The sequence below is a fragment of the Melopsittacus undulatus genome, chromosome 2 (genome assembly GCF_012275295.1).
Source record: "Melopsittacus undulatus isolate bMelUnd1 chromosome 2, bMelUnd1.mat.Z, whole genome shotgun sequence".
Taxonomy (NCBI): Eukaryota; Metazoa; Chordata; class Aves; order Psittaciformes; family Psittaculidae; genus Melopsittacus; species Melopsittacus undulatus.
Genome location: NC_047528.1, coordinates 91,684,079 through 91,807,848, shown reverse-complemented (window position 1 = coordinate 91,807,848; position 123,770 = coordinate 91,684,079). Strand labels below are relative to the sequence as shown.

The 123,770-nt window shown below is 38.6% G+C and overlaps 4 protein-coding genes across 7 annotated transcripts; 2 read left to right on the top strand and 2 right to left on the bottom strand.

The window, feature by feature from the left end:
• The first annotated feature begins 3,931 nt into the window (after positions 1–3,931).
• RIPPLY3 (ripply transcriptional repressor 3) lies at positions 3,932–10,400 on the top strand. Its single transcript, XM_005151677.2, has 4 exons — positions 3,932–4,050; positions 4,923–4,992; positions 8,971–9,038; positions 10,253–10,400. The coding sequence occupies exons 1-4, from the start codon at positions 3,932–3,934 to the stop codon at positions 10,398–10,400; spliced, it is 405 nt and encodes a 134-aa protein (XP_005151734.2).
• Positions 10,401–19,972: 9,572 nt separating this feature from the next.
• On the bottom strand, positions 19,973–24,371 carry PIGP (phosphatidylinositol glycan anchor biosynthesis class P). Of its 2 annotated transcripts, none has more exons than XM_031051423.1 (5): positions 24,286–24,371; positions 23,946–24,046; positions 22,350–22,422; positions 21,145–21,263; positions 19,973–20,623 (listed from the first exon to the last, which is right to left on the bottom strand). In XM_031051423.1, exons 2-5 carry the CDS (start codon positions 24,025–24,027, stop codon positions 20,493–20,495), a joined length of 405 nt encoding a protein of 134 aa, XP_030907283.1. In that variant the 5' UTR covers positions 24,028–24,046; positions 24,286–24,371; the 3' UTR covers positions 19,973–20,492. The 2 variants fall into 2 exon arrangements, with proteins under 2 accessions (XP_030907283.1, XP_005151735.1); XM_005151678.2 differs by having other exon boundaries at positions 24,242–24,321.
• A 140-nt stretch (positions 24,372–24,511) lies between these two features.
• Positions 24,512–92,990, top strand: TTC3 (tetratricopeptide repeat domain 3). Of its 2 annotated transcripts, none has more exons than XM_034060053.1 (46): positions 24,512–24,561; positions 25,371–25,456; positions 26,948–26,993; positions 29,623–29,755; positions 30,915–30,999; positions 32,191–32,244; positions 34,080–34,203; positions 35,140–35,225; positions 35,980–36,074; positions 37,812–37,874; positions 40,719–40,773; positions 41,462–41,624; positions 41,737–41,785; positions 43,129–43,252; positions 46,722–46,776; positions 53,344–53,398; positions 55,717–55,783; positions 57,830–57,967; positions 59,062–59,142; positions 59,850–59,962; positions 62,118–62,244; positions 64,217–64,339; positions 64,530–64,628; positions 65,307–65,399; positions 66,108–66,172; positions 67,617–67,753; positions 69,955–70,269; positions 71,089–71,352; positions 71,802–71,848; positions 73,926–73,982; positions 75,344–75,420; positions 76,166–76,318; positions 76,925–77,837; positions 79,893–79,958; positions 80,621–80,770; positions 82,043–82,182; positions 83,506–83,574; positions 84,276–84,372; positions 84,704–84,804; positions 85,424–85,517; positions 86,084–86,182; positions 88,948–89,369; positions 89,830–89,950; positions 90,084–90,311; positions 90,526–90,615; positions 91,249–92,990. In XM_034060053.1, exons 2-46 carry the CDS (start codon positions 25,382–25,384, stop codon positions 91,357–91,359), a joined length of 5,919 nt encoding a protein of 1,972 aa, XP_033915944.1. In that variant the 5' UTR covers positions 24,512–24,561; positions 25,371–25,381; the 3' UTR covers positions 91,360–92,990. The 2 variants fall into 2 exon arrangements, with proteins under 2 accessions (XP_033915944.1, XP_030907182.2); XM_031051322.2 differs by having other exon boundaries at positions 29,620–29,755.
• Positions 92,991–93,803: 813 nt separating this feature from the next.
• VPS26C (VPS26 endosomal protein sorting factor C) lies at positions 93,804–116,532 on the bottom strand. 2 transcript variants are annotated; one of them, XM_005151679.4, is made up of 8 exons: positions 116,362–116,527; positions 106,894–107,037; positions 106,380–106,529; positions 102,904–102,984; positions 100,296–100,370; positions 96,438–96,588; positions 95,954–96,106; positions 93,804–94,375 (listed from the first exon to the last, which is right to left on the bottom strand). In XM_005151679.4, the coding sequence occupies exons 1-8, from the start codon at positions 116,416–116,418 to the stop codon at positions 94,293–94,295; spliced, it is 894 nt and encodes a 297-aa protein (XP_005151736.1). In that variant the 5' UTR covers positions 116,419–116,527; the 3' UTR covers positions 93,804–94,292. The 2 variants fall into 2 exon arrangements, with proteins under 2 accessions (XP_005151736.1, XP_030907108.1); XM_031051248.2 differs by lacking the exon at positions 106,380–106,529 and having other exon boundaries at positions 116,362–116,532.
• Between the last annotated feature and the right edge of the window lie 7,238 nt (positions 116,533–123,770).

Sequence of the window (123,770 nt, the reverse complement as noted above, 5' to 3'; positions counted from 1 at the left end):
TTTATTGACACATCTGAACACAGAGATTAATTTACAGGGACATCAAGCAACGGTGCTCAGTGTGTGGCAGGAACATCCACCTGGGCCTCCTGGGCACAGGCACTGCCTCAGTGCCAGCACCCAAAGGCCTTTCTCCAAGGGATGCTGGGAGAAGGGGCAGCAGCAGGGCTGCAGTGGGCAGGGCTGTGGGGTTCCCACCACCACCGTGTCATAGTGCCACTACCCGCCAACACAGCATCACAATGCCCTGGGGCAGTATAAGGCAGCGTCCTCCCGAGTCCCACTGCCAGAGTGCCCGGCTTTGTCACCAGGACAGAGCTAGCAGCCTGAAGGCATCCAAGAGGAAGTCCTTGAGGCACTGGTGGAATTACTTGGAGGGGCAGAGGGGAGAAGACTGCCCGAAGATGTGGGAGGTTCTTTGCTGCAGTTCCAGCTCCTGAAGGGGCCACGCTCACAGCTCATCTGATGGATGGAAATCCTGCTTCAGTTTTTGGGGAGCTTGCTGCCCTCATCTTCTGGGGAGATAGCAGCAGTAGCCATAAGAAATAGGATCCACAGAAGGCCCAGTGCCCTCCCCCAGTGCTTTGGAGCTCCAACTGCCAGGCACAGGAAGGATTCAACACCGTGTTGATCAGGCCAGCGGCATTTTGTTGTTCTTGGGAGCCCCTCAGATGGCTCCGGGTGGAGACGGGAAAGGCAGAGACAGTGTTCCCTTACAGGCATAACCAGCCCGTGGACCAGGAGCAGGTCTTGCTCACATCCTCAGGGAGTAGCCGATCGCCAGTGCTGGGGTCAGGAAGGAATTTTCCCCCGGGGCAGACTGGCACCGGTCCCCGGGGTTTTTTTGCCTTCCTCTGAGCACTGAGCATGACCACTTGTCAGGGCTCCTCTGGTTCTGGTGCTCTGGGTTATGGCCTGGTGCTCATGCACCACGAAGGTGGCCCCTCGTGTCCTGCAGCTGGGGGGGGGAAGGCTTTTTTGCCCCCAGGCTGGACTAGCAAGTGTCCCCGGGGTTTTTTGCCTCCTCCGCAGCCGAGCACAGCCCCTTCATGGGGCTCCTTTGGGCTACTGTGGCCCAGAGGCAGCGGCTCGTGCTCCACGCAGGTGCCCTCGTGCCCCGCATCCGGGGGGAGGCAGCGCTCAGCACTCCCAGGGTGGCCCCAGCCTGGCCCCGGGACTTGCTGCTGTTCTCTGTAGCACTGAGCACCACCCGAGTCAGGTCTGCCCTGGCCCTTTCTGGCCGGGTTCTTGCGCTCCTCTTGCACCACCGCGGCACCGCTCCTGCCCCGGCTTTCCTTTGTCAGGCTGCAAGGGATGCGTCAGCCTGCTGCTGGCTACGCATGTGCATCGTGTTAATGCTTGTGAGCATCAGCTCTGCGGGATTTAGAACAAGAACATATAATCTAAACTAAACTAGACTAAAATTAACTAAACTAAAATAAGATAAATAAAATAACTTTATTTATAAATAAATAAAATACTCTTTCCACCTGTAACCTTTCAGATTTGTGTATTTGAAAGGGGTTTTGGTGCTGAAAACCCATTGACTTCCTAATGTCTACTTTAAACCTCCCCGGGCACACCTCTGAACCATACCCACATGTCCTACCAATGGATCCCAGGGAGAAGAGATCAGCACCTCCCTCTCCATTTCCCTCCTTGGCAAGAGCTGTAGAGAGCAATGAGGTCACCCCTCAACCTCTCTCCGAACCAATCCCAGTGTCCTCAGCCGCTCCCCACAGGACACTCCTTCCAGCCCTGTCACCAGCTTTGTTGCCCTCCTGGATGCATTCAAAGACCTTCATGTTCTTAAATGGTGTGACCCAGAACTGCACCCAGTACTCAAGGCAAGCCTGCACCATCACTGATTACAGCTGGACAATCGCCTCTTCCTCCTTTTTTTGTTCCTAGCTCCCAGCTCCCTCGGTTACTGTTCTCCTCCTTTTCTGTAAGAGCTATGGTGGCCGCTTGTGGCCCCTGCACAGTTCAGGCCTGGAGCAAGCAGCCCAGCTCCCTCTCAGCTCCCCTGACACCTTCCAGCTACTGACAGTGCCCCGCAGCTCAGCCCCTGCTGCAGGAAGGCCTCCACCAGGGCACCGAGTGCAGCCCTGCCCATGGCGCACCCTCCCCTCACGACTTCCTGCCTCACTCGCTCTCCGGGCCGGGTTCTCCCCGCTCAGGGCGGGGCCGTCCCTCCTGGCACCGCACCTGTGAGTCTCTGCTCGCCTCAGCGGAGCTGCGGCTCCTGGGCCAGGCCCAGTGAGGGCTCCAGTCTCCCTCGGTGGCTCTCGCCGCTCGGAACTGAGGTTCCGGGACGCGGGGTTTCCCCTCGCTCCGGTGCTGAAGGCTCCTCTCTGGAGCTGCTCACCTCGGGAAATGACCCAAGATGTAAGAATTAGAAACCTCAACAAATTGAAACCCAGACTCTACTCCTGAAGACCACTTCAAAAACATCAGAATCTGTCTCACGCTGTTGCGTTCAGCATTCTAATGAGTGCCAGGTACCCAACACAGCCGTGTAACTTGAACCAATGCAAGACAATGACTTTCAAATCTGACCTAAGCTCCTCCTTGTCAGAAGAAAGATATTTAGATTTAAGCAGTATCAGTAGAATGCACAAAAACCATGTGCAAATATGTATATACAATATTTTCTAATACAAAACAATTTCAGGGGAAAATAATGTTTCCAAGAGAATGTATCCAGTGGTTTTCATCTGTGAATCTGGCCCCTCCTTTCCTTCTTGCTAACTGAACATGTGCTCCTTCCAGCTGGATCTCAACTTGGGAGAGAGCCACAGGGCTTACCTCAGAGGGATCTGACTCCCACCGAAAATTTTCAGTGTCCTCCCAAACGGACTGGCTTGATGGTTTCTTCAGCTACATCAGCTAGAAGGGACATAACTCACGCTAAAACTCAACAAACATTCCATGTTCAGAAAACAAAATTATTTTTTTCTTTCTGAGAACGAAGTTCACAGTAGAAACCAATTATATTTGGGAGTTGAATCTGTTCCCTTTGATGTCAATGAGTATTAGCACCAGGAGAAAGGGAATTCAGCTTTAGGTTCTTATAATCCTCTCACATATCTGCAGTAGTTGGGAAATAAAGGAAACAAAGTGAACTGTAGCAATGAACCATCACAATAAAAACCAGATGATGCCAGCCACCAGGAACTATTTATCTTGCACAGTGTAACAGGCTACAAATAATGCATGCTATGAATGAAAACAGTGGGAAGAAAGTTTGGAAGTCTTTCTATTCAGTCTTTGTAGGCTTAAAACATATATTGCATATTGTAAAAGAAAAGATTCCTCAAATTGATGGCATTCATAACCCTGATTCTTTGATAGACAAATAACTTCTTGACACAAGCTTTCTTCTCCATCCGTCAGCAATCAAAGGAACATCCCTGTAGTCTTGGCGAAGTCACTAGGCATGCCTTTAAATCCTCTCACCTTCACTAATTTTTGGTATTTTTTTCTCTTTTAAAGTCAGGATGTGGAAAATACTTCAGTAATTTAAAAATTATTGTACATTTTAAATTCTCTTCAAGTCTCTGTTAAACTTTTTTACGACAGAGTTTTCTCAGAACATTCAAAAAGTGTATTTACATCATATATTTCATATAGAGCAAACACAGATTTTGTAAAACAGACAGAAAGGTAAAGGCATGGATTATTTCCCATATGATTTGCTAATCAAATTTAACAAAAAGCCTCTGTTTCCCTAGCAGTGCTGTCCCCACAACAGCCTGCCAACTTGAGAGTCTATCTTTGAACTCTTTCAGTGAGTCAAAAAGAAACCTCATTAAGGACAATTTCTCCCCTTTTACCTGAGGCCGTGTTTGTTTTAGGTAAGTTAAGTTAAAGGAGGGGCTGAAAAGCCCAGTCAAGAGCCCAGCCATGAGGCTTCAGACCATCAAATGCCATGGAGGGTGCAGCTGCAAGTCTCATGCTCCAGGCCGCAGTGCAATGTGTCTATCATCACTCCCAGGGCACGCAGCAGCAGCAGCGCCCACCACACTGCCCAAGGGAGCACCCAGAGAGGTAAGGCAGACACAGGGAGAATTTTTTTCAGCAGCTTCCTTTCAAAACTGACTGTAATTTTAGCGTTGAATAGACAGAAAATAATTTCCAATTTCAGAAGGGCAAAATGTTCCTGAAAATGTTTCACTTGGAACAGGTATTTTATTTGTTTTGCTGATATTTTATCCTTTTCAGTCAAATATTTAGAACTTATAAATGGAAGTAAATGAAAATTAAGGTTGTGATAACAAATTATTGTTGTTATTGTTAACAAAATATTGTTATTATTATGTTTATTTGTCCTTTGTATATTTCCCCAACTGTATGGATCTATTACACAGCAGCAGAGGTGGAAAGTAGTGTTAAAAAGAGCATCTTTAACTGTAAGTACCTGCTGCCAAACAAGCAGCATATGCAGCATCCACCACCACACATGCTCCCTTAAACTAATTAGATCAGTTTGCCCATGTCAGCTGAACGCTGGAGTTGCTTACTCAATAAATAACCAACCGCTCAATGCCAACATGGAATCTGTATTTAGACAGTCTGTCAGAGAGGGAGGGATACTTTTTATTTTGTAGCAGTGCTGCATAAATAAAAAGATTTCAGTATTAATTACATCATCATTTGGATTTCAATGCAGCTGCTTTGAGTTGTGAAATAACACCTTAGTTAAAAATGTACAAGCAATTGTCTACTTTGTTTAATCACTGTGGACAGAAGAGGGACTAATATTGCCATAGAAATCAGATTTACCAAATCAAAATGTGTTGAAAAGAAAAAAATCACATTATTTAAAAAGATCCCAGCAGAATCTAACAAAAGAAGCTGTACTGTATGGATATTTTAAAAATAATTAATTGTAGGAGCACTACTCTATCTTAATCTTTCAGCAGCCCTGCCTTATGGAGGCCCTGGACGCTCACAGCCAGAGACAGTGAGATGACAGAGAATCAACAAATGGTGAGACTAAATTCTGGAAAAATAACCCTTATAGAAAACAGGTGCAGAAATTGAAACTATTTGAACACAGGAAGTGATTTGAACCTTCCTTCAGTGTTAGGAAATATGGTTCAAATTAAAGTGTTCTGAACATGATAATGGCTAAGAGTATCTCTAGTTTTGTATCACATATAGAATCATTATCAGTTCTTAAAGAGCTGCAGAAAACACTGCTTACTCAACTCTTATTTTAACAGCAGTTTTCATTTACTTAATTATAAAAAATAACAGTATTTTCAGTTTGAAATTTCCAGGCCTATTCTGTAGTGGTATTTTGTGTACAGGGGGAGTTGGAATGAAAATTACTTTTAAGATGAACTTAAAAAAAAACCCCGACTTTCAGGTGCACAATTTTATTGATTGGTTTTTCTTGGAGGGATGTTGCTACAGCTAAACCAGATAGGAAATTAACACAAAATTGGATTTTAAAGCAGCTCTTAATTGCAAGAGCCTTTGAAAGGCACTGTGGTTGTTAAATTTATTCACTCATGTAGGAAGATTTGTTAGGCTCAAAGAACAAAAATAGAGACTGAAGTGCATTCAATCTAGGTCCCAAACTTTAAATACGTATTGAAATGGTGCTATTCCCCTGCTTAGTTCTAAGCACCTGAGTAGGTTTTTGCAGCATTTGATACACAGTTACATCTTCAACTTTTTACCAAAGGCTCAGCATATTAAAACAAATCTCCTTAGTGCAAGTGTTCAAAAATTCCCAATTTCTATTATTATATTTTAACACCTGCAGCACCTCTTTACCTTGCACTTTTTTTCTGCTGATGATGGAGACTGTAACTGTACAGATCTGAAGGAGTGACTTAGTCCTCCCTGCAGGTGCCTTATGAAAGTCTAAGGAAGAATGCCCTTCCCAGCAGTGTTCTGAGTTTTGCCAGAGACACCTGTAAATTGTTGTGGATAAAAGGAGTTTGAGTCATGAGAGCACATGCTTACAGGGAAGATTTCAAGAAACTAAGGTTTCTGAAATCAGGAAGTTGTGATTTATTACTGAGGTTATGGTTTTGGAGAAAATTTTATTCAACCAGCTCAAAAGTTTTAATTTACACTCGCAATTCCACCCACTTGAGTGAGAAAAACAAACAAGGTATGAAGCTTGCCACAATCCTGCTCACAGGGTGGCATTGTTTCAAGCTAAGCTTAACTGTAACAATTGGTTTCAATTTTTTAACTTTTCTCTCTCCTGCCAGAAGTTTCTCAGATCCTTCTCAACTACACTTTACATCACATCCACACTGCTCCAGCATCCTAGATGTCTCTGTAGCTTGGGACCTAATGAGGATTAGGAAGCCCTTATATTTTTAACTGGGTCACAGAAAAGGAAAGATGCTTAGATACTTTGTGTGGTTCCTAGGGGGGAGGAGTTGCTAATGCAAACCTACAGCCCACAGGTGTGGAAGGCAAGTATCTTCTTCAGCAGTTACTGAGGTTTCTAGGAGGTGGCCTTCAAAGATGGATTAAACACAATGGTTTTGCTAGTTACTTGCATGCTGCCTACTGTTATTTTCTGCAGTGCACACATACAAATGCTAATGCTTTACAGATCAGTAGACACTTCAAACACTGGAGTGAAGTAAATAGAAGTTTCAATATCCTCTGTGTAGTTACAAAAAGTAATGTTTAAGAATATACGTAAGAATATAACCTGAGAAACTGATTCAAGAAAAAATGATAAAATATGAAACTACTGCTAAAAATTAAACTAATACTACCTCTATTGCCCAGAACATGTGTTACAATATTCCCTATGGTTACCTACACATAATATGCTTTTCCTTGTATAAAAGTAACATTTTTCCTACTACCTAATTTCAGTTACATTATTTATGACCAAATAAAAACAACAAAGTAATTTAAATTTACTATTGTGTATTTACAATATAACATAAATGAACATTTTCTGCTGTATAGAAACTGAGTTAGATGTTGCAATTGGTTTTTATTAGAATCATTTTTCAGAAATTGTCTATTTTAGCATGAAAAGAAAAAGTATATAATGTGTGTTTAATCAATATTATTATTACATATAGAATTATTAGAAAATAATATATACTCCAAAGAGAATAGAGTAAAAAATACAGGTCAATAAAAAAGGCTGGTTTAATTTTAATGCAAATATGAAAGAAGAAAAATGGTATTTAACACAGACATCTACAGTGTTCAGCCAGATCAGGAGTCCATTTTACTGTACTGTGGAAACAAAATAAATAAGTCTCCTGATTAAACACAAAAAGCCCTTAAGCAAAAACCTAACAGCCTGAAGACAAATCGTTCTGGCTACAAGACAATCGGGTGGGTATGAGAGCAATAGGCCAGCATAAAAGGCAGAGACAATTCTGTAAGATCTCTTGCTTAGTCCATAGCCTGGGGTTTTTTGGGGCCCACCAAAACATCCATGCTGAAGCTTACTTCCACTGAAACATAGATGGAATTACTCTGACATTGGCAAAAGTCATCTTTGTTTGTAGTAGAGTGGATGGTTTCTACATTCTGTTCAACGGGAGTTCTACTACTACAAAGCTAAATATCTGTATTTTATGCAACATCAGATTGACAGGAGGAAAAAGTAAGTCTTTTTGTTTTAAGATACGGAAGAAAATGCATGCCTAGAAGAGGACCATAGAAAGGGCCCTGTGATTCTGGGAGATGCTTGCAGATTTACAAACCTAACAGGATTTAGTAACATTAACAATTACAAATTATTGAGTTTTATTCTGACCTTAATTTGAATGAATTTATTTTGTGCTAAATTAAAGTTTGATACTTAAAATACATATTTCTACCTTCCCTATTGTATCAAAATGCTTGCTTCTTATTGCTTGTTGCATAGCAATATGAGATGCCAGTTGTCTCTTGATTTTAACTGTTTGGATTCTTTAATGTGCTCGTGTGATCTTTGGTTACAATTAAACTTGAACATTCCAAGTCCAAACTATGGGTCAGTGTAGTTAAGAGGTATTTTATAAAACTCTCTGGTTTAACTCCAGTTGGCAGCTAAGTACCATGCATCTGCTTCTCACTGCAGATCACCCACACCCTCTCTAGTGGGATGCGGAGGAGAGTAAGAAAAAAGCTAAACCCCACGGGTTGAGATAAGAACAGTTTAGTAATTGAAATAAAATAAGATTGTATCTATTATATACAATAACAATAATAATTGTAATGAAAAGGGGGACAATGAAAAGAGAAAAACAAATAAAACCCAAGAAAGACAAGTGGATGCACAGTACAATTGCTCACCATCCACTGACTGATACCCAGCCTGACCTGAGCAATGACTGGCTCCTCCTGGCATATTCCCCACAGTTTATGTACCAAGAATGATGTTCTGTGGTATGGAATATCCCTTTGGTTAGTTCAGGTCAGCTCTCCTGGCCATGTTCCCTACCAGCTTCTTGCGCTCCTCCTTACTGAATGTGAGAAAATAAGTCCTTTACTTATAGTAAGCACTACTTAGCAACAACTAAAATATCAGTGTGTTATTAGCATTATTCTCATACTAAAGCCAAAATATATCACTGCACCAGCTAATAAGAGGAAAATTAACTCTATCCCAGCTGAAATCAGGACAAACCCTAACTTCCCATTCCTTCAAACTGACTGAAAAGTTTTTTTCCTTTTCCAATCACTGAACTTGCATTTGGTGGTGTTATTAGCTCACCAGTCTCTACAGTATTCTATAAGAACTTAAGCAAAATATACAGCTTCATGGCTCATAAGATGTACAAGCTCAAATGATCAATGTGCAACTATTAGCAGACTGTGGACACATTTATTCTCTGAAGTACATTTAGCCAGAGTAAAACAAGTAGCACAGAAGAAAAAAGAAAAGCAAAATTGCTGTATAATTTTATGGTTACCTGTAGAAATAAAAAGTGAAATCTTCATTTTTAGCCTGTTCTAAGTAATAAATATGTTTCTTTACAGTCAGAACTGGATGGTCAACTAGTAAATTTTAGATCAAAAGGAGCCCTGGGATTTCAGCATCCAGTGAGGTGAGTTAAATCCTATCACCAGATACAGGAAAAGTGACACCTTGCAAGAAAATATATATTTCTGCTCAGGAGAAGTATTAGCTTGTCCCTGGAGTATCTCTTTTTAATAATGAAGTTTATCTGCTCACCAGACTCCATGGATTTTTTTTATCCCTCTATGAGGACTGATACCTAGGCTGAGAGAACCAGAAACAACATGGTAAAAATAAAGAGAAGAAAAAAGTAATCTGGAAAGAAACAACATTATTCTGCTTCATCTAATTTATATTTATTAATATGATAAGAACCCCACAAAGCTCAAATAATTAATGTGAGCAGCTGCTAATGGAATGTGACTTGTTACAGAACTGTGTCTTGAGGTTGCTTAAATCTGCTCTTGAATAAAAGCTGAATTGCAGGTGAAACTTTTCCTATGCTTGGAGGATACATACAGGTTTCCACTAACATTTAGATTCTTTAAGGCTTAATTATGTAGCAACTCCTGATTTGGAATTTGGTTTAGAGAAGGAAAATTAACAGAGTATCCCTCTTCTTTACATGAACTTGTAACCAAGTTGTAGAACCTTAAAATTTGTGTGACCTTTATCACTGTCAAATTTAACTGAAATAGTGAATACAAAGTGAATACCTATGCACACAAAAATGCGTATGTGTACAGAGTACACAAGTTTTGCTTTAGTGTGAAAGCTGGTGAAAATCTGAAATGTAAATTAAGATGTTTATCATTTCAGTACAAAACAATATAAATTTTGAAAGAAATCTCTCTCAGTGTATGCCTCCTCCTCCATCTGGAGACACAAGATTCACTAAGATCAGATGCTGTGCAATGGGCAGCTCATCCCAATCTTAACCTGGTATCTTATTCCAGAATCCGAAAACATTCCTCAAACTTTACCCATTGCATGGGACACTTCCATTGTGAACTATGCTAGAACCCAAACCAAACAATCTCAAGAATGCATCACTGCCCTGGCAACACTCTAGCAGAGTGGGACCTTAGATAAATCCAATACGCAATATGCCCAAAGCAACTAAGATAACTTAAAATCAACATTACTTTTTAGTAAGCAACTTTATTTTAAGGGACAAGGAACCCTAGGATTTTTCTCTCTCCAAAGAAAGATAAAATACTTTTAACACTCAGGCTACTTTAGCTTAGCTGCGAAAGCATCACACAGTTTTACTTTTTTCCTTAAAATGTGTTTTCTTACTAGACTTTATTTGCCCAAGTCCAAATCCCAAAAGTTTCTTAATAACATTGGAGAGAAGGTTCTGGCAAGTTTTCCGGTACAAGCCACAATTCACTTCTACAACGATGACGCCGATTGCGAGGAAGATGAAGAAGAAATCAGTTCAGCCTAAGAATGAGCAGTGGTTCAGCCTTGACAAACACAAAATAAGAATGAAAAAACTCAAAAGATAAAAAAAGAACTGTTGGAAACATATGGACAAACATCTGACCAAACAAAGAAATACATCAAAGCTCAAACTATTTATAACTATCCTACCAATAAGAATGAGTCAATGCAACTGGAAACTAAGAGGAAATCCTTTCATGTTTTCAGAGACTTTTAAACAAAACTCTTAAGCTAAACAGATGATTGTAAGGTTTGAATCAAATCGGTTTAAGTAGCATGGATTAAGAACATTAAGAGCACTGAACTTAATTACTCAGTATTTTTTACTTTGCAGTTCTGATAAAATGAAAATAGAACTGATTATGGGGCAAAATAATATAATGTACAGAGCCAAAATAACCCAAAAGCTTTGAAACATAATGTTTGAATCTAAGGAAGAAACTATTTAAAATACAAAGACTATTGCTTATTAGCTCTGGGGGAATGTTTATTCGGACATGAGGTTCCTCCCTGTCATCAGAGATGTACTTTAGTGTCAGAAAATAGTCATTATTAAAAACTATGAACAATATGTTAAACCACTATATGCTACCTTTTTGTCTTCACCAAAATATACAGATCTTATTTCTGTAGCTTAGTGTGCTTGAATCTATGATTTTAATGTAAGTGACTTACTGCTCATTCACATCTGGTGAGGCTTAAATATGTATCCTACTACCTTGATACTTCTTTTAATGTTCAGGAAGACTTAAGTTACTGATTTTCATAATCATCTACAATAAATGTAGACACATTTATTCTGATACTGTTATTTCACTAGCAAAACCTGCTTTTTCAGCACAGTTTGTTTCATTCAGAGAATTGGTATAACCTGGTCCACTTAATCTTTTGTTTTCATAAACTGTATACGCTCAGAGATTTTGCCAGTACTTGTCTTGCTGTGCCAGCATTTTTTTTTTTTTTATTTAGCTCAAGGATTAGCTATTTAGCCCTGCTATGTTTCAATAATTATTATGCTTCGGGTATCTTATCTCAAAGAAAACTCTCTCCACAGTTTCTCCAGAGACAAGGCAAAGGCAGAGTCCAAGATTCTTGATCTTTTCTACACTACTGTTGGTAGCTCAGATAGCTGTCAGAGCCACTTACCCTGTGTGTCAGGTCTTCTTAGTAAAATGAACTACCAAACAACATGATAGTGTTTTAAATTCTTAGCACAGCAAATTCAGATTCCAAATGAATTAATATATTAGAACAGAGGGGTTTTTTTTACAATTTTTATTTACATACTAAAATGTAGACATATTAATTAAATTTACACAAGACAGCATCCTATAACATACAAAATAACACAAACCAGTTGAAATTGTAAACCCTGGTGTGACATGCAAAAATTCAGCTTTCACGTTTCACCCACTCACCATCTTCACGTCCCAACATATGGAATTAAAATACAGACATTTTAAAGGTCTTTCACTTCCCTCATATGGTACACTAAAATTACGTATGTTCCAGCTCCATCATTATTCAATCTGTAGCACAATCAAACAGAAAAGCATCAAAGACACTTAACAGGCTGGTGATGACATTCTATACAGCAGTCAAATTACGTAAAGTCCCAACTTCCTCCTTGCAAGAAGCTCTCATCTCCGTCAGCGTTCAGATGAGTTCACTCCCAACATATGGTGTTCCATGCTCACCTTAGAGTTCTGAACAGAGCTTCTTCTTGCCTCTTAAGATACCTGTGCAGCTGCGCTGCCATATTAACCTGTGCTACGTCACAAACTAACCTGGTTACTGCTGAATTTCTCAGGCCTGCGTTGAGGATTACTGGAACCTGGAGGGGTATGTTGAAGGAACCAACTCCATCCCCTGTGGAAATGGCAGTTACCGCACAATACCCACACAGCACAGTGCTCCCCAACACACAACAGTGAAGAGCCATTTGCCTTATACAGATATTGTCACCATTTAGGAATGCACTACATAAAAGGCACACTCTAGGTTCTTCCTTGCTAGTCCTTACCTTTCTTTTGAGACCATGCTGCCTCTGACTTCCTCCTTTATAGCTTCAGTGCCTGCCCTGCACATGGCAGGTAGTGGGCTGTGGTCCCATCTTTAGAAAACACCAGTTTTCTAACTTTTTCTGGCCAGTGCATGCTTGCGGACATAGATTCATGGCAAGAGCAGGTGTTACTACAGTCTCAGGATAGCAATGATGAACTAACAGCTGCAGGAACACGACATAAATGGGGGCCAGCTTCAGCTACAACTGAGACTGATCTTCCTGCATTTAGGAGAGATGTTTTGATCTGGAGGGGTAAGTATCAACAGGTGGAACTATGTGCTGATGTTGAGGACTGGTTATTGACACCAGACAGCTGGCGGTCAACCAGTCTGCACTGGCAAGTGGCTCACTGAGATGTGTGAAAAAGCCTCTTGAACTTGCTGGCAGCAGCATGCCAGAACACTGACAGGTCCTAAATCAGTTTTTAATTGATGAAGTCTTCTGAATATTTTGAGAAATAGAAAGCACTGCCTTCAGTGTAATAACTATTTTCTAGGAGTGTTGGTCAGTTGGAGCAGCTTCCAGTGGGGTAACTACTAAAACAAACAATGCAAAAACACAAGATACAGTGTAGACAGTGGCCGTACATACTAACAGAACCACATCAATACTCGATGAGGCATCTTATTCCAAGTTTCTTGGTAGCATGTTCAGGCAGAATCTGAATGTTTTTAACTTGTTTGGAATTTTCAGATACAGCAAATCCCAGACAAGAGGCCACTGAGAAAGTGCACATCAGCTACCCAAAATGAGAGCAGTAGGTCTGCTGTATCTTGGAAAATTATATTCATCTGACATGAATGGAATAAAGGGGGGGGGGGGGGGAAAGGATGATCAAGTACATAGATTACACAAACAGATCAGAACTTTTCAGCCTGAAGTATAGTAAGTATATCAAGGCCAGGCTGGCACCACAGGGCTTTGAGCAGCCTGGTCTAGTGGAAAGTGTCCCTGGGGCTGGAACTAGATGATATTTAAGGTCCCTTCCAGCCCATGGAAACTACAAACCATTCTTTGATTGTGTTTCTATAATAAACATAGTCTATACTATCTTGAGTGGCTTGGAGAGAATGACTGAATACGAAATTTAAGCAGTAAGAAGCAAGTTCAAAAGGAAGTAATACTTAACCCAATTTGTGATTACGCTGTGATGTTGTTGAAACTAAGAGTTTACCTACTTATAAAAAGTAAATTAAAGATTTTAATGAAAAAAATATAAAACATATCACATCTGGTTCAGAAGTTTCATATTGTTGCAGGCTGGGGAAGCATTCTGGGGAAACATTACTAGCTTCTTTCTCTAATCTTTGCTCTTACTATTTGCCATGGGTTGAGCAGTAGCAGTCATTTTTTCTCCTTCTTGTGGCTGGTGCAGTGCTGTGTTTTGACTTCTGGGCTGGGAACAGTTGCTTGATAGCGAGCATGTTTTGAGGGTGTTTTTGTTCAGGGCCTTTTCTGAGCACGTGCTCTGCTGGGGAGGAAGGGAGACCGGGAGGAAGGAGAGACAGGACACCTGACCCAGGCTGGCCAATGAGGTATTCCATACCATAGCACGTGATGCCCAGGATGCAACTGGGAGAGGGAGCTGGAAGGGTAGAGCTCTGGAAGAAAATGGAGGAGGGAGCACGCGGTGCTCAGCCGGGCAGGGTGGAGTGAGTTATGGGTCGGTGGCTGGTGGGGTGTTGTATTCTTTTCGCTTGTTATTGGCTTTATCATTATTATTTGTAGTGGTAATGGCAGTAGTGATTTGTGTTGTGCCTTAGCTATTAAACTGTTCTTATCTCAATCCGTGGGGGCTACATTCTTTGGATTCTCCTTCCTAACTCTCCAGGAGTTGGGGGACTTGGTTTAAACCACGACACTATTACAGCAGGCATCATTAGCCAGTGTTGGAGGCAGGATATTTGCTATATTTATCTTTGGTCACTCATGAAACAGCCATTTTAATATTCACAAATGAGCTACATCCCCAATGCATCAGATGTAGATTTAATGACATAAGAAAGTGCTGTTAAAAATCCACTCCTCTGGAACAGAAAAAAATATCTTAATAAAAGTGTGTTCTTTAAAGCAGTAGAACAGACACTGATATTAGAAAAATACTGTTGGATAGTGAATGACAATATTGCCAAAGGCTGTTAGAAATACTCAAACAAATCACCTTGCACATCTGCTGAAGTCTGACAACATTGCATTGGTCTAAACTGATTCTGTTTCTCAGTCTCTGCTACACATTCCATTTGGTTTCCCCTGTATTGTGAAATTCCATTTCAAATTAAGGTAACAATACCGTACCATTTACCTGACTGGCAATATTTAACTGCAATCATCAGACAAAGCCAAACCTGTATTAGCCTTTTTTTTTTCATCAAATAATTGTCTTTTCATGTTACAACATTAAAGTACCCTTATTTGCACACTAAATAAAATATGCATTGTGATTCCTTACAGGTTGTTAAAAATAAGAGAAGACTAAAAGCGAACTAATAGAAATATAGCATTTCTATTATTTGGCTGGAGTTAACTTTCAGCTCTGGTTTGTTACTTCATCTGCAGTTTGACCTTGGTAAGATGTCAGTAACCTCAAAATGATACAACATTTACAGGAAAAAGATGACAAAGCATCCCCAAATAGTGAGTTCATCATGAGCTTACTGCTTCAAAGACAAGACTAGAAATACATCATTTTACATATTAATTTGTTGGCTCAAGATCTCTGTTTCACATAACTTCCCTTAGTAGCTCAATGCTTCCAGCAAATGCTACCTTTTGATTATCTTTGTCTAAAATTACAAGAGCAAAAGATAAGTTCATGTTCCACTTGTACATGACTGCTGGGGAGTTATCCAGATAACGCCTACACTTTTATACTTCTATTGCATGTATTCATGTGAAAAATCAAAATTAAAGTATGTTCATAAAACAGTCTTGAATTCTGCTTCTAAGATATTCCAAGACAAGATCTTGGAGGATACATAGATCCAAGGGAATAATATCCTTGCATGACATTAAAATTCTTTGAGTATTTTTTATAAAATAATGCTAAATTATTACTAGTAATGCAGGAATAATTTGCAATAAGGGAAAAACAACTATCACAATCACATTTTTTTTCGTAAGCTACATTTATACTGAGAGAATGACAACAGCAGTAGGACCAAGTTGTCACAACTAAGGAAAAAGCAATCTTCCAAATAGCAGCTTTATAAGCTCAGGAAACAAAATTCACCCCCTTCTCTGAAACATATACTATTTAAAATTACATTAAACATAATTGTGATTTTCAGGCTGGGTTAAATTATCATCTGGTTTTAGCAAAAGGCTGAGATTTAAGTTGATACAGAAACTGCACAGCATGCCAACAAAATTTACTTTGGCAATTTCTCTGTAAGGGAACTGGCAGAACAAGACTAAATGCTTCCAAAACTTTCTCCTCGGAATACAGTTCCATTCATGAATAGAGGGAGGCATACAAAAAACCCCATTCATCTCACTTGTTTTAGAGCTGACTGGAGAGCTAATAGTAGAGCAGCAAGCAGGACTTTGAGTTAAACATTTTAGCCACTCAGACTCAAGTGCCGATGGAAAAGATGCATTATGGAACAAAATATATTTACACAAAATCATTTATTAACTGTCCTGCTTGTAAGTCCGAAATGCTTTACCATTTACACCCAAAACTGAAACTGAAGTCCATAGAAACTGCCTGGTAAGGAAAGCAAGTACTCAAAAAGCTTTTTTTCAAAAGAGCTTTAGTGGTAAGTTTCCGTAGGGGGGAGCTTTGGCATGAATGTGAATTAGGTATTAGAGAAACACTGTATTAAGGCAAAGATCTCATAACTTTTTATTACTCAAACTTATCAAACTGAATTGCTAGAGATACAGCCAAGATATCAATGTTACACTCTCATGGCACAATGCTGGAGCAGGGGAGAACACTAGACTACCACACTATTACCTCCATTGTCATATTGAATGAGAGTTGGGAAGTTCACTGTTTCGACAGTTACCACTTCTCCTCCTTAAGGTGTATTTTTAGCCTACCTTTTCCTGATTTAACTCACAGCATCTCAAGTTCCACTAAAAAGAATGTAAAAACCTGTTACTTTACCATCATTCCTTATGCACACTTTACTTGCTGTTGGAGGTAGAGTTGCATTTTTAATGTCTATAGACCACCTTGCATGGACGTGTACCAATGAACCAACAGAATACCAGAGAGATCTGCACTATGGAACTAAAATACACATTTTCCCTGTCCTACTCTTAGAAAAGCTTCAGGCACACTAACTGCTTCATAGGCAGTATGAGCCCGCCCAATTCAGGGCAATTTTTAACTTTACAGAAATGCTGCTTGCAGCAACAATATAACCATCTAATATTACAGCTTTCTGATTCATATGAGACGGTCTTTGATGGCACTTACTGGTATCTGAGCTTTGCCATAAAATATCTAGAGTAATTTACTTACCTTTTTGTTTATACCCCCCAATCACAATGATTATCTTAAAGATCATCAGATCATAGTAAGCTCTAAATATTCTTAAGACAGCCTGTACACTTCAGAATGCATCAGATAACAGCAAAAGTATACCTGCATATCTCAAAGACATCTCCATTTCACTACTGTTGAAACAAGTTCTTTCTCTTCCTGTAAGGGCATCACTTTCATGTCTAGAAACTGAAATAACATTTGAGATGCCATGCTGCTTTTTCTTTCCTTTTCTTCTTCCAGCCATCCAATCTGTAGGAACAGTAAACACAAACACACAGAGAATTGTGCTAACCTCTCACTCATGTGTGCCTGCATATTTTACTTCATGGGCTTTATACATTTGAACTGCACAAAAGATCATTTACCTCTTTTGCTGTAGCTCACTGTTGATGTCAAAGTGGCAGCTTCTTCTACCAGTGCTTACAATAAAATGAAATTAGGTGGCTACACAAAGAATTCTACTACTTCATATGCATACAGCATACATTTGCACTGAAGCGTCCATGCTTATGGCATTCAACACATTACAATAAGAAAGATCAGAATCAATTTCAAGATAGCTTCCCTTTTTAAATCAGTTGCATGACTCTCTTCTCTTTCAGTACTTCTCAACTTCAACATCATAAACACAGTCTGTGTTGCTACTACTCTTCTCCTTACAGCTAAGGTGGAAAGCAGAGAGACATACTCTACCACCTTTACACAAATTCAGCAACAACAACTCTATTATTACCTTTGGCATAAAACCTTTTCATTCTGAACGGAACTCTTTTTTTTTTTTGTGACATGTCTACATAGACATTAATTCAAACACCATCTGGGGGGAACCTGCTTTACAAGATTACATTTATAGCAAAATGTGTAAAATACCATCAGTCTCCAATATATAAAACTGCAAAAGAATCCTAGAAGGTGCATTAAAATGCAAGGGGTGGTTTCACCATTTATTTCAGCAGGGACAATGCAGTTGGTGTAACTCTGTTACTAGAGGCTGTGCTATAACACACCACCAGTAAGTCAAAAGGGTGAAAATGGGGGCAAATTTGGGGTTTTGCCCTTATTTGTTTAGTTTTTCTTCAGTCTCTGAGAAGAATGGATACCTGATATCCCATCTGTGAATAGGTATGTTTTGTAAAGAAAGGCACTACTAGGAACACAGTTCAATCATTTCAGGGTTTTTTTTTTTCTGAATAATATTTAAGGCAAAATCTATATAAACCCCACTAAATAACTACAGCTGTAAGTGTGCTGTGCATTTACAAAAGGATGAATCTCTCCTTTTTGCTAGCAGAGTTGCCTATCTTTTCCTTAATCACAGTCACGGGCAAGACAGTGGAATGATAGATCCCAGATACCTGCAATTCCCTACAATGTATTTATTCACCCAATGACAGTGTTTTAGACAACTGGCTATATTTCGATCACAAAGGCAATTTCTGAAGTGTCAAACATTACTCCTAAGTTGAAGAAAAGGTCACTACAATGCCTTTGAAGAACCACTACCCAGTAGTGACAGAAAAGCAAAGATTGAGTTTCATGCCTCCAAGTTTACTTAAACAAATGGCCCCAGTTTGCCTACTCACTTAGGTGCCTCTGTTAGTTTTCCCATAATTGTGCGGTTTGCAGTTAAATGAAATGGCTGATTCATCACTGATACAATCTTTGTTGAAGGTTTACAGTCCTTTAATTTGTGTGCTTTCAGGGCTTGAGGGCATTTTCCAGTAGCTTTTCTTTATCCTGAAGGGATTTGGGTATCCTTAACAGGGGACTAAATTAATCCCTACATCAAATGATACCAGAAACGTGGCCTTCACTTGCTGTCAGTTTAGAATTAAAAACGAAATTGCTTTCTCAGAAAGCAAAAGGAATGTAGAACACAAGTAGAAATTACACAAAAAAAAATTACAGTCAATAGTTCAATGTCTACAACATTGCATTATTCACAAGAGTAAATACACCTTCATGTCTGTTGATCACAAAATCTTGAATCCACCCCATATATAAGCGTTTGAGCACATAAAATTAATAGAAGGGCAAAAGCATGGCAGGAGGGGGAAACAACAGCAACTGGGGGCAAACTGAAAAACAAAAGTTCACAATCATGCCTATAACCATCAAACGTACCAATCTACAGTCATCAGGCTTATGTACAAACACTCTTGTGAAATGTCTCTAAACAACAATATACCTAAAATTTACAATTTCAGAGTGAAATGTTGAAATGTATTTTTACCTTTATTAAGAAGGGATTTTTCTCCTACCCATAACATGTAGCAGGTTTGTTTTTTTTTCTTCAAACACAGGTGGAAAAAAATAGCAAACTACTAAAGAGGATGAAAAAACAACAGATTTTATATTTATATTAGATTGACTGTTACCAGGTCTTAAGACTTCCCACAGCAACTGATGGTTGTTTTGACCATTTTCTAAAGGAACTGGTTAAGATTCTTCACACAAATTTTCAAAACTTTCTTACTTTTTAATGAAATAGTGATGTTTTTAACTAAATTCTCCGCTGGTCAGAAATAGGCTTATAGACCTAACAAACAATAATGAAGCTCTATCCACTGGCTTTTATAACCAAGCTGAATAACCTTGACTGCTGAAGATAACTGGGTATGTGACTCTTGGAAGAAAGGCAATAAAAACTGTTTCTCTGCACAGTAACGCACACCTGAAAGAAAATCCACTGTCTGAGAAACATCTGAATCGCTGCTATAGCAAGTTACCGCACCTTCTGCTATAATAACATGGACCTGCCGGTTTATGTGTTTCCAGAATCTAGTTTCAGTATTCTTAAGAATGGTTAAAAAAAGTAATTTCAAGATTTGTTTCAGAAAATCTTCACAACCTACCTTCCTTATTTCTGGCAATCTTTGCATTTCAAGAAGCCCACTGATTATGGGCAAGAGGGAGGAAATCAACATATTTTGCTGAGTAAAGAATTGTGTAAAGAAAAGTGGACCACTATACACCTTTGCCCAGAACAAATATGATGGAATCACAGGAAAACTACTACCTTTAACAAGTAAAAGTTAGCTACATTTTATTAATATTTACAGATAAGAACTGGGTATTTACAATGTAAACACTTCAAATTAACATAACTTCCATTTGACCAGTGGAACACATTTTCCCTCCCTGAATTCAAAGAGAAACAGAATTAAGCTATGTCTGAAAGCTATTTCTTTCATTCTTGGAGGGAAATTACAAGCAGAAATCTGCACGCAATAGAACAACATTTTAAACTCACAAGAATGGTTAGATAAATTAATGTGGCATAATTCTCATACCAGTGCATGTTATTAAGGTGCATGTATAATAAAATCAAGCCATCTCAAGGAAATACGTTAACATAAACTTAGTTAGATTCAGGGAAAAAAACCCCGAAAACCCAAACAAAACCCCAAAAACCCAAAAAACCCCCAACTTTTTTCTGCAAGTAGAAAGAGACTGGGTTACTTTTAGCTTGGAGAGGTTTTGATTTGTCTTATGTAACACTTGTACTAATCCTTTATTAAAACAGATCTTAATGACTATCTGCTATTGCAGATTCCTTTTTCAGAAAGGAAAAACATTCTGTTTACTTCACTGATGGGAATATCCCTCAGTGCTGGAATTGCTTCTTCCTGGAATTTCTTCCACTGTTGCTTTTTTGCATAGTTATCTGCAGGAAAGAATAAGAACATTTAATTTCTTATAGATATTTTTTTTCTTTCAAGGAATATTATATAATGCAATATTGCATAAATTTAGCTGCTATAAGTAATGCTGAAAAGCCCATCTTGCTGAGGTATAATAAGATGGCCATCAGGGAGGTTGGACTAGATGATCTTTTGAGGTCCCTTCCAACCCTCGGGATTCTGTGATTCTGAAATGCAAGGTGCAAACCTTGCAGATCTTTATATGCCTAACCCCTGCTCCTCCAAAGTGGTCTGTTTTACGAACAAAGTACTCTCTGCTACTTGGAAACCACTGCCATATAATGGCATAGAGGGAAGAGTCAGGCTCATGGTTATCTTTTCATTCTAGTCCTTCAGTACTTCCAAGAACTCCTTTTCTAGATCAAAGTATTTAAAGGCTTAAAATTTGCTTTATATTATATACAGCTACATGTATACATTTACAGAAGTTACCAGTTGAGTACCAAAAATAAAAAACCCAAAACAGAAAAACAAATAAAATTACCTGTAATGGTATGTGTGGAGTTAAGTGGAGCTGTACTCATCATGTTAATACCAAAAAGTAATATATAACCAATTCCTATAGCAACCAGTAGATACACTGGCAAAGCAACTGCCCAGTATCTGAGGAAGAAGATTTTAAAATTCACATATCATAATAACAAACACCTAACGATACAACAGTTTTAATAGAGCAGTTGTTATTGTATCTTGCACAAACTCAGCCAAGAGGAGAAGAAACACCACCTCTGAATAGGGGCTGTGGCCTCTCCCATTATTACTGACTGCAGAGTCACCATAGCTAGTCTGGTATAGATCCTCAAATAGATTTCTTACCTATGTGTTGGAGATTTTTTTATTTATGTTTTGAAGATACACTCTGTGGTTAAAAAGAATACTATTTTTGTACAACCTATAGGCCTAAGGAAAAGGGATGACAGAAATCATCCTGGGAATAACATTCCTCCAGAAAGTCTCTTAGGGAGTACATTGAAAAACTGGAAAGATATGTCTTATACAAAGGGAAAAGACAGGAAAAAGATAATACAGTATTGTTGTTTTATATAGAGAAAGGGAAGTATTCAGCCACTGGCTGCTTTTTGGCCAAAGTATGGGGCTGAGGAAATACAAGTTTATCAGTCTTTAAATCTTTAAATAAATGTCAAGGGGTAACAGATTCAAAGTTAAACAGGGGAAGTTTAGATTAGATATAAGAAAGAAGTTTTTTACCATGAGGGTGGTGAGGCATTGGAACAGGTTACCTAAAGAAGTGATAAATGCTCCATTCCTGGCAGTGCTCAAGGCCAGGCTGGATGGAGTCTTGGGTGACACAGTTTAGTATGTGGTGTTCCTGCTCACGGCAGTAGGGATGGAATTAGATGATCTCAAGGTCCTTTCCAACCCTAACTATTCTATGATTCTATAAAGTTTACTGTCTTCTCACTGGCAAAGTTCCTCAGAACAAATTTATCATAAAACATTCAAATACTATTGCTTTTCTCAGCATAGATACTTATTTACATAAATAAAATGCTTCAAAAAGATTAGAGTACTTCATCATCAAAACCTGGATTAAATACAGGGCCACTATACAAAAAAAAAACAAACACCAAACAACAAAAAAAACCCAACTTTTGTTATTTGAGGATATTTAAGGGTGTCCAACATTTACACATATTCAGGCTAAAAAGTTCAACTGGCTGAACTTACTTTTGAGGCCAGTATGTTAGTCCCAATGAGAACAGCCAAGTCTCAGGAACATAAGCCCAGATGAGGTACAACACTGCATGAAAGAATTAAGAGGTTACAACAGTACAACTGATAGTGGTTTACACTTCCTGCGCTAGTTTTAGAGCAGTATTTTGCTTTTACACTAAACCAAAGTAGCTCAACTAAAACGTTGTAGAATATGTGTCTCAGGGACAAAACTTGCCCAACACAGGCACAATGTTTTGTTGGTAGTTATAAGGTATCATTTTTATATTTTTATATTTGCTTTAACATTTACTTTCTGATTTCCTATATAGACAGACAAGAATTTCTTGCAAGTTGAACCGTAAAACAAAGAAAGCCCTCAGTAGAAGGATGTCAGATGACTCTGGATGTGGAAAACACAGCAGAAAATGATCACATGGTGAATCATGCGGTTGAGAAAAGTTAGTAGAATTACAGTGCTTGGATAGAACTGGTCAGATGCTGTTACTGGAAATACTGACTGTTGGCAAGATAATCATTTTCATGTCAACAAAAACAATACCGACAAATTTTGTTTCCTAACAACAAATCCAGACAAAAGTTTAACAAAACTTGAAGGGAACAGGTTAGTAGCCAAACAGTGACACAAGCTGCAGAACTGCAGTGGCTTCCTGTAACAGAAATAAAATACTTTCATTTCTTCTTACTTTGTAAGGGTGAGACATACAGTAGGATCCTGGTTTATTTTTTGACTACAGTGTAGTTGCAGCACCTTTTCTTGTGTTGAAAAAGTGTCCTCACCCTTTCAAGCCTTGGTCCTGTGGGGGCATGCAGGGTATTTGCCCCAGTATTTAAAGGCTTGCTACAAAGAGGATGGAGACTCCCTTTTTACAAGGAGTCACAAGGAAAAGATGAGGGGTAATAGGCACACATTATTCCCAGGAAGATTCCAACTGGACACAGGAAAATTTTTCATAATAAGAATCCCCAGCCATTGGAATAATCTCCCCAGGGAAGTGGTGGGTTCTCCAACACTGAACACTTTTAAGATCCAGCCAGGCAGGGTGCTGGGACATCTAGTCTAGGTCACGCTTTGCCAAGAAAGGTTGGACCAGATGATTCTTGAAGTCTTCCAACCTGGCACTCTGTGATATGCCAAAGCACCTGTCACACCAACAAAGAAATATTGTTGTAACCCTAATCATTCTCCATTGCTCTTGGCCAGAATGACTTGGTTTTTTTCGATTTCAATATTTGGGTGGGGAAGGTTACACCACTAGCATCAACAGTGGTTACTGAATAACGATCATGGATGCATTCAAGTAAAATAAGCTAACAAAAGAATGTAGAAAATTTGTAAATAATTTGACTCTGTAATACCACTAAAGGTCCCTTAATAAGGTTCAAAACAAAGCACGAGGAAATTGCAAAAGACAATGACACATCTTTGTAACAGCAGACAAGCCTACTCATCTCAGTTCACTACACACCCTTGCAACAGGCAGTGTCATACAAGTTTGATCCTTTCCAGGCGGTCTTATCGGGAACTACATTGGCCTCGCAAACAAAGCAACACTTCCTGGGGAAGTACTCAGCACGCTTTATACTTACTGAAGCCAAACCACGATCCTAAAAAAAGAGCAAATCCATATATTGCCCTTTCCGGCAGTGGGGCTGGAGAGTTTTCAACCATGTCCGTCTCTTCCCCCTAACTACGGAGGGAGAATGGAGGGTGTGGAGGGGGGAGGACGACACACGGAGAACACGGTCAGCCGCTATCAGAGGTTTCCTGGTCAATCACTCTGGGAACACCCTCCCGGTTGTTCGTGGGTGCGCGACCCCGTTCTCAGCCTCGCACGCGCCCGCGGTTTCACTCGCCCACACACAGGAACCCCGATGTTACCGACCTATAACCTCCTCGCCCCACAGCGGACCCACCACCTGCCCGCACCCCCGTTCCTCTGCCTCCTCCCTTTCGGGGTCACGGCCTCGGCTAGAAGGAAGAGCAGGAAGACAGCGGCAATCAGCCACCCCGCCAGGCCTCATCCCGCACATGCGCACACAAGCCCAGCCGGCTTTGGGCCCTCTCGCGGCAGCAGGAGCGGAACCAGTGACTTCCCTTGACGTCAGGCGGCAGCCAGCCAGCCAGTCGCTAGAGCCCGGCTGGGTGCGGTGGGAGCTGCTGCGGGCCTGAGGAGCTGTGGGATAGCGGCTGAGGCGGCAGCTGGTGAGTGGGGTGGCGGCCGGTGTTTCCCACCTCCCCGTGTCTCGCTGGGCTCCTGAGCCCCCTTTGTCCATGTGGGGCTAGGTCCGGGAGGGTGATGCCCATCTCTCCGCAGCTGCCGGCGGAGTGACGCCGGGCCCAGTTCGGTCAGCCTGAGGCGGGCACTGGTGCTGTCGGCGCTGGGAGCCGCAGCGGAGCTCCTCCGGATCGCTGAAGCTCTTTATTCCTAGGAGGACCGAGCACGGGCAGGGCTGTCCTTGCGGGAGACGCTGGGCTGCGACACGTCAGTGGCGAGCCTCGGCTTTTCCAGGGTGTAACAGTAGCGGGGAGCCCGGCAGGCTCGAGCTTCGCCTTTGGGCGCTACTGTGGAAGGGACGGGTGCTGCCGGGCGAGCCGCCGAGCAGCAGAGGGATGCGCGGCCTGGGCCGGGGTTGCCGCGCTGGGTCTATCAGGTGGGGCTGCCCGGGGCTCTAACTCCGTTCAGCTGGGACGTGGCTATAGTTCTGGGATGCTGCCCCCTACCCGGCTGGTAGAAACTGTCCGTCCCTCTGCCGCCTGCTTGCTGTGAGGGAGCGCGCTGGAGTATGTATTGTCGGGCGTCAGGGACTCGGAAAAATGTCAGTCGATTTAACTTGCTTTTGACTGATGCTTCAAGTTATTGCTTCATGCATTAACCTATGCTGTGTGAAAATAAGAACTCATCTTCCGTGAAACTCTTACAAAGTGTAATTTAATGTGATCTTTCAAGTCTTTCAAAGCATGTGTTAGTTGCTTCTTCCCTTCATGCCTTTCTCATCATCCTTTTCTTTCAGGATCATGTACAATGGGTGAACCTGTATTCAAGTCTGAGTCTGCAGGCCTGGCTTTTTATGCTGATCGTAAATCTTGCTGTGAATTGGTAAGTAGGATCGGAACTAGATGAAAAGCTTGCAAGGTGTTCCAGTGGAGTTTATGCCTATATCTGATCTGCAGAGTAATTGCTAGTGTTGATTAATTCAAACTGATGCAAAAGTACCTTATACCACTGTTATTCACTTTCAAAAGTACTAAATTGGTGTATAGCATAGGGACTGTGTATCCTCGTATTGAGTAAGTTTTACTTAATGCATATACAGCTATGTGAAATGAGATGGTGATGTATAGGTCCTATTAGGAGAATATGACCAACTGTTTGGCTGTGTATCTAAGCCATATTTAGGATACTATATCTCCAAGTGACAGATTCACTTCCTACAACTGCAGAGCAATCACAGCTTAGTTCATGTATGTTCGTCTGCAGATTAACAGCAGTGTTCACCCATTCTGTGTTCTTGTAATTTCTTACAATTTTTTTTCTAGCCCTTAGTGCCAAATAAAGCCTCTACTCATTTAGTTGTTTCTTTTATTGAATAAACTGTAGTACTCTTCTGTTTTAATATGTGCAAGATTGTTTTTCTTTACTGTTATTTTCCCTGACTTGCTAAGCTTAAGGAGCCTTAGAAATGTTATAAGTTATTTATCCAAGTGTTGCTGCTGCAAAATGCAGGCTGGCTGGCCTACTGTTATTCTTCTGGAGCACAAATTAAAAGTAGAGGTAAATTGAATTTACCAGTCCAGTATTGAATGTCATTAGAAATTGTTTAGATCAATAAAGATTATTTTTTTTCCTGTGTGTTCTGTTGACAGAATGAAGTACTTTAACAGCTGTGTTAACATAAGATACTAGACATTTTATCTCTTAAGGTGATGTGTGTGCTGTGCTATGAAAAGAAAGCCCTTGATTCTGTGTGGGTGCTAAATCTTTTTTTTTCAACTTTGCTTTGATGGGAATACCACCTTGAGCTTGACATACAGAGGGTGTGTGTTGGGGTGTGTGTGTGTGATTTGTTTTGGTTTTAAATACTGTAGTAGTATCTGCTCTGTGGACTCAAGGAGATGTTCATTCATCTTTCAAATTTAACTGATTTTAATTTTTTTTTCCTCTTTGTCATCGGGTGTCATGGTCTGTTAACTATGTTGATCTTATAGCAACTTATTTCTGAGAGTAACCTTTGATTTGCATGTAACACTCTGATAGTTCAGAAATGATGCTTTGGGTGAAATCACATGATTGCTTGTCACCACCTTAGGTCAAGTTAGTAACTCATCTTTGCACATAGTAAGTCAACTTTGCACATAGCATGCTGGTATGTCCAGAAACTCTGCCACTGAAAGAATAATAGTCTGCCAAAGTGCACCTTTTATACTGGTCTAAGTATGTTCAATAATTACCTTTTATTGAGAAAAAAAGTCAGTGACAAGATGTAAAAATCACTTTCATCCCTCTCTTCCCTGGATGTAAACAATTTATATTGGTTTAATATTTAAAAACAGTTTATCAGTCAATGTTAAAAAATATGTTTATCTTTAGGGTCATGCAGTGTTTGTACAGAGATCACCACAGAAGCCTAAAACAGGTACATAAACTAAACCAGTATTACATACTTTCTGATACACTTTTCATGCTGTGTTTAGATCTTTTGATATTTCACTTTTTTTCCTTATTTTGTCTGAAAAGTAGAAAATTATTATTACTGAGCAGAAGAATTAGTATGTTCTTTTATACTGGAAGAATTCTCATCTTTTTGTCTTAACGTAATGTGCAAAAGACTGCTGTACATTTGCGAGAACAGGTAAATCCTCAGTAATATGTGCATATATGCAGGCAATTAATGTTCCAGAATGGTGACTTAGGCTTGGGTTCATTACCTTTGTGTTAATTGTAGCTATATTGTAGCTGTATAGATCTAAAGATACATTCAAGTTGATCTTTGTAGGTAAAATTCTGCAGTTACAATATTTAAAAATAATTTTTAGTTGCAGAAAATCAAGTGGCTCAAGAGTATGTCAAGTTCTTCAAAACTGTAACAAGTTGGAAACTCATATGAACACAGCCAACTATGTAGAATGGATTTTTGCGTATATTCAGGATCTCAGATAATACTGCTTCTGCTCCGAGAATGATTGATACCATCTCAATAGTGTAAAAAGGATCTTTACCTTTTAAAGACAATCTCTGAGGGAAAAGAAATATATTTTTTGAAAGAGCCATGCATCATACATATAATGGCATCTGGAGAAAAAAAAGGGAATAATATTGCTAATTTTATTGTGCCATGTTGCTATGAGCCACACTACTGTGGACTTACTGTAGAAAATAATGGAAGGGGCTCATGTTTTACCTTGAACAGTAACAGCCATTAAACAGCTCACAGCCCTTCTAGGCTCCTCATTTAGCAGCATGCTGTATTAATTAATTAGAACTTAAGATCATCTAGTTCCAACCCCCTTGGCATGGGCAGGGGCACCTCACACAAAACCATTTCACCCAAGGCTCTCTCCAGCCTGGCCTTCAACACTGCCAGGGATGGAGCATTCACAACTTCTCTGAGCAACCCATTCTAGTACCTCACCACTGACAGTAAAGAACTTCACCCTTAGATCCAATCTAAAATTCCCCTGTTTAAGTTTTGACCCGTTACCCCTTGTCCTATCACTACAGTCCCTAATGAATAGTCCCTCCCCAGCATCATTACATGCCCACTTCAGATACTGGAAGGCTGCTATGAGGTCTCCACACAGCCTTCTCTTCTTCAGGCTGAACAGCCCCAACTTTCTCAGCCTGTCTTCATAAAGGAGGTGCTCCAGTCCCTGATCATCCTTGTGGCCCTCCTCTGGACTTGTTCCAACAGTTCCACGTCCTTTTTATGTTGAGGACACCAGAACTGCACACAATACTCCAAGTGAGGTCTCACGAGAGCAGAGCAGAGGGGCAGGATCACCTCCTTCGACCTGCTGGTCACGTTCCTTTTGATGCAGCCCAGGATACGGTTGGCTTTCTGGGCTGCAAACACACACTGAAGTTGGCTCATGTTCATTTTCTCATTGACCAACACCCCCAAGTCCTTCTCTGCAGGGCTGCTCTGAATCTCTTCTCTACCCAATCTGTAGCTGTGCCTGGGATTGCTCCAACTCAGGTGTAGGACCTTGCACTTCTCATGGTTAAACTTCGTAAAGTTGGCATCAACCCACCTCACAAGTGCATCCAGGTCCCTCTGGATGGCATTCCTTCCCTCCAGTGTATGAACCGAACCACACAGCTTGGTGTCATTGGGAAACTTGCTGAGGGTGCACTCAATCCCACTGTCCATGTCGCTGACAAAGATGTTGAACAAGATTGGTCCCAACACTGATCCCTGAGAGACACCACTCATTACTGGTCTCCAGCTGGACACTGAGCCATTGACCACAACTCTTTGTGTGCAGCCACCCAGACAGTTCTTTATCCACCAAGTGGTCCATCCATCAAATTGATGTCTCTCCAATTTAGAGACAAGGATGTCATGAGGGACAGTGTCAAACACTTTGCACAAGTCCAGGTAGATGACATCAACTGCTCTAACCCTGTCCATCAGTTCCGTAGCCCCATCATAGAAGGCCATCAAATTGGTCAGACAGGATTTCCCCTTAATGAAGCCATGCTGGCTGTCAGCAACCACCTTGTTGTTTTTCATGTGCCTTAGCATGCCTTCCAGGAGAATCTGCTCCAAGATTTTTCCAGGCACAGAGGTGAGACTGACTGGTCTGTAATTCCCCGGGTCATCCATTTTCCCCTTCTTGAAAATGGGGGTTATATTTCCCTTTTTCCAGTCATCAGGAACTTCACCTGACTGCCATGATTTTTCAAATATGATGGACAGTGGCTTAGCAGCTTCATACACCAGCTCCCTCAGGACCAAATTGATAACATATCCGTGCAGTTCAGAACACAGGCAATTTCTTGAGCAAGAAATGTAAAGCCTGCTAGCAGACCTGTATTCTTCCATACATACTGCTTCTATGCCTCCATATAAATTTCCTCTCCTTCAATTTATAAAACACTTCAAGTTGCCAGGTGTATTTAGAGTGTTTAAATTTTAGTTGTTTTGGTTACGTAGTACTTAAGAATACAGCATGGAATCTACTGTTGGTTTGAATGTTTATTTTGGCTTTGGTTACTTGTAATTTCTGAATTGGGTAGTCTAATTCCTAACTGTTTTCTAGAAGATGTTCACCCCTGTGAAGTGTGGTGCAGTCAGCCAGTTGATGTATTAATAGAATGCTGCAATGTTATTAAAATACTCATCTTTTGGCCTCTTCTCTTCAAAAGTGAAAGTAATTCTTTGGCATCAGATTTGAAGTAAGTAATCATATTCTCAAAGTGGTTTAATTAGCCTTTGTTTTGGGTTGGGTTGTTTTTCTGTTTGTTTGGGGTTGTCTGTGAAAGTTCGTTGTATACTTTCAGTAGCGGTTAAACTGACTACAGGACTTTTTACCAGTGACCTAAGTTAGTTATGGTCAGAATGCGTTTCCTTTTCCAGGCTGAACAGCCCAAACTGTATTAGCCTTTGTATGGGAGGTGCTCCAGCCCCCTTATAATCCTCGTGGCCCTTCTTTGGACTCGCTCCAACAGTTGGATGTCCTCATTATGTTGAGGACACCAGAACTGTACACAGTACTGCAAGTGAGATCTCACAAGAGCAGAGTAGAGGGTCAGGATCACTTCCTTCAACCTGCTGGTCATACTTCTTTTGATACAGCCCAGGATATGGTTGGCTTTCTGGGCTGTGAGTGCACACTGAAGCCGGCTCACGCTAAGTTTCTCATCAGCCAAAAACCCCAAGTCTTTCTTTGCAGGGCTGCTCTGGACTGCTTCTCTGCCCAACCTGTAGCTGTGCCTGGGATTGCCCCAGTGCAGGTGCAAGATCTTGCCTTTGGCTTGGTTGAACTTCATGAGGGTGGCATCAGCCCACCTCTCAAGCATGTCAAGGTCCCTCTTGATGGCATCCCTTCCCTCCAGTGTATCAACTGCAACCCATAACTTCGTGTTGTTGGCAGACTTGCTGAGGGTGCACTCAATCCTGCAGTCCATGTCGCCGATAAAGATGTTGAACAGGATTGGTCTCAACACTGACCCCTAATGGACACCACTTGTTACCGATCACCAGTGGTGAGCCTCCACCATGCAGATGAGCCATTGACCACCACTCTCTGTGTGCAGCTAACTAGCCATTTTTTTATCCACTGGGTGTTCCATCCATCAAATCCATCTCTTTCCAGTTTAGGGACAAAGATGTTATGTAAGACAGTGTCAAATGCTTTGCACAAGTCCCAACTAGATGATGTCAGCTCTCTGTCTCTATCCAGAGCAGCTGATGTTGTCTTCCTGGATAACATTTGTAACTATTGAGTTTGTAACTATGGTCCTGCTTAGATCTAATTACCGTAAATAGTAGTAATGATGACCATATAATACAGTATTATTTTCCTAAATACAAACTTATTCTGTTTTTGAGCAGCTCACAGATTTTAGACTGGAATTGGAAGAGACTCTGTGATTTAGAGGTTTTGGAAGACCTTTGTGATTTAATGAAAAAAGTTGTCGTAAGTACTATATTTTAACTTTGTGTAGGTTTTCAAATAGAATAGGTTAATTAAATCTGTACCTTTTGCATCTTGGATGTTATCTTAAATTAGACATTTCCTTTTGCTGGAGTGAATAACTTGTCTGACAGTTGAATTGCAGCTTTCTAGAAAGAGTGTCATAGGCTTTATTACAGTTTGGGTAATTTACTAAGTATTTGCAGAGTCGAGAATATAGTTGGCTGGGGCCCCTGTAACTTTCTAAGAGTCATATCTTTGAGGAAAATGACACCATTACTTCCTGGATGTGCAAGTTAAATACTATTTTTTTCCCTCATTCAACAAATGATACTTAAAATGTGATATTGTTGCTTTCTTAAAACAGAAGCAGAACAGTGCAGAGGGGAGAATGATATAGCAAATGTTCTTATCAGCTGAAGGGAAGAGATTTTTTTAACTTTTAATTTAGGTGTGATAAGTTTAAAAAAAAATTCTCAAACTTCTGTGCTCAGCCCGAAGAAACTTTCTTTGATGAGATATTCATGTACTGTCTTATTTTGTGGATTCATACTTCATTATGCTCTTTTTGCTGCTTCCTCCTTTAGGCTATCTGAGTGCTCTGTTTTCACCTTCTTGTACTTCAGGATGTCCCTACAGTTTTTCCATTTTATCTCACGTGATGAATTCTTTGTGCTGTTTCCTTCTCTGGTAGTCTCCCATTCAATCTTTGTGTGTGAGAGTCCATGTATATTCCTATCTCCCTGTTTACTTCTGCTCCCCTCTTGCTTCCTCAGCCTGTATCTCCTCTATGTAAAAAGATTGTATATGCAGTAGTAGATTTCATTTGGAGGAGCATAAGGTCTCAGGAGAGGAAGTACTATTGTTTTGGATGGTTTTCATTGGATGTATCAGCAGGTTCTTTGGTATGTAGATAACTGCAGAGGTGGTTAAAATGGCTGACTTTCCTAACCAGATGTAACAGCATCCATGCATTCCTATTTCCATGTCAACATTTATTTATTTTTCAACAAAAATGGTAGGGGATTTGCTACCAAATACAAAAATATTTCTTGAAACTTTGAAATGGACCAGAGCAACTGTCCAGATGATACTGCATTCAACCAGAACAGGTTATTGAGCCTCAGCAGATAGAAACTAAAGTTATCAGATCTAAATAATTTGGTTTTTATTTGTTTTATATCCCTCTTCCAGAACATTCCAACTTTTATTCATGGTGTACTGAGTATTGGCAGCAGAGTAGAACACGTAAGTTTCTCAAATTGTTTTTAATAAGAATACTTCTTTATGTGTGAATAAACCCAAAATATTTATACAAATATCCCAAACTTGAAAATGCTTGCATAAATAAACTGAATATGAAGTTCTTAAAGTATATAGATACAGGGCTGGAGTTGCCAGGTGTTGCAACTCTGAGCCACAAGCCAATATCTGTGTGTCAGGAATTGCAAAATAAATATCTTAAGAAGACCAAAAGGAGTGTCCTCTCTTTCTGTGTTGGTATTGGTGTGTAATGCTGAAAGGCTAGGTGTGGACAAAAGGTAAATACACTTTATGCGTAAAGACAAGAAGTTGTTGCTAGTTGTAGTAGATGTCTTCCAGAATGAACTATTGCAGAAAAAGAAAGAAAATTAAGAAATAAATACTACTAAACAGAAAAACTCTCCAATGATAATAATAGTACAGCTAAAATTGTAATACACACACTGCCTAGTATCTAACCGTTTTCCTAGTGTTGTGCTTCGGATCCAGAAGTGAATGCTTCTGTGTTTGCATATGTGAAGTGGTTGGTATAGCCATTGTTAACTGGAGTTCTTCGCTGCCAGGACTGCTGTTGATGTTTTCTTCCTCACCCTAGGGTCTCCTTAGGTTCATTTTAAAACCAGATTAGTCATAACCACCTGGTCAGAAGGAAAATTTCTGTTACAGTTAAAGCCAAGTTAAAACAGAGATTTAAGCAGGTCAGAACAAGCTCAGGCTAAACATGACAAGTCACAGCCCTGTGACCTTGCAAACTCTGCATAAAGCAATGACAGTGCTGTATGATGGGGCTACAGCATTACAAGTGGGGGACCACTGAAATGATACAGAAGTTCTCCTCTTTGGGAATGGGTTGGAAATCTTTTATGAGATTATCAAATAGTGATACAGATTCAATCTGAAGGACTGTGAAAGGCAAGAGCAAGAGTGTGATTTGGAAACCTGTTAATCCATTGCCATTGCCAAATTTGGTGCATAGTAGACCTATAGTCATTGCATTTTTCAGCTTGTAAACTTTGGACAGTGAATGTTCTTAGTTTCCCTGTGTTTGTCATTTTCTTCCCACTTTCTAGTTTCTGCTGTCTGCTGTAAGTTAACTGCAAAAGCTACATTAAAAACATTGAAATTGGAAGGCAGTATCATAGCTGATAGTTGCAATGGGAGAATAGGTACAACTGTATGTTACTGCTGGATCACCCGGTTCCTATATGTTTAGTGATAATTTGTCTTAGTCATGTGGGTTTTTACATTATTTTTCAAAATCTGTCAGCTCAGGTAATGTGGGAATATCCCAGGCAATGGACATTCTTCACTCAATCCTTCTCCTGCAGTTAAAGCTCTGTAGCTCCAACAATTAAATACAGTTTTAATAGAAAGGAAGTAACGATTTACAGAGTTGAGTCTTAGCCCTGCCTGTGTCTAACAACCTGGAGAATTTAGCTTTTTTTGATCAGGCTTCTCACTTCCCACTGAAGCAATTTTGTGTGCAGTCACTGAAAAGAAGTTTCTAAACCAAATTCTGTAAATTGAGTGGCTTCCCTGTCTCCTGTTGAAAGAATGACTTTTAGTTTTGTGAATATGTTCTATTATGCTATGCTTGTGTTATCCAGATATTTGTGTTTGTGAGCTGTTGTCTGTTTCAAAGGCTAACAAATCATTAACAAGTGCATAGTGTGTTACAGTAGTATTGTTTGTTATAGTTACATGGAATGCTTCCACTATAATGTCAGTGAACTACTGTTTTGTGTGGTGGTGTTTTTGTTTTAAGACTTTGCTTTGTATAGAATTATTTTTTTTCCTTTATTTTCCTTCAATTGAAATAGGGTGTCTTTGATTTTGGGCACGGACTTGATTGGGTCAGATTCACAGGTGATCTCAGTATTCTGCAGAGGCTAGAAAAACTCGGTGCTTTTGGTTCAGTGTATCTCGGAGTTTTCTTTGGTCAATGTAAGTATGAACACTTTTGGGGAAACAGTGGTGGGGAAAGTCACTGGTGTTGTAATTATGAAGTAGTGAATGTTTGCATGTATTTCATTACTCTGGGAGCAACTTAAAAAGTGACTGGGAAAATAGTGGTGGTGTGGATTTTTTTCCTTGTTTTTTGTCAATTCTTCCTTGAATTTCTATATGTGGGTCATATTTATGGTGCACATGTTCTTTCTGAACAGAACATTTTTGCACATTGTTGTTGCTTGTGGCCTGTACGTGCGCCCTGTGTTGTTATAACTTGAGGTTAAGTTGAAAGTTGCCTGAAATACTATTTGGGTCTTTCTGTTAAATGTTTGGCAGAGGTTTTTGTCAAAATACTAATTAAGAGGTTAGTCATATTTAAAAAATAAGCTTATGTAGCTCACTGAAGTTACCCTGAGATATTAGCACTAGAACTTCTGCTGAAATTACAAAAAGCTCCAAGCTGCTGTATTTGACACATGTTTAGTGGCTTCTATTCCCTTATTTTTGCATATGTGCATTCTAACTCAGTTGTTGCAGTAACAGTGTAGTAGAAATTGAACTTACATGTGAGGAGAAGAATCTTTTTATAGTTAAGAACCGAAGTACAAATTCTTTACAATAAAAATCTTTACAGATCTTTAAAATGCAAATTCTTTAAAATACAGTAAAGTTTCACTTGGTTGCTTGAAACTAGACAAGTACTTAAACATTTTACAGTCTGTAGCCAGTTATTTTGGACTTGCCCAATAATAAATAAATGTTTTTCTTTTGAATGTTTCTGTGGTTTAATTTGTTTCTGTTACTTAGTTGGTATGTCAAATTTTGCTTCCATTCAGAAAACAGTGTGATTCTTAGCAGCAGCAGATAAACACTACTTCTTGTCGTTGGTGACTTCTTCACCCACTGTATTTCTCTGAATTTTGTCTCCAGGCAAAGATTATATTATTAAAGTTGCTCGGGAAGATTGTAATTTAGTTGAAGAATTTAAAGCTATGGCCTGTGAAAACTGTAGGAAGGTGAGAGAAGATATCAGAATGTGTTTATGCTTTTCACTTTCTGTTGTTACCTTTTGAGGGTTTTTAATGATTATGAAAATGACCAGATGATTCAAGATGACAGTAAGTAATTGTCCTGAAATAAATAGTTACCTTGAGACATCCTCTCCTAATAAACAACAAATTGCTCATATTGCCAGTATACATTGGAAAGTGTTCCTTTCCTCAACCCCCAAAAAGCTCAAGGAAATGCAGTTAACGTTGGTAGAAGATTTTCAACTTGATCCTTTTAATACAGAAATAAGATGCTCTCAAATTCTTTGCCATGTGTTCCTTTAGTGTAGATGTGTAGGGGTTCTTTCTATGGAAGTCTTGTTAATTCCTGTCTTCCTTGTTACAATTACATAGCTCAGGAGCTGCACTGAAAGGCACCAAGTAAGGAACTGTATGCGCTGTGCTGTATTCTCCCTACTTTCCTATTTGACACATTCTCACTTTTGATGATGACTATACTATGGAACTCAGGAGAGCTTTTGAATTAGTCCTGCTTTTTAATTATTGTTCATTGTATTCTTGTCTTCAAAAATTTTCATTCATGCACTTTTAAGCTTATTAGTTGCAGTGAATTGAAAGTATTAAATTACAACTAATAGCATATACATAACATTCTGTTTCTATAAGTATAAAACCTGAGGTGCTTCTTTGTCAGTTTTCTTCTCATTGCAGATGAATTTGGTTGCAATGGTTACTGAATTGTTTTTTCTTGATTTCACAGAGCAGTGAATCTATGAAACAGAAGGGAAATGAGGAGTTTTCCCAAGGAAACTTTGATTGTGCTATAATGTCATATACTAAAGCCATAGAGTTTTGGTAAGAATTAACTAACTGGTTAACTAGATTTTGTTATGTAATATGTATTCAGCTTATCCTGTTTTTTGTATAGTTTTGCATGAGCCACTTGGAGGCCAAATTTTAAAGTTTGGGTTTTTTTTAAATAATTAGGTATTTAACACCATTTTTGTTCTATTTTATTTCTTGTTACTAATGATTGTTTGCACTTGTACTGCCCCGAAAGTCCTCTTAAAGCTGATTTAAGAGGACTAACAGTAAGTATAGTAAACCCAAGAAAGGAAATAAGTTATCTAGTGTGAACAGCTGCTGTTGGCATCATCCTTCTTGAATACTCTTCCAGCAGAACAGTATGACCAAATCTTGAAAATGTTTAGCATCTCAGCTATGACACAGAACAAGTAAATGAGAACAAATAGGTATTTTTAAGTGTAGTCTTGGCACCTGTGTATGCAAAAGACTTAATTTCCTTTTGTAAGTCTTTTTTAATTTCTTCTCAGAAGTCGTTTGCTGAACAGCTTTGGAGACTTTCCTGGGCTCTGTAAATTGGCAGGGAGACTTTCTTTAAAAAGGTTAAATGAGAATTTGTCTCGTGCATATAGTGCATTTGCCCATTTCCTATAGTCTGTGTAGAATGTCAAGTAGTTACAGAATACAGGCTTGGAGTATATCACTGCTTGTATTGTAGTTGTGCAAATGCTGCTTTTACAAGTCCTTATGTCTGTGAAATATGGTGAAATTTATAAAGTCCCACCTTTCATAAAATTTGATTGTGGAGACTTTTTTTTTCATTTTGAAGTCTGTAGCTCTATAATTGTGCAGTTGAAAGGGTTAGCATTTGCTGATCCTTGCTTCGGATTTTGTCACATAGTAGGATACATTTCAATCCCAAATTGAAGCTGATTTCAGCCTCCTTGAAAAGCTGGGTTGGCTGACTTCAGTCAAGTGACTGTATCCAGGATCTTGGAGCAGGCTAAGGCAGCTTTGCACAGGGTAGCTGATGAGGGGAAGGGATGAACAGAATTCAGTGGAAGAGCAAAGGAAATCCAATGGTTTGGAAAGAGGAAAGGAGGTTTCGTGGTTTTCAGGAGCTGTAGAGCTCAACTATTGTTACAGCTATTTGTTAAGAATTGTTCTTTGTCCTTAAGACCTTCCTGGAAAGTGAAGGGATGTCTAGCCGCTAGGGGATCCTTCTTCATCTGCTCTGTGCACAGTCTTCCCTTTCTCATTCTCCCAGTGTGAATTGACATCCCATCCCTAACTAGCTGGATGTTCCCCTGGTCTTCTTTCTGGTTGTTGCTGGATTACATTTACTGGTTCCCTGCTTTCATTCTCCATTAGGTACATTGTGGATGATTCTTTAACTCTTCAGAGCAACTGCTTAGTTTGCACAGCGGGCAGTCAAGCTGGTTTTTCCGTGTTCTGTGCTTCATGCTCTTTTTTTTTTTTTGCTCTTTTCCTCCTCTCTCCTCCCCTTTTTTTATTTTTTTTTATTTTTATTTTTTTTCTTTAAAGTAGTCTGAAAGTGACTTGAATTGGTTGGAAGTCACATTAATGGGACCAAATATTGTGAATTATTACATAATTGAAACTAATATTCTCATTGACTTGTAAATCAATGGGGGTATTCAAGGAAGCTTGTAAATAATTGATGCTAGACTGCTTGCAGACAGTTATTGTGAAAGCCTACTTTATTTTCTCCTTAAGATTTTCAATAGTAACATACATTACTAACTCTTCATAATTTTCTTTCTTAAGTCCTGCAAACCATCTTCTGTATGGAAACCGAGCTCTTTGTTTAATTCTCACACGGCAGTACAAGTAAGTAATCCCTTGTTTGTAACCTGAAATGTGATCCTACAGTTAAAAACTGTCAATATACTTAGGGAAATAATATTCTTAAAACATAAGTATATAATAATTGTGATGTTATTACCTCAGAAAACTGACATTAAGAAAAACGAGCAATATTAGATGTGTCTTCTGGCACTATGTAATACCACTTAAAAATTGTGTGTGTGTGGCTTATACAACACGAAAAACAAATCTCAGTACGAGAATTGTGATTTTTATTAAACCTCTTGAAGAAGAGATCATTGTGAGTATGTGGGTTATTTTCCTTAAGCCAGTTGTTAATCTAAAAATCATGTTTATGGGCAAGGTGGATGTATACCTTTTATGTAAAGCCAAACTAAGAATTTATTGCTAGTATAATTGAAGTCTTAAGTCTAATTGAAGTCTTGAAGTCTGATTTTTTTATTAGCCCTTATCTAATTGTTGAAATAAAAAGAAAAATATCAATGTAATTAAAATTGGTATGTAATTAAAATTGGTATGTAAGTTTTTGCCCATTTTCCTACTGTTATTTTCACCTCTTCCATTGCTCCTCTGGATGGGTACCAAAGTTGGCAGTTCCATTGCTGTAACAGTGGGGTTAGAAATCTGTAGGTGAACAGAGCCCATTTCCATGAGAAATGTGATGTTCCTGCAGATAGTTTCTTCTTCCTCACTCTAGGATCCACTTGGGTTCACTTTTACATTTACTAATGTGCTATTATACCTTTGCTCTGTCTTTGTTGGTCTGTGGCACCCTGTTAGATCTGAGTTTACTACACATAATACTTTTTATGGATATTACTTTTTGTTACCCTTAAAGTCATATTTGTCCAGATTTGGCATGTCTTTAACTGACCATTGGTGAATTGTTGATTGTGCCCCATTTCTTGTCATCTCCTGCCTATACTCTTTTATTGCATGCTGTGTCTCCACTTCTCAAGGCCTCTGCTGTCATACCAGAGTTGTATTTCTTTACAGGACATCATTCTTCTGAAATCATAAATACCTCATTTTGTATAGGTAGCAGTTACAAGCACTTACTCCAGCTAAATCTATAGTTGGTGAACAAGTAGCTCAAATTAATTGTACACACCTGCTCAATTAGAGAAGTTGATGCCATGCTTAAGTAAAAGAAAGCTGCAGGCAGGTGAAACTGCAGTTGAGACTGAGCAAGACCAAGAAGCCTCAGTCCTGAGGTTTTCGCAAACTCAGTAGCTTAGATCCTGTTGTCAGAGGTGGCAATACCGTTCTATGGAACTAGGCAGTTAACGGTGTTCTCCGGATCATCTGCTGGAGCATTGGAAGCTTTTTCCAAGGTGTGTGCATTCCTCCCATTTTCAGAGCCTCACAAGAGGCAGTGATCATGTTCCCTCACAGACTTTGCTATGGGACAGGGCCTTTCCCTGCAGCTTGGCCTCATGTCGTGGTGTTTTGACAGTGCTTCACCGGAGCAGCTGTCCTAGCACTGCGCCAAACTGTGGAAAGGTGGCACTAGAGGAAAGACTGGGTGGGTAAAACCAAAGCAGAACAGCATACACTAGAGACCAAGTCAAATGCTTCAGGTTTTTTTAATCTTTTCAACTGCTTTCATAATCCCTTGCTATCTTGAGGTTCTGTACCCTACTGTCTCTTACTCATGCACTTTTTTCCTTTTGTTTGTATCCCTTGCAGTATGAATATGGTGCAATTTCTCCCACTTTAATCACTAGTTCTATTGCGGTTTTTTATTTCTTACTAATTTTTTTAAATGTATTGCTATGTTTCTAAATTCTGCCATTACTGCCTTGTCTTAGAATTATTGTCTCTTTCAGGCCTTTCCTTAGCATCCAGCTTTCATTACATATCATTGTCCTCCTTCAGATCCCTGTGTACAAGCCTTCCTGCTATAGTGGTTATGAAAACCAGAGGTAGTGACTAGGAAATTTATGGAGACGTTTGTGTGAAATGCGTGTGAGTTGTTTGATTTTTTTTCCCATCTTCCTCCCCTTTGTGGAGGTAAAATAGTTAAAGCCTCAAGCTTTTGCAGTTAGGTCTCACTGCAGACATCTTGTAAAGGCCTCAATGAGTCAACATGACCCAGCAATCAAAGGAGTGTGAGGTGATTTGTAAAGTTCATCCTCTGAAGTAATCTGTATGTGACCATTCTTTGTTGTAATTTACTACATCCTGCTTATCTGACACATAGCTGTAGTTCAGTGAGGAGTGAGTGGTGCATCCCAAAGGTATATAAATCCTTCAACTGCCCACTGGGGACAGCATTGATAGCAGCAGAGGTAATTTCTGGTGCTTTGTGTTCTCTCCTGTAGCCATAGGGGTAGTCTGCTTCTCTTCTGATCAGAATTGTAATTATAGTTATTCCACGACACCTTGTATATAAAAAGTCAGAGTCAAGCATGTTTTTCAGGCTTTAGTTGTCAGGAGTCTTGGAGGTTACTGTTTTTCAGTCCTCAGCAGTTAATATTTGCACTCTGGCTGTGATTATATAACTACTCTCTAATATGATTTTTGTCAAAATATTTAGGTTTGGTGTTCAGGGTTTTTAATAAGGCATTGCTTTAAAGGAACATTTTGTTATACACCAGCTAAGGTGTGTGTGTGGGGTACATACGCAGAAGTGCTGGAAAACCGAGTTGGCAGGAGGAGGGAATAAATAACTGATGAGTGAAAATATTTAGACTGTAACATTTTAATCCATCTGGCCATGCCTTCACACAGGTGAATGAACTCTTCTATTCACTTGTGTTTTTATAGTGTCTTGTACATCTGGTCTGTAGGTTTCTCTAAAGTTTAAGTAATAAATACCTCTTCTTTTTCTGTCTCTTCTCTAAGGAGAGCCCTTGCTGATGGAAAAAGAGCCATAGTCTTGAAGCCTAATTGGCCAAAGGTTAGTTTCATATACATTTCAAAATTTTCTTTTGTTGGTACTGTAAACTACTACAAGAACCTGGAATCTCAGTTACAGGTTTGACCCAGATAGATGTGACATGTTCTCATCTGCGTTCAACACAGTAAATTTAAAGGGCAGTAGAACAAGCACAGTATATTGTGGACTAAGAATTCTGCTTCAGTCAGCCAAGTACATAGTTTGTTGTATTTTTATATTAAAAATATTGTTCTGACATGCTTGTAAGTGTTGTTACATGGTGTTCTGCATCTGTAAAGAAGAATACATTGTTGTGAGTAGCTATGTTATCACAATGCATATATGTAGTCCTTACAATAAAAAAAATCCTGGTTAATGAGGAGCATGTATTTCCCAATATTCTAGGCCTGAAAAAGAGTAAATAAAGGGATAGTTACAGAATTGCAAAGTAGTAGTTGAGATTAGGGGAAAAATCAAACTTGCTCTTTTCCAAAGCCAGAGGCTAGATGCTGCTTCCAGACAATTCTCTTTCTGTTTCAGAGTTCTGAGTAGTTGAAAATTGATTATTCATCATATGACCTGAAATAGATGGAGTAGGTAAATTCTGAGTATATAAAATTTTACTTTGTCTGTTGCAGCTGGTTTGGATAGAAACTTTTTTCTTACTTGTGTGAAAGAATGCTTGAAATTCAAACTTATGTCCGTGTAGGGTCACTACCACTTCTGTAAGGCACTGTCATTGATGGGGGAACACGAACTGGCTTTGAAAGCCAATGAGAGGGCTCAGGATCTATGCAAGAATGTTCTTGGTGGACTTAAGGATCTTATGCAACAAAATGAGAAGTTAAAGAAGACATTAGAAGAAATCAATGGTAACCTTTACTGATTTCGAGATCTACCTTAAACATAGCACAATTCCTTCATTGGTAACTTTCCTTTGAAACTAGCTAATTTTTTTTTTCCTTCCTATATAATTTTCTATAGCTATTAAACAACATAAACGGAAGTCAAAGAAGTCACTCGTTGAGAAAAAGTAAGCAATTGCCAAGTTTCCTTTTTCAAAATTAGCAATTCTTAGTATAAGTTATATGTAGCATACACATTGCTTAAATTTTGTTATTTATGAGTGAATAAAGATGGAAAGAATAAACTTACCAGAAATGCAACCATAGTGTAGCCTAGGAGTAAGGAGGACTTCTGGGAACTAAATAAACTGTCTTGAAATGTGTTCCACTTTCAAGTGGTTTCCTTCAGGGTTAAGTTTTACAAGTGGAGGAAATCACAGAATCATAGAAAGGTTTGGGTAGGAAGAGACCTTAATGATCATCTGGTTCCAAACCTCTGCCATGGGCAGGGACACCTTCAACTTAGACTGGCCCTGACCACTTCCGGGGATGGGGCATCCACAGCTTCTCGGGGCAGCCTGTTCCATTGCCTCACTACCCTCATAGTGAAGATTTTTTCCTAATATCTAATCTAAATCTCCCCTCTTTCTGTTTAAAGCCACTTCCCCTTGTTTTATCACTACATGTCCGTGTAAGAAATCCTTCTCCCGTTACGTTATTGTGTAGATCTTTGTCCTGCCAACTTGAAGTACTTCACTGTTGGGGAAATTTGGTGCGTGAAAATGTCAGGGCAGTCATGGCCACTTTTTTGTGTTATCTTTGCTATATGAAGTTTGCTGGGATAAGCTGACTTGAGGAACTGAATGCTAGCAAATGGATTTTGGCAATGGTACAAATGAATGTGTATCCTAGTTTATAGGAACTTCGTTTTGCCACATCTGTGATTTTGCCTTGCCCAGAAAGAAGAGAGTAAGAGAGATTACATATTCACAGGTTCAGCTAGGTTACCATATATGCTGCAACTTTTGTATTAAACATTTGTCTGAAAGATCTTAATTTTTATTGGTCTACTTGTAGTGATGAGCTGTCTGTCATTCAAAAAACAGTACACTAAGCAAGCTACTAAACAGCTTTTTGTAAACCTGAAAATTCTGCGGGAGGTTAATTTTGTTTCCTTTCTATATTGCACAAATAAAATGTGGCTTTGGGCAAGACTTTTCATTAGTTACCCAAATTATTTATTTATTTTTTAAGAAAGTGCAGTAATTCAGTTCCTGTGCCTTTTCTAGAAAATGGTGTGCTTTTTTTTGATGTTAAATTTTGCATAGCTTTGGACTGTGCAATTTGAAGGTATAAAAAATGTCTGTTTGATCAAATCCTTTAAATATGTTTATGCCATTACACTTGTGTGATTGTCAGGCTTATATATGTTTTTGGTTTTTTTTCATTATACATGTGTGGTATGTGTCCTGAATATGGGGAAAAGACATCAACATTGAAAGACCTCAGGTTCTCTCTTTTTGCATATCAGAGACTACAGTTCTTCAGAATTCCATTTAATAATCTCTCAAGAACAAAAGGAAACAGAAAAATACAGAAAAAGAACAGAATCTGATGCTAAAGATCATTATTGTCATCAAAGCCATGATATTAAGGTAAGTTAGCTATACCTGGTATTGCAAGACTGTATGTTGGTTTTCATCGTCCTGGAATGTGTTGTTTAATGGTGTGGCTAAAATTTTGCAGCCACTGTCTTTTAATAATTGCATTCTCAGCCAAGTGCACTTTTCCTGTAATATTTAAATACCAAATCTGTGTTCAGAACTTTGGATTTGAAAGGAGGTGGGAGGTGATTGCTTGAATGAGAAGGTGGAGGATGTATGTTAAAAGGAGGAAAGAGGTCTCTTTGGGCTTATTGAAAGTAAGACTTGAATTCATGTTTGATTTAATAGACTGTCCAGTCCTACCTATCAATGTCATTCAAATGTGGGTTTTCCACTGGCTTTAGGGGAGGATTCAGTTAATGTGTACTGATGTTATGGGGTTCAGTGCAAGCTGCTTTAACCAAAGTTAGCAAAAGCCCTGTCTATGGATTATATTGGAGCATTGTTTTGCACTGATGATGCGATATTAATGTATTTGCTTGGTTATAGACTGTTATTATTGTGCTCTGTAAACAAATTGTTTTTGCATGGGAAAAATTCTGGTTAAGTAGTATTCTTAACTGGGTTGTATTTAAAACTAGGATTTTACAGTTCTTGAATACGTTTGGCTTATGTGTTTGAAATGAGTGGTATAGTTCTAAAATGCAAGATGGGCTTGTGTTATTTTAGTAGCTCTTTGAAATTCTTTAATACATTCTTTCATTTTAAAAGACTGTTCACAAGTGGAAATATTCTGTGAGATTATTAACTTACATGGTGAGGAAGGCTTTAAGCAGAAGGAGAAGCTGTCACAGGGGAGATTTAGACTGCTTAAAGAACCACTGCCGAAAGTAGCAGCAACAGTGGTTTTATTGAGGCAAGATGTTGTAAGAGTGAGGCTTAACAAAGTCTGATGGCAAGGTTCAATCTATTATGCTACTACACAGAGGATGTAATAATAATTCAGAGCTACCAGTACAGGTGAAGGGAGTTGAACTGGCCTGAAAGGGTTAGTAAGATGAAGGCGAATACGCTCCTGGAAGGGAGCGTTTCGACCTCTCCCTGAACCTCCCTAAGGGAGAAAAACCAGTTTCTATAACAACAATAAAAGAACAGATGGTGCAGTACATCTGGTAAGATCAGAGAACAAGAATAATTAAGAACATAATGCAAGATCAAATAACAATTGTCACGCGTAGTTATAATGTAGATGTAATCAATCTTAGACTAGGATCCTGTAATGAGTAAACAGGATCTAACTTAAGTATAAATATAGAAGCTTGAGCAATAAACTTTGCTACATGCCATCAGAGCTGTAGTCCATCTATTTCTTTCAGGTGTCCTTAATGAGCTGGTCTCTGTCATACAGGAACTTAATGCCCTGTGATATGGGGTCATGTGCAATATTAATCATTTACCAAAGATCTGCAGTTGTTAAGGGATCTTTCAAGCACAAGCAGTAACCTTGAGAGGCATCACTGCTGTGCTGCCAGCTACTTACGAGGGAGAGCACAAAAAAGCTCACTCATGTATATGGAATAAAGTGGTTGGCTTGTGGTCAAATTACATGTGATGGAGAAAAGACTCCTTGTACCCACAGCATCCTATGTTCCTTGACCAAATTAGTTTTGGACGAACCATCTTCTATTTATGCATTAATTCTGTTTCCAAGTTTATACGCATCACTCTGTCACCCTGTTGCTTTGGCTTTTCAACAACAGGTTAGAACTAGAGAAGTTCATGGCCTGTTCACAGCCTAGTCCTTTTCTTCCTTTGGAGCCTGAACCAAACTATCAGGAGTCTAGTGCATCACAGAAGCTTAACAGAGCAAACTTTATTTTCTGTTCATGGATTACTTTTGTTTCTGAAAAATAATTACACTAAAGATCCATGTTAGTGAAGGACAATCAAAGAAATCCATCAAAAAAAAAAAGACCTCTAATTCTGCCTATTGGGATGTTTTACTGGTGAAAGGGCAACGGCGTACAGTGTTGTTGTGGTTTAACCCTGTTAGGCACCTCATTCCCACACAGCTGCTTGCTCACTCCCCTTAGCAGGATGGGGGGAAAATTCTAAGTGTAAAAGTAAGAAAACTCATCTTTATCAGTTGAGGTAAAGACAGTTGAATAAACAGAACAAAAGCTGCATACACAAGCAAAGTGAGATAAGAAGGTTATTCCCCCAGCTTTTGTTGCTGCACAGGAGCTCATATAGTCTGGGATATCCCTCTGGTCAGGTGGAGTCAGCTATCCTGACTGTCTCCCCTCCCAACTTCTCATGTACCCCCGTTTTCCTTGCTGGTGGAGGTGCAGCATTTGAAACAGGAAAGATACAGTGCAGGCACTTTAGCATTATCATTAGCAATTTAGCATTAGCTGAAACATCCCTCCATTATCAACATTTTTAATGACAGATCCAAAACACAGTACCATACAAGCTGCTATCAGAAAATAACTTTATCCCAGCCCAAATCAGTACATATTTTTTTATTCCTTAAAAAACAAACACACACCCTAAAAAAGTGTGAAGTTAGGGGATTTTGTTGATGCTTACCTTGTTTTAAGTGGGTTTCACTACTGGATGTCATTGGAATTCCCCAGCTGTTGTTGTCTTAGTGCCTGTCTTATGGTCAGTATCATGGGAAGACCATAAGCCATTCCTGTGCTTAAATTTTCCTGAGTGGTTTGCTTTGCTAGATGCATGCAGACTGTGACAGTCCTGCTGTAACAGCATGGAATTAAAAATTGAATAGTCAACCTCCAGTTTGCATACAGACCTCTTTAACACTTAATAAGATTTGTGCCCCTTTCTGGTTATTGGTAGCATTACTATTGTAAGATAATTAATAAATTGTTATAATTTGGCCTATAAAATGTGTTATAAGTAAGCTATTTAATATAGAAAACAGGATGATAAATAAAATCAATGTGCTAGTGAGGTGAACACAATTTAGCACAGGAGGAAAAACCATTCAAGTTTCACAGGAGGGTGGGGCAGCAAGAAACCTAGATGACTCCTTAGTGGGGAAAACGAAACCAGTGTCCACTGGAAAAGGATAGGAAATGAAAGTTACAAGTTCTTAAGAAGGAAAGCTATTTACAGAATTCACAAGAAGTGGTTGAAGTTTTCTGACTGTCTTGTGAAAGCTTTTATCTGCTTTCCTGCTATGAAAATCTTCATAGTGTAAGTCTGTATATTTGTCTTCCTTGAGGATGAATATTACTGCAAAAACGGCTAGTGTTCGTCACACTAGTAGATAGCAAACTGATATTAATCTGGGAAAAAAAGTGTAAGTGTACAAATGCACTTTGATTAATGAAATTATTTTTCTTTATCTCTCAATTTGGGACATAATATACTATGTTGTCATTGTGATTTCTTTGGTTAAACATTAGCATCTTAGTTCTTTGTTTAAATTTAGAGTGGTATCTGTTTGCTTTTTGTTATCTGTGTAAAACCAAGCTATCGTATTTGTCATTAGGTGACTGACATCCAAAGAACAGAAAGCAAAGGTTGGTCTCTGGAGTTTTCACCAAGTGAGTTTGTTTTTGCTCTTTATTAAGTCTGAATTGGTTCTGTCTTTGCTGTTGCCATTATTAATAAGCAAAAATGTTTCATTATTTTCACAACGGTAAGCTGTTATGTTTAATTTCTTTTCCTGTTAGCATGCTATTACTTTAATACTATTTTCTCTCCTGTATTTGTGTTATTTCTTTCATGCCTTTGTAGTTTGAATATACTTTATATGGATTAATTCAGGATTGAAACTGGAAGTAAAAAGTGGAATGCTGAGTCACAGGCTAGAAGTGCTTTTTCTCCTGAGACAGATACACGGGATCTAGAAGGATCTAAATTTAAGAGAAGTAGGTAGTTTCAATATTCATAATTCATTTGTGATTACTAAAAGCTCCATATATAGGTCCATATAGTTAGAGAGGAAGGAGGCCATAAAATATTTGTCAGAGAGAATTTTGAGCTACCAACTTTAAGAGGTAGAAGTTGGTGTGACTTATTGTTCATGCTTGGGTTATTTTAATGAATTAAAAGAAAAAACAAAGAAACAACAAAACACAAACTCACCACACAATTCTGTTAGAGAGAACTTACCCCCCACCAAAACTCCCACAGAGCCAGAGTTACTTTTCTGTGGTGAAAGTGAAGTGCAAGCAGTTCTAATCTTCAAAGTGAAATATTTTCCTGAATTTTCCCTGGGGCTTTTTATCCCTTGCTAAACCTGCTGTAACCAAGAAAGTGTGAGATATTTCCCCATCATCCCAAAATTTCTCTTATTTATGATGTTTGTATGGAATACTCCTGCCAAATCTGGACCAGCTGCACACTTACACTGTATTCTGAAGTTGTGACCTCCAAGGCAATGGGGTCCTTTTAGTCCTGACCATTCAACAGTCTGAAGTTCTGAGTGCCCAGCCATACTGTTCTTTGGACTTTGCATACTTAAATACTTTGTTGAATAGATGCCAAAGTGCAGAGCACTTCAAAGTTTGATTTTAGGAAACTAGTGAAGATATATTACAAGATCTTCCTTTAAAATGGGCAGTAGGAGAAGTGATTTTGCTCTTGTGGACTTTGAGCATATGCAAACATCTTGAAGAATTAAAGGATTTATTGAGAGGTGTAAAATGTGAGATAGGTTGCAAAAAAGAGTCAAAACGAACATGTTGAAAAGATGTTATGTGGTAGGATAACAAAAAAAAGGAAAGAAACTGTGAAGTGCTGAAGGAATTTAATGCAGAAAGCATAAATCATGGAAGGGGTTTAGAAAAAGGAAGTCAAGCTCTGGAAGACAAATCAGTTTAGAGGAGCTATATGAAAGTGGTGTGAAGGAGCAGAATATGAGATGCATGTAAGCCATAGGAAATTTTGAATGAGTTTGAAGCAAGTGACAACTAAGGGAATCCAGATGTTTTCCTGAGCTAGAAGATGTGGTTTGAGTAGTAATGGAGTTTGATGACACATTATAAAACAAAGCTTTACTGAGGCAGTGATAAAGGTCAGCATCAACACACCCATACAGCTACCTGTGCAATCTCCAATTGCAAACAAAGGATTATAAGCAATCTCTCAACTCCAGTGGACTGCTAGAGGCACTTGGTGTATAGCACACCTGGCGGCAAGACTAAATCATGCAAAGGCTTTTTCAATGCACGTAGGAGTTGTGGTGCCCTTTTGGTTCCACTAACAGTAGTGGGGTTTGAGAGAATTACACTTTACATGACTAATTTGGGCAATGTGCTGCTGCCCTTGTTGGTGGGGGAGCAGAGTGCTGGCAGTCTGTCTGCACTGCTGATACTGGTGAAGGGGCAGGATGTCAGAAGGATAGCTAATTTTTGAGGGAAGAGGGATAATGAAAGGCTGAATGTTCAGAGAGAACTGAAAATTCTTCTAAGCTAAAGAGATCAGAGGACTTTGAAATGTTGTATTGAACGTAGTAATTTCAAAAAACTCTTCATTCCAGTTTTCTTTTTTCTATTCTTCCTTTCTCCTCCTCTGCCCCTCACTCTTACTATTGCAGACAGAGTGGGAGATTGACATATTTCAGACAAAGTTGTCAGGGAGGCTCTTCAGTCACAAGGTTTGGAAATTACCCCCTTGTTATCTAAACTCCTTCTCAGGGCTGAGCTTCGGTGTGGGTGGATCCAGTCTTAGTCTCAGACTTGGACAGCGGTTTTATACCTAAGGGATTATAGATGTGTAATCAATCATTTATACCAATTTGTCCTGCAGGATTAAGGATGGCAAACTTGATATATCCATAGGCAAAACAAATGCTTAAATAGGTAATGATAATTCATAATTATATGATTAGGCCAGAGAACTTTAATCAGAATATGTACTTGTTTTGTGAACAGGCAGGGTACTCTACAAAATGAACACACGTTAGTGGTAAAAAAAATAACAGTTTATTAAATAAGCACACTAAAGCAAACTGGGTGTATACATACATATATATAGTGAACAAGCAAAATAAAGTGAATCAGAGAGTGATAATATATGAATAGTACAGAGGAAAATTAGCAGTGCATCAGATCATTACTGCATAGAGAGAACAGTGATACAAAAGAAATACATCACCAATTACTACCTAATCCTCATCATCCAGGCCCACACTTCAGCCTGGAAGCCCCATTGCAGGTGATGCTGGGAATCTTGGGTAACTAGGAAAATTCCTGTGCAGTGCATCCACCTGTAGGTGCTGCTTCAGATTTGGCTACAAGAGGGTCCTACTTTTATACCCTTAGAAACACATCCAACTTTATGCCAGATCTGTAATTGTTTACTCATGTGGCTGTGCAGATTCTCATGATCTTGCTGTTGGCTGTGCTGAGAGCATTGGCCAGGCACCCTGGCGTGGTCAAATGTGGAGGTCGTGGAACAGCTGCACGCTTATGTTTTCCTGCCTCTTTCCAACTAATGGCCATAACAAATACATACTTTAACAAATACACTTAATCAAAAACATACTTTGTTATGTTTCTCACAGTCATGAGCAGGGATCAGCTCTCAGTTAGGTTCTCATGCATTATGCTACTACACAGTATGAATTCTTAAGAATTACTATTCACTGTAATTCACTATAACTACCATTTACTAGACTCACTGTTCCTTAAATCAATAGTTTTAAAGCTAGTTTAAGCATTAAGTAGAAATTGATCTTGCCCATACCAGTGACTGTGAGCAACTCTCTTGCTCAGCCTGGAGAAGTGCCCTTGAGGGGTGTCCCCACTCAAGGGAGGCATTTTGACATTTTGCTAGGAGGGGTGTGCTTAGAATCCCTGTTGCTGAAAGGTGGGACTAAGCTGTTGTGGTAGAAAGTGATTAACTGTCAGTCATTTTCTACAAGGCTAGATTTTCCAGCTCAGTAAAACAGAATTTATCTTTAGATGAGTTTTTGTGACCATTCATTGGTTCCTCTGTCAGGAAACGCCTGGTTTCACATCCTTGTTGGTTCCTCTGTCAGGAAACATCTGGTTTCATATAATTGTGATACTTAATTTCATGGGACCGTTCAATTTGCCTGGTCTTGGATTCTTCAACACCAAAACCAGTGCGACCTCCCTCCATCGCTGATAATCTTCACAAGTAGGGTGAAATTTGAGCTGTTTCACCCCCATGCAGGCAGAGTGTCCTGCTACAATTACATCAGTAGAAGAAAGTATTTGATTTGCTTTGATATGAAAGGAGGAGTTAGGCTCTGAATGTCTCGCTGACAGAAGTGTACTGTGGGTGGGGAAGAATAACTTTCTTTTTCTTCGCCTTTGTTTAAAGGCTCGAGACTTGCAGGAGACCTAATGTAGAGGAACTGTATGCCACTGTATCTTATCTTAAAGTTACTGTCCTTTTTAATTTCAGTTTTTGTCTGCATGTACTATTTTTTTGAGCATGTGTACATTTCTGTTAAGCATTATTGTTCATTACTAGTCGGAATGTCTAGCAAAAGCAATGCTACTTCTACTAATATTTTAAAATGCTTGTGGGGTAAGTGTGTCATGTTTGCAGTTGAATTAATATATCTGCTGAAGTATTTTAGCCATAATTCAGCAGGATTTGCTTGTTACTTTTATTTTAAAGTATTTTTAAAAAACCTGAATGTAGTATCTTTTTCAGTTGGGTAGTGTATGGGAGGAGTAGTTTCTGTAGGAATTTATTCTGAAATCATATTTGTTGAATGGCTTTTAGACTCAGATCATTCCATGAAAATATAACGCTGATTAAATTCTTCCTTTTGATGGTGGGAGGGAAGGTTTATATTCCTTTATCTTAATTAAAATTTTGTTTAGAGTGATAGATCGGTTCCTTAAGGGAAGGAAACCTATATAATGAAGAAAAGGTAATATCTCTCTCTCTCTCCAAATGGTTAAATGATGATATGCTTGAAGTGTTTTCAGGCTTTCAAAAGAATTATTGTTTTCCAACCAGTAATTGACTCTATTATGAGGAATTTGTGATTATTATTATTGTAGCTTTGGAGTTTTGTATGTGTATGAACTGTTTCAGCAGACACCATCCAGACGTGTGTGTGACAGGTTCAAGAAGTGTTCATGAAACAGTTCTGAACACATTCAGTCTTTGTGATGCTTGATTTTTTTGTTCTGATTAATTTAAATTTTATGTCATTAAGTACTTTTTAATTAACTATTACTTCTGACATGTATGCATATGAGGAGGGCAACAAGGACAATCAGGGGACTGGAGCACCTCCCCTATGAAGACAGGCTGAGAAAGTTGGGGCTGTTCAGCATGGAGAAGAGAAGGCTGCATGGAGACCTCATAGCAGCCTTCCAGTATCTGAAGGGGGCCTACAGGGATGCTGGGGTTGGACTGTTCATGAGGGACTGTAGCGACACGACAAGGGTAATGGGTTAAAACTTAAACAGGGGAAGTTTAGATTGAATATAAGGAAGAAGTTTTTTACTGTTTGGGGGGTGAGGCACTGGAATGGGTTGCCCAGGGAGGTAGTGAATGCTCCATCCCTGGCAGTGTTCAAGTCCAGGTTGGATGAAGCCTTGGGTGATATGGTTTAGTGTGAGAGGTCCCTGCCTATGGCAGGGGGGTTGGAACTAGATGATCTTAAGGTCATTTCCAACCTTAACTATGCTATGATTGTATGATTTAATTTGAGAAATGTGTACATGAGACATCCTGCTGGCTTCAGTGAGGTTACTCAAATAGGTAGATTTGTATTTTTCAAAAATCAGTGTCTTTCAGTATTTCATGTCCAGTTATATAAGATACTTAAGTACCATGAAATAAATATTTTAAAGCATAGATAGTTATAAAACTTTACATATAAAGTGGATAAGTCCTTTTTCCAAATATAATTTTATGGTAATTCAGCATAAGTCTTGTAAAATCCATTAGGTTTAACTAGCAAAAAAAATCTACTGCTCTGCATCACTTCCACTGACCCTGTGTAATAAGGAACACCAGCAGCATGTGATACTCTGCAACTGTGTTTGTCAGCTGCCTGTTGATTTCCTAACAGTCCAGAAATGTGATTTTTTGTCTTGCTTGTTCAATTGTCAGGTTACTGGAAGGCAGCTCTTCCTTAAGTGTATTTTGTTAATGCCTTGTAAAGTTCTAACATAAAATTCTTGAAAATTAAAACCTTCTTAATTTCATCATGAGTATGCATGTGCATGTTCAGATGCCTAATGTTATGTTTTAATCCCACAGAAAACAGTTGAGAGGTTATTTTGCAGTTAATGGCATGGCTTCCTGGTTTTGACCACTTACAGTAATGTTTTCTTCCTTGTTACTAACAAATTGTTTACTCAGCTTGTAGAGCCCTGTAACTGATCAAGGACAGTGTTAGATGGCTGAAGTTGTAAAGTGTACTAGTAAAGTTTCTTGTTAAGTTTCAGAGTTAGAAATGAATCAGTATTATCAGGATAGATTCTTTCTTGTCTTTATCCAGAATTTCCACATAGTAAAACATTTTTGTTTTGCAATGAGGTACAGAGTTAGAAATGAATCAGTGCCACATGATAGATTCTTTCTTGTCATTGTTCACTGTTTCCGCATACTGAACATTTTTATTTTGTAATCAGGGACATTTATCTTGATCTGAGTCATGTTTCTAAGATTAATGTGGATTAAACTTAACTCCTTTAGCGATGTATTATTGAAGCCTCTGAAGGATTTCTGTAGTAAAACTTCAACATCTATAGTGATCTCTTATCCCCTTTTAAAATTCTAGTTATCAGCTAACAAGGAATAATATGATCTGTGGTTTTACATAAGATATGATTTCTTTACATTGGAGTCAACTTTAATAGTTGTTACAGTGTTGTAGAGTCAGATCATATCATACAGAATTTTAAGAGTCTTCTGTTTATTTAAAGTATCTTTTCCCCTTTGTAGAATTAATAAAATCCTATACTATTTAATAAAAATAATATGAAATTTTATAATTTAAAACACTGAGGTGCCTTTTTGAAACACCTTTTGCTTGTGCTAGTTTATGATATTGTGACTGTTTAAGATCTATTATATATAAAGCAAAATGGTGAGTTCTGAGTGCATTTTTTCCCCTTTGTTTTAGGTGATGTTAATTTAGTTTGAAATACTTTCTCTTACTACAGGCCAAAGTCATCAAAACAAAGGAAGGCCAAAACCTGGTGACTCTGAAAAGATAAGGCAAGAAATATGGCTTATTTTTTAATTATTATTTTGAGTTATTTAAAAAGGTGTTAATGCAACTTGACTTGCTGCTTGACTTTGCTAGTTGTCTTGTTTATGTTGCTTACATGCTCTTCAGGATATAGTTCATGTTAAGATAGCTGATTAAAGTTGACAAAATTCCAGTTTTCACAAAAAGCCTGACTTATTATTTGATTTTAGTAAATGAAAGCATAATTTTAGTAACTGCTGTTTAAAAATTGTTGCCACAAAACAAGTCACATACTGTAGCTGTAAAAAAAAATGTGCTTCCTTTGCAGCCAAGAAAATTGGTCCAGTTGTTACATTCAAACTTAGATCACAGCGTAACTCAAGCTCTATCTTATTTTCAAGGCCTCTTTGTACTAATTCTACTCTGTGTACCAAATAATTTTAAAGCACTTCACATGCTTACTATGAAGAAGAGGTTTGACTGTGAGGAAAGCATTGTAAGTCAGTCTCAGAATTCAATACTGGAAGAAAACTTCTAAAGAGCCTTTAAATTGTTTGTAGACTTGAATTTTTGCTTAAACCATGTAAATGTCTAATTTAAGTACATGGATACTACCTGTAGAACATGGTGAATGTGAATGAATATGTTTGATGGTTTGGGGCCAAAATTAAATTAGTCAAGATAAAAAGCATTATAGACATTATAGACAAAATTTATGCTTCCATCTATTACAACACTTAAAAGTTGAACAAAAGAAATATTTTTTTCTGGTGATACTGGGGCCAAAATACTGCAAACAAAGTTTGGGGAAATAGATGGATTTATAGGTGATTTCATATGCAAACTTATTCCCTCATCTAATAGATAGTTAAGATGTAAAGAACTGTTGCTGTTGACTTACTTGTGAGTGAGGCAAATGATGACTGGCTACTCAAGGACACACAGAGGTTGAAGCTTTCAGTGTTTCAGCCTGAGCTGTGAAATTAGATAAATTAAGCTTTGAGTGTAACTTTTTGCTTGTATGCTTCTTCAGCTAGTGTTTTTAGTTGTGTTTAGGGTAATTAAGAACAGAGGAGTAAAGCAGAATAAGTTCTTACATTAAAATAGGAAAATTTTCATTAAGTGATATTTTTTTAAGACAGGTTTCTCATATAGAAGAGGCCAACTTTTAGGAAACCTGGGAGCTGAACCTGATTCTTCCCAGTCCTAATCTAAGTGTGACCACAAAACCAACCATCTCTTAATCTATATTTATTACAGTGCAATACTTTTAGATTTTTCCATACCTTTTTGAATACCACTGTAGCTAAGACAATTGAAACTTTGTCACAGGAGAGATCATTTACACTCTTTGACTGGGTAGCCACTGCTTTCCTTTTCCTTTCACTTCAAGAGGGAGGTAAAAAATGTTAAAATTCACCATGGGAGCAAATCCTCTTTAAAGTAACTGAACCATCTACAAAATCGCTTATCTCACAGGAATTTTATTAGGTATATACAAAACATGCTATTTCTCAACAAGTGAGGTGCCTGGTGGGTTACAATCTTAATCTTATCTCCTTTTCTGTAACTGTCAGGTTGCTTGGCTTCCAAAAATTTATGAAATCCACTGACACTATAAAAAATTTATCTCAGATGATGAGTGTTTGATGGCTTCAAATGTGAGAAGGAACTGAATGTATATTGCAAAAGGCACTATAGTAGCATTAAGTATTGACTAACAATTTTAGGGATGAGGATTTAGAGTATTAAGCAATACTTTGCCTCTTTGTTATACTTTCCCTATTCTCTAGTTGTGCATGTGTTTCTGCTGCAGTAGTGAAAAGGAAGAGCTGGGAAGATCAGCTCTATTCCTCTCTTCTCTGCTCCCCCTGCCCCTGCTGAGCATAGCTGCTACGTATGTTTTAAGTGGTCGTTGAGCTGGACTAAAAGATCTTGTACTTAGGAAGAGTAGAGAAGGGGAAAGAGGCCTAAGTACCTTCTTATGCTGCTACCATTAGTATAGGGAAGTTCTCTAGTCACCTCTCCCAGCCCTTCATAAGATCAACTCAGCTGAGAATAAGATGGAGAAGACAAAAGAAAACAAAATTATGGAGAAGACTGCTACTTCCCTGAAGCCCTAGTGATTCCTGAGCCAGAAATGCATGAACTATATGAATAGTATCAAAATCTTTGATAGTGCTATAATACTTACAGCAATTGTGAAAGTGTGTCATAATCACCTTTAGCACGTAGGCAAATGTGATGTGGTTGATAAAAGCACAGAAATTGCTGTTTCTTGAAAATAAAATCACCTATACAGTACATGTACAGATTCTTGATGCTGTTGTCTTATTATTTGTAGAGATCACCTTGATTTGAAGATAGAATCTAAAGCCATTCAAGATAAACTCTTCTGTACTATGCAACAGGTAACAGGGAATTCATTACTGTATGACCTTAAGTGTAAATGATTTGTCACCTTTTAGTAACACTGTCCAGAGTCCCAATTCATTCAAAAATTTAACACTTCATGCTTAGCATGACTTTTATCAGGAGACAAAGATTATGTGATTGCACTGATTCATACTGTCTTGTTGCTTGTAGTCTTTTTCCTTCTCCTCTGTCCCCTCTGTAAGACCTCACACTGGAAATTAATGTAACAAAAATTAGTATAGTTATAGAATAATTTACCTAAAACCATGAGTTAGTAATATAGCTCTCTTGTAGCTTAATTTGTAATAGAAACTACAAAAATCGCTGAAAATCATTCAGGGATTTATAATACCCCTCCCAAAGTTTTGACCAAATATGTTTTCATGGGTTTGATATGTACATTTGGAAATAACCATGGGACATTTCATTGAATGGCAGTTTAAAACTATAAAATTCATATATGGAGAATTTTCCTTCTCAGATCTCATCAGCAATGAATGATGGGTATCCCAAAGTTCTTAAATGAAATCATGGGGACATATGTAATTAATCTTTTCCTCTCTGTTAATATGGGGCAGTACATATCAGAAATCTCTATTCTGATTTAATTGCATCTTAAGACAAAACTGGATTCAGGAGAAGGTGCATGTTCTACCTGCATTAAGACCCTTATTTCCTTTAAAAGACCTATTTTTGTAAGGCTAATGCATTATTATTATTGAAAATAAGGGTTTTTTTTAACCAGCTTCATATGTCATGGAGTTTAACAATAATAATTTAAGTTTGAATTACTATATTTTGTTTTGTTCTGTAACTGTATGGTCTGACAGCATTAACTTGTATCAGTAGTCCTAGGACACTAAAATAAGTCTTAATCATTTTTTCATTTGCACATTTCTGCATTTTGGTCTTTACCTATTTGTAGTTTCCACTGTCCCTGCCAACATATAACCTTTTGTTTATATATGTCATTAGATGATGGGTATTTTCTTACATTTGTTCTTTTTTGACCAATTGATAGGATGAAGACAAAATAATATCAAAATTCATAGATGCTTAGGAAAATACATTGCGAACATACATTAAATTTAGTATGCCAAAAGCCTAATTCAGTTCACATTAATGTTGTTATGTTCTGTTCTTCCCAACCTTCCCATTCTTCCATTTTTTCCCTGCCCATGACGGTTTCTTCAGAATCCAAAGCTCAAATGTTAACATATGGAGAGAGGGAAGGGGCAGTTAGCAAAAAGCTTGTAAAGTGGGATTACTTCATACTGCAGATTAATTCATACTAAAGTGAGGTAGTGGCATAAACTACACAGATGGGCTTCCTTATTACTCTTTGTATTTTGTTTATGATTGCAGGAGTAGGTGTTGAAAGAGCTTCTTGAATAGTCAAATTACTTCTACCCTGGCACAGTGATCTGCTTCCCAAAGCTAATTTTATTTCAGTTTTTCAACAGATCAAAGGAATAGACATACCTAATCTGCAGCTGCTTGTCTTGATTTACAGTCTCACTACTGGGAATTCCCGCAGACTTCAGGAAGTATCTGTAGTGAAGGGCTAATAACATAATGCATTCTGAAACCTTCTAGCATTAACTATTAACCTAGATGGAGAGTGTAGGCAGAAGGAAATGGTTCTCAGGTTTTACAGAAATGTTTGTACACAAAATGGAGTGTAGAAGTGCCAAACATGTAAGTCTGAGGGGATTTTCTTAGCTATAAGAATGGCTAAAATGATGTTTGAAACTGAACTTTAAACTGTCTGGAGAGAAAAAGGATCTAAAGTTAGAATGAAACCTACACTTTAAAGAGATTAGCAGTAGTAGGTCCATGAAAATCTTAAGTTTTTAGAAGCTGAATTTAAAAGTTTAAAAAAATGTACCTGATTTTCTGCTTTAAAGTGGCACTGTGATATAACTATAGGAAGTACAGAATTTTAACAGTTGTCTGTGGGATTTTAGCATATAGTTTGCTTGCATAAAGAAAAAGGGAAAAACTGTTTTCTTTTGGACTTACTATTTTCCTAAATGTTCTAGGTCGATTTAACTATGTTCCCAGAGGAGGTTAAAACTCTTGTTCATGATGGTTATACAGCCTTGATGGACCAGCGGTGTCACAGTGCTGAACAAGCCTTTTCACGATTGTTGAGCATTCTGAATCCTGCAGAATTAAAGGTAAACCAAGAGGAATAACTTATCGTTTATTGGAGTACTTGAGATTTATGCTTTCAATACCATGTTTCATTTTTTCCTTCTTCTGAAACAGTCATTATTTTTGATTTGTTGCCAGTGATGTTTACTACAGTGCCAAGTGTTTCACTGATAAGTATGCTAAGGAGCTTACAAGTGAGAACAGCATTGAAAAAAAACATAGTAGGGAAGTATTTTTGTAACATTCAGCATGCATTGCATTTATAGATGCAACCGGAAAAATACTTACTAAAATAATGAGTAATATAAACTAGTCTTATCAAATACCGAATTTGGTAAGAAACTACTGTACATTTTCAGCTTAACCCTTATTCATAGTAATGTAGGGTAAAAAGAATTTATATTCTTCAGGTCAGATAACTCTTCAATGGCAAATACTTTGAAATTTTTTGTATATGTATCTAGTCAATCAGCCATTGACCCATTTGTCTCCCAGCTTTCTTTAAATTCTTGTACTGTAGTATAAAGTTTTGGGTGACAGTGCTTGTGCACATGCATTGCTATGTTTCAGGCTCCCATTTTAATAAGGGCTATTGCAGTGCTAATAAATCTGTCCAAGCAAGTAATGCACCAATCCATCTGGAATTGCAATCCAATTTGTTAGGAAGAAAGAGGTTGAGAAGGTGTTTTCTTTTTTTGGAGTTTTTTTTCTGTTTTTTTTTTTTTTGTTGTTTTTTTAATAATAAAAAAAAACCCAGCCAAACCCAAAACTGGAAAAACCTGCTCAGTTCTTAACATGAGCCATAGCAAAAACGAACTGCACTCTATGAGGTCAACACAGTAAGTCTAGAATGCTGTAAGTAGTTATACCATTTCTAAAAGCAGAGGTTTTAGGATGTATCACTTTGAAACGCATAGGTGCACCAAATGTCCTGTAGTAAAGGTGTAGTTAACCTTCACTTTTTATGCTAATTATAACAAATCTGGATAGAGGCTATGATAAAGAAGGGTGTTTCCTAGCTTTGTTGTAACAAAGACATTCAGATCACAGTAGGCAATGTCTAGTTACCAGCAGTGTTTTTGTGCATGTTGTTACTATAATTTCTCTCTCTTTTCAGCAACTGAATCTTTGTGTCATTAATTATGTTGTTATCATTTATGGACATGCCACTGCTCTTCTTGGAATAGGACAACCTGAGGTATGACATTAAGGCACTATATAGCTTTTATTCAAAACTCTAGTTCAGCTAGTTGGCCATCCATTTTTGTCTCTTAACAGACAAGATAAGTGGGGAAGGAAAGTTCTTGTCCCATTTTAGAATCATATGGTTTAATATCTGGGACTAGATCTTTAATGGTTTTGGATAAAGTAAGCCACCAAATTTCTTCATAAAATTTCTTCTTAAGCTTTCAGATGAGATGCTTAAGAATTAATGAAATATAGTCAGTCATTTTTCTTCTACTTTGTTGTAATGGGGTTATGCACTAGTGTTTCTAACACAAACATTTTGCTTCTAAACAAGAGAAAGAGAATGCTTTTGGTTCTGGAAAACACCAAAATAGATGTGTGGGGTTTTTGGGGGGTTGGTTTGTTGTTATTTTCTCCTGCAGTGTTTGAAAATATTCAGTGTCTGACAGTGAATTTAACAGTGTCCAGGCATTTGTAGCTCAGTGAGCTCGATCATTTAATTTCATTACTTCAGAGGGAGCCCATGGTTACAGAATAAGTTTCTTTTTAAAAAAAGGAGAAAGCCTTTGTATGTGATCATGAGGTTGCTTCATTCCCTTTATTGTTGATCGAGCTGAAGAAAGAATAGAGCCTTCTGGCCCACTCTAATGGAGAATAAAAAAAGGAGGAAAATACTGATGAAGCACCACATATTTTTGTCTTAAATTTATTTTGAAGGCATTGGCAAAGGCTGAAGACCAGTTTAAGAAAATAATTGAACAGTACCAGGAAGAAAGATTTGGTTGTTTGGCATACTATGGAATCGGAAAGGTGTACCTCAGACAAAACAGGTTGGTATAATATAAAGCTTCAGAATTCGATTTAAAAAGTATTTTAATTTAAGAAAATGTGTGGGGTTTTTTTAAATTACTCTGTTAATCATGAAATTCATATATCAGACTGGTTTATTACAACTTTGTTACTGCTAAGGACCTAATGGAAGCTGCTGAATCAAGAGGAGTTTAGGGCACCAGGGGTATGACCAACCAGCACCCGCTGCAGTGGAGGAGAGCTCGAAAGAGAAGGGCAAAAAATGATGATCTCAGGGAAAAAGAATTGTAAAGAAAGCTTAACTTATCTCAGTGCTGGGAGATGGGAGGGTAACCTTGGTTAAAGTTACCCTCAGGCAGCTGCATCAGTGAGTCATGGAGTTCCCTGAAACAGATAAGGTCTTCTGAGCTAATGAGATAAGCATGGGGAGAGGTGGGGAGTGGCTCAGCCAAACATAAAGTGCAGAAAGTAAACTTGAGAGCAGAGGGCTTGGGCTGGCTTCAACCCAGGGTGTTCCTGGCAGTATTTCTTCCCAGAATTGTGACGGTAAGCATATAGGGACAGGTAATGGGAATCAAGTTTGTAGTAATTCAACTGTGTTTTGCAATTGCTATGTTATGCTTGTGTTGTGATTTCAGTATATCACTGTATTGCTCTATTTAATTAAAATCCTCCATATGCATGTGGTTGGCTGTGCCTTGGCTGGCTGCCAGACCCACACCTGACTGTGCTCCCACTCCTCAATGAGAGAAGGGAGAAAAGGCCCAGGGGCTGAGATAAAGACAGGGAGATCACTAGGGCAAACCAGGCTCAACTTGAAGAAAAATAATGTAATGTCTGTTAAAATAGAGTTGGATAGTGAGAAACAAAGTAAAACAACTAAAATCACCTTCCCCCTCCTCCCACCTTTATCTCAGGCTTGACTCCCTCATTCCTGACTCCTCTACCTCCTCCCCTGAGCTGCCCAGAGAGATGGGGAATGGGGGTTGTGATAAGTCCTTAACACTGGGTCTCTGTGCCTCCTTCCTCCACACACTCCTCCCCCATTGTAGCATGTGGCCTTTCTGCAAGCCACAGTTTCTTTGGGGTATCTCCACCAGCGGTGACAGGGGTCATCCATGGCTGCAGTATGGATATCTGTCTGCTCCAGCAGGGTCCTCTCCAGGGGCTGCAGAAGAATCTGCTCCATGCCAGGAACATCTCCTCATCTTCTCCTTTTTACCTCCGTGCTTGAAGGGCTGTTTCTCAGACTTTTTGTCCTTATTCATCACAGCCGTGCAGTCCTTTATTTGTCTTTTCTTTTCCATGCTTTTACTGAGGTGCCGTTATCTTGCCTGAGGGGCTCCGCTGTGCCTTGTAGTGGGGTTTACTAGAGCCAACTGGAACTGGGGCAGCCCTGGCCCCTCCTTGCAGGGGCTGCCCTTCCAGCACTGGTCCCCACTCCTCTGCTTAATCTTGCCATGTAAACCCAATACAATGCCAAATAAATTAAGTTTGATATTAAACTTTGAAGTCTGCTCATGTGAAGTATCTAAAAGCACCCGGTCAGAGAGTGTTGGAACCTGAGATGGGATTCCTCCTTCCTACTGCCATAGCGTAGCCAGATGTGCATCCCAGTCCCACAGATGTGGCTTTGTTTCCTTTGACAGTTAGGACCTGTAGGGAGGCTGTGTGTGTGTGTTCCAAAGAAGCTGTTACACACACACACATGACAAGACAGCCACCCGGACTACCCCAGGCAGAGCTGCTCCCACATACAGCACTACCTTGAACCCATGTAAAATATACATATAGGTAGTGGAGTCCTGTGTCTCCTCTCTGGCTGATCAGGGTTGAAGGTCCCTTGTGATCATACACATGCCCTCACTCTCTGTATTGACAAGTGCACCCATATTCATGGGTCCCTTGAATATCAGCTTAGGCTCTCGGTCTGCCTCATATCCATGCCTGGATTCTGGCATCTTACCCAGGCTGACATACTGGCTCACTGCTTGATTTTTTTATACTGAAGAGTCTTTAAACAGATAACTTAATAACCAGCTGCTCTTTCATTCCACATACTCATACAGTTACCTTTTCTTTTTCCTTGGATTGTAAAATTATTTGTGAAAGTATTACAGGCTGTGCAGAAGTTACTCATTAACATTCTGAACATGTACCTGTTTCAAACTGCAGGTTTTCAGATGCGCTCGATCAGTTCATGAAATCGCGAACAATGGTTAATCACAAGATTGTCCCTGGAGTATTAACTTGGCCCACAACATCTCAAGTCATTGAAGAGACACGAACAGAGAATTTACAGGTTTGTTTAATAAAAGAATAAAAGGTCATAAAACCTATTTTGTCAAATGGCCTTTCAAAAAAATAAATGCAATTGTTATCCTCCTTTCTGCCTCCCCATTGCAAAGGCCAAAGAAAGATGAGAGGGGTGCAGCGAAGTAGAGACAAAGACAGAATGCATGTGCAAACTGAATCACCTTTACTGAGTTTCTTGCCATATTTATACAAAATCATACAAGCTATTTTTAGACAAGCTATTTTTAGATCTTAGCTATTCAGCTGTTATCCTTGGTTTTGTACTAGCTAAGCTTTGATCAGTTCCAAGGTTATAATTTACATTATCTTTGTTTATTAGCTTGCGTCCACCCATACAGGATATGCTGCATACCAACATTCGTTATTCACATCTGTGATGCTTTATGGCTGTTCTGGTCATGTCCCATTACTTCTTCGACTGCCTGAGGTTATTAGCAGGTCACCTGTATTCCCACAGGGGCATGAAAGGAGCAGGTTTCAGTCTGGAGCAGGCAGTGCAAATGCTGCTGCTCATTGCCTTGAGTTTGTCAGCCCTGATGCCTGGTGTTTGTAGAGCAGAACTCTTCTTGTGACAGCATATTTGAACATCCTGTTTGATGTTTTCTGAAAATCCCATATTTGAGCATCCCATTTGCAGCACAAGGCCAGGGGCTCTGTGTCAGGCTCTATTCTTGGGTATTTTTATGCAATAATATGGTTCTAATCTGCTCCAAGCATTTCCTAATTTGTTAACTACTTAGTTGTATGATACCAAACTTCAAGTAGATGTGAATGCTAAGTGAAATGCTAGAGAGAATTGGTTAAAAATTTGAATTGGCAAAAATGTGAAGCTGAAAATTTCAACTATGGTGCTACATTTAAAACCAAGTAAGAGAGCCTTATCATGTAGTTCTTGGCTGATGCAGTGGAAGTTGTGTGGTAAAATTCCCCATTTGAGTTTTAAAATCTAACTTGTGCTTCTGAGTTGCTTTCTCAGGCTGAAAAGCTTCCAAAATGAATATTATTATAATAGTTATTGTTACTGGTTTTTAAATGGTAATTGAGTCACTGTTACTTGTGAAGGGTTTCTGAATAAACCATGCTGTATGAGGCAAGATGTGTGAGCTCCTCTGCATGGGTGCAGTTTGACACAGTAGAACCTATTAGGTTATCCAGTGTATGAACTTGACTATACTATACTGACCTGTTTGGTTTCTGGTAGAAACAGCAATGGTGTTGTTTCCTGAACAAAAACTGACTTAAGATTTCTTATAGACCCCCTAGCTGGTGCCACAGTAGTTGGGCCACAGTAATATACCAGTGGTCTGGGATTTACGGAAAACATAATGCAAAAAGTTTTGAAAGGCTGAAACGCTGTAACTAGTGGTCTGTCTGTTTGTAATAATGTCTTATTAATCTGGGCTCAATGCCAACCCTGTGGGACTTTCACTGACTTTACATAAAGCCACTGTAATGTCTTTGACTCAGATGCTATTCTAGATCTCAGTACCTCCAGTGCAGGGCCAGCTTTGAGTTGTCCCTGGGAATATAATTGATCCTGTAGCCAAGTTCAGGTGAGGCACTCATGAAATACTGAGAAAGTGGAAATGAGCAGACAGTCCCTCTTTGGCACATTATCTGAGTAATCTGGATCATCATTTTGGTAATGGAAAACTTACTGTATTGTCATGTATTTGGAATTGGTCACATGTAAAACATTGGTCCAAGATAAACCTGCAGGCAGGGAAGCTATGCATACTTAGCTGATAGCAGTTCCAATGAGCTTTTGAATATTTTGCCATAAAATTACAATCTTCCATAGCTTTCACTAGAAAAGAGTTGTTCTTTTGGTATTAGTCTATTGCTGTTCAAAAAGAGATGTGTGTTTCACTGCAGAGTTCCCTAGAAGTTTGTAAGTAGATATTGAATCTTTTCCTGGTTTCTGTGCAATTTGTCTTACGTCATTTTGTTTTTCTCAGCTGACTTTAAAGAATTGCATTGAGGAATGCAAGTTCCCTCCAAAACCAGATGCAATTTGTCGATATCAGCAATGCCATGGCCACTGCAAAATCCAAATATTTTTTACAGACCCAGACTTCAAGGTAAATTTTTAGTTTAAAAGGGTTTGGAAACAAAACTTAATTTTTACATATTTTCTGTTCCCCTTAATATAAAAGAGCTGTCTGAATCATACCATCTTATTCTATCTACTGTGAAGTTGTGCACTGTTTTCTATTGATTTTCATTTATTCTTTTAAAACACATTAAATTCATACTGTTTCTTAATATTAGGGTTTTATACGTATTACTTGCTGTCAGCAATGTAGAGTGGAGTTTCATATCAGCTGTTGGAAAAAGTTGAAAACAAACTACAGTGATAAAAATGATAAGGTAAGAGTTGTGTTAAACTCTAAGCATTTTATTTTTTTCCTTTTTTAGTTAGGATTATAGCATTCCTTTGATTTGGAATAAGTGCAGTGCTACAGTCTGGTGTTTCACCCATATGACAATGGTAGGAAGGGAGACTGGAAAGAGGAATCTCTTGCTAAATTGTCTGATGTGCAAGTGTAGGTAAAGCTTGCTGTTGTCTACAGAAGAAAAAACTGTCTGTATGAAGGCTTAGCCTGTTTCACTTGTATCATTCATGTCTTCCCCGTATGGAAGTTTTGATCTTTCTACAGTCTTGCTGTTGAAGCAACAGTTTGACATTGAGTATGTCTAAAGGATTTTTACCAAGTACGATATCAGCAGCGGGTATAAAATGAAGGAAAATGCAGGCAGCATATGAATTAATAAAAGAATATTCTTAAAGTTGACTCTTGAATGTGAAGCTGGAGGAAGAGGGGCTTTGCTCTAGGTTCGGGAGTAACAGGTATGTGCCACAGATCTAGGATCCTTTTCATTTGCAGTCCTGTCAAGTCAGTTGTCACTTGCTTTCCTCATCCAGTAAGAGTTTAGGACTGTGCTAGCTTTAAATACCTTGGGTATCTCAAATTAAGAAATTGTAATCTGTATAAAAACATAGATTTTCTATGAGTTTAAATGTATTTGTACCATTTTCTCCTACAGGATTTTCTTCAAGAATTGTGTTTCACTCCTGATTGTACAGGCCTTATATCAAAAATAGTTATTTTCAGTTCTTCTGGTCTGGTAAAATGTGAAGTAAGTTAATGTTCATATAAAATATGAAAATAATCCTTAAAATATTTACTCTGGTAAAGTAGATAAAATGAAGATGAGAATGTAACTGTAAACTCATCAGTAATATGCCATCTTAACTACAGAATTTGAGCATTAGCTGGGAATATTAATTACCCATTCTCTTCTTAGTTGTTCTTCTGGTGGAGCAGGCATTATTTTATAATGGGTTAGAATTGTCATGGATGGGAACTTGAGTTTCATTTTATATTTAGTTTGTGTGACATGAAAGGAACTCTGTTAGTTTAACTCAGACCTAATCTTGTTAAAGGAAACAATGGTGTTTTTGGAAGAGTGCTCATACTCTCTGTATCAGGAAGATGGATACTTCTTCCCAGAGCAGTATTGATATATGAGAAGCAAAAAACAATAATTGTAAAGTTTGCTTCCTGCCCACTGGTGAAGCAAAACAGCCTCCAGTTTTGCCTGACATTGTGTTATCTTTCAACCTGTCTTTCCTGCAGATAAAGATGTATTGCTATATACCAAGTTCTTGCAGTAGAAGATAATTTTAGGTAGGCCTTCATGAGGCTTATGTAGGCTGCATTATATCTTTCATAGTATAACTTTTACTGCTTTTTAAAGCATCAAATGTTCATTCCTGGGTTTTTGAAACAGCAATGTCGCATTGTAACCCAAATTTAATTAATATGATGCCACTTATTTTGGTAGTTTGAACAAAAAATCACAAAAACCAAGGAACCACCAAGAGCCGTTATTAAACAGAAATGTTCAAGGTAAGCTCTCTGCTGTTTAAAGCTAAGTTGAATCAATTTGAGAACAAAATAGTTTAGGATTGGTTTTCATGCCTTTTTAAGAATTGCGAAAATACCACAAATACATTGGAAAGCTGTTCTTGCCCTTTGCCTCTGATAAGCTAAAAAGTCTGGTAAAATATGTTATGATCCAAATTAGAAAAAAAACAATTTACAGAGTTATAAATTACAAAAGCATTTAAGTTAACTTGTAAGTAAAGATACTGAACTGCAGAGTTACAACCTGAGCACAGAAGGGCATTAACTGGTATTGCTGCATAAATTCTTGGTGGCTCTCTAGTGGTCATACAGTTCTTTAAAACCAGCATTTTCAGTTTGGTCACACAAAACTGTTTTCACATATGCAGGATATGAGTTGATGCAAATCTGATTTACCACACTTCTGTACTAAGGGATAAACTGTCTATTGCACCATGAACTTCCCAGCAATTTTGAACCAATAGTTTTTTAATACAAGTTGTTGGATCATCTTTAAGTCTTTATACTTCAAACCTAATTTTATTGTGAAATCAGTGAACAGGGAAGTAACATGTTGTTTGGGGAAAGTGTGATTTGAAGGCTGTGTGCAGAGCTTGAGAACTGTTTCTTTACTTTTGCTTTCCATACATGTCTTTCATTTGTGCCAAGATACTTAACAGTTGGAATACTAAAAAGGGGGGTGTGTGTGTGTGTGTATTTGTGGTTTTCTTCTAAATGGATTGAGTGCCTTAATTACAGTTGACTTTCACTGCATTTGTATCTAGATTAGAATATCACCTCTATTTTCAGTCTGAGATTGCAAGCATAATTCTATTTGTTCCTCAGGCTAGAGGGAAGACACTCAGCAAGAGTTTTAGCTGTATGGGAGAGGTATTGCTGTATGGCATAAGTTCAGCACCTCTGTTCCACAGAATTTGCTAAATAACCAACTGCGTGTGAATTTTAGAAAGTGTAAATAAAAACTGTGTAGCGATGCTACTTCAGTTGTTGATGCATGTACCTTTGACATAACTGAGTCTATACTCTCCGGTCAAATAAGGTTATAAATAATGATGAGTCCTGATGAGATGATAAACAAAATTGATTTCTAAAAGTTAAGGAAATACAGCATTAATATTTGGTTCAAAAAGCTGAGTTATGAATTAAAAACCTGATAGTATTAAGTTAATTGTAATTCAGACATCTTAAATGGAAGTAGAAGTTAATGCATTTTGTGAATATTCTCATACTTTATGAAACTAACAAAATTTTGTGGTCTCAACTTCTAAGTGAAAACTAGCTTTATTATATTTGTACTTTTCAGCATAGTATTTTACAATAGCTATGTGCTCCATTCTGCTTTAAGACATGAAAAATAACTGAGATGTGTCAAACTCCTTTGGCAACTTAACTAACATTAGGCTCACTGCTTAATTGCTTTTTTCAGTTTTAAGAAGTTAAAAATGAAAGAAGAAAAAAAATTACGAAGAAAACGTGCACGAGAAGAGGCACAGAATTCTGCTAAAAGTAAAGTGGAAGAAAACCAAACGGGAAAAGAACCATCTCAATACAATGCTCAGAGTGGTATGTGGAAATGCACATTACTGTTCTAAGTTGCCGTGAGATAGCATAATTAGCATTCTGAATGTCCAAAGTCAAATTATAGCAGAACGCTACTATTGAACATAATCCCTCTCTGCATTTTTACTTAAGATGCTTTTATTTCAGTTCTGGTTTTGATTTCTAGATAACTGTAGGATGTTTATATATGGTTAAATTCCTTGTGGAAAACCTTTATTCTTGCTTCATTGGTTCATGAAAAAGCAGTCTGAAGAGGTCAGAGGCTCAAGTTCCAAGTACATCTATTTAAAAGTAGTTTCAGAAAAAGCTTTATAACCAATAAGGTAGGACACTGCTACAGATAAAAAACACAGACAGTTGCATTTCAGATAAAGAATGAATGATAGTCTAACTGCAGAAACTGCAGTGACTTAAAGTGTTCGAAAACTGTGTAGATGAGGCCCTTGGTGATACAGTTTAGTTCGGGTGGTTTTGGCAGTGTCCTGGGGTAATGTTTGGACTTGATGATCTTAAAGGTCTTTTCCAACATAGTTGATTCTATGATTCTGTGACTGAAAAGCATATTTTAGAGGACTTGGGAAAATAAAATACTCCAACCTGTAGGTATGTTGTCAGTTAATGCTTCAGCTTTTGTGTCCAGTTATGTTGATCTGCAGCATTCTGTATTTCAGAGGTGTTAAGGGAAGATACAGTGCAAAGAAAAATAGTTTTGTTTTGTGTTGCTGTTTTTTTTTTTATTTACATATTTTTGTCTGTGTTATTACTTTTAAAATAGCTTTCATGTTAATTTCATTATAGAATTTCATATAGTAGTTTCAGGAAACTTTCTCGGCCCATATATGGCATACTTGGAGTTCTCTAAAACCCTGTTGCTTGCTCAGTGGCATATCCTAGCACTTCTTCCTCTTTAAGTGGCACTTCCCCTATCTGCTTTCCTATGGCTTAGCTTTAGTTCTGGTCCTTGGGTCCACTGCAGGTCACTCAGGTATAAGTATGTGACTTGGCTGTCCTAAATACCATTAAAACTTCTAAGAATACACACCCTGAAGTACTGTGGCTAAAAGCTGGAACACTGATGCAGGAATATGTCAAGATGAAGCAACTTAATGCAGTTATGCAAAAATCTGTGTGTTGGCTTTGGCCAACCTTTCTAATTTGTCCCGAGTGAATTCTGTGAGAAAATGGAATTCTTTGGAGGCAATGTATCCCTGGGGTTCGGGTTTTTTTGTTTGTTTGGGTTGTTTTTTTGTTGGTTTTTTTTTTTTTACTTGGGGAAATTTTGTGAGAAAATCTTTCCAAAAAAATCCATCGAATTTAATCTCTCAAATTGTCCTAGAGGTTGAGGCACCAATTTCAGGGGAGAGCTAGATCAAAAAGGGGTTTTTGTTCAGTTTTATTAGCAGCCACAGCTACCTTTAAACAGGAACAAATTTGCTTGTACACTGGACAAGTGCAAGTGAGAGGAGCACTTCTCTGTTTCTTACAGATGTACATATGAATGTTTTTAATGCAGACTCAGGCATGGCTTATACCTGTAGAGTTCATTGAATCCTATAGTGCACCTGGAACTGTTTGTCTTACAATGCTTAATTATTCTAGATATAATATGTAGTGCTTTTTTCTTTAAAAAAATATTTTCAGATCTAAATCCTTTGTTATTGTTACTGTCAGTTGAGCTCTGAAAGTGGCATTCTATGAATGTGTGATCTTGAAGAATGATGAAAGCTGAAGGCTGATATGAGCCAGTAATCTTTTTCACTCTTGTTCTACAAAGAACCAGTGGCAGGGTCAGGGCAGAGGTGCTTCAGAAGTGTGCCTTTGCTCTGAGAACTGATGCTTGGGGGAATTCTGTCTCTGCATGAGGGCTGGCACGCAGCCCACACAGACAAGTCTGTATAGACAATTGCTTGAAGCTGTGCTTACTGGCAGGTTGTTTATTTTTTTCCTCTCTGAAATCTACTTAAGGTGGTAAGGATTGTTTCTTTGTGTAAACCAAATTTAAAACAATGTTGTATCAAATTCATAATGCTATGAATTCCCATAGTTTGTATGGGAAATTATATATTCTGTAATTTCCAGTGTTGTGATAAAGCAATTAATTAAAAACCCCACTTAGTCCAACTTATCTGTACTTTAAAGTCAGTGTTTTAAATTATGATTGTCATGAAATCTTGTTTCCTTTGTTTCTTTATATCCCATTATAGGTTATGTTCAGGATTTATATGCTGGTGATAGAGTTCTGCAGCGTATCAGTCGAAATGCTGGGCAGATAAAAGCAGCTGTTTATGATACTTCCAAACTATTAAAGGAATTACTTTCATGGTTTGTAATCAGTGAGGAAGACTACACGTCGTATTCTGAAACTAGTAGCATGACACATGAAGTGATGGAGCAGCTCATCAGTTACTTAATTCAGGAAAAAAATAGAGTAAAAACAAGGGGGTTTATCCATGTGCTGAGTGAGCTGGAAGAAGTGGATCCCAAATTACACAAGTGGCTGAAAGATCTTAACAACTCGGGTAGGCTATATGTTTATGTAATAGTAGATCTTACTCTGTCATACTTGTTTTGCTTATAGATGAAAAGATAACCTCCCTGTTCTCTAGTCTTGCTTTCTTAACTTTAAATGGTAACGTAAAGCTTTCCTCTTTTTCATTTACTTGATCCTTAGCCAGGATTTCTAGAGAAGAAAGTGTGACCATTGGCAGCACAGGAGTAACTGCTCCTGTCTCTGCAAGTAAAGCATTCTAATGTGGGCAGGGCTTTGTGTAGGAAAGGGAAAATTTAACCTTTTTTTAAAATGTCTTTAAATTCCAATAGGCTTAAATGATAATATTTGTATGAATATTTTGTTTCAGAAAAGAAAATCGTGGTAGGTTTTTTGTCATAAAAGTTTAGCTGACTGTATAATTTGGAAGTAATTTAACATGGTGCTCTTTGACAGTGTTGCCTTACTCAGTAGTTTCCTATTGAAATTATAATTGGATGAAGATAGAAGTTTGTTTTTTTGCAGGCAAAAGGGATAAAAGGTGCAAAAAAAAAAACCTTGGATGAGATTTGGTTTCTTAATCTTGAACTGTAATGTCCATATTCTTTAAGGCATATATATAGGTTTATTCTGCAAATAATAATTTGGTGTTGACTAAGAGTAAAATTTATATAAACTCCACTTACATTTTTGTTTGCATTTTTAAGATAAAAGAGGTTTTACAAAATTGTTTCATTTACTGTACAATTTTTAGAACAAACTGCTCCTCTTTGAAGAGGAATATTGCATTGTAAGCACTAAAATTCTGAAACTGGAATGAAATGTTTTAGGGCTTTTTAATCTGTTTTAGGTCTGACAGCTGCAAAGAACTTTCTCCTTCAATATGGACAATTTTTACAAGAGCTTGACATTTCTATTTTAACCACACTCTGGAACGAGAAGTATGGTAGTAAATTTGACTATGTGACAACTGATTCTGAAGACAAAGAAATTCGAGATTATTTCCTAAAACCACCCCTAGAGAAAACCCGTTGTTTTATATGGCTATTAGAAGATAACAGAGAACATTTTCCATTTCTTCATCAAGCTTTAGATGAATTTTTTGATAAAATGGGTAAGTATGCAAAGGTCATCATTCTTACAAGCACTGTATTTGGTCTGTTTCTACATCACAGTTAATGGACCCTGTAAAAGGGCCGAAACCTCAGCAAACTGCTATCCACCTTATTATGTGGCATCATCGGTGTTCAGTGCAATATGGCCACAAAAGGCAAGCCACCCTTTCTTAGCTTACATTCTGCTGGTTTGTTTCATGTGCCACAACCAGCACATGAGTTTTTCTTTATTTATATATAATGTCCAGCCAAAATAAGTATTTCTCCTTCAGTATTTAAATAAGTACTTATCTTATTATCAAGCATAAAGGTTCTACAGCTACACTTGTTGAGATGCTTTCATGGTATTTGATAAAGAATTATAATAGTTATTACTCTCATAGCTTACAAGTTACATAAAGTATTACTCTTTCCATTTACGAACGTGACTTTGTTATCCTTTTAATAGATGACCCTACCATTGTATTAAAGAAGCAAGAAAATGAAAGTATATTGGTAAGAGAAATTAATATCTATTTGATACAAGCTGAGAAACAAGTATGTGTTTGGTGTTTTAAAAATGTGCAAAATTGAAGAGAAGTGCATCTCTGTTTATTTTACACTGTCATTCTTCAGACTGGATAAGAGGTCTACTCAATTTATTTTATCCTCCTTCATGTTCCTCCTTTTCTTGAAGCATACCATTTTTTCTAACCTTCTGTCACTAAAATACTTGTTGGGTTTTCTCTTTAGTTAAAGCACACACCAACAAGATACTTTTTAGATTATGTGCATTTCAGGAAGGCAAATGAGGAACTTGTAGGGAAAGCAGATGTGCACTCCCATCTTTGGATAGGGAAAATAAGGCACGTGGGAATAGCATTTATGTATTACTTGATACTAGCTGGTTGGTGGTAACTTAGAAAATGTCTCTCTGAAAGTATCATTGGGGAATTTAAAAAAAAAAGACTTTTACTAGCTGTTGTACCATAGAATGGTTTGGGTTGGGAGGGACCATAAGATCATCTAGTTCCAACCCTATTACCATGGGCAAGGTCACCTCCTACTAGGCCAAGTTGCTCAATGCACTGTCCAACTTGGCCTGAACCACTGCCAGGGATGGAGGATTCACAGCTTCCTTGGGCAGTGTGTTACAGTGCCTCACTGCTCTTGTTTACATCTAACCTAAATCTCCCCTGTTTAAGTTTGAACCCACTGCCCTGTGTCCTATCACTTATTGTCCCTGATAAAGAGTCCCTCTCTGGCATCCCTGGAGGCCCCCTTCAGATACTGGAAGGCTGCTATGAGGTCTCCACGCAGCCTTCTCTTCTCCAGGCTGAACAACCCCAATTTTCTTAGCCTGTCTTCATATGGGAGGTGCTTTTGACCCTGTACCAGCTGTGCTTGGGATTGCCCCAACCCAGGTGTAGGGCCTTGCACTTCTTTGTTGAATGAGGTTTGTGTTGGCCCCCTTCTCAAGTGTGTCAAGGTCCATCTGGATGGCCTCCCTTGTATCTGCATATTTACCATGACAACTGAACTGAAATGTGATTCTTCCTTGAGTGTACATAACTTGAATCTATATCATTTTGGACATTAACTGTACTGTATATTATACGGTCCAAAGCAACAAGGTGGTATAACCCATCTGTACCTTCAGATGTCACTAAATTGTAAGGCTAGGAATTTGACGTTTATTTCACTAATAAGTAAATTTGAAGTGAGTTAGGCATATTTTACATGTATTCATTACAATTTATAGATGTCTTTCAGATTCAACCCATAAATCTTAAAGTATACATCATTCTGAATCACTTTTTGATTAGTATCTTAATTAAAACCCACCCTAATTGGCAGAAGTATATTATGTGTCTTGGGTAATTATGTGTTTGAGGCACTGTCATTTAAGATTATTCTAGCCTGCAGATAAATATATCTGTAAAAATCCAAGATTTACTTTTCATATAGAATAAATCTTTAAGAGTTGATTAGTTAATATACATCTTAATAAAATGCAAAGTTCTTTGCTTTTCAGTTTCGTGAATTGGAAATCTAAGAATGGATTACAGTAAAATTATTTCTATTTCAATGTTACTTGTATCCTAAAATAGACTGTAAGTTACTCTTAGTAGTTATCTTAATCTGTAATCACAGTCCTGTTAAAAAAGTGAAGATGCATTTTAATTCCTTCATCTTTGCATACCTTAGAAAACTGATGTGACCAGAGTATTTGACAATTCTGTTTGCTGCTTGTTGCCCACATGTAACTGTTATGTGGGATGTTGTAGTTCTTTATGCTATAAGCAATGAGTAATCAGCTGAAATACTGAAATGATAGGATGTTCTGGTTTTTAAAATCCATGTTCTATGTGTTTTAATAAGGAAAATGGACAACATGGATAAAGTCTTGCAAAGCTGTGTTTCTTTTTGTGTTTTCCACCTGGGGGTGGAGTGGAGAGGGAGAAGATTGCATACTTTGTAAATCTTGTCAGTCAAACCAGAATGAGAGTTTTAATATGAAATTTTTGGGTTTGGAAATGGCATCAGCATTTTATTCTCAAAAAAAATGACAATTTTAATGTTTCTGTTTCAGACTAATGGTATCAAAGTTAAAAATAAAAACAGGAAGAAGAACTCAAAAGACTCAAGGGTCAGTAACTGCTTACTACAAATATGTTTTAGAATTGCTGGCATTCAGATGTATAGCGGCTGTTTTCCTAAATACTTTGTGGTATTTGTGAAAATACTTGTTCTTAAAGTAGTCCTTCCTGAAGTAGAGTAATGCTGTTAAGACTCAATTAATACAGTTTGCATTTGTTACATGACGGATTTTTCAATATAAAATATATTTCTAAACTTTAAAAAAAAGTTATTTATGAATAACTTTGGCTGTGACTGCATACCAATGCCTTCAGTCTGTCTGCTGTCTTCATTCTTAGTTACTGTTCTGGTCTTATTTTGGGGAAATGTGAATGCAGTACACTGAAATGGTGTATAGAATAAATACGGTATGCTCCTCTTTGTTTTGCACTGATAAGTAGCAAATTTGGAGAAGGACACTTTACCCATTGTTTTGTGAAAGACAATTGTGTCCCTATACCTCATGACCGTAAATCTGAAATTATGTATTTAGCTGTCTTTTCTGATAATTTTTATGGGCTAAAAATGTGAGTATTCCATTTATTGCTCAGAAAAATGTTGTTAGTTGTTAAGTATTTTATAGGTTTTGCTAGGTATAATAGTTGTACCTGGAGCTTATACTCTCTTTTATCCTGCTTCTCTAGGATTTTGCTTTAATGAAGGCTCCTGATAGTCTTCTTCATTTCCTCCATGCCCCCACCTTTTTATAATTTTACTAGAATTTCAGGAGTAAACTTAAGGTTTTTCTGTTTTCATCGCCAGGTTTTTCTTTTTCTTAGATGAATTTATACAAGTCTGTGTATTTCCAAAGTTATTAGATAATAAAAATTAAAAGGCAACTAAAACATTTGCAATGGTGAACATAAGAATAACAGGTGTCTTATCCCTAGTTCCACATGTTCTTAATAACTCAGACTTATTTGGAGTAAAATTATTAAAGCTTGAAGGGTCTCAGATGTAAAGGGTGAGTTTCCTAGGAAGTCAGTTGATGTGCAGCTGACTCAGAAGGACTTATACCGAGGTCTTAACAAAGTGAAGCTGTACTGTTGTTTGGTTTTTAAGCCCAACTCCAAGGAAAATGAGGCACATCTAGGATTTTGGTGAAATTGGATAAAAAGGGAGGGAGCTTGGGTGGAATATCCCTATTTCTTTTTCCAATATAAAAAGAAATTAATAATTCTAAATTAAGAACTTTCTTGCTATGACTTTGTACTGATTATTATACTTAAAAGTTTTGCAGTTCATAATATGGCCTCTGAACATGATAAAGTTACAGAACAAGAGTCAGTATAAATAAGTTACTCATAGTCTTTAGAACATTTTGCATATTCTTTTGTGAGATGAAAAAAATAATAATTCATTTTTAATTAGTCTATTTTAGTATTATCCAGTGGAATTAGTACAGCACCACGAGAAGAAGATAAGATATTTATAGAAGAAAATACTTTGTAAGTACCATCATATATTTTTGCTTATTGCCCAAACTCTAAAGTGCTTTGCATGTACCAGGGAAGACAGTGTCTTAGAAAAACCAAGTCTGTGTTAAGATATAAGTGGTTTTGACACAAGCTTGTGTGAAGCCATTACTTCTCTGCTTCTAGGACAGGTGTAAGGGACATTAAAATTTTAAAGATCTTAGCAATGTCAGAAGTAACCAAATGGTTGTCAGGCTGCAGCCCAATACATCTAGGCAATAAGATAACCCTTCAAGTAACATCTTGCCTGCTTTGTGTTCCATTTTAATGTAGCGAGAAATTAGTTGATATATTTGTACATACTCCATAGTCACAGCTGAACTTAGGCATCAAATGGGTTATGATGTTGAATTGAGGTCATCTATAGTGTGTTGCTCAGAATTTGTGTGTTAATCAGGAGTCAATTTCTTGTATTCTGAGCCTGATTTTGCTCTTGTTTATGGATGTGAAAGCTGCTAGGAAGAGATAGGCCCTATTATTGTAGCAGGTTAGTTAATAACTTCAACAGTTAAGTATTCTGGGAACAGTGTTTTTTCTGCTTGTTAGAAAAAAAGCTTGCTATTGGGGTATATTTCTAGCACTATGTAGTTACCATATAGTATATTCTGGTTTCAGTATATGTGACAAATACAATTATTTTCAGAAACAGGAATTACTGCTCATATGCACTACTTATTTCTTTTTTCTTTTTTCTTTTTTTTTTTTTCTAATGGTACAGAGATTTTACAAATTCTTATGAACCATTTGTAATCCCAGAATATATTCAGGGGCAACTAGAGGAATTTGAAGTGCTTCGTGGCATTTCAAATAGTAACCGCTATCAAAGACATTTGGATAATAGCCCAGATCCAACCTGTGAGAGCTTATATGAGTATGTATACATTTCTGTGCTTAGCAGTTTAAAGGCTTTAATATTACTTCATAATTTTTATAGCATCTTGAACTAAGTCCATGATTTGAGTCCTGGGGGCCTGGTATATGGTTAAAGCTTAAACAGGGGAAGCTTAGATTGGATATAAGGAGTAAGTTCTTTAAGGGTGGTGAGGCACTGGAATGGGTTGCCCAGGGAAGTTGTGAATGCTCCATCCCTGGCAGTGTTCAAGGACAGGTTGGATGAAGCCTTGGGTGACATGGTTTAGTGGGAGGTGTCCCTACCCACAGCAGGGGAGTTGGAATTTGATGGTCTTAAGGTCCTTTCCAACCCTAACTATTCTATGATTCTATAAGTACATAAAAGTATGTACTAATTCCTAGAAATAGATGCATGTTTTCAGCAAGATTTGTATAAGCAAAAGTATTGCAGAAAGTGATTATGTTTGGCTAGAGCGCCATCTTTCAAATGGTTTTTCTTCAGTTGTTCTAGAGGCTCTTTGCTTTTAAGTATTACTGTGAAAATGCAACATAAAAAAAGGTTCTAGAATTACATGGGGAAAAAAAACTTTGATAATGTCAACTTCTTACTTTTTTTCTTTTTAAGATATTTCTCTCTAATCTTGGAGCAACATGGCCCAATGGAAATTAATGATAAATTACTAGTTGGGGAATATGAACATTTCCCTGAAGAAGTTCGAAAGATTGTAGAAGATGAAGGTGGTCTGAAATCTTTTCTTCTGAAATCTCTTCGCTTCATTATGGTGGATAATATTATTGGATTAAGAAAGCATGAAGTTCTTATTCAAGAAAATACAAACAGAAATGAGACGGGAGATAATGAAGAAGAAAGCTATATAGTCTGTGATGTGCCAAAAGCTTGCGATTTCCAGAACAAACTACAATTAAACCCAGCTGCTAAGGAATTTAAACCTCTATCTTATCCTAAGCAACCCCCTATATCAACATCTTCAGACTTAACAGTAGCAAGTTACATGACTCCACAATATTTACCCTGTTCTTTTCCTATTTCATGTACACCGGTGCATTCTTTGTATAGTCAGAATATTGATATCACAGGAAATAATTGCTCATTTCCAGACACTTTACTGAAGTGCGTCGATTCTAAAAATCCTGATACATTTTTGCCTCTGACTTCATGGGGTTGTCAATATGAAAGAATATTGCTAATGCCTTCTCAAATGCCTCTCACATCAAATATTCCCCAACAACCTAGTTATATTTATGCTGATCATGTAGCTCATCAGGATAGTGATAAATCAGCAGTTTCAGACAGAAAATATGTCTTTAGCAGCTTTATACCAACTGAAATAAAAACAGATGAAGAACCTCAGTGCCAAATGGAGAACTCAGATGATACATTTCATGAAGACAATGTTGCTATTGAAAATAGTACAAATGAAGCTGAATGTGGTATACAGGTTATTAAGTTGGAAAAAGAAAGTAGAGATGTACCTCTAGTGAAAAGCAATCGTCATACAAGGATGATAGCTGTTCAGGTGAGAAATCAAAATAAACAGTTATGTCCAAATGTTTGGAGTTTCTTAAACAGTTATGGCAGCCATAAAATCCACTGCTGCCTTGCTGTTATGAATAGTAACGTCCTGGTTGTGTGCTTTTAAGTGATAAATGGCAGTGTTGAGCACTGGAAAGTACAACTCCTGTTTGAATGATTTCTTTATGACTTTCCAAGGGATGAATATAGTACAGAGTTTCAAGATCAAATATTCAAGTAATAACTCCAGCCACCCAAATGTAAAGGATCTTAAAAGTAATACTTAGCATTCTCTAGTACTTATCTCCCAAAAAAAGGCCATGAGTTGGAAGATAACTGAGGTGTTTATCAGACTCGGCACTTCCTTATTACTTGCAGTTTAAGTTGCTGACACTTTCTACACCTACTCTTGGTTTTCATTTGTAATTCTTTAAAGAGCTGGCCATGGAATTTTGTTCTGCCTGAAATTTTCACAGATCTTTTGATCCAGGTTAAAGGGGGGAACTAGTGCACATACATCAGTTTAAACTTCACTTTAGAGGTTAAGGAAAGTCTTTCTGTGTCATCATTTTTAATTTTTAATCAGTTCAAGGATTTAAGTTTCACGATATTTGAGGATTTAGATAGTTTGTACATTCTAACAATTGCTGGTTGATGCTTCCCTCATGGTCTTACAGTGATGGCCCAGACGTATGGTGAATTCACGGGGCAAGTTCCATCACATTTCTTTTTCTCTCCTGAAGTAAAACCTCAAAGTTTTTTACTGCCTACAGTAAAAGAGAAAGCATTGCTGAACACTGGGAAAGGGGCAGGCCATGCAGCTGAACAGACTAGGATCTGGAACATTCACTCTTTAGTGGTACCCCAGAGTTAGAACAGCATACACCACTCATGAAAACACAGCTCCAGTAACAGGGAGACAAAAAATCACATCCACATTTGTTCCAGAAAATATTTTGGACTAAGATGCTGGGTTTTCAGAGTTATGGATATGGCAGTTTTACACATCCGTTTATGAGAGATTATCCAACATGCTAGAGGGACTGATAAGGAGGAGTTCCCCATCTTCATTTGTTTCTTGTTACTAAGGGAAGAACAGCTGTTTAAAGCTGTTAAGATAAATAAGTTGTCCTTTTATTCTTGCTTTCTATATTAGGAAAATGTTAACTTTTTTTTTCTTTTGCAAACTTATTTTGTATCTAAAACTTTTCTTCACTCCAAATCTTTCCTGATCACTTGCTGAAAGCTAGTTTGCCATCAGTCTTGGCAGATGAATTTCGTCGCTTGGCCAACTGGGCTTTTGAAATGGGATTTCTGTTTGGTTCTGGAACACACACAACAAAGAGATATCAGAAAAGGCAACAGTTTTTAATTTAGTGAATTCTGGTTAGAAGAGATCAAAATGTCATTAAGCAACAGATACGTTTCCATTTGCCTTGCTCTACCACAGTTCTTCATTTAATGTTACCTGACTGTGATTTTATTACTCTGACAAAATAGACTCTGATAGCCTGTTAGAACAGTAACATCATAAACCAGCTCTTTAATGTGACACATGATTAGATTTTAAACTGTTCTTTCAGTAAGTTCTCGATGGATGGTATTATAGGAAAACAAGCAGGGACTTGGAGGGTACTTGAGTGTAGTCCCTTCTAAGTAGAGGCATTTAGGTAGTCCATCTTGAGTTTAGGAGGAGCCATAAACCAGAGCTCCTCAGTGGGCTATCAGACACTGATTTTGCAAATCTTAAGTTTTCAGACATTTAGAGCACAGCTGTGTTTGAAGACTCAGAGAACTGTACTCAATATAAATGCTTCATGGTCAATTAACCTAGGGAAAGATCATGACCAAAAAAAGTGCTTTCATTATAGACAGAAGTCATTTTCAGAAACACTTGTGTGATTTTTTTTCTTTACTTTGTAGATAGATCTACTTTGGGATGAAGTTGGATTTGTAAAATTGTAGGTTAGGTACCAAAGCTCCAAAACAGAGCTGACCTACTAGTTGCATATATAAACTGGAAAGCTTTTTAATCAACTAATGATTCTTTTTATTCTAGGTAAATCATGAAGTAGCTGATAGGGAAACTAATACTTTGCCTTTTCATCCATTTGAAATGCAACAAGTAAGTTACCTATGTATTTGTTCATATTTCTCAATGAAGAATATTAAAGGAATGCCCAGAAATTTAACAGTTAAAAAAAAAAAGTTCTCTGAAAATTGTATGTTTTAGCAAATTTTTTTTAATTTTCATTTCTTTGGTGTTGTGTGGTGTTGGGTTCTGCCCCCTGATTCATGTTGGGCTGCATTCTGTGATGTTCTTGAAAATTTCACATAGGCTCAAAACAAGGTTTTGGAGCTTTGTTCTGTAGCTATTCAGCTGTTGGAGCATGTTTTAGGGAAATTTAGTATTTCCTCTCCAAAAATCTGGAGGTTTGATTTAAATACTCCATTTGGGCATATAGACAGCTCAGACTGATGTTACTGGCAGTCTTATGTCTGTACTAGGAGACAGAAGTCAGAAAATGTGGCCTTTGAACAAGTTATATTCCGGTCATGGTCAGGCATGAATGTTCATTTCCTGAGCTGGATTGAATCTTACAAAACTTTCTGTTAAACACAACCCTCTCTTACTTCCCACAACAAACCCCTCCAAAAAACCCACCCCAACCAGACTTAAGACTTTGAATCTCACTTGACAGCAGGCTGCTCCTTTTAGACATCACAAATGTTTGCTGCCCTGTGGAAACAAATGCTAGATTTTTTTCGTAACTGATTTATTTTCAGGGAGATATCCTACGTATGGAAAAGGAGCATCAAGTATTAAAAGAACAACTTAAAGAAGCACAGGAAAAATATGAACAGTTACAAAGCCGAAGCTCAGAAGAAACCAATGCTTTAAAAGAGCTCATAAAGAGAAATGTTCAAGAGACTGAGGTAATGTTTTTATCCATGTAGCAATAGGACAATCTGCACTGCTTCACAAAATCGGTTGTGATTGATCAACAGTGTTTTTGAAACTTGCAGTGAGGCAGTCCTCATTGCTGTGAAGTCTAACTCAGCAAACTTCCCAGTCTTTGTGTGTCAGCATCCTTTGAACACACTCAAACATGTAGGATATTGTTTGCTTCCATCTAGTGGATAGGTATCAGGTTTTTTTGGTTCAGCCTGAGAACAAAAAAAGCCCTACATCGCTGACTCTTCCTTTTGTCTTGATATGTTGGGTTTGCTGACAGGCTTTGTTTCCTTGGAAATGTCTGGGAGCAAGAGGAGTCATCCCCAAATAACACTGTCAGCTTGTTATCACTTTGACAGGATTAATTTTATAGTTAAAGCTGTAGATTCTACAGGTTGCCCATTTGTCTACATGAAAAGGAATTTTTCCATTTAAGAAACAAAAATCAGGTGACACCAAAGCCATGTCTCCCCATGCCCTCTCTTTTATCTTTAGTAAGATGTAGCCTGTCACTCAGTCTCAGTTTTATGTAGATTTTTCCTTCCATTGGGATGTTGAAGTAAACTCCTGTACTGCAGCTTGCTGAGCTCTGGTTTTGCCATTGCCTAAAAGTAGCCTGGCAAACCTTCATATAAGGGCTTATGGAATGTCATGTCTTTTTCTTTACCAACATTCGGTAAACCATGAGCTGAAGGGTTTGTGCTGGAAGCATGGCAGTGTGTAGGGTGGGTGAACTTGTCCATAGGCATTGAAGGCACTTTTGTAAACAACATTTTTTTTTATATTTCTCAATGACTCATGGATGCTACATTGCTTGTTTGGAGTTTCTTGAGCAGTTATGGCAGCCATAAAATCCACTGCTGCCTTGCTGTTATGAATAGTAACTTCCTGGTTGTTAGTGCTGATACAACAGTATCAGTTCTGATTTTGAGTTGGATTTTGATCTGGATTTCAGTATGTATTTGTATGTGACACTGTGGAACTGGATTTCTTCTATTAGCTGGCTGCAAAATGGGTTTGCAAGCCATCTAAACAAAGAGTCCAGATAGCCTGGGGGGGGGGGGAAGCGTTTTATGAGTATGTTGCCCACACTGAACAGCTGAAGTAACAGTAAATTAAGCACTAGTAAAAGTCATATTGCTGTACTTTTCACTGGCTTAGCTATTGATCTTAAGTGCCAGCAATCTGCTCGAACTTGCTTTTGAATAAAATAGTGTTTTCAGAAATAATGTTTTCTTATTTTCTGCTTTTAGTTATCAAAGACTGAACTAGATTGGTTTCATCGAGACTTAGAAATGCAAGTGAAAAAATGGCAACAGGAGAAAAAAGAAAGTCAAGAGAACTTTAAAGCACTAAAGAACACAGCTAAAAAGCATACAGATACCAATGAGAGGTACTAATTTTAAACACTGATTTACATCACCCTCCCTTTGATTTTTGTTCTTTTTTTTTTTAAGCAGCTGTAAGTACAGTGATTTCTGAAAGACTGTGGTTTCAGTATCTACTGATACCGCGATGTATGCAGAGTGAAAACTCAGACTTGTTGCCCTGATTATGTCATTCTGAAATGAGTTAAATGCAATTCTTGGCTAGAGCTGCTGTCAATAGGATCTACGTACAGCATTATTTAACCTAATTAACAAATGCCACTTTCTTCACTGTTCAAGATCTCACGTTTTCCAGAATCCTGTAGCACTGCTTTTTTACTTTTTTCCTTCACAACTTATTGTTGCTTTCTCAGCGTGCTCCTCTACTGCATTATGATTAGCTATAAATTTTCATTTCCATTTTCATTCTTCCTCCTTCTATTGTACAGTCAAACCAACCAAACTCTGGTCTTCATTTGTTTTTCATACAGCGTTTTTGTTTATTTTTGCCACAGTAGCCTGAGGGTCATCCAAGGATGCACACTTCCTCCTTTTCTAGTCCTATAACTTGTTTCCTAGATTCAAGCAAAACTGCCAGAACCACATAACTGGGTGTATCTGTTGAGTTGTCTCAACAGAAGTCTGCAGAGTTTTGCATAGAACTTAAATCGTTAATGTGTGAAGCCCATCATAACTCTGTCCGTGTGCAGTAGACTGAGCTCGTCCCCTGGCAATGGGCTCTCCTGGTTGTGGAGGAGCAAAAAGCAACTTCTACTGTGGCCAACAAGTATCCATGAGATCATGTCACTGATGTACTGAAAAATAAATTGTGTGTCATTTGATGTAGTATTGTCAGTAGCTTTTTCAGCAGCATTCCAAAGACTTCAGAAATCTTTAGGTAACCTGATGATTGGCTGTGTAACCAGATAGGTGTTTATCACAGTAGTAGATTGAAATATGTACATGTCTGCTTTTGCTATTTTGATTTTTTAAGTTACAGGTAGATATTTGAAACAGCTTCTAGATAACTGACGAAACTGACTTAGGATAAATTCTCTAGTCAGATTTGACAATTCTTACTGTATTTTTAAGTTCTCACCAAGTTCACAGATCTGAGAAGACTTCTGGCCTTGAATGCTGCTGTGTTATCATTAGTCTAAATAGTTTGGGGTACATTTGTCTTGAAAAATCATCAGCCCGCTTTTACATTAGTTACTGCAAATGTACTTACAATATTAAACAGCATTGTTACTGCTGAGCAGTTGTCACTGTTGTTGTATACGAACATGCAATGTATTTGCTAATGATCATTTTTCAGAACAAGCTTAATAAATGTTTGATTACTCTAGGTATTTGAAGACCATTGATGAGAAGGAAAAGCAATATAAAGAATATTTAAATACATATCTCGAGACCAGGTAAAACTCGTGTACCTTTCAGCAATATTTACATTCTACTGCTGACTCATCATTATTGAGTTATTTCTTCACTTTGGGTAAAGGCTTAGAAAAAATAAGCACTTTAACCTCTATCTCTTATTTGAAGTTAGTTTACTTATTATGAGTAAATATTGTTTTCTTTTAGATATTTAGGATAATAAAAACCTGGCTTTTCAACATACTCTCATACATTTCCCTTGATTATAATGATGTTGTGTGTTCAAACACGTGTTAGAAGTTGGCTGTGATACAGACATACTACAACTGCTATGTGTAGCTTTGCACCTCCACACACTTGTAGCCCTATACGTACTTAGTGTTGCTTATTTTCTAAAAGTAACTCATTTGCTCATAGTATAAAGACAAGGTTTCATTCATAGGTACATTCTTTATCTATGTGATCAGACACACTCACATGACTGCAGTAGGCAAACTGTAAACTTTCTAGGTTGCACAGTGAGAAGTGGTGAAGAAACAGGGAGGCTGTGCTTGTGGAGCCAGCAGTAGGGCTGCATGGGCATGATGCTGTACCTGAAGGCACAAGCTGAACAATGTAAATGGAGATGTGCCATTCTGAACAAGAGTTTACTTGTAGAAAACCTCCAAAATGCCATAAATTTTAAATACTCACTGTCATAAATGTTGCTCAAATATTTAACTTTTTTTTTTCTATTTCACAGTAATAAACTTGCTAGTGAAAAAGTAAAATTGGAAGAGCTTATAAAAAAGAGTCAAGGTGACTACCAAGAGTGTGTGAAAAGAGCTGTTAAAGCAGAGGTACAAGCAAAATATTTTAAACCACTTTTGCTAAAGCTTGGATCATTTGCACTAATAGTAGGTGGGGAAGATGACTGGTGAAGCCTTATTTACTTTTTAAATAGCATCTAAAACTTTTCATAAGCATATATCAAAAGTGCTGTCCATAATGTTATCCTACAGATAACTTCACAGATCATCAAAGCACATTATTATTACTGACCAGTGTTAAAAAGAATTTGGGGGTTGTAGTATTGTTTCACATGCTTATTAAAATCTGTTTGAGGTTTCATCCCTTGTGCTGCAGCACTGCTTTTACTGCATGGGTTTTTTTTACACTGTTTTGTTACAGATATTGGTACTCAAAAACTGGAAGGAAACTCAAGTATGCAAGCTAAATGGCATAGCTGCCAAAGCAGAAGCAAATGTTAAGATGCTGAAGTCGTTCAGCAGGTATGGAGAGTTTACACCAGAAATTTCAGTACTATTAGTAGCTACATACAAATAACTTTTAATCTCAACAAGTCAGTTTTGCTCACAAAGGGATGTCAGCTTGAAAGGTGCATAGAAACATAGTAGTTAAGTACAGCTTTCCTGAAGCTGAATTTCTTCGTAATCTGAAATTACCAAGATGTGTGATACTTAAGCAGGAGCAAGCTTCTTGTCTTGTTATAGATCAGGCTACTGGGAACATTCTAGTTATTCCTGCACAGTATCACTGTGAAGGGCTGCAATGGAAACCAAGAAGACTGCAAACAAAGCTGCTGGGCATACAACAACATTGTTTTCTTCCTTACGAGAAACTATTAAGCCTATGGTGTTACCTTTTTAAAAACCTATGCCAGGTTCCATTTCCTTATATTGCCAGAAAATACCAATTTACATTTGAGGAACCCACTTCTGAGATTGGATAGCATCCAAGTACGGGTCATTTAACTGGTTTTAAAATTGCTCAAATCTTTAACTGTGATTTAGCTGGTAGGGAAAAGAGCTAACTGTGGTACTAAAACCAATGGTCTTGAACAAAAATAGTGGGAATATTGGAGTTTAACTGACATCTTGAATGCTTCAGCAATTCAGCTTCAGCAGCGCCTAAGTTGAAGTCACAGACTGAATCCTGGGAAGTATTTATTTCAAACGTAAAGAAACAACTGGAAAAAGTAGAGGTAAGCCTTAATTTCTCCTAAAGAGCTTTAAGTTGAATGTTGAAATTAAAACACAGTAAATACCTTAAGTAATTTTGCATTCCTTTTTTAAAATGCCAGCAGCTTGTCCTGCAAATGCTGAACTGCAATTTTTAAATTACAAAAGAAACACACAGATTTAAGTCCAGATTACTTAAGTATAGTTAAATTACGATGGCTATCTTCAATTTCATAAAGGCAAAAATCTGCCCTTTATACATTTGCTTCAAAATTGCATCCTGCTCTTGCTCTTGGTTCTTTTGTACTTTTTGAATTTCAGATAATCCATGCAACTTCTCTGAAAACAACAGAAAAGTTAAGGTGTAAAATGTCTAGACTGAGTTTTAGGAACTAGAAAGGGTTTCCCAAACCGTTTTAAGCATCAGTGCAACTACATCATTTATAGCAAATGGTAGCCTCACGCCTCCATTTGAAAGGCCTGATATATCATTGGTATCTTGCAAAAAAGTAGTTGTGTTCATGCCATTTTAAACAGAGTGAGCTTTAGTTGATGCTGATGTGGAGGACAATTTGTGTTTCTTCTGCAGACTGAGTATGAAGAAAAAATGCAGATGGTGAAAAATGGTGCACGGAACTGCCTCACTAAAATGGAAACTGAGGATCTTCCTTCTCCTCCCAGTGTCCTAGTATGTATCTTTGATAGCTGTTTGTTAAGAAGTTCTTTAAGTTTGAATTAGCATGGCTACCTGTTATAGGATATGTACATAAAGAACTTGAATATACGGTCTTGAATACAAAGTAAGCTGTCTCTCCATAAGTCCAGGTAATTATCAAAAGGAAAAGGTGATTATGGATTAGCATGATGAAGGCCAGTGAGAAGACCATTATCAAGTCCTTTGAGAGTCTCAAGCTGTTTAACTTTAAAATACTTCATATTCTATCTGAATTGGGACTAATATTTTTGTGTGTCGTGACTTTCCTGTAGCACCAAAATCCACAGGGACAAGGCCCCATTACACTGACATGTGTAACTGATTGCAAATACAAAATCAAATTCCAGTTGTATCTGTTGTGAACTAGATGGAGCATAGCCATTTATGGAAATGCATCTGCAATGACTACATCCCAGATAAATACTACTTAAACATATTTTCTTATGGGCCAACAGTTCCACAAATGCTTTGCTTATGTCCTGTTAGTTAATTCCATACCCTGTGATTGTTCCTGGAGCAAGGACAAAGTCATGGAATCATAGAATAGTTGGGGTTGGAAAAGACCTTAAGAACATCCAGTTCCAACCCCCCTGCCATGGGCAGGGACACCTCACACTAAACCATGCCACCCAAGGCTCTGTCTAACCTGGCCCTGAACACTGCCAGGGATGGAGCATTCACAACTTCCTTGGGCAACCAATTCCAGTGCCTCACCACCCTCACCTAAAGGACTTCCTCCTTATATCCAATCTAAACTTCCCCTGTTAAAGTTTTGACCCGTTACCCCTTGTCTGACCACTACAGTCCCCAATGAATAGTCCCTCAACAGCATCCCTATAGCCCCCTTTCAGATACTGGAAGGCTGCTATAAGGTCTCCATGCAGCCTTCTCTTCTCCAGGCTGAACAGCTCCAACTTTCTCAGCCTGTCTTCATATGGGAGGTGCTAAAATCCCCTGATCATCCTTGTGGCTCTCCTCTGGACTTGTTCCAACAGTTCCATGTCCTTTTGATGTTGAGGACACCAGAACTGCATGTAATACTCCAAGTGAGGTCTCATGAGAGCAGAGTAGAGGGGCAGGATCACCTCCTTGGACCTGCTGGTCACACTCCTTTTGATGCAGCCCAGGATACGGTTGGCTTTCTGGGCTGTGAGAGCATGCTGAAGCCTGCTCATGTTCAGTTTCTCATCAACCAACACCCCCAAGTCCTTCTCTGCAGGGCTGCTCTGAATCAAGTATCAAGTCAGTACTCCTTGAACTGTCCATGAGCACAGCTGTGGGGAGACACCTGACAGTGATAAAATACAGCCGAGCTAGCTGCAGCAGCGGTGCAGATGTTCAGTGATGGCAAAATTGAAACAAGGGCAGGGAGGTGATGTCCAGCCCTGAAGACAAATAGCATTCAGAAACCACAGTACCTGGGATGGCATGAAGTAAGGGGAAGATGATTCAGACATCCCTCAAAATAGGGGAGATAATGGACTCAGTAAGTGAAACGTTTTCATAATGCACACACATAAGAAATCTGTGAGTTTGCTGAAGAGGCAAGGCAACTTTTTATATATATTCTCTGCAGAAAGTCATGGGGCTTTTTTTGGTTGGTTGTTCAGGTTTTGGTATAATTTAGATTCAAGGCTCTGTTCTAATACTGTGTTAATGATCATTACTACAGTTTTTCTAGACTTTCAGAAGTCATAGTTACACTTCCCTGCATGCCTGTGCTTCCCCACTTATTTCTAGGTCTCTCCTTTCTATTTATTGGTACAGATCTCTTAAGAGTATGTAGGTAACTTAAGTTACCACCCTTTGGTTACCATCAAATTACAGGTTGAGGAGTGACTGTTGAGCCTCTCGTTCTGCATTTGGTATCTATTTTTACTGCAGTAATACAGGTGTAACCTTTTAGAAGGGGTATCTGTAATTCTTTCAGCTTTGAGAGGGCTTTATTGAGCCCAAATGAAGGAGACTTGAATGAAAACCGTTTTTTTTCCTATTTAATTCCATTAATTAACTAAACACGTTCAGAGGGATGGTAAAATATCGCTTCGAAAAGGTGTTAAACTAAAGAACCTAGAACAAGAAGCAGCAGGTTCAACTTCAACTATGAAGAAGTGCAGAATTTCAGTTCACTGTGTTAGAAAGCCACCTTCCTAGAGCAGTCAGGCTCTGAAAGAAGTAGCAGTCATGGCATCAAACAACTAAACTGACTTTAAGGAGTTTTTCCCATTTATGGAAGAGAGTTGTTAGTGCAAAAAGAAGTTCTCCCGACTCGTGTGAGCTCCAAGTTTTCAGGATGATGACTACAGCTGACACATGTTTCTGGTTTAAAAAAAAAACAATTACACTGAATTATGTAGAGATCATGTAACTCATTAAAAGCAGTGAAATCTGTATTTCTGAACTGATGGCACTTATTTAAAGCAGTTGTTTCTACTACCAACTTCAAGCTATACCTGTGTATTAACTGACAGCTGTCCAACAGCTTTGTCTTCAGTTAAAGGAACAGCCTGTGTATGTGCTGTCCTATTGAATCCCATTTCAGAAAGCTGCTCTACATGTAGTACCTGTTACAGAGCATCTTTGTGCAGAGCTTTTGCACAGGTGAAGCAAGTTTAGATAAATTAATGTGACCTTCCAGTTCCTTGGCATGACCAAATGTGTCATAGTTCATGCTGCAAATGCTTGAGGTCTGCTCTATTTTAATCCCTGTTTTTTTTGTGAATTCGTTTTATTTCTAGATAAAACAAGGTAGGCCTCCAGACAGTGATCCAGCCATCGTCATGTGTTCCTCTGCACCTGCACAGCCAAATTTACTTCCTGCATTTTCAAGTTCTGAAGATCAAGGTCTAAGACATGCTTCACTTGATACACAGGCTGGAGCTAAGCCAGCATATGCAAATTCTAAGGCTTGTTCCGCAAGTGCAGGATCAGTGAAAACACCCTCCAAGCCCCTGGAAGGATCATATTCCAATAAAGTTTCAACAACTTGCCCATCAGGGATTTCTGGAAGTAATGCTCAGAATGCCCAGCTGAACCAGAAGCACCAAGATGACTCAGCTACACAACTGCGGCCTCCCAGACTTCCAACCAACAGAATGCTTCCAAAGCCATTGGAAAATATTATTGCACAGCTACAGAGCATATTCCCAAACTACAGCAGGTATTTGTTTTCATGAATGTAATGCTATGCTGAGTACCAGAAGTTCTGAACATCCAATACAAGAACTGATTTCTTAGAAGGCTTCTGTTTCATGAGCAGAGTAATCTTAGTTGTTCCCTTCCTTCCCACTCAGTGAGACACTCGTTAAGGGAACAGACCTGTGGTGTTGGCTTATGTGGTTTGGGTTTTTTCCCCAGATAAGAGCCACTACCAAATAGAAGTAGCATTATTTTATTGTTTGGGGGGGGGCAGAGAGGGGTGGAAGTGTGTGTTATCATTAAGGTAGATTCTAGTTGCTGCAAGGTATTGGAAGCAGGAACTTGGTGCAATTCATCTGAGTATCTTCTCACTGCCATGAATCAAGCATGGAGGCTAATGTGTACTCTCATGCTGTGACTGTGCTGGTAACAGCCATCATGTTGCCAGTCAGACATAATCAATGTTGTCTTTGCCCCTCCAGTTCGGACTTTGCTAGCTACATAAAAGCTGTACAAAGAAGAAATGGGAACACATTGTTAGGTTTGAGCTGCGATGAAATTCTCAGCAGAGTGACGGATCTCATTCTGGAGCAGCAGAGTAAGGTACTGTGGTGTACAAAGCTGCATCCCTGACAGGAGCTGGTGCAGCACAGCCCAGAAAATCATGCAACCTTGCATTTGCTGCCAGGCTCTGAAATGCAAACTTGTTCCAAATTCTTTTCCAATACCTTCCTAGGCACCAACTTCAACAGGGAGACCTGTGAAGTCATCATCCTCTGTGTCAGCAGCACAGGCTGGAACTCAGGGTCAGGAAGTCCCTGCAGGAGAACATGTTGCCAGCCCACCCAAGGCAAAACCTGCAGTTAAAAATGCTTTGAGTAAGACTCCACCTAAGCCAAGTCTCCAGCCCTGGGGAAACGTTGGAGCAACACCTAAATCGAAATGGAAGAAACGAGACTTTACAGTAAGTTCTCCACTGTTTCCATGATGGGAAGTGATTGCTTTGTGCTTCTTGTAAGACATAAAATAATCCAAGTACTGCTGGCAAAAGTAATTGACTCATTCATTTGGTGTGCAAAGGCTTAAATAGACTTTGTTAAAATTAGTAACACCATTAACTTATTAGAATTTGTTGATTAATTGTTGCCAGCTTTCAAGTAACTGCATTTTATGTCTAGGCCTCCAGTGATGATCCTTGCACAGTATGTCATGATGAACTAAGCAGAGACTTGTGTGAACTAGAATGCGGGCATCGTTTTCACAGAGAAGTAAGGATGTTGTTCTTACTGCTTACATGCAAATGCTTATGGACATTGTCTAGTTATGCCCTTGTTCCATTTTCTGAAAGCAGCCTTCCCCTCTTAACCTGTCTGCACCTAAGAGCAGTGCAGACCCCCTTTCCTTTTCCATACTTTATACTCAAAGACTTGCAACACACACAGCCTTACTGTGCTGGAAAATTTTCAGGTTTAGATTTTTCAGTAAAATGATAATTCATCAGAGTGAATTTAAGCTTATTTTTCAGAGGATGAATCTGGTAGTCAAGTCAGAGTTGTTTGCAGTGTACTTACAGAATGGGCTGTTGCTGTCAGCCCTGCATTTGCCACCTGCTAGCACCTGCACATGTAGCTTCCTGTAGTAAGAAGTCAGGATTACGTGAGAATAACTGGATGCTTCTGCCTGTGACTTTTTCCTTGTTTGTTCACTGCAGATTTGTTATTGCAAAGTAGGTGCAAAAGTAAACTGATGAGCACAGCGTCACAGCTGGAGAATGGTTCTCTACTGCAGACTGTAATAACATAGAATATCTTCTGCTTGCCTGTTAGTGACAATTACTAACTTAGCTAAACTGAACTCTTGATACTGGGCTTTTTGTCCTCAACATCTTCCTGTTCTTGCAGTGCATTAGAACGTGGCTCAAGCAACACTCGAGTACCTGCCCCATCTGCCGTGTTCATGCTCTATTACCTGAAGACTTTCCTGAGCTTCCTGCACGGAACAAATACACCTAAAGCTTGTTTTATTTGAACATATTGTAGTAAAATGCAAAGCAGCTGCAGAATAACCACCATGATAAGGAACAGAAACACAATGCCTAGACAGAGACGGAACCCCAGATATGTTAAAATGGTAGCAGAGCTTGGACTGCTGCAGTGTTTGCCACTGAGCTTTAAGCCGTAAGATACTGGTACGTAATATACATAAATACATGGTATTGCCATGGCACCTGCAGCATTAAAGCTGGTGTCCTCCAAGATCCAGCACTTTTCCTGTGTGAAGCTGGTGTAGTTCAGAGGCTGGCAGCATACAAAACTGGTTGTGTTTTTTGGCTAAGGGATATTGAAACTACTCTATCCACCTTTCTCCAGGGATGGTGCATCACTCTTTGCAGAAGCAATGCACCATCCTCCAGAGCTTACACCACCTTGAAAATAAATTCTAGTATTAAACAAGTAGGTGACCCCAATGCCAGACTAGCAGAATGTGGAACTGCCAAGACATTACCTTCCTTTGGTATTGTTAGAATTTAACTGCAGGATTCAAATCAGGCTTGTTATATTCCTTATGAATGCAGTTCACATAATTGCAGCTCCTTACTCTGCATAAATCCATAGCTTATAATTCAAATTGTTTAAATAATTACATTTAGTAATACTTTAAAGCAAGAATTTTTAAGTATTCATGTGAGTCCTTTTTGTTTATCACTAAGTTGTAATACTGTGGCTCAGTTCTTTAATCTCACAATATGATTTGAATTTGCCTCATTGCTGAAGAGCTGATTTGTTTAAATGAGAATTACAAGATTTTTGGTTTTGATGAGGCAAACCTGCATCTGGATTCTGTATGTGGATGTTGAGCCTCAGAGTGAGGTACAGAATGCAGACAGCTGAAAGACTGGCTCTCCTACTGCTTCAGAAGTCTGAGCTTGCCTGAGTACCTTTGTCACTGTAAGTAAGACTTGTGAGACTTGTGTACACTTGTAAGAGTGTACAGCCTGACCACCCTGAAACTGAACTGTGACTGTTGTTTGGATACAGGAACTATTACATTTATTATATGAGGTTGTTGGCTAATTCTAGGAATCAGATGTTCCCCCACATGCATATGAAGTTTTAAACTATTCTGTGATTAATCACTATATTGCTAGGCACTTGGATCAAAAATAAAACTTGTAGCAGCTGCAGTAGTAATTTTTTGTGGGATATTTTTGCTAAGTGTGAATTACTGGTGAGTGGTCTACTGTAGGCAGGGGAGTCTTGCTGCCTGAACATCTAGGTACTGCACTGCTCACCATAACAGCACATGCACATTTTTCAGCTTCCATTATGTTCTTGGGGTGGGGTATATGTCATCTTTCTAGCTTGTCACACCATTAGCCCACATCCTTGACCCTCTCAACGAAGGGCTGGAGCAATCCCAAGTTGGGTCAGGGCAATCCGAACTACAATTGGAGGCTAGGCACAGACTGGACTGAGAGCAGCCTTGAGGAAAAGGACCGGTGGTTGGGACTGATTGACAAGAAGCTCAACATGTGCCAGCAGTGTGCACTTACAGCCCAAACAGCCAAGCATGGTCTAGGCTGATCAAAAGGAATGTGACCAGCAAATTACGGGAGGTGAGGGTGGTGAGCAATTGTATTGTGCCTCAGTTGTGCTTATTGTTTATTTTCCTTTCCCTTTTTAGTTTTATATTCACTCCTGTTGTTATTTCCCTTAAAACTATTATTATTAGTAGTAGCAGTAGTATTATTTTATATATTAGTAACAGGACTCTGCTTATCTCAACACATGGGATTTGCATTCTTTCGATTCTCCTCTCCATCCTGCCAGTAGGGTGGGAAGGGAAGGGTGAGCGAGCAGCTGCGTGGTACTGAGTTATGGGCTGGGCTTAAATCACATCTACTCTGCATGCTGGGGCCTGGGGCAGGATGGACACTGTCCGGCCTTCAAAACAACGTCGACGGTAGGCTGTGATAGTGGCACTTGAGCAGTAGGTGGCACTCTTGCACCACCATCCAGACCAGAGAGAGCACCTTTGCTTATCCTGTACCGGTTCCTGATCTTAATGTGTTTTAAGTTCTAGTAAATATCTACCCCCTCCTGGCCCAAGAGTGTTGTAAGACAAAAAAAAAAGAATTCCAGATGGTTATTCCTAAAGGTGATACAGAACCAGGGCTAACCCTATAACTGAAGCTTCCTGCTCCACAGTGCTGCTGGCTACAGCTAAAGAAAATAATTTCAAGCACTTTTCTTAATTCTGTCGTTTCAAGTTGTAATTTTTACACTTGTACTCCATGTAATACACAAGAATCTCAGTTCTAAGCATTCCTCTGGTACAGACTTGTGTTCCGCATTTGACCAAAACACACTTGGTGTTATTTCACATCATTATTTGTTACACATCACTTTTTTCACGTTCACCCTTCAATATTCATCCCACATCACCACCATGTGTTGCTGTAGCACCATTTATTATGCCTTCAAAGACACGATTCAGTATTATATTACAAGTCCCATACTCTCCCCCCCAGTATATATACACCATATATAACAGAACTTACTATGTTTAAGAGGTTTTCAAAGGCCTTTGGAACAAGTATTACAAAATTAAATGAAGAGAAAAACTGACTACATATTCCTACAATTTGTAGAAATACACAGAATCATTCCTTCAGGATTTGTCAGAGGAAAATCAGTGAAAACATGACTGTTGGAGTCAGAAAGATACCTGACATGGCTGTCTGGATAGATACCTCCACACAGGCTACTGAGAAGCAGGCAAAGTGGTAGCACGATTTACAGGGAACTGAAGACACAAGAACCTCCAGGAGGGAGAAGGAAGTGATGTGTTTCCAGTTCAAGTAAGAAACTGATAAAATTTCACTTTCCCTCTGAAGAATTCTGTCCTTTTTCATTAAATTCTCAAATGATTCTCCTCTGGCTATTTACATCCTGCAAAGCTTCAGTGGAAAGTTCTCCGTGATGAGATGATCATCGTGCAGAAGGACAACGATGTTAACTTCAAACTCTAGAAGAGGGGTGAATAACAAAATCAGAGTCATGGAATCACAGAATGGTTTCGGTTTGAAAGGACCTTAAGATCATCTTGTTCCAACCCCTCTGCCATGGGCAGGGACACCTCACACTAAACCATGTTACCCAAGGCTTCATCCAACCTGGTCTTGAACACTGCCAGGGATGGAGCATTCACAACTTCCCTGGGATTCCTCTGGATTCATTTCTGTATCACTGAAAAAGTATGACATGCTCTTTCAGACAACAGGCAGAGTTCAAGCCTCCAAGATTAAGATGCTTTGAGAAAGACGGCTCACACCAATATGCATTGCTCAGGCATGGCAATGGAGGAGCTGGGGAGCAGACTCCTCCTCTGCTGTCAGCACATAACAGAACCTTAGAAACGTGCATCACACATGGCCTTATGAAATTAAACACCAACATCTAATAGACCTGCAAGCTATGAAAATATTTCAAAATCTGCTCTTTGGATAGTATATTGTGTTATTTAAAACCAAAATCAGATCGATAATGAATGCTAAGTAGAGATGGGATACAAAGTCAGGTAGAGTTAATAAATGAAGGGAACCAGAGATCAAATTAAACTGAAAATAACTGTCCTTTTCTGGAATCTTCATAACTTCTTAGAAGTAGATACTACACTAACAGGAGCCATCTGTCGCTGTAAATTGCTGTTCAACAGCTACAAATGGCAAAAAGTAAAGTATTCTGGGGAAACACCACTGTACACATCAGGTGTGAGAGAGCTCTCGAGGGAGCAGGTAAAAAAACAGAAAAACTAGTTGTGGAAAACTAGTTGTGCACATTTGTCCAAGGTGTACAGCAGAAAAGTTCCAGGGACTTCAGCTGGGAAGGACCCTAAAGGCAGAGACTTGTAGCTTCAATCTGATACAATAAAACCAAAAAACAAAACCAACAGATTCCAGCAGGATGAAGGGAAGAAAACCAGCTAGCAATGATAATTTTTGCAGTAATTATTTGAACAAGTGAGGTACTTGTGAAGGAAAATGTTGGATTTTGGCAACTATAAGCAGGAAGAAGTAGCTGCTATACATCAAGAAAAACAAAGTCACATGCAAAAAGAAAAGCCACATGCAGCCTAACTTCTGAGTCTCCGCACCAGGAAAATGCGAAACAAAAAGGAGAGGAAATGGAAAGAGAAGTTCTCAGTGATGGTGAAAAGAAGGAAGGGATCATCTTGACATTTTATTCTTGGACTATTACTCAAGTGTTTAGCACATACAATTTTTTTGGTAGAAAAAAATCCTAACCCTGCCATTACACTGCTGCTCCTGTCCCTTTACCATTCAATTCTAGTAGTGAGAAGTAGCTTAACAGCTGCACAACTAGTTTTAGTTGTAAGTATTTGGGCTGTATTTTCTCAATCTACATGAAATACAGCAGACTACATTCCTGTTCAGGGACTGCAGGGAAACAGAGTGATGTCCTTGGTGCTTCCTGCAGCGCGGGAAGGGACTTATCCTGTTACCTGCCAGAAGCTGAAGTGAAACTCAGAATCTTCCCTCAGATGAAAGACACCAACACAGCATAAAGCCCTACACACACTTACCAACTTTGAAGTTTGTTGTTTCCAGGGTAGGGCAGGTGAACAACCTGGGGAACACCATGTATATAGGAACTGGCAGGCCCCTGCAGACATCCCCATCAGCAATCTGAATATTCTGTATCTCCGTGGCATCCCTGGCATACCCTTCTGCGCACCCTGGTGAAAGTAGGAGATTCAGAGGGAAGGGAAAAAGAGAACAGTGGCCAAAACTTAAAACAAAGATGCACTGGGGCCAGGGGCTGAGATACATGTGGGCAAAACGTTTTTGCCTTTGATCTGCCCGTTTTCACGTGAGCAGTCTGAGTTAAGGATGGCAGAGGTTACTTAAATTAATGTTTGTACTGTTCCACCTAAAGCACAAAACAATTGTTCACGAGTCTTTTTTAATTATGCAGCTTTTGACAATCTTTCACATTTAAGCTGAAAAAGCACAGGCAGTAGCTACTGCAGTCTGTTCTATACACATTCCATTGACAGAGAAACTTACCACAGGTTTCCACACGTACTAACTGCAGCTCGATACTTTTGACTGCAGCCTCTGCATTCTCCACTATCAGCTGCCCTGTCAGTGGCTGTGTAATGATACAGTTTGTAGAACTGAGATGACCTCTGATGAGAAATTTTGGAAGTGAGGCTCTCTAGAAAGATTATGGGGAAAGGGGAAGAGAAAAAGACAAAACTGTAAATGCAGACTAAGAAAAAAAAAAACTTTACAGAAAGGTACTAAAATATGTAGGAGATCCCCAAAAGCTGCAAAGTTAAAAGTTCAGAAATGCCTCAAGAAACTCAATCTCTACATATGCATCCTTATGCAGATGCCTTAAGATACCTCTTACTAGCCCTGTTCCCCTTTACATGCATCACCCCCCTACTCATTCCATCCACAGGAGTGTTTCCTGACAAAACCTGCACTGACAAAACATGGCCATTGCAATCAATCCAGAAGCCAGAACTGTATGGTGAAGGACGTAGGCTGGCAGGAACTAACAGGATGGTCAAGCAGGCTAGGAGTGCTCTAAGACCCCCAATGCTGGTCCCCTTTTTGTTACAGATTACAACAGAGTCTCTCATTTCAGTGATTTTCCTACCCTTTAACATTTCTCTCTCCTAGTCACTAGCATTGGGAGGGAAAACAGACATTTAAAAACCTTTGTTTGATGCAAGATGTAGCATACTGTGTATGTACTGAGACACCAATTAAGGACAATTAATAGCTTAATTTACATACAAGGTCACACCTAACTTTCAACATTTTCTTAACAGCAAACATGTTTCCTACTTCTTAAGGAAGAAGCAGTAAAATCAGCTGATTGAAGATGACAATCTATAAATCAGTTTCCATGAAAGACCAAAGCAGGGGATTGCTCCCCCTGCCCTCCCCTTTTTAGGCCAGCAGGCACCACAGATACTCTCCACCAGCAGAAAAGCTTGTGTGCCCCAAGATCCAGCTTTCTATGCACATCTTCAGCTCGTATCTTCACCTCCAGCTTTCTTCAAGCTGTTTGAGCATCCTGCTCTAACTTTCCCCTTTTCCAGCCTTATTTTCTCCCTCCTTAATTTTTTGTTATTGGCATCTCTGATGTTAGACCCTACCTTCCAACCATCTGTTTGCACTTGCTCGTGGCATTGGATTTCCTTGCCCATGTTACTGATTCTCCCTTCTTCCAAACCACCTCTCTTGTCGAAAACTTTTTTCCTCCCAATCTGTTTGGCTTGCTTCTGAGTCCTGGCTGCCAGTAGCGATGGCAGTAGCTATTGTTTAGACTGTTTCACTCAGATACCCAACACCTTTGCAGTTTTTGGCTGTTCCACTCAAAACAAATCTTGGGGGGAAATAAAAAGAGAGGAATTTTCATGCCTTTAGTAAATGAGTATTTTCTCCTAACTTAAATAACAGAAGTTACATCCCTGACAAAACCATCCTATGAAATACTGAGTCCTAATGATGCTTTCTTATTGCATGATCCCTCACAGGTTCTTCTCATCACCACTATCAGTAAACAGAGAGCTGCTATACCCTGAAACTCAGTGGTCAGGAAGCTAAGAGACAGAGATAAAAGGAACTTGCAGAATGAGAACTCAAGGCCATTTTTCTCAATCTTAGTCTATGGGACCTGTTTTTTTAAAGGTACTGCTCTTGTTGGCACTCTTCATATTTTAATCCTAGGCAGGTCTTCTCTCATGGGGCCCACCATCTAGTTCATAATTCCCCTCAAACAGAGAATCAAGAACACAGAAGCAAATTGATCCTGGTTTTTCATCCACTGTCCTTGTGCTTTGGTTGGCTACTTCAAACCTCCTGATCAGTTTTCTAGTAGTGCACCAGAAACTATAGGTCTGTCATAATCTCCAGAAAAGCAGAGAATTTAATGTTTTAAATATACCAAAACAATGACTTTTTCTACCTGTCCACTGGGTAGTCACTTCAGACCATACATTTCATACATTTTTCCGAGACCAGCTAGCACTGTTTGTGCTACCATACACCTTCAACACTATTCCTTAGAGAGCTCCATAATTAAACACCAAGATCTGCTGGATCAGAGATATCAGAAGTTTTAGAACCTACTTCTGTAGTTATGTACTTGAATAGCAAAAGGTGCAAGGTTTGTTAAGAAAGAGCTTTTAATGGACAGGACTTTCATGACGTACACCACCAAGTTTTTGCTATGCCAGTGAATAGACTTACCAAGATACAGAAGAGAAAGAAGAAGGAGAAAATCATTTATATGGAAACACGGTTCGTAGGAAGAGCAGACTGCTGAGACCTTACTATTTACCAGTAGTATCAAAAGAAATTTTACTACCAAGAGTAGTTACTATATCCTTACATTTAGAAAGACTTGTTTTCAGCATGCAGCAGTCACCAGGAGACATGAGAGGCTGCTGGACACAACCTGCTCATCCTCTAACTTAGTGGGACTTAGCTGGTTTGTTTTCTAGAATCGCCTCCTCCATGCTTAAGAATGGCCTATTCCAACATGCAGAATGTTAGAAAGGTAGGAAGAGACCTGCACGGATGAAAAAGATACTACTGATAAAAATCATAACAACAAAGTATACAAAAGATGGAAGGAGAGTCAGGTGATCCAGGAGGAACATAAAAACAGTATCCAAGTGTGCGGGGATGGTTGGGAAAGCCAAAGAACACCTGGAGTTAAATCAAGACACAGGAAGGACAACACAGACCTAGTGACAAGAGACATGAAAAGGACAGAGGTACTTAATGTCTTCTCTGCCTCAAACTTTACTGATAAGATTTCCCATCAGAAATCCCAGGCCCCTGCAACCACACGGGAAGTCTGGAGCAAGGAAGAGTTATTCTTGGCAGAGAAGGCTGGAGAATATTAAAACAGTCTGGATGTACACAAGTCCACTGAACCTTAAGGGACGCACCCACAGGTGCTGAGGAAACCGACCCATGTTCCCTGAGGCCAATCTTGATTATCTTTGTAAGGCTGTCATGAACAAAAAAGGTTCCTGAACGTCACCCTTATCTTAATTATTTATTCTTAACTCTGTGAGGGTGGTCAAACACTGTAATGCTGCTGAGTGGTTGCAAGTCCCCATTCTTTGGGATATTGAAAGCTTGACTACACATGGCCCTGAGCAACCTGCTCTAGATGACTCTGCTCTAAGCACAAGTGATGGACTGACCAATCTCTAGAGGTCCCTTCTAGCCACAGTGATTTGGAGAACATGTAGAATACAGTCAACAATAGCATGAAACAACTGGACATCTGAATAAGAGGTCTGTTTTGAGAAACAAGTGGAAAAGCAGGTCTAAGTTCAGAAGCCTGGGACCAAGAGCAATGGAAGACAAATTGGGGATGCAGAAGGGAAACCTAAAGCAGGAAAATAGTCCTATTAACAAAAAGAACACAAGAGGAAATCTGGAAAAAAGAGAACATACGTTTCAGTGGACAAACAGAAACAAGTGTTCAGAAAGCTAAATGACCAAAATAGCTACTAACGTTCATTCAGACTTCCCAAAGCCACACAGGGCTGTAAAAAGAGGCATAAACAAGGATCCAAATGTACATTTTTAAAGGATCTTGACTACACTGGGTTTAGAATGGTTTTTCTTGCTTCGCTGCCATATTTCATTCAGAAAAATGATAAAAAATGTTTAACCGTTGCTGGACAAATTGCTCCTTACATGAGTCACCACCACCATGAGAGACCAGGCAGAATCACTTCACTGCTTACAAAAGTGGGGAAAAAAAAGAGAAGGGGAGGGGGGGGAAGAGAGAACTGATTATTTATAGGACAGCATTTAACCGTTACTCTTGTTCTCCCTAAGAATCACAGAGGCATTACATTTAGATAATATGAAAAGCCTTACCTCTTTAACATTTTGCAAAGTTTCGGGAGTGATTGTGAAGTCTACTGGGCTTGGCATCAGTTTCCCTTTCTGTGACTACAAGTAATGAAAGAGTTAAACTGTAAACTACAATTTATGAAACACACACAAGAATATTAAAAAAGACAAAGTCAAGCAACTATAGGATGTGTTATTTTTCAGGATTTTCTCATACTGAAAGTATGTATCTATAATAAAAAAAAATTATTTCCTGCCTTTGTTATTAAATAACATTACAACATTGTCTAAATACAAGTCACAATGCATCACAAATCTGAACTGTAGAAACAAAACCATGTCAATTTTTGGTTACTTTGTGTTTGCCAAATAACAACCTCTTTGCTCTCCATTTGTAAGCTTTGGCATACACTCTACCTACACTGGGGGAGAAAAAGGGAAAACAAAACCAAATCATGCGGTTGACTAACACATCTGGAAATAAAGAAATACAATACCTACCTGAAGCATAGGGTACACCTTAGAAAACAGTTCAATTTCACATTTCTGTATTTACAAATAATTGCATTGTATGTATTACTTGCAATGTTTCCTTTCATTATTAATACTTAGTGAATTTGGGCAGTCCAGAGCTGGGGAGAAAATAAATGAACTTGCTTCATTGCTTCAAGTATGTTTGAGCACAAACACCTCTGAGCATTCTGAACTCGTCTGCTGCCCTTTCAACAACAACTCAGGTCTCATAAGCCATCCTCACATTACTAGGAGATCATCAAATCATCATTCCATCCTCAGATGATGGAATCAAGCATAGCACTGATTTAATGGGCTTGGCATTCCAGCTTCTTTAACTGTAAAATAAAGAAAACTTGGTCCAGGTTAGCTTTCCATGCTAGAGAAGCAATTTTTGGGGCACATTACTAGAGTTCTTCAGTATCTATTCCCACCATTTATCACAAAACCAAGAAGTCTTTCTGTAAGTGGCTGAATGAGCCCTGAGCTCTGTTGAGATGGAAGCCTCTACTCTGAATCAGGAAGGCAAGCTTTGCTTACCATTCATTGACCTCTCTCTCCATCCTTATCTTAGTGAGATGCATGTCCTTCCCCTACATATTCAGGATAAGTAGCCAGCACAGCATCAATTCTGAGTCCCAGCTGTACATAACTGGGAATTGGCAGAGCACACCACCACCAATGGGCTTAACTTGAATTCTTAGTTAGTATCTACCCTCACTACTTAAGAATTCAAAATAGCTTCTGCTGCCCAGCTGCAAGATGGAAGATATTAGCAGAAGACTTGATTGTATTTTCCCATAAATGACTAACTCTGGCAAAGAATAAGGTTAAGGGAAATGGTACATTGAGCACTGACAGCGAGAATTATATGTTCAGTAAAACCTCATTAATTCACCCTGACTGAGAGACTCATGATTTACTGACTTGTGATCTAAGAAGTGCTGTAGTGGGAACAAGAAATAAACCCAGGAAACTGCACAGTATGTAATTTGTTCACTATTTTGACAAGTGTGGCTTACTTATAATGTAATAATGGACCAATAAAGTGTAGCATGATATTTCAAAAAAAAATAAAATCTTACCGACAGGAACGTCTTCATAGCACCTAGCTACATCTTTTAAAAAGCAACTAAATTTTTAAAAGGTACTATAGAACTAAAATAACCCATTTCCACCATTATTCATAAGTAAAACAAAAGAGTCTAATACTTTACTGCCCCGTTAACAGTTCAGAGGAATGATACAAACAGTATGTTCTAACAAGCTGTGGGTGGAAAAAGATACTTAATTAGGCCTGCACAGGCTGTACTGACATGAGATGCCCTGGACCATGCATAAAGTCAATATAAACTAAAAACCAATCTGATAAAGGAACTTTAAATAACAAAGCAGCATAGCGTTCCTTGGGAGACAAGCCAATCTCATCCCACAACGGTATCTCTGTTGGAGGAGGAGGAATGATGTCTCCATGCTGCTAACTGCAGGATGTGGATATTTGTTAACCTAGTTATCTTAGTATATTGCCAACCATAGGCTTACTTAATAGCAAAGGTGATTAAGCTGACAAGCTTCTTATTTCCAACTTGATGCAATCCAAGCTTTGAGTCAGGGCTCTCAACTGTAGTTAGTTATCGGAATAACAGGTATCAGACACTTTCTCTTCACCAACAAACTCCTGGTTTTGGGACAGGCATCATGGGTGCCTAGAACCTTTGGCTAACAAATGCTTGGATAATCTGAAACTGTGTTTAGACCATCACCATAATGTTTAACCACACCTGTGTTTCAGAACTGAAAGGATGAACAAGAGAACAAATTCAGTAATAAAATCATCTTATAAACCAAATCCTCTTTATACTGTTTTCTTTAAATGAAGAGAGATGTGTTATTCTTATCAGAAGCAACTGACACCCTATCTCTTCTGGATGGTTTTGTTTTGAGGCCATCTTCCTTACTCATATGTATCCCTATACATATATATATATATACACACACATTTAATTGTTACAAATTACATGGTTTTACTCAGTTTTCAAGCCTTACTGCCAAACTTTACAAAAAGTGGAAAAAAAAAATAAAAAACTCACTTTGTATTGTTAATACAAATCACACTTACCAGTGAGTGGACAATGAATTCACAAGTCTTGGTTAGGTCTTTTGCCAGCAGAGAACGTTTCATATCACACCGTAGGGTATACTAGCAAGAACAGGATGGCAGAGAACAAAAAGAGAGACTTAATTAAGATTTCCTCTCTCTTTCTCATGACTTTTCATCTTTTTATTGCATATCTGCAGAATGTTACTCTTACTAATATTTAAGACATCATTTAAAACGGATTAGTAGGCAACATACACACCCGTGACGGGGAAAGGGGAAAGAGGTATAGTGATTTTAGATACTCCCAAATGAAAGCTGATTTTTCTTTGAGTTTACAGTCCCCTAGTCATTTGCAAAAGCTTTCCATATCTTCTGCATTATGTAACAACCTGTAAGATTGAGGGACTAATTCACTGACAGAGAGTGGTATTCTTTTACAGCTTCAGCACCCAAATTACATTCAGTTAAGAGTGATTATGGTACTGCTTTTCACCATACCCTGGATACGTGATTATCAGTAAGATATATTCATAGCCCCTCTAATTTTAAATCTACTGTAAAATTGAATTTAAATATGCATATAACTGTTACCACTGTTAATGGGGAACTGTCTTCAGCCATACATCTGAACTTAAAAGCAGCAGCAGACAGTAAAATCAGGCAACAAGGTTAATTTTGCTGTTCATTGTTCAAAACCTTGCTCACAATTTCCTCCAATTTCTCCCCTAAAAAAAAGAGCCATAAACTAATGATTGAAAAACAGTAGGACCTTCATTATCACAGTAATCTTATACTTCAGCATCTATAACACAGCTGTTCAACATCCTTACAAGACAGGGAATTTGTTGGGGTGGTTTGGGTTCTTTTTGTTTTGTTTGTTTAGTTTTTCTTTCCTTCTTTACAGATGAGGAACTGGCAAAAACAGGTACAATCAAACTAGGTATTGCTTCAGCTTAATAACTGAATGTCTCTCTGATGTCTCTCTGCACATAACCTAAATATATGTGCAAGAAAGACACTGGGGAGCATTACCTTTACCCACCCCATACAGACTATGGTTTCCACTGAAGCTGATCACTGTTGAGCAAACCTTCTATTACTGCACTATACTTCACTCGGATCAGGGAACACAGTAAAATGAGGCAGCAGGACCATAAAGGCCTTGGAATTTGGCCCACAGCCTCCCCATCAGTGGATAATTAGAAAGTCTCTGCAAGAGGACAGTCTTGAATCTTGAAACTGAACCCCCAGCTAACATACTAACACCTAGATCAAGAAAAAGAGGCTTGCTTTTAAATTGCACAGGACTTTGACAAAGGTCTGGGAACTGTTTCTTAAACAGCACCTCAACACTACATTTTCCTCTTCAGGAGAGCACAGCTCTCAGAGGTGGGCTGAAATCTAATGATTAACCTTTTAATTACATTTTATCGCCAGCTTGTAAAGAGAAGCTATGTATATGAAGGAACAACAAACAAAACAAATATTCGCCATTAACGTATACTTTAAAATAACTGATATCGATCACAGGCAAGTTATCTGGATGTGGAAAGCAACTCGACCAGTTTTGCACCATTTTTGACATACCTTCTACAAACAACAGATGTTACATTAGGAAGAAAGCCAAGGCTGAAAAAAACATGAGAAGTACTTAAACATCTGGATGTAGACAAAAAAACAAGGGAATTTTTCTTATAGTTACTTCCAATAGGCTAGTATAGGTAGGGGTTTTTCCTGTGCGTTTTTGGTTTGTTAGGGTTTGTTTTTAAATCCCAGACTGTAATATGCTCAACTAAACAGCCAACAGTTTTATACTTTGTCATCAAATCCAATACTCAGCTACAAGTGGAAAAAAAAATAAACCAAACACAAAACCAACCAACCAAAGCCCAACAAAAGAAAAAAACCACACACACAAAGAATAAAGCAGCAGCTTTATAAGCCACTGGTTCTCCATCAGCAGTAGTTTTGATAGTTTTTGCATTCAATGGCTCCTTCAACGTTTTCCTTGAAGAAAAAAAACAACCCAACCTAAAATGCACTCCTCAGTCAGAAAAATCATCTTCTAACACACTATTTATATTCAAGAGATGGCTGAAGACTTTTCCCTCACAAAAAAACCCACTAAACCCTGACAAACGCACACACAAAAAAATCCCAACTGAAAACCCAAACAAATGAACCCGCCTATGGTAAGACAATTTTTAACCAAAAAAGGTCAAATTTCAAAACTGCGTTTCCACAAGATTTTGCTACAAGCATGTGGTCAGTACAGATTTGGGCAGGAAATGTTACTACCCATCTCCACAGGAAAGCAAACAATTCATGATTTTGAGAACACTACAAGCTCTCAACACTTTGGTTTGAGTCTTCATTTTGAAATCACACGTTTGTTTGGACCAAAAGGACACGGCGGTGCAGTCTTTTTTCATGAAGAAAATGTAGTTGTCTACAACATAAGGAGGGATCACAGTAGCTCTGTAAAGGTATTTCAGGCCACACTTCTTGTTACTGTACTGTTTATACCACCATTTTTAAAAGATTTACTCATTATGGAAGGCGTGAAACAATAAGTGATGGAAAGATTTCCTCTATTTAGAGGATACTTCTCATAAATGAATGCAGGAAAACAGATTCTGAACACTAAGTGGCTTTATTACTGTAGGATTTATCCCCATGTCTAAAAATGGATCTGCTAAGTCAATAAAATTATTTTTTTAACATTTTAGTATTAGCAGCAATTTTTGTTTACTGCACTAACAAAGTCTCACTGGTACTAGGTGAGCAGTACACACACTTGTATCTGGGTACGTACTATTGTACAGATTATCTACAAACTCATAAAAGCAACTTCTTTCACAATAAAATCAGAACTCTGTAAGAGACCTGTGCAACATCTAACAAGTGTTGCAAATTAATAGCTCTTTCTCAACCCAAAGCTCCTCTTTCCAGGATGCTTTTAATTCTCTCTTATACTACCCATGTTACATCTAATTAGTTTCACTACTATCAACTATTTACAATGAAAAGCTTACACTTGCTGAAAAAGAGAAGAGACTTCACTTTTTTTTTTAAAGCAACATTATATTGATGGGATTCTGAGATGTCAGGATGGTTCCTTTGCTGCATTTAAAAAGTGTTACCACCTGTGGAAAGTGTTGACTCCAAGGAACTCAAAGTGAAAACCTAGAAACTAGCTACAAACCAGTACGTTGAAGGTTAACACGTATCATTATTTTTAATCTCAATTTATATCTAGAAAACACAGTATATACCAGAAAAATGCTGTATTAATAAAGGAAAGCTTAGAAGCTATTTACTTCAAAGGATCTCTGACTTTCTGCTCATTCTCCTAATTAGAGAAAAGATACTGCACTACAAAAACTTTATTGCAAAACTTTATCCTCTGCTGCATGGAATAAAAGATGCTTTAGAGTAAATACATGCTGCAACTAACAAAAGTTCAATTTTCTTTACAGAAATGACTGCCTTACCTGAATATTAACAAAGACACCATGATATGTCTCATACAGAACTTTGTTGCCCTTTGTTTGCAATGGAAACTCAAACGGAATTTCTGTCTTGCCACTGGGAAGCTTCCCTGGTTTTACCATTTCAATAGTGCTGTTAATAATTTGAATAGGCTGCAAAGATAAACATTAAGATGTTTAGGTTGGAGTGACAGCCCCACCATTTCAAGGACCAGCAACACCCACTGAATAGACTATCTGAATTTTGAGAAACTCAGGTGTTTATTCACAGCACAGAGCATCATTCAGTAACCTATTATTTATGTTACTGTATTTCAGCCCCAAAGAAAAATCTCAAAACAGTGTGAGCTCCTTCCTAAAATGTCATCATATATCACTAGATAATACTAAGCATTTTTCTGCTATCATTCATATAGCTGGAAGTACTATGACGACCTGAAAAGCATTAAGGAAAAAATTAATTTGAGAAAAAAGACAAAGGTTTTGTGCTAAAAATACTAATCTGCACAGGTCTTACCTTGACAGAGTTATAGAAGGCTTCAAATACACCCACACTTTTGGCACTAAGCTGCAGATTTACTGATCCTTCCATTGTCAACGAGATACCTTGGTGCTGTACTGTGTCCTTACTTGTTATAACCACAACTCCAGAGAGAACTTCCTAATAGGAGAAAAGACAACAGGAAAATATTTGTTTAAATAAGTTTCTTCTATAGCTGTTACTCAAGAGAGTGTGCTAGCTGATTTCCAAACTCAAAAACACTGTTCCTAGAGAACCATCTCATCTTATCAGAGAAGACAAATACTGACATTGAAAGCAGTGTGAGGAAGAGAACTCTGTACTTCTAGTTTCTTTCTTTAAAAATATTGTCCTCTTCCTTGCAGAAGTACCGATCCAAGCTTCAATGTCTTTCCAAAGTTTCACAATCTTCCTCTTCAGAAAGATGAAAAATATCCTCATGAAAAAGTATCAAATCAGTCGGAAATAAACAAGTTCAATTTCACATGACAGAATGAAATCCCAGGAGGAATTTTATATGAAGAATGGGACAGCCAGACATGGGAGATGAAAGAGAAGGCACAACTGTGGAAGTGATGGTCAAGCTGAGGATAAGACTCTCTTCAAGAGTGGAGTGGAATAGGTTTAAAATAAATAAATAAATAGTTGCTCTGCTACACCAGGGAATTCCATGCTACAATGGGAAATCAAAGGCACAAGTTGTACGAGTCAAGCAACGCGTCACTTATCCCATTAAGAATGTTTTGTCTGCTAAACAATATTTGCACAAGAGCACTGCACCTCGAAAGTATCAACTTAGAAGTTCTAACACTGGAAAAAAAAAAGAGATTAACTGCAGAAGAACAACACACAGTTCACATTTACATACCCCAGAGTTTATCCTTCCCCTCTCCTACAACAAAGAATCCACTCCAAGTCAGTGTTCAACATCAACCATTCATACACATCTGGAAATACGAGCAAGTGATTTGAGAACCTGTGAAAGGTTCTTGGGGCTAGCCTTCTCTTCTGCTATATGGTAAAGCTCCCTGCACCTTACCAGGCTTGTAAGCTAGACGCCAAACTACAGATCACTCCAAACAAAGAATAATTCAGAGACTGCCCACTCTACACTCAACCAGTCTAGTTATGTACATCTCTGACAGACGCTATTTGAATTTTGCCAGCCTTTTGTCTTTACTAGAGGTACATACAGGATGACAATATAGAAAATGGGTCAGGGGGTTTACAGCAGAACAGGGCAGCAGAAGAACATCAAGCATCACAACAAAGGCTGACACACTGCAAGTCTGAAAAGAGGACCTGCAGCAATTGGGAAATGCCAGGAACAGGAGGCACAAGCACAAAAGGACAGTGAAGAAAAGCTGACCTAAATACTGTACTGCTTTGCTAACAGGCTTTAATTAGTACAAGCAATTAGGTTATTGCTTTGAAAAACGAGTACAGCTGAACTATAAGAAGCAAGGACAATTCTGAACATATGAACTGCTTTAATAAATGAGAACAGTCTCCCACCACACAGCAACAACCTATTCCAGAGCTACTGCCTACATACTTTCACACGATAAGGGTGTATGCATTTGGGGCAGAATGAAGAGTGCCTTGAAGTTATATATTATTTTTTCTTATAACACTCAATGTCTCTTAAGAAATGAAAAAGCCCCACCCCAAGACTACTTTCTAACAAAACTTTTAAAGGTTACTAATGTGGGGGAGAGGGAAGAATCGTGAAAAAGATGCAATAGTATTTATTTATATAATATTCATATTTCTGTTTGATGTGTCGGGAGGTGGTCAGCTATGTATTTTCTGGGGAAGAGCCATTTTGTGTAAGGCCAGAGACGCCTCTAAATACAAAGCTGTTAGTGAACTTGTCCTTCTAAAAAGTAAAAAACAAAGAACATAAGCCTACAAAGATGTTAAAATACAGTTAGCACACAATTTATGAGAAAACTAGTTTTGCAAAACATTTGCAAAAGCTATGCAGCATCATGTCATACTAAAATAGTACTTTCATATCAAAAGGGGTTTGTTCAGCTTTAACACCACAAAACTAAAGGCACAGAGAATGTCACCACTGGAATCAATCCCCTTGTACTACCATATCAAAAGGGGTTTGTTTAGCTCTAACACCACAAAACTAAAGGCACAGAGAATGATACCACTGGAATCAATTCCCTTGTACTATAATGTAGTAAATTACAATCAGCTGTTCTTGTTCACTTCTTCCCTTCTCGCTTACTAGAAACTCCTCATGGCTTCACCACAGGATGACAAAACTTTGAAAGATGGAACCAAGCTAATATAGCTCTACACAGAATTATTAATCTCAGAAAAGTAACCATCCATAGGAAGGACAGTGTATTATGTGAAACAGAGAAATGAGGAACATGTTCTAAGCTGCAAACAAACCATCTTTGTAAGAAGACACCACCCAAGTCTTGCAAGGCAGACACAGGGATTGTGAGAATGAAGACCCAAGGCTCACTGTAGGACAGGATTTGGTTTGAGACCATCTTAAGAACCTGAACGTACACAAGTCCATGGCACCAGATGAAATCCATCCGTGGATCCTGAAGGAGCTGGCGAATGAAGCTGCTAAACCACTGGCCATCATATTTGAAAAATCATAGCAGTCAGGTGAAGTTCCCAACAACTGGAAAAAGGGAAATATAACCCCAGGTTTCAAGAAGGGGAAAATGGATGACCCAGGGAATTACAGACCAGTCAGTCTCACCTCTGTGCCTGGCAAAATCTGGGAGCAGATTCTCCTGGAAGGCATGCTAAGGCACATGAAAAACAACCAGGTGCTTGGTGACAGGCAGCATGGCTTCACTAAGGGGAAATCCTGTCTGAACAATTTGGTGGCCTTCTATGATGGGGCTACAGAACTGCTGGACAGGGTTAGAGCAGTTGATGTCATCTACCTGGACTTGTGCAAAGCATTCAACACTGTCCCGCACGACATCCTTGTCTCTAAATTGGAGAGACATCAGTTTGATGGATGGACCACTCGGCGGACAAAGAACTGGCTGGATGGGTGCATGCAAAGAGTTGTAGTCAATGGCTCAATATCCAGCTGGAGATCAGTAATGAGTGGTGTCCCTCAGGATGTTGGGACTGGTCTTGTTCAACATCTTTGTCAGTGACATGGACAGTGGGATTGGAACTAGATGATCTTAAGGTCCTTTCCAACCCTAACTATTCTATGATTCTAAGACTGTCTTCAGGTTTATAATCCTGAACAAGCTCTTTCAGCTTTCTGCTCTCAGTGCCTTACCACTCAGATATGTACATGACACTTTGAAAGCTTCTGTCACTTCCAAGGTATAACTAAGATGAACAACTGCTTCATGTGATCCAGCAGCACAACCCCTTGTTTCTGTAGTGGTGGAGCAGAGTTATCCAGGTCTGGCCGAGAACAATTTGGAATTATCTTCAATCAATTACATGAAATGATTCATAACACAGCACAGAATCTCATCTTAAGTCCTAAGCCGTATCTAAAGACTTCTGACTGAACTTGACAGCTATTCAGTATCCATAAACTTTCTCTAAAGACTGGAAGGATCAAAGCACACACTATGGTGTCCCATAAATTGTCGGGACAGTGTTCAAAGTTTTACTAATTCCAATCTGTTTACACTGTCAGATCTGTTTGCTACATTAATGAGATAGAAAAAAATATTTCAGCTGGATATTCCATATTTCAGATTGTGTCTAATCACTTGACAGCATCCCTAATAAAATCAGTGTAATTCTTCTTTCATTTTCTTAAATGCAAGGTATCTTTGAATAAACAACAAACCATGAGGCAGATTTAAAGAACACTTGAAACCTGCCATCACTCATTTTGAGGTGTTGACAATAGGAGATGTCATATCTAATGCCATACAGAAATGCCTAACATTTCTCTTTTTCCATTTGATAGCCCCTATACATCTACAGATTAAGCTTATCCTTATTTTGGTTGAATGCAAGTCCACAGTCAGTTGGTTACCAACAAGATGCCTTAGGTTCCTCTTAGATTCCACTTTCCACACCACAGGCATTCACTTTTAGGACAAACAGTTGACAATTTAAAAATTCACATTAAGTTTGGGTACATCACATTTACTAAATATTCCTGATCATTTTCTTCCACATCTATTACTCTAGACAAGCCACCTGCAAATCTTAACTATGTATTCTTTTGATTATTTAGACAGAAATTGACCACATTCAATAGAAAAACCCCACTAAACCCCACTAACTAGTCATTAGATGCTTTAAAACCTCAATGCTCAGATATACTAATTACTTTGCCTTTTTTTAGGGAAAAGGAAAATTTGAAGCAAATTTTGTGGTGACATAGCTCCCCAGAGAGAACTGAGTCAGACAATGGGATTCATTTCCAGAACAACTTCATAGACACTTGGGCCAAAGAACATGGCATTGAGTGGGTATATCACATCCCCTACCATGCACCAGCCTCTGGGAAAATCGAATGGTACAATGGGCTGTTAAAAACTACACTGAGAGCAATGGGTGGTGGGGCTTTCAAACACTGGGGTGCACATTTATCAAAAGCCACCTGGTTGGTCAACACCAGAGGATCTGCCAACAGGGCTAGCCCAGCCCAGTCAGAACCTTTACATATTGTAAACAGGCACAAAGTTTCTGTGGTGCACATAAAGAATTTGCTGGGGAAGACAGTCTGGGTTATTCCTGCTTCAGGTAAAGGCAAACCCACTCGTGGGATTGCTTCTGCTCAGGGACCCGGACATACTTGGTGGGTAATGAGGGAAGATGGGGAAGTCCGGTGTGTACCTCAAGGGGATTTGATTTTAGGGGAAAACAGCCAATGAACTCAATTGTATACTGTTGCCTTCTATGTAGCACTTTTAAAGCCCACCAAACAAATGCCTTTGGGTCACCAGCAACTACTGACTTCCCTCTGATCATCATCCCAACAGAGAACAAACTTTGACAAAACCAGATGAGCTCAGCAGTGACCAGATGAGCTCTGTGGTATCATCAGCAGGCAACAATCCAACACTGCACACAGCCTCTCCTGCTCTGAAAGACTGTTACAAGAGATGGAGCTCAACTTCATGGACTGGATGAACTCAGCAGCTTTATATGGATTGGTCCATGCACTAAGGAATTATATCTCGGGGGGGGGGGGGAGGGTGTGGGGGGGTGGGGGTGGATGGGTGGGTGTACGTATATACATATGAGACAAGAGTGATGGGGTATTGAAAAATGTGGGATCTGAGCATGACATGAATGGCAAGGAATAAGGGGTGGATACTGCCCTGGGTTCAGCAGTAGCAGTCATTTTTCTTCTTCTTAGTAGCTGGTGCAGTGCTGTGGTTTTGACTTTCAGCCTGGGAACAGAGCTGATAACACTGATATTTTTAGTTACTGCTCAAATGTTTAGTCTGACCAACAACTTCTAAGTCTCATGCTCTGCCAGGGAGGAGGGGAAGCTGGAAGGAAGTACACACAGGACACCTGACCCAAACTAACCAAAGCACATCATGTCAGTATACAAACTGGGGGGGCAGTTACCCAGTAGGGCTAGATCACTGCTCAGGTTGGGCTGGGTATTGGTCGGCAGGTGGTGAGCAGTTGCATTCTCTTCCCTTGTTATTTCCCTTATTACTATTATTGGTGGTAGCATTAGCGGGTTTGTGTTATACCTTAGTTACTGAACTGTTCTTATCTCAACCTGTGGGAGTTACAGTCTTTCGATTCTCCTCCCCATCCCTCTGGGGGTGGGGGCAAAGCGCAGGGGGTGGGGGGGGGAGTGAGCAAGCAGCTGCATGGTTCTGAGTTACCGGCTGGGCTTAAACCACAACAGCTTCCTTATGGGCAAATTTTAATTTAAGAATATTTTGGACTCACTTGTCGTTAAAAGTTTTCACTGATGTTAACTATAGGACCTTTCTTTGTACAATGCATTTTTCAGGCCCTTCAGCCTACAATCCTTCTAATTGTCAATCTCAGAATTCCTCCAGTCATCCTGTGTGGGTTTTCCAAATAAAACGCATCATTAGTTGTGCCTGTCTCCTCATTCTTCTAACATTCCAGAGTTTATTAAATGAGCCTTAATGGCTCAAGAATTCTCCATCCAACTAAATAAAAAGTCTCCTGAACAGATCTTTTGTTCTTAGAAACTTAAACACAGTTTTACTACAATAAGCCATATTTTGCTATTTATTAAGATCCATTTTATTGTCTTTTTGATCTTAAATCCCCTTTTTCTATTTTTTCTTTAAAAAAATGCTATTACTTTTTTGGCCCAACAAGTGGGAAGCTTCTTTTTCACTCACACTTTAAAGCAACCTGTTTAAGCTAGCTTTTCTCAAACTGAAGTCTGGACAAAATAAAGGTCTTTGTTTGCTCAGTTCTTCCAGCTTCTGGTGATTATAAATAATGAATACAGAAATTGGCTACTGTTTATCACAGCATGTTATTTTAACCAACTTCCTTTTTAAAACCAGGAACACAATCTCAGGCTTGCATTATGCATGATTATTTTACAAATTTTGTGTTCAATTTCTCACAATTAGAAAGGAGCAGTCAACACAGAAGTAAGCAACCAAAAAGAACAGAACAGTTGCCTACTCAAATACCTAGAACTAAAAAAAGTTTTAGAACTAAAAAAAGTTTTAGGAAGTGAATTGACCTCCATTTGGCACAGGAGATTGCTTTGCAACAATGAGAAATGCTTGAATTCAACTGGATTTAGTACAACCCATGCAACTCTGGCAGGAGGTAGTCTGACCCAACCCAAGACAACAGGAAAGGTTTTGAAGGTTCTATTGTATGATATTTCAGGACCAACAGGAAATTTTAAACATCTCGACCTGGTTGGGAAAGCCTGTAATGAAATGTAGGCATCACTCTGACCTTATAAACAAAAAAGAAGGTATTCAGCCTTTATTTTCCTGGTTAGCTATTTGCTTTAGGCACACCTTTATCTTCTCCACACACGAGCCCTCTCATATGTACTTTCAACAATATTTTTCCCTAACAAGACTCAAATTCAGTTCTGTAATAAAATAAGATACAAGTTTGTTAACTTTCAGAGTTCTTCCCCAGAAGTTTTTAGTGTAAACTCCTGCACCTTCAGGGTCTTATTTAGTATGGAATTTACCATTAAGAGATTCTCAGAACAGTTACTTGTTAAATATGGGTCTCTCCTGTTTTCCTTTACCCTTTCACTGCTTGAGGGAATAAAGATTTATAGCAAATATATCTCAATAGTTGTAAAGATGCTGGTTGACGTACACAAAACAGATTGAGAGACACCAACTCCTAAAAACCCTACTTCATCCAGACTACATGCTCTCAAGACGTACAAAATCAGAGCTGTAATGGTAATGCCATGCGGATTCTTCCTGTGAAGAGTGGCTGAATTCAGCCATGGCCATTACCTGTTCTTTCGTCTATTATCACCTAACATCAGAGGCTGAGATCCTTTAGACTGCTCTTCACACACCCCACTTTGTCCAGTTTCCTGCTCAACTATGTCTCCTCTTTTGGTCATGCACAAGACTGCTCTGATACCAACTGTTCAATACCCTGTATTTTACTTGGAAGACATTCAAAAGAAAAACTAAAAGGGATGTCCATTATAATTTTTTTTAATTATTGTTATTACTTTTTTGAGTGTCTTGCAACCAAATACTATCCATTTCCTTGATCTAGCTTACTACATAGCCAATACTGTCAGCGCAAGAAAGGTGGCAGAAATTAAATGCTAAGTGGGTGGCATGATCTTGGTCAAATTATGACTTAGAATGTTTCAGCATTTTTTTATGCTGTTTGATGCAACAGGCATAATAAAAAGAGTATTATGCCAGTGCATAATTTAGACATCACCTTCTTCCAAACCTTAATGCAGGTTTAAATACATTTGGGGTGGGTGGTGTGTGTGTACGTGGAAATTAAATCTAGCTACAATACCGCTAGTGCCTTCAACTGAATAACCAGACATACACACTGGGATGAACTACTCTCTTTACTATAGGACTCCATTTTCAAGTAGCATTCATGAAAGCATATTTGGAATGAAAGTTGCCAGAGACTAAAGCTGTTATTAGCATAGCTACTGTCACTGAAGTATAACCAGTAAACTCCTAAAAATAAAAACAACAAACCAAACCTCAAAACCAAACCTGTGTACATTCTACACCTAACTGAAGAGAGATCTGTAATTCCTTCATATCCCTATGAAATTTCTATTAAAAATTCATGTGGTTATGTTGCTCACAGACTGATAATTCAGCTTTATGAAAGTCATCCTTTAGGTAATCTAACATCTGCAGAACAGATGCTGCATACCTTTCCATCCAAATCTGTTTAAAGCTGTTTTCCAGCATTAAAAACCTTTAGTACATCAAAACAAATTTTATACACTGTAACAACAAAAACTACTAAATTACAGGAAAGCAGTGTGTGAAAATATTTTTTACAATACCAGTGTGTGGCTGGATAACAAAAAAAAACAAAACAACCCAAAACAAACTAACCTCTCTCCTCCCCCCCCAAAAAAAAACTAAAAAGGGGACCTAAGACTTCAGCTTAAACAATATTTCTAGAAAAACAGTGATTAAAAAAATATTGAAAACATAAGCCAAGTGGGGTTTCTTTTTATTTTTAAACCGTGCTTGAAGTCTTTAACAATGAAAAAAGGCACAACGTTTTTCCAAGTAGGTGCAGAAATTGAACGATCACTTCATTATTATCAATAACTGTATCAGTGAAAAAAAGTTAAGAAATCAGACGGCAGAAAAAAACCCACAAAAGTTCGATCTGCTCTTGCTTAAGTACTTCATCTAAGAGGATATTTCCTATCAGGTGCAAACATCTTGAGATACTTTCAGGTTTCTTGCAGAGCACAGAAACGAAAAAAGATTCTAACCTATACACTGTACTGAAGCACCAGTCTTGCTGTAACGCCCCAGTATTAATGACTGAACGACACTGCCCCACAGGTGAACTCCACAGTCACTCTTCGGGGAACCTTACTCCTTCCTTCCCTCCTTCCCGAAGCCCTACCGCCCCCCGCAGAGATCTGCTGGAGGTCCTCCCTCAGCACCGTAGCGCTAGCTGGGGAAAATGGGAGGACAAAAAGCAGGCTTTAATCCTAAAGCCATGTCTGAGTCCAGGAGTGCTTTGCTACAGGAGGCTGGAGGAATCCGTGCCGTTCTCGGTAGAGGAGCTAAGGGGGAGCCACAGAGGGGCCAGGGGTTATGGAAAGAGAAAGCTCGGAGCACGGTAGAAGTAAACCTTCCCCCATCTAGCTGGCAACAAGCTGCAAGCCCCGCTACAGCCCCATGTCCACGGTAAAGAACGGCGCAAAGCAGGAAGCGCCCTCCTGCCTCAGAGCTGCCAGGGAGTTCCTGGACTGCCGGCAAGTCCCAGCGCAAAGCCGAGAGAGCGGGCACGGAGCCTGGTGCAGACCGCACTCACCCCGCAGCGATAGACCTTGTTGGCCCGCTTGATCTTGATATCCAACGCCGTGCCCATCGCCGCTGCGGCCGCGCGGTATCACGTGGAGGCAGACTGGTCACATGACCCAGGCGCAGGAAGCGAGACCTTCCCCAACCACCCGCTTCCGCCCGACAGGGTGTGTGCGTGTGTCTGCCCCGGGAACATCCGGGTCTCCGGTGGCGTCATTTCTCAGCCGGTGACTGCACTTCCCGGTTGGCTCCGCCCACTTCCTGGCAGCCATAGCAACGGGGAGGAGTGGTCTTCCCGCCTGGTGGAGACCGTGGGGCCGGCAAGGGGTGCGGCGGCACGCCCTGGGGACTGAAGGCCGCTCCGGGATAGGATCGCCGCGGGCGCCACCAGGCTTGGCCTGCCACTTGCCCGGCCGGGCCTGCTGGGACGTGGCAGGGCTCGCGCGAAGGCGGAGCATGCGCAGGGCGGCTCTGCTGTAACGGTCGAGCCCGGAGGGCGGGAGGGGAAGGAGTTTTGCGCATGCGCAGGCATTACCTGAGAGCGGGGTGCGCCCTGTCCGTGGGAGTAGGGGGGCTGGAGCTGATGTTCAGAGTTTTGTGGGGAGAGCTGGTGCTCTTGAGCCGTGGCCGCGAACGGGCGGGCAGGCGGTGAGGCTGCCTGATCAGGCGCTCCTGTAGCGGTGCTGGTGTTCGTGTAGGGCTCCCTCGGTCCCTCCGCTGCCCTGCTGTGGTAGCGCCTGGGAGCCGTATTCTAACCAGCGCGGTAACAATGGGAGATAAGGAAAGAGTCCGCAGTCTTCTGCCTACATTGAAAGGGTTAGTCATACATATGCCTTACAGTCACACGAACCTGTGCATACAAGGACTGAATTTGTCGCTGTTATAATTACACATGATTAAGTATATTGAGTTTCAAACTACATCTCAACTTCTCAAAGTTATTGGCAAGTTGCTGGATACATTTAAGAAGGCAATGCTTTATAATAAAATACACCGTGTGAAAAGCAAGGAATAGGTGGTCTGGAAAATGTTGCAGGTGAACAGTTGATGTGTGTGGTCAGGTTTTAGTACTGAGAGAAATGCTTCAGTCTTTTGGATGTGGACCACGGATATGTAATTCCTGTGATTCCAGTGGGACGAGAAGTTATATATCAACGATATCTCAAGTCCCAAAGGAAATCTACAAAGCATGAACCTAGCTATGAATTTTACTGCTTCTCTAAAGTCATTATTCTTACTGTGTTGAAAAGTGAGTGCAGCCATTTAATTGAGATGTTAGAAGCACAAGCTAATTTCAGTCTACAGTACCATCTTTGCCTTATTTTAAAAGGTAGGAGTTTGCTAATTCACTCTTAAACTATAGTTTGGTGGAGGAGCAGAGGATTATGATATATTTCTGGGGTTTGAGTACTAGCAATCAAAATAATGGAACCACTGAAAGCCTGAACAAAGTGGAAGTGGACAGTACAGTTACTGTAAGCTGCCTCTAACAAATGTGTATGAAATGTACAGCTGAAGGATCAAAACAGATTTCTGGAATGCTGTCTTCCAAGAAGTTCAAAGCGGTGGCCCAAGATAGGCACTCATGGAACTCTTCATTGGTGGCATTAGGGATTTTTGAAGCCCGATTGCTGGAGCTGGGTCTCTTGACTGGAGCTTGAGAATGTCTCCTGGCATGTTTATCACTGTTCTCTGTGAAAGCAGGTAATGCAAATGCATCCTAGAAGAAATGGGAATGAAGAAGCCGTTCTCTGTTCTTTATAAATAACTGTGCTTTTTCAAGATTGGTATTTAGAAGTCGCAATCTAAAGATACATTTTCTTAAGCTTCATATAGTTAAAAAAACCCCAACCCTCAGCCCCTGTCAGTGGTGGGAGTACTACACTAGCAACAGCATGCAGAGACCATTCTGGAGCATGGAGGGACTCCTGAAGCAACAGGAGAAAAGAGCTCAAAGCTTACATGAAGCAGTCTGAAGTCTACATCCTCTCAGCTACGTGAAGACAAGATGTTTCTGTCCTATTCCTCTTCACCCCTACACACATTTCAGTACTGAAGACGACCTCATCACTGTGCCTTTTTCCTGTTTGAATGCTTACAGAAAGGTTGGCATAAAACAGTGTGTACTCTCATAATTAGGAGCATCTTTTGTTTTGGGGAAAGAAGTGAGAGATGTGAGTCATTCCTGAGTGTTAGTTTCAGAGAAGAGAGAATGAAAGTGGTCAGTGTAAAGAGAAAGGAGCACTTAACTTTGCTTACTGAGTGTCAGTAATCAAAGCATGCCTTCTATAGCTAGTTACTAGTTACTGTGAGGCAGGTAAAGAGGGATTATTTTTTTTGTTTTTATTTTTTACCCTGACAAAGGAGAACTAGAAATAGAAAAATATTAGTCTAAGCAGTATAGTTGCCTTCAGAAACATGTGTTTTTCACAATCAAATGTTTATCATTCTTTTTAAAGGTACTTCAGTTACTCATTTCTAGGAACTGAAGTCTTATGTCCAGAAAAAGCTCCTATTGGTACAAGCTGTAGCTGCCCATCTGCCTAGCAACACAGATCATCACAAACAAACTACTCTGGAGCTCCCTGGCTCCCAAGGACTGTGGCATCCAAATACAGTCTCTCTATTGACAGTTAAATACTCTTAGGGTATTTCTTCACCAGCATTGGTTATTTTCTTCATGACCATGACCTCCGATGCAAGGTATGTTCTGGTGGACTGTTAAGGCTGTTGGCCAAAACAATGAGATTTGCAGGTGTGGCCAGCAATGTTTCTAAATAGCTGGACCAAGCTGATACAGTGACTAAGAGATGCCCAAGCCAAATACCAACCAGCCTCATAATTCAGCTTGACAAAATCTGACACAAATTTTTATTGTTCCTTTATCGTGATCATCCCTTCCCCTTTTGACCACTTTTATCACAAGATAAAAAGAAAGTTTACTAGAGTAAAATCTAGCTGAGGGGAAGATCATGAGTCATCTAGTGACCATATCTTGTATTATTTGTTCCTGTCCTATTACTAGTTAGCAGGCCTAACTAGAACCGATTTCTTTAGGAACTGATTTGTTTAGATTGATCCAAGTTACAAATCTTCTTTACTGAGTATCCACCTCATGCTGACTTATTTTGAAAGATTTCAGCAAGATATGTTGAAGCTTCAGAGCAAAGTCTTGAGTTTTGGCACTGAGTTCTCTCATTGTCAGGAGTGTGCTGCTTCTTGTCCACTTGAAAAATCAACTCCAAATATGGACAAATGGAGAGACTGAAAATTTTTAGGCTTCATTTGGCCAGTGTCTGGGAGGGCCTTCAGGAAGTTGCAACTGTGTTTTGTTTGCCCCAGCCATGCTCCAGGCTGGAAATGGAAGAAGGAATGAAAAGGGAAAAGGGGTTAAGGGGCATCTCAGGGGAATATTGGTGCCTGTGGACTGGAGGTGGGAAGGCAGCTCATCTGTCACCATGCCTGGATTGGCAGCCACTGCCTGTGGCACCAGGGGCAAAGAACAGGGCTTACTGCCTCTGAGGGCAGGCCCAGACGCATGGGGACAGCTTGGATTGCTACAGTGCTGTGCCATGTAGCAAAATTTGGAAGGTCTTTTTGTTGGTTTCTCCAGCTTTTAGGAATTTTGAGGTGCCAGTTAGATTCCTGAGTTGAGGAATCACAGGTTAGGTAATTATGGTAGGGTTATTCTGCAGTCCTCAAGTGCTCTCACTGTATATACATTTTTAATAACAAGATCGTACTGAATATTTCCCTCCCTTGAAGTAGTTATTTTATTCCTCCCTTTTTATTTTGTTTTTTTTTTAATTATTTTTTATTTTTCCATTATTTTGGGGGATGTTGGTTTTCTTTAACATAGTTTTATTTGGGAGATCTGAATTAATTTAGAAATGCACTAGCTACTTTGATATGACAGACCTTTTTTGCTTATTTTCTGTATTTGCTGTTGTTGTTTCGTGCGGTGCTGCATTCAGCTGTGAGAATAAGACTAATAAATATATTCCTGAATTTATCACAAATAACTAGACTACATACTTTTCTTGAATTCATCTTGGATGTAATACTGCTGGTGAAGTTAACCAAATCCAAACTTGACTTTGAACTTCAATTGGTTTTGACTTTTGCTGAGCCTGAACCAGAACTGAACTAGAAAACTCAGGTAACATGAACCTAAACTGAAACTAAATGGAAAAATTATATTAACTTCTGTAGAAAGATACATACATTTGCTTTATGCATGAAACTGATCTCGTTTGGGACATAATTTTAATAAATACATTTAAATAGTTCAGAATAATCAGGCTTCTATATTTGCATCCACCCAGAGCTGAATGTACACATTAAGTGGTGTAGAATGATAGCATTCATAACTTGAAACAAATAAAATTTAGTCTGTGTAAATTGGGTAAATGTCCATAGGGAAGCTGAAACACAGTGGTTTCTGGGTTTTTTTAATAGTTTTGAAATCTTTGCTTAGACAACAATGGTATACTCAAGGAATCCAATGGGAAAAGTTGTACAGGTGATAGAGAGTCACAATAGAAATGTACTTGAAAGTTCACTATTTGCCATCAGACAGGTATGGAGTACATACTACTGAAAGAGTTCAGAGATTATTAAGTCTAATAAAACAGTAATTCCAAATACTGTTCATGTATTGGACAATTTCTAGAGCACTACATGTTGTATATAATGTTACATATGTTTGATAAACTGAAAATTGTTTTTAGTGCACATGAGTGGAAAAGCTATTCTTTATTCCTAACACAGCAGTTAGCTGAAGAAATAACTGTAACTGATACACTAAACAACAGGAAGCATATTGAAATTCATTATTTTTGGTGGAGAAATCATACCAAATCCCAGCACTGTGACATGTAAGTGGTAGTGTTTCTGAATGCCTCAAAAATAAGGAAGATAATGAAATTAAAATCGGTGTACCACATACAGGGACTGTGTACATGTCAAATCTTATCAACGTTTTCTAAAACATTTCCCCTTGCATGGAAAATTCTTTTTCATTAAAACCTACCCTTTAAAGTATATTGGACTTAAAAGAACTATATATCTAAACAAGAAAAGGCTACGGAAGGCAACAAAATTCACCTATTTGTTCAAATGTGAATGTGGAAAGAGCTAGTCAAAATGAAACTAAGCTGAGGAAAAGTCCATATAAAAGGTCTAAAAAAACCCAAATAGTACAGCATGCTAAAATTGAGAGGTAGAGGTAGAATGAAAGTAAATGCTTAAAGGCTTGGAAACAAAAGACATAAATAGAGTAGGAGAATGCTGATGTGCATTCTTTGTCCATGTTAATTAAGGACCATGTTCAGCCACTAGAAAGTAAAAAGAACAAGGACTAGATTCTTTGATATTGAAACCTATAGAGTTTTTTGTGTTAGCTTCAGTGGCAGCATGATGAGGACTCCTCTGAAGAGGGTAAAACCACTGCAAACTGATGTGTTACAGGAAACGTCAAGATAGATATCTAATTTTATTTGTGCCAGGCAACAAAGCAGTGCTGGAAGCTGAGGTGTTGAAAAAGCAGGAAATGGTGATAGGAAGGCAAGAAACTAAATGCATATAATTCCATAAATGAGGTAATACTAGTCAAGGAATTTCAAAGGTATTGAAGAATGAACTAACTCATTTTCCAGCAAAAAAAAGCACATTTTTAAAGGAATTACCTTAAATAAATGCCATTAGATAGTTTAAAAAGGGCTTGAAATTACTGAAAATTACACTGAGCTTTACTTCCCTCTCAAAAGAATTAGCAAATATGGAAAATAATATGGCATATGCAGGGGCTGACAACCAACAGTAGATAAAACAAAACATGTGATATAGACATTTGAAAAATTACTGAAATAGTCTGGCAGGAAAATAAAATAGTGTCAGGCAAGGCCTTATCCTGAATAAGAAATACTTAAGAATTGGAAAACAACCCATGGAAATAAATGGTAACTTTTTGTAGTGCAAAAAGTTGATCCTGGGTGTTGTGGGATTGTGTATGATGATGTGCAAGTTGATATCTTTAAAAATGTCATGGAAAAAGAAATTCTTAACAAAATAGTAAAGTTTGCAGACTTCTGTGTGAGAACTGACGGATATAAAGGAACTGTTTGGTAAGTTGCCAGATAGACTATAGCATGATAGAAATATGTAGAGTAAAAGCAGTAGAAAGTAAGTTGCACTCTCCTACTAAAACTTCAGCCAGCAGCAATAAATTGAAGTAGTCAGTGCTAAAAAATAAAGGTTTTTTTTAAAGAATGTTAAAATAATATTTAAATCACACATGATAAATGTGTAAAATTAACTTTCTGAATGCTGATAGGACTTGAAAAATAATTTGATATTTATATAGATAATGAACACATCCACAATTATTTTAAACAGAAAATCTTGCCCAAAATTTACCTGGGAGCTGGATATCCCATATGACAAGTCTTATGTAGAGAACAAAATCTTGGGTCAATCAACCCACTAGTTTGATCTCAGTTGATAATTTTTTTATTCCTTTGGTCATCAAGCCCAGTACTTAGGTCAGAGCAGCCACTTAAAGGAACAGAAATTGCTGTATTTTCTCAGGAAATTAGCATGTGTACTTGCTAAGAATGCAGTATAATTTGCACATTTGACATCAGCTTTTATAATCAATGAGCTTTGCATAGCTGTTTTGTGTGGCCTCAAAGGAGACTTTAATGTAACAGAACTCTTTAATTTATTTTTTATTAAATATTGATTTTGGACTGGAAAAAAACCATCAGAACCTGATATCAATACTCTCAGCTGTTTACATTTTAATGTGATATAAATAGCTGTTAAACCTCCATGTCTAAAATTACAATTTATGGATTAGTTTTTATCCACTGTTGTTTTTTTCTGCTAGTTGTGAGGAGTTTGTAAGTGGAATGCCATTTAAGGTTTGTTAATGACTGGATATTTACAACCTCACTATCCTGACTGTTGGACTGTGGAGCTAGCTGAGATAGTACACAGATCTTTTTCAGTTTTCTTGTCACATAAAAGCAAAACTATGTAGCTTGGTCCTTAAAATAGCTTTTTTCTTGGCATATTTTATATACAGTGGTTAGGAGATACCATCAGAAAATGCTGAGTGACGCTACGCATTTTTAATGACATACTTTCCTTTATGTTTGTATGGCAGTATTTTAAAATAGGGTAAGGAACAGTATGGACATTTTTAACTTTCTTATAGACACACATGTACACAGTAAAGTTAGCCAATAATTTTCACAGGCAATGAAGCATGTATATGTATAAGATTCTTCTTTAAAGAACACTCTAGTTTCCAGTTTTAGATCTTTTCAAACACTGCAGCGAAATCCTCAGCTGCTGGTTGAGAGGCCTTGGCATTGACTAGGAATGTCAGAGGAGAAAGAATCCTATAATTACGGA

What these genes read in the sequence shown, in the direction of transcription:
- PIGP (XM_031051423.1), bottom strand. Translation starts at nt 24,027, where the DNA reads ATGGTTGAAAACTCTCCAGCCCCACTGCCGGAAAGGGCAATATATGGA. An exon ending in CTAACATACTGGCCTCAAAA is followed by an intron (nt 21,264 to 22,349) that starts GTAAGTTCAGCC and finishes CTTCTTCCTCAG; the next exon opens with ATACTGGGCAGTTGCTTTGC. An exon ending in CTCCACACATACCATTACAG is followed by an intron (nt 20,624 to 21,144) that starts GTAATTTTATTT and finishes TCTTTCCTGCAG; the next exon opens with ATAACTATGCAAAAAAGCAA.
- VPS26C (XM_005151679.4), bottom strand. Translation starts at nt 116,418, where the DNA reads ATGGGCACGGCGTTGGATATCAAGATCAAGCGGGCCAACAAGGTCTAT. An exon ending in GTGTCTTTGTTAATATTCAG is followed by an intron (nt 102,985 to 106,379) that starts GTAAGGCAGTCA and finishes TGTTCTTGCTAG; the next exon opens with TATACCCTACGGTGTGATAT. An exon ending in AATTCATTGTCCACTCACTG is followed by an intron (nt 100,371 to 102,903) that starts GTAAGTGTGATT and finishes CATTACTTGTAG; the next exon opens with TCACAGAAAGGGAAACTGAT.
- RIPPLY3 (XM_005151677.2), top strand. Translation starts at nt 3,932, where the DNA reads ATGGAGGGTGCAGCTGCAAGTCTCATGCTCCAGGCCGCAGTGCAATGT. An exon ending in CCAAGGGAGCACCCAGAGAG is followed by an intron (nt 4,051 to 4,922) that starts GTAAGGCAGACA and finishes TTAATCTTTCAG; the next exon opens with CAGCCCTGCCTTATGGAGGC. An exon ending in GGATTTCAGCATCCAGTGAG is followed by an intron (nt 9,039 to 10,252) that starts GTGAGTTAAATC and finishes TTTTCTTACTAG; the next exon opens with ACTTTATTTGCCCAAGTCCA.
- TTC3 (XM_031051322.2), top strand. Translation starts at nt 25,382, where the DNA reads ATGGGTGAACCTGTATTCAAGTCTGAGTCTGCAGGCCTGGCTTTTTAT. An exon ending in ACAGTGATAAAAATGATAAG is followed by an intron (nt 64,629 to 65,306) that starts GTAAGAGTTGTG and finishes TTTCTCCTACAG; the next exon opens with GATTTTCTTCAAGAATTGTG. An exon ending in CAAGGATGATAGCTGTTCAG is followed by an intron (nt 77,838 to 79,892) that starts GTGAGAAATCAA and finishes TTTTTATTCTAG; the next exon opens with GTAAATCATGAAGTAGCTGA.